This window comes from Grampus griseus (genome assembly GCF_964374135.1).
Source record: "Grampus griseus genome assembly, chromosome: 1".
Classification (NCBI taxonomy): Eukaryota; Metazoa; Chordata; class Mammalia; order Artiodactyla; family Delphinidae; genus Grampus; species Grampus griseus.
This window is the reverse complement of record NC_139017.1, coordinates 163,238,111-163,360,006: the sequence shown is the minus strand read 5'-3', so window position 1 is coordinate 163,360,006 and position 121,896 is coordinate 163,238,111. Positions and strand designations below refer to the sequence as shown.

Sequence of the window (121,896 nt, the reverse complement as noted above, 5' to 3'; positions counted from 1 at the left end):
GGACTGGCCCAGTGTGAGGCAGGAGCTGGGACAGGCTGCAGGGGGACAGTGCAGACAAAGCGTAGAGCAAAGGTGGGACCCGAGCATCTGGACTGGCCGGCAGTGCTGGGACGGTGGGGAGGGGAGACCGGAGAGGACAATGGGTGGACCAAGAGGGTGACACGAGATGGGCGGGATGGGCCCAGATAGAAAGGGGGCACTTAGAGAGTGGACAGTGGATGAAGGCTCAGCGTGAAGCAGGACCAGGAGGGATGGGAAGGGGGACTGGGGCCCTGGGGCGTGCAGAGGTGGCGTTTGGACAGATGGGCTGGGAGATGGGATGAGAGAACCCAGGAGGATGTGGCGGGAGCAGCTCCCTCCGCCCGTTTGGGATGCCAGTTGGGTGTACAACTGCTCAGCCCAGCCACCTCCTCCCGAGCAGGACTCGGCGCTGAAAGCCCTGGGGACAGAAGGCCTCTTCCTCTTTTCTTCTCTGGACACTGACGGGGACATGTACCTCAGCCCCGAGGAGTTCAAGCCCATTGCTGAGAAGCTGACAGGTACCGGGAGAGGCTGGGGACTAGGCAGGAGGGAGCCGGGGCACCGCCCTGGACTTCTTGGTCTGTGTCTTCTGTGTCTGCCCTGAACAGAAGGGCTGCCTGGAGTAGGGGGAGGATGGTGCGTCCTGGCAGCCCTGGGGTTCTCCCAGCTCTGACACTTTCCGGCTGGTGGTTTGGGCGAGCTGCTTCAACATGGGCACCCACACATACTCGCACACCCAAGCCTGTTCTCCTCACGTGTGACTAAAACTAGTTAACATTCCCTGACCACCTTCTCAGGACCAGACATGGCTTTAAGCGCCTCCTGTGAGTCATCTCTTTAATCATCACAGTGCCTGTGAGACGGACACTGTCCTGATCCTCACGTGCATAGTTTAGGAGACGGAGGCGCAGGAAGGGTCTCCAGCCTGCGCAGGCTGGAAAGGTGCAGAGCCAGGATTAGGGGCCTTCTGTCTTCAGGTCCTGCACCGGCTCATTTGAAGCTTAGAGAAAAATGTCTGCAAAGTGCCCACCATGCAGTAGGTAGTCAATAGACGGGAACTATTACCATTACTGCTCAATATTAAACTGCTCGGGAGCTGTCAGATTCCTATCCCACCTTGTTACCCATTGTTGCCTGGTTGTAATCAGTGATTTTTATTGTAAAGATGAGGGGCCGAAGCATTCTAATGAATTATAAAATGCCTCTCTCACTGCTCCATCACCACCCTAACCTCTGTGTCCATATCTTGGGATGTTTCTTGAACTTATGAACTTGGGCATCTACTTGTTACCCAAATTGCCTGGTGTAAGTAGGTCAATAGATGGGAAAGACTAGAAAGAGACACGGGCTGCTCTCAGGCAGGTAAGCGCCAAAGGACCGTGATGGGCTTTCTGTGTCTCAGGATGGGTCAGGTAGGTCAGCCACGTGCTGACCCGCTGGCCTTTGGTCACTGCCGGAGGAGGAGGGTCAGATGAAAAATGCTAATTTGCTGGAGCGGTGTGTCAGTGCCTCCCAGGGGCAGTCAGTACTGTCATGAAAGCAGATGGGCAGATACACAGCTCAGCCCTGTGTGGATTTGCTTTGACTTCTTATTTTGCACACACTTCTCCGAGCAGCCACACAGCCACCTCCTTGTCCTTTTTTATGGCCAGAGAGCAAGAGTTCCCTCACGATGACGTGTTGGCCAAGCTTGCTGGGCTTGCGGGTGCTTTTAATTTTTTCACGCAAATCTTTTTCTCCATCAGGGGGAAAAGAGTCTCTCCCTCAGTTACCTCCTAGGCCACTGTGAGTGCAAAACGGGACCAAGTTTCTGGGAGAACAAAAAACAAAACCAGAGAAACACCAAATCTAAGCAGGAAGTAGAGGCAAAGAGTCCTCTCTAGTTGGTACAGTTGTGTGCGTTTAACTTTCTGCTTTATACCTTAAAAGTTTTACAAGTTGTCAGTAGTGAGCAAATTTTACTTGTAAGTCAGGAAATAAACCTTTTTATTAAAAAACCAAAGAGCCATAAAATGCTGGGCGTCATTCATAATTACCTGTGACAACAGTTACGTAATTGGATAAGCAAGCCAGCCGGTATAACGCTGCACATTCCCGTTGTTCCCTTCCCCGGAGGTTTCCAGGTTGCTGTTCTGAAATTTTGTTGCCTTGACTTACAAATGCAGAGGTAGCCATGGTTCTTAAGAACAGGGCTTTGCATCAGGAGCCACTGGGGAGTGTTCATCGGGAGCACGTTTTCCAGATTCTAGCCCCTGAAGACTCTGACTCAGTAGGTCTGAGGGGGGTCCTGGGCATCGGTAGTTTAAAAAGGCATCCTGGTGATTCTGATGCTTCCTGGTTAAGAATGCACCCATTTTAATGCACCCATTCAGTCTGTCAGTCCAGCCTGTCAACAAATGCCAGGCGTGGTCTCTACCAGCAAGAGAGCAGTTGTAACAGGACCCACCCATGCTTCGTCCCATTATCTGTGTCGTGGGACCCTGCCCTGCTGTTAGGCACCCCTTCTGCAGTAGGCATCATGCCTCCCTTAAAGCCTTCATCGTGACTCCCTCCACCCTTGAAAGACTACAGACTTGGCAGGTCTCTGAGCAGGAAGAGATCTGACAAATCAAGTTCAGCCACTGCCAGTCCAGCCCCTCGTACTGATGGGGAAATGGGCCACCCAGGAAACAGGGAGAAGCAGGTGTCCTCACTTCTGGACCAGTGCTCTTTCTGGGACACCAAAGATGACCTGATTCCACGTCCCCTGACCTCTCTGAGCAGCCTTTGCTCTCCATGAGACCCTCATGACGGGACAGGCACGGGAGCATGGGCTCCATCTCTAATGTGGGAAAACCGGAGAGGATGAGTGATTTGCCCCAAATTGTCCAGGAAATGGAGCCAACCTCACCCCCGAGCTGGGCTGAGGGAAGGGGAACAGTGAGAATGGCCTTTCTGCAGCCAGCCTGGCCTGGTGGAAAGAGCACACATTAGAGTCAGAATTAGGTTTGAGCCCTAGCCCTGTGGATCCCCAACCATGAAACCACCGGTAATAGCAATACAGCTGACATTTATTACGGGTTTACTCTGTACCAGGCCTGGATTATCTCATTTAATCCTCATAACAAGCCACTGGGCCGACCATCACACAAGCTGGTGAGGAGTGGGGCTAGGATTTGAACCCAGGTCGTCTGGTTCCTAAGCCTTTGAGGAAACTTTTGAGATCTTAATGCCCCCGCAAGAAGGTTGTGGTTGATCGTAGGTTTAGAGTAAAACAGGCCTGGATTTGAATCCTGATTCACACACTACCTAGCTGTGTGTCCTTGGGGAAGTGACTTCACCTCTCTGAGCCCCCAGTTTCTCATTTGTAAAATGGAATTGATAATACTGCCTTCACAGGGTTACTGTGAAACTAAAATGTGATATACATTGGAGAAAATGTGTATGTGTGATATACCATGTGGTATACATATATACACATTATATATCATACATATACAATTTGTGTATGTCTGATAAACAATGTGATCTATATTGTTACTTTGTTGATTGTTACCTGTTACAGCCCCACCCCCACCCCCATCCCTGCCAGGCCCGGCTCCCTTAATCACTGGCCAGTGTGGACATCCTGAGAGAAGTGAGGCCCTGCCATCTAAGGCAGGACCCCTCTCCAGCGACCTGTATCTCACAGGGTCAACTCCTTCGGCCAGCTATGAGGAGGAGGATCTGCCCCCTGACCCCAGCGAGGAGACACTCACCATAGAAGCCCGTTTCCAGCCTCTGCTGCCAGAGTCCATGACCAAGAGCAAAGATGGGTTCCTAGGGGTAAGTTGGGGCAGGGGGTCCCCCACAGGCGGAACCAGAGACAGAGGGACCATCTGTGTGCGCTCACCTCCTGAGAATGGGTCTGTGCTCTGCTCATCTTTCCTTCTTTCTGTCTTTCCTCCCATCTTTTATCAGCACCCTCTGTGCACCCAGTGCGCCAGGCCCTGGGGGTCCAGAAGTGGGTGCGATGCTGTCCCTGCTGTCCAGGCACACAGTCTGGTAGGGGAGGTAGGAGGGATAGGCATGAGCCTCTGACCCAGAGTGGGGATCTGGGTGGCCTCCTGGAGGGAATGACATTTGACAGTGACTGCAGGGGACGAGGCCTCAGCCCGCTGTCAGCAGGGGTGGGAGAAGGATCCGGCTGGAGGAAACAGCAAGTGCAGAGACCGAGCGGATGCAGCCGCAGCCCTTGTAATCATTACTTGCTGCAAGTCAGTCTTTCCCCCCAGGCTGTGAGTTTCCTCAGGGCAAGGCCGGTGACTCACACATTTGTGCCTCCCCAGGCCCCTAGCACAGTGCCTGGAGCCTGACAGGTGCTCCATTGAGCCCCGATGAACCCGGACCTGAGGTTCAACCCCTGGCAACGGCTGTAGGGTGGGGATGACCCTGACAGTGCCATCCTAACCCGCCCTGTGGTTAGGACCCGAGGCCCTGTGGACAGGGTCTCAATCCCTCCCAGGCCCTGCCAGCCTTTCCCGCTGTCTCCCCTGCGCTCTCCTCTCAGCTTTGCGCTACTCCAGATGTCCGGGCTTTCTTCCAGCTGAGAGCCTTCTCATATGCTGGTCCCTCAGCCAGGAACAACCTTCCCTCTTTGCCTCACTCACAGCCCCTCAGCTTTTACAGCTCAGCTGAACTGTCATTTCAGCAGGAGATGCCAGGCAGGCCACTGAGGGCAGAGAGAAGGGGTGGCTGGACCCAGGGCACGGGGGACACGTGCGGGGGCATCCTGGTCAGTGGGGCTGGAAGAGAAGTTGCCAGATGGCAAAGGGCCTCAGCTGCCTAACTTTGGCCTCCGTTCTGCAGCAGCAAAATACCATAGCAGATTTTGAAAGAGGAGAATTCTCTCATCAGATCTGGGCTCTCCAAACTGGCAGCTGGGGAGAAAAGGGAGGCAAGAAGACCAGTTCCCAGGAGGGAGGGGGAGACAGGTGGGGGGAGGCCATGGTGATGGAGAGGAAAGGCAGCCCGGAGGATGCTGGGAAAGGAAGAAAGGTAGGGTGTGGCTACTAATGGAAAGGGAGGGAGGGGGAGTTGAGGTGACTCGGGCTTCTGGCTGGTGGCCAGGTGCATGGGGCCCATTGCCCGATGGGGGTTGGAGGTCTGGTAGGGAGGGTATGAGGTCAGTTTGGACTGTTGAAGTTGAGTTCCCTGAGAGATGTCCAGGGGGAGAGTCCAGTAAGATCTGGGTGGAGAAAGGCCCGGCATTGATGGGCTGAAGTGATGTCTGAGCAGATGAGTCCCTCCTACAGGGCAGAGAGAACAGGGTGGGGCAGGTGCAGGGGGCCCACCTGCACGTACAGGGGAGATGGGTCCGGAGCAGCACCCCAGCCCTGCGTCCCTAGCTCAGCCCCCTATTGTGGGCCGCTCCGCTAGGAGCTTGCCAGCCTGTGAACAGGACGCAGCAGGCGGGCAGGCTCTGCCTGGCCCCGCAAGCCAGCCCCGCTTTGAGAACTTGCCTGTGAAACCCCTCTCCTCCCACCTCAGCTTCCCACTGAGCCCGGGTTCCATCACCAGGGAGGTCAAAGGTGGGGCAGCTCCCTGGTGGCTGAGCACCCTGAGGGGTGCCAGGCACTCACTGTCCTGGCGGCCACTGATGGTGGCCCAGAAAGGCAGGGAGGAGCTACTGAAGGTGCAGCTTTGACCAGGGGACCTGCATGCCCCAAGGTTCCGCCTCTGCTCCAGGCAGATGTGCAGAGAGGCCTGCAGAGCGTCTGACCCTCATTCTCTCCCACCCTTCAGCTCAGCAGCTAGCAGTGGGGTGGATTACTGATGAGGAAATGGCTCAGGGAAGGCCTTTTGCCAGGGGTGCCCAGCCAGCGTGGCCCAGGCTATAATTGAAGCAGGGTGCTCTCTGGGGGTGCCCTTCCTTCCCCTTCTCTGTGGTCTCATCCTGCTCTTGGCCCTAGAGGTTTCACCCAAAGGTGGCTGCCACCTCCCTCCGCAGACTTAACTCCAAACCTAAACTCTGACTCGTCAGCAGGACATTAGCTGCAGGGAGGAGACTTGGTGGGGGGATTAGAGAGCAGAAAGCAAGGCCAGTGGGCGGGGAGAAGAAGCCCAGGGCAGGGCAGGGCACCCAGGGTTGGTCTGCTGGCAGACCAGACAAGAGGCAGGCAGGACTCTGTGAGGCCCGGGACCTGGGCTTGGAGAGGGAGGGAAGAGGCCGTGAGAAGCCCCCTCACAGAGTCCCCTGTTCCAGTCCTGGGGGGCCCCTCCAGCTGCCTCTGCTCCCCTGCCCTCGAGCGAGCTGTTCCGGCCTGGGCTGGACCTGAGGGGCCGCAGGGGCACGGCTTCTCTGGGCAAGGGGCCGGGGAAGGTGAGATGAGCCTCAGCTCTGGCAGGAGAGTGCCAGGCTCGTGGCCGTGAGCAGGCAGGAGCCTCCCGGGTCCCTCTGCTTCCTGGGCTTGTGGGTTGGCTCAGGGCTCGAGGAGACCTCCGCACACGCCTGGGACGTTCTCAGTGCCCCAGAGCTTCGACTTTCCTCTGCCCCAGGTCTCCCGCCTGGCCCTGTCCGGCCTCCGCAACTGGACAACCGCAGCCTCGCCAAGCGCGGTGTTTGCCGCCCGCCACTTCCGGCCCTTTCTTCCCCCTCGGGGCCACGCGGAGCTAGGCGAGCCCTGGTGGATCATCCCCAGTGAGCTGAGCGTCTTCACCGGCTATCTGTCCAACAACCGCTTCTACCCACCGCCCCCCAAGGGCAAGGAGGTGAGGGTAGCCCGTGGCAAGCCCCGGGGCCCTGCCCCCCAGCCCCAGCACGGCCCCTCCCCATCGGCAGCTGGACCCCCGGGGCCACGCCTACCCCACCTGCTCTCTGGCCTGCCTCTGGCCCCGCCCCCACCTGGGCCCCAGGTCCAGAGCTGACCCTCACCCAGGGGAGCTGGGCCCAGCAAGCCAGCCCAGGTCCCACTGCCCTCCCCCCAGGTCATCATCCACCGGCTCCTGAGCATGTTCCACCCTCGGCCCTTCGTGAAGACCCGCTTTGCCCCTCAGGGGGCCGTCGCCTGCCTGACCGCCACCAGCGACTTCTACTACACCGTGATGTTCCGGTGAGGGGTCCTGGCAGCCCCATCCTTGCCTCCCACCTGGGCCTGGGACTCCAGGGAAGCACAGATGGGTTGAGCACCAGGAGGCAGGGCCTGACTCAAAGCCCCCAGCTCCACCACTTACCACCCTGTGGTCCCGGGCAAGCAGCCTTGGCTCTCTGAGCCTCACTTTCTTCATTGTGCATCAGGGCGGTGGTGACTTCCTCCAGGAGGAAGAGAAAAGGTGTTGAATGTGCTTAGCATGGGGTTGTTGGCCATGATTGTCATCCACACAGAAGGGGGTGCGTAAGAGCTGTGACACCAGGCCACACACGCCCTGGAGGGCTCAGAGGAGACTTGGGCAAGGCTTCCGGGGAAGGCAGCACGTGAACTGGGCCCTGAAGGATGGGCAGCACTTGGAGGGCGTCCCTTCTGCCTGCCCCACACACGTCTTCCTCCCCCGTCCAGCCCTTTGCCCTGCACAGAGTCTGGCCAAGAGTTCCAGGCTTTGGGGCAGAAGTGAGAGGGCAGGTGGGCAGGCTCTGCTCAGCAGGGAACCTGCTCCCAGCCGGGCCCTTTCCCTCCAGCATCCACGCGGAGTTCCAGCTCAGCGAGCCGCCCGACTTCCCCTTCTGGTTCTCACCCGGCCAGTTCACGGGCCACATCATCCTCTCCAAAGACGCCACCCACGTCCGTGACTTCCGGCTCTTCGTGCCCAACCACAGGTGAGAGCCTTGGCCCCGGCCCCGGCACCCTGCTCCTGTTTGCCCCCCACCAGCTCCAGGAGCTCAGATGCAGGGGCCCAGAGGCCCCCGCAGTCTCTCCCCAGAGCTACTTCTCTTGGGAGGGGCCTAGAGCTGACCCAGGAGGAGGTAGCTTGAGGTGGGCTGAAGGGGGTCATTCCATCGTCTGATAGGTGCGTCCCAGGTGCTCTGTGGGCCTGGCCTCCCAGCTCAGTGCTGGGACCCAACGCAGCGGCCGACAGCCCCTCCCTGAAGATGGAACTGCCCCCCACACCCGCCCCATACTGTTGACAGACCTCCAACAGACCCGTAACCACAGCCTGCTCACGCCACCCTAGGCGAAGGCCAGCAGGTGGGGAGGGACCCAGCTGGTCAGGGTCCAGGAAGGCCTCCCAAAGGAAGGGACGTCTATGCAGCGACCTGGGGGCTGAGGAAAGTTTAGCCAGGCAGAGGGAAGGGCACATACAAAGGCCTAAGCAGCAGGCCCTCCACGCCTGCAGTTGCTACCACAGACCCTGGGGGGCCAGGGGGCGGCTCCTGGGAGGGCTCAATGCCAGTCACCTGCCTGCTTGCCTGCCTGACCGCTCAGGGGCGGCCTCTTGGCAGGGAAGCAGGGGACGCAGAGAGTCTTTCCAGATTCCTCCCTGATAGCACGCAGCCGCTTAGTGAACCTGAGTGACTCTGTGCAGGGACAAGACCTGGGCTGAGAGATGAGGGGCCCAGAGCGAAGTCTCAGCCGTGGCACCCGTGGCTGTGGGCAAGGCCCTGGACCCCTCCAGGCCTCAGTTTCCTCATCTGCTAGATGGGAGGCTGGCTCCTGGCCAGGAGTGAGGGGGTCATTGGGACAGCCTGGGAAGAGAAAGTTGCCCCCAGGACCAGGAGCGGTTTCCTCTCAGTCCCCCGAGGGAGGGAGCATCCTGGGCCCACGGGGAAAATGAGGAGGAAGGACGAGCTCTCCTCCTCCTTCCTCGCTCATCGGGCAAGCCCCTGTGCTGCAGGGGCTCAGCCCAGGGTTGGAGGTGGGGTCCTGGACTGAATGAAACAGAAGGAGGGGGCAACTGCTCCTGGGCCTGTGTCTCAGGCCTAGACCACGAGACCGCTGACCGGCTCTGAGGGCACCCAGCTCACCCTGACTGCTTCACCTGCCCAAGGTGGTTGGTTGTCTGTCCTGGGGCGCCCCCATGTGGCGGATCTGCAGGTTGCACATGCTCAGGCCAGACTTCCCGCTGGGGGAGGCACTGATGAGTGCTGCCTCAAAGAGTCATGGATCGTGGACAGTGCATGAGCCATGGGTATGGAAGCCCTTCGTGAACTGTAAAGGGCTGGGCCAGTGGAGGGTGGTATGGTCACAGTGCCTTCCAAAGAGGCGGCCTGGGGAGAGGAAAGGGCCCAGGCTCTGCCGTCAGAACTTCAGTGGCTCTGGGACCTTGGGTTCACCCTGCCAAGTCTCAGCATCCTCATCTATAAAATAGGGTCAGCTGCATGCTTTCAGTGAGATAAAGTCCGACATCTGGTTAATGGGCCTTGATGACGGTGGTGTTCTGCCCTGGCCACCCTCTCGCCTGTCCCCAGGTCTCTGAATGTGGACATGGAGTGGCTGTACGGGGCCAGCGAGAGCAGCAACATGGAGGTGGACATCGGCTACATACCCCAGGTGAGTGCACAGGGGGTCCCTACCCAGGTAGGAAGGTGGGGCTCAGCCTGGCTGCAGGGAGGCCCAGCTGGCTAGGAGCCTTGGGGCAGTGAAAGACAGAGTTCCTGCAGGCTGAAGCCACTGTCCCCAAAGCAGGATCCTAGGAAGCCACCTGTTCTTCCTAGCCAGCATCTGCCATGGGTCCTCAGATGGCTTCACACTGGCTGGACACTGGCTCTGTCCTGGACTCACTGCACAGCCTTGACCAGGCCCTTCCCTTCCCTGGGCCTGTCTCCCCACCTCTGCAATGAGTGGCGTATCTTTGAGGGTCTCTCGGGGCCCCTGGAGGACTCAGGCCCCTCGCTGAGACGTCCCTCAGTGACATCATCCCTCACTGACCTCTGGCCTAGATGGAGCTGGAGGCCACGGGCCCCTCAGTGCCCTCTGTGATCCTGGACGAGGATGGCAACATGATCGACAGCCGCCTGCCCTCAGGGGAGCCCCTCCAGTTTGTGTTTGAGGAGATCATGTGGCAGCAGGAGCTGAGCTGGGAGGAGGCCGCCCGGCGCCTGGAGGTGGCCATGTACCCCTTCAAGAAGGTGAGGCCAGACGGGGTAAGGGGCGGGGTTGGGATCCCTGGGGCTGGGTCCGGAGCTGTGGGAGCAGCGGGTGGGCACTGGGCGTGGGATGCCGTGCAGGGCTTGCTGCTGAGGCTGCCTCCCTGTGGGGCCCAGCCTGGGCCGGGGAGCCTCCCCTTTGCCCTTTAGAACTTGGAGGAGGCATCCCCTGGCTCAGCATCACCCCTTCACACAAACACACAGACACACACAGACACACACTGCAAACATACATGCATATGTACACACACACGTATATACACTACAGACACACACTACATGCACATCACACACTCAGCCCCTGAATGGGACCCTGGCGGCACACGATAGCTTCTCTCTGTCTCGACTTGGCCCCAGGTCACCTACCTGCCGTTCACCAAGGCCTTTGAGCGAGCCAAGGCCGAGAACAAGCTGGTGCACTCAGTCCTGCTGTGGGGGGCCCTGGACGACCAGTCCTGCTGAGGTGAGGGAGACCCTTCCAGTCTGAGGGGAGAAAGGGAGACAGACTTCACACCTTGTGGGTGCAGGAGGCCCTGAGACCAATGGCGCTCTCCTGTGTCAGTATGAGGGACTCAGGGATGACATGGGGTGGGGTGTGGGGTGAGGGCTCGCAGGCTTCTGCGCTAAGCCCAGAGGAAGCTGCTGGACACAATAGAAAGAGCCCAGCTCAGCCATTTTCAGCCTGGAGACCTTGGCCAAGTAACTCCTTCCCTGAGCCTCAGTTTTCTCAGCAGTAAGAGGGTAATGTACTTACCTCCCAGAGTTGTGAAAACAGACGTGAAAGTGCCTGTACTCTGTGCAGTGTTTCACACGAGTGAGAGAAGGTAGTGCCAGAGCCTGGGCTGCATTCACTTATTCAGAAAATTCAACGAAGACCCACTGGTGCAAAGTTCTTTGGGTGCCTGACATTGGGTACAAAGATGAGCAAACAATGGCCCTGCCCACATGCAGCCAATCGACAAACATCCTGGGCACCTCCCGTGCCGAGCCATAGGCTAGGTGTTGGGCACCTTGCACTGAGGAAGTCAGAATCAGCCCCAGTTCTCAGGGAGCACACAGTGTGTGCAGAAGGCAGACGGTGAATGAACAAGTACAAGCGTGGTGAATTTACACAAGGCATGGTCCTGAGTGGCACGAGAGTGTGTAACGGGGGGTGGCGGGGTCAGGGGAGGCTTCTTTAGAGAAAGTGACATATAACCTGAGACTAAGAAGGATGAGGAGGATGAGTTTTCCAAGTGACAGAGGGAGTGTTTTAGGTAGAGGAATTGTCTGTGCGAAGGCCCTGGGCCACAGGTTAGTGGATTTAAGAAGCTGTCACTGTCGAGAAGCCCCTGGGCCAGGCAGGCCCCCAGCCAAGTCTCAGCCCAGGATGCCAGTATGTTACTGAAGTTAGTTACAGCTGCCATTTATTCCTCGCCTCCTCTGTGGTAGATGCTTTGAATCTGTTTTTTCACCTGGCTGCACTGACCGTTCTACAGTTGATGAGGTTTACTGCTGGTAGAAAACCCAGTGAGACATGCAGGGTGCCTCACCCACCTGGCCTTCCCTCTCCCGGAACAGGCTCAGGGCGGACTCTCCGGGAAACTGTCCTGGAAAGTTCGCCCATCCTCACCCTCCTCAACGAGAGCTTCATCAGCACCTGGTCCCTAGTGAAGGAACTGGAGGACCTGCAGGTGAGTGGCAGGCGGGCAGGAAGAGCCCCATGGCAGCCCCTGGGACAGTGCTGGGAGCCGAGGTGTCAGGAGTGTGCCCAACTGTCCCCATAGAACAACCAGGAGAACCCATCCCACCAGAAGCTGGCCAGCCTGCACCTGGAGAAGTACAGCTTCCCCGTGGAGATGATGATCTGCCTGCCCAATGGCACCGTGGTAGGTCCCCCACCACTCATCCCTGGCCCCGGGCCAGGCACCACGGGGCAGAGGAAGTGGCAAACAAGGGGCACGGCTTACAGACCTCATCAGGCTCCAGGTCTGGCTCTACCACTTCCTGGCTGGTGTCTTAGCCAGTCCGAGCCTCAGTTATCCCCTGATGTCCCCTCGGCCTGCCTCGTGCAGGTGTCGGGACGCTCCCTCAGAAAGGGAACCTCAACAGCACTTTGGGCACCTGGCAGCAGTGGGCATGGTCTAGCAGCAGAGCGGACAGGAACGTGACCTGGAAGGGAAGGCTCACCTCAGACCATTGCAGCCAGTCCTGGGATGGAAGGGAGGGAGGGACGGACAGGCCTCGTGACAGGCAGAGAGGACCTGGGGACGCCCCAGGCTGAGCCAGGCTTCAAGACCCTCTCTCTCCCTAAGGGCCCCTTACACAGCATTCACATCGTTGCGTTGGGTTCTCACGGGAGCTTTGGGAGATAGATGAGCACGAATGCTGATCTCACAAACAAGGAAACTGAGGCTCAGAAAGGTTCAGAGACTTGGCAAAAACTGCATAATTAAGAAGTACAGCTGCCGGGAATTCCCTGCGGTCCAGCAGTTAAGACTTGGCGCCTTCACTGCTGCGGGCCTGGGTTCAGTCCCTGGTGGGGGAATTAAGATTCCACAAGCCGTGTAGCGCAGCCAAAAAAAAAAAAAGAAAGAAAGAAAGAAAAAAAAAGAAATGGAGCTGACTTTCCAAACAGGCGCCCGCCTGTGAGCCTCAGCGTCACCCGCTCTTCTGAGCAGAGCTGCCCCTTATCCTTTAAGTCCCAAGGGGTGGTCAGTGTGGGACTGAGGGATGGAAGCGGTGGGGAGCAGTGCAGGAGCAAGAGCTGGGGCTGGCCTGGAATGGGGGCGTCCGGTGAGGGCTTGGTGGCGAGGAGGAGGGTGCCAGCCAAGGGCCTTCTGTCTGAAGTTCAGAAGAGGAAAGGTCCGGGGGAGCCGGCCAGCTCGCACCCGTCCACAGGCGCCCATTGTGGTGGACTTGGCCCAGCCAGGGGTGGCGAAGCTGGGCGGACAGGACTCTGCCTGGGCTGCGGGTGGCCTGTGCTCTCCCACCCGCTCGATTTGTTTGTTCGTTTACCGGGCACCTGCCCTTAAGGTGCCCCTACCTGGAACGGGAGGCAGATGGGGACACAGGCGTGTGGGCGTTTCGACAGAAGTGAGTGCGGAGTTCAGGGCTTCTGGGAACAGAGGAGAGAGGTCATGGGGCGCGGAGGCAGGGTAGGGAAAGGTGATGCCGGAAGGCATTAGGTTTCACCTGGTGGGCGAAGTGTGGAGCCCTGGAGTCAGAGGGCCCTGTGAGCAGAGGAGGAGGGGGAACGGGTAGCCCCTGCCGTCCGCCATCAGCCTCAGCGAGAACAGTTGAGGCCGCGGGGGCACTGAGCCCGGCTGGGCCCCCGCTCTCCTCACCCCACCCTTCTCCCAGGTCCACCACATCAACGCCAACTACTTCTTGGACATCACCTCTGTGAAGCCTGAGGACATCGAGAACAATGTCTTCAGCTTCTCATCCACCTTTGAAGACCCGTCCACAGCCACCTACATGCAGTTCCTGAAGGAGGGCCTCCGGCGCGGCCTGCCCCTCCTCCAGGCCTAGTGCGCCTGCTGGGCAGTGAAAAGCCTACTGGACGGGGAGCTGGACAGGCCCCTCTGCCCCGGAGCCAGAGCAGCCCTCGCACAGTTCACCTTCCACCTCTCAGGCTGCCCGTGGGGTGCGGCCATCCGAGCTTTGCCTCAGTGAAGGGGGGACAGGGGGTCCTTGGCTGACCAGGTGGATGAACCTCGAGCTCCAGCTGCCACCATCAGCCTTTTACTACCCACCTGGCTCCGGAAGCCGCTTGGGACCCCAGAAGAGGGCCCGGGGTCATCTCCCTGGACCTCACTCACTCAGGCACATAGTCCCGGCCCTTGCAGGGCGAGTAGTAGGGAAGAGTGGGTGCTAGGAAGACAGGGCCACCCCTCTCCTTACCTTCACCCCATCCCAAAGGAAACATCAAGAAGCCCTGGCCTGAGGGTGTGGGCAGGCTGCCAGGGAAGCGCTCCTGTTTCTCCGGCGCCTTCTTCCTCGCATAGCCCTGACCTCCTGTGCTTGGTGTCCCCAGTGGAGTCAGTCTCAGCTGGAGACAGCCTTCTGGAAGCTCTGGGTAGGACCCTCCTTCAGAAGCGGAAATCGTACTGTACCCCTGCTGCTCCCCAGACCACTCAATCCAGCCTAACAAGAGGACCCCCCCGCCTATTTCAGGACTTACTGGAAGCCAGCTCTCTAGGGAGGTTTACCACGAAGTAAGCTTCTGCCCTTGGCAAGGAGTCCGCTGAGGCCCAGGGCCATGGCACCCCTACCGCCTACCCCAGCACAGGCCACGGCAGGACTGCAGGAGCCAGCGTCCCTGTAACACCTCCTGCCCCTCAGACCTCCGCTCCACGGAAGTGTATCCCAGTCAGAGAACACAGCGTCCCCCAGAGCTGGCACTGTCCCAGCCATCAGGCAGCCCAGACCAGCCCGTCCACCACTGGGTGGCCACTGACTCTCCTTGGCCTCTCTTAGGGCCTTGGTCCACATCCTGAGCCACTGACCACGGCCAGTCTCTTTTTTATACACGCAGGAAAAGTGTTTTTATGTGAACTTTCTCACAGTTTATATGTATTTTTGATAGCCCCGGCACTGAGGAGAAAGGAGGGGGCAGTGGTACCCCCCAGCAACTGCCCCATGATGGCTGGATCTGAAAGCCTAGGTGGATCCAGCTTGATGTCTTTGCAGTTGCTGCTGTGGGAAGAAACACCCCTCTCTTCCTTCTCCTCTTCCAACTGTTTAAAAATAGTCCTCAGAGGGTCAGTATACCCCCTGCTCTATCCTTGTCCTCTGCTCAGGCCCGTGAGGGGCCCTTGGGCTTTCCTAAAGCCCCCTCCGCCGCCCACCCCTGCCCTCGCTTATGCCCCCTCCGCCACCCCACAGGGGGACTCCCTCCTGATCCTGGAAGAGGAAGGCAGGCAAACATTTCCTCAGATGCGCTCCCAGGCCTCCCACCTGTCACTGGAGCTTCCACACTGAGTCTTCCTCACAGACTGTCATGTTCTCAGTGTTGTATCAAGTATCGTAATAATGGCCAGTTACCAAGAGCTTTCTCTACCTAAAGCACTTGGTTAAGGTCACGTGCATTTCCTCATTTAATCCTCACAACAGACGTGAGGCAGATATTAACCATTCCCATTTTGCAGATGAAGGAATTGGGTCTCAGGAAAGTGAAGTGACTTGCCCGAGGTCACTCAGTGGGAGGGTTGAGATTCAGCCTGTGTCTTGATGTTGGAGTGTTTTGTCTTGCACTACACATGCCATCCCCCACCCCGTCCCCTCTCTCCCGTGTCTGTTTTCACTGAGGTGAGAAACAAAGCCTTTCAAACCAGAATGTCTTATTCCTCTCTGTTCTCCAGAGCAAATGAGGCGTGAGCCAACAAGCTCAGCCCAGTTCTTTGTGTCCCTTCTGGAAGGCGGTGCTTCCATGCGGCTTACAGGGAGGGAGGGCACCGAGCCTGTCTCAGTGCTTCCAGGCACGGGTGGCAGTAGCCCGTCCCATGAGCCACCCAGTGTCAGCAGGCTCAGCCCTCCCACCTAGCAGGCTTTTCCCCTCACTCTGGTCTGGGAAGGCCGGCAGCGTGATGAGCGACCCGTACCCTGTGAAAGGCGAAGCATGCTTGGGCTTTCTGCATCCTCACCTGATGCCTCTGCCTCACCCCCCACCTGAGCCCTGAGGCTCATGGTGGGGGAGGGCCCCAGCTGCCCTCTTTTGTCACCCCTCTGCCACTTCCCTCCCCTGTCCCCAGTGTGTCCTATAATAAAATTGGAGATTAGGGTGGTTCTAAGTGCCTTTCCTTTGAGCTGGATGTTCAGTTCTGTCCTCGGTCTCATTCCTCTGCCGGGATTGGCTTGGCAGGTGGGCAAGGGAGCATGGCTGGAATGCCTTTGGGGACTATCTTATTTGTCACCAGAAGGCTTGAGTGATTTGCTTAAAATAAATTTGTGATAGACCTAGAGGAAGAACTTACTATTTTTAGAATCTGGTGCTCTGTGTTGAGAAAGATTATGAATTTAAACCCATCATCTTAGAAGCAGGGCATGAGACAGGCATTAGGTAAATTTCTTTGAGGGTGTGAACTTCAGGAAAAACCTGTAAAAGAAGGATTGAAGCAGAAGGGGGAAAGGAAGAACCTTGAGCAGGGGTAGAGTCTCAAAGCCAAGCCTTGGCCAGATCGCAGGAGCAGGGCTCTAGAGCACAAACCACACTGCCAAGTTGAACTGGCCTCTTGTACCCTGTATCAGTCAGTCAGTGCTTTAGTGGGTAGGGTAACTTACCAGGTTAGGGCTTCCATTCTGAGAATGGGGCAGCTGTGAGTAGCCAACACAGCTGCTGGGGGATGGATTCACAGGTTGGGTAAAAGGGATCTTTGGGGAGAACCAAGGAAAGGCAACTAGAGTGGATTTGCAAGATCTGCCATTGCCCAGGATGGGAAAGCAATGATTAAAGCAACAATTTGTCATCGTGGAAAGAGGGCTGGACCTGAAAGTCCAATTTCATCATTTGAAATATGGTGGGGATCAGGGTGGACACAGTCTCTGACTAGGACCAGCTACATAGTTTGCAGGATCCAGTGCAAAATGAAAATGCAGGGCCCTGTTGAAGAAAACTGTTTTGTTAATTTCAAGAGGTCAACAACAGGGCATTAAAGCGAGAACGAGTCAGTCTGAGCATGAGGCCTGTGTGACTGCACAGGTTCTCCCTGCCATGAAGCCCATCCATCCCTGGCAGCTAGGACTTGCAAGCTTTGAGCCCGAAAAACTGCAGCCTGGGAGCCAGGCACAGCCACGTGCTGAAGTCAGAGGAGGGCATGTGACCCAGGCCTGGATGCCGTGGAGACAGGACCCTGGAGGTTTGAGCACGAAGAGGGAGTGGGTGAGTGAGACTGGAAGGAATGTGGGTCTCTTTCGCAATGCCTCTGGTGTCTTTCCCCATCAATCTACCCATCTGATCAACCAACTCACTGTACCGTGTGTGTGTGTGTGTGTGTGTGTGTGTGTGTATGAGAAAGAGAGAGAGAGAGAGAGATACATAAAGGCTAAAATAAAAGAAAGCTACAAAGCACTGGAGGGCAGGAGTCAGAGAAGAGGCGCATTCTTGCTGCAGAGAAGACTGTGGAGGGTCTTGGCTGGGAAGCATGAACTGTGAAGGCACCAGGGCGAGATGAGGCAACCAAGCAGTAAGTCTGGGGCCTTGAACGCCAGAGGGAGGATTCTGAAGTTTGCACTAGGGGTGGGGACAGCAGTCACCGATCAATTGGGGGGCCGAATAGCAACTCAGACCCCTTCCAGAAGTCGCTTCGGGACTAAGCGCGGAGAGCGCCAAGGAGGCCGAGACCAGCGGCGGATGAGACCAGGCAGGCCTCAGGGATCTCCAAGCGCAATCAGCTTTTCCCCAGGGCTTTGACAGGCTGGGGCGCGGCCTCGGGTGGGCGTGCCTCCTCCCTCGGGATCGGCAAGTGCACCGCCCCCCCCTGCCCCGCGCAGAGCCCTCGCTCGCCCCGCCCCCAGCAGGGCCCGCCTTCCTAGGGCGAGCGCCGCCGCGGCTCGGTGCGCAGCTGCTAGGGATCGCTTCCGGGGGGCGGGTCAGCGGAAGTGAGGGCGGTTGAGGCTGGGCGGCCGGCTGTGGTAGGAGGGGCCGTGAGGTGAGTGAGTCCGGAGCCGCAGTGTGAGGTGAGACTAGGTCCGAGCGCCGCCCCGGAGCGGGAGCGCGGCCTTCCGGCCCGGCTGTCGCGCGGCCTAGTGCCGGGCGCTGTGCGGTGCCCGCGGCTGCTGTGCCCGCGCCGGTTCTCGCGGGAGCCCGTGTCGTCCGCCTCACTATGTCAGGGGGGAAACTGAGTCCCCAGGGGCAGTTGCTCGCCCGAGTCAGCCAGCTGCACCAGAGGCTTCTCGTTTCGGCCGCCTCCTCGCTCCTTCCGGGACCCGGCCCCGGGCCTGTGGGTCCAAGGGCCGCCCGAGCTGCGGCGAAAACTTGGCCGACCTTGGCCCTGTCGGGTCGGGCTGTTGCGGGGGAGGGGAGGCGTGTCCCGGGCAAGGTCCTCGCGGCGGCTCCCCCGGCGCAGAACTGCGCTGAGCGCGGCGACCTCGGCGGCGACCGGGGTGATGCGGCCAGGCCCCGCTCGGGAGGCGCTGCGTCTCCGGCGGGGGACCGCGTGTAAACACTGGGGCAGCAGCGTCGGAAGGGGCAGTGCGCGCGCAGAGGTGGTGGGAACCAGCCGGCGCAGCCAGCGAGCTGGGGGCGTCTTCTAGCCAGACGCTTGTGGAGGGTTCAAGGCTAAGTCGGCGTTCTCGTTGGTCCGTGTCTTAATTGAACAAATGCTCGAGTGCCTGCTGTGTACTGAGCGAGCGCTGGGCTGTGCCTGGGAAGTCCCCGCCCTTCGGACAAACTGCACAGCACACCGTTACCTAGTTACTGCTGCTCGAAGGAAACGCGGGGTGCCGGGCGGAGAAGGGGAGGCGATGCTTGAGTTGAGCTCCAGAAATGATTAAGGATGAGCTTGGAGAAGGGGGTGCTGGTGTTTCGAGCAGAGGCAATAGTGTGGACAAGGCCAGCGTGGCTGGAGGGCAAGGCTAAAGCAGGTGTGGCTGTGAAGTGTGCAGGGACCGGAGTGGACAGGCCTTGTAGGCTGCGGGGAGTTGGGTACACAGGGCAGAGAAAGATGAGGTTGGGCCTGATTGGGGACGGCCTGCTGGCCATGCAGAGGAGTCTAGACGTTATCCTCTTGGCTCTAGCAAGCATAGGGGGTTTGAAGCATGGCAGGGATATGATTAGTACTGTGTTCTAGAGAGATTCCCCTGGCTGTCGTGTGAGGGTTAGGCCCAGCTGAGTTTGGAGGTAAGTTTGGAGAGGAAGTGGCTGCAGTGACTAAAGTGAGAAACACAGGGAAACAGTGTTGTATGGAGCTTGTGGCAGCCACTGAAATTCAGCAAAGAGCCCGGCACACAAAAGGACTTTGATAAAAGGCTTGAATTTGCTGAGAAGATGGAGCCCGTGCAGGAGGCAGCAGGGTTTGCAGACTTTCTACTGCCGTGACCACTGAGTGACCTTAAACCAGTCCCTTCCTCTCTCTAGCTTCTTTTCCTCATGTATTGTAAAGTGAGTGAGTGATACCTCCTCTCCTAGCGGTAGAAGAGAGACCCTCCAAGGGAGGTTTCCAGAAAGAGCTGCTTCGGTCAGCGCAGCCCAGCCCCTCTTCAGAGGCTGCCCTTGGCTCCCCAGTGACTTCTTACCCAGGACATTCCCAGCCCTTGAACACCGCACCCCACCCCCCACCATCTACCTTTGCGGCCTTACCATACTCTGCTCTTTACATATCTCTTCACATTCCTTTCCTAGACCTGTGGTGGTGTTGCTGTTTTCCTTCCCTTCTTACCCCCTCTGAAGTCACCTTGTGGCCTTGGGGCCGGGGGCTGAACTCACCTGGCCACCTGCCTGGTGTGCCTTTCTTAAGCAGTGATATTCAGTCTCTGCTAGAATTATGTATTCAGGTCCTATCTCTCGTCTAGATTATGAGTTCCTTGAGAGCATGGCTGTGTCTTACTCCTTCCATAGCCCCTACAGTGCCCAGCACAGGGCCTGGCACAGAGTGAGTATTGTTGGTGTTTGATGAACAAGGGACTGAATGAGCTCATTGACTGCAGCTGCTCACCATGCAAGGGCAGCTGTGAGGAATCCAGTCAGCAGCAACTCCACCCATCTGTGTCTTGCTTTAACAGTTCATTAAGTACTTTAAAATCCCATTTCACTGATTGACTCTTAAGGTAACTTAGAGTGGCAGCTCTTCCTGTCATCTTTTTACAGATGGAGAAACCAACATTCAGAAAGTTCATGTGACTTGCCTGTGGCTACTAAGCCAGTAGATGGCTGAGCCAGGATAAACACTTGGCTCTTTTCCCCTGTAGCCCAGTAGACAGTTTGGCTACCGGTGGTTGGCTGTTCTTTGTACTGTTGTCTGTTTTACCTCTTCCCCTTATGGGGGCCCAGCAGCGCTAGGCTGGGTGGCACATGCTGGCCTTTTTACATCTTATCCCCAGGAATGAATGTTGGGCTTGGATGGTACCTACAACTCTGGCTTTCCCATGAGCTTGTTTAACTTCCAAAGGGTTCTGTTTAATCTTAAGAAGTTTGCTTGTTGTTTTCTCTTTCTTATCAACTTAAAAAAAATTTTTTTTTATTATAGTTGATTTACAATGTCATGTTTCTGGTGTACAGCACAGTGATTCAGTTATACGTATATATTCTTTAGAAGTTTTGCCTCAGGAAACCTAAGGGCTCAGGAAGGCTCCCAGGGTTGGCCAAGCTCGTGTAGCGAATCTGAAATAGAACCTTTAAGGGTCTGGATTTGTCGTTGGGTGAGGGAAGCCTCTTCGGCTGGTTTTCTCCCCCTGTGAAATGTCAGAGAAGCCTCAGCGTTAGTCATGGGTCTGCAGGGCCTGGTTTTGTGGGGCTTGTGTGGTGGCCACTGAGTCTCCTGTGGGGGGTCTTTCACAGGAAGAGGAGTCTGGTTCCTTAAGATGGCCTGATATGAAGGCGTCACGCCTCCTGCGTCCCCAAGCCTCCAGAGCTGCCCTGTGGCTGCCTTGTCCTTCAAGTGCAGGAGCCAGTCGAAATGTCGGGAATGGAAGCCAGTGTGGTAAGGGGCATTCCCAGGGCAAGGGTGTGGTGGGGAAGGTTAAGCACTGGACCTGCTGCAGTTCTGAGATTCTCAAGTTAATTCTTCCCCAACCCAGGCCTGGAATTGAAGGGTCCTCCCTTCCATCCCCTCCCCCAAGGCAGAACCAACTATGATCTTGGGGCAGTTAAGGAGTCAATGTGTTTCCATCATTCTGTGCAGAGGGAAGGGAGGGCAGCCTGGCTGATCCCTACACCCGGCTAATTCCTCACCCTTTCACTGGACCCTCCCAGCATTGACTGTGCCTCGACAGCAGCAGGTGTCCCCTTAGGTGGCTGGCCAAGGTGAAGGTTGGCCCCTGCTAAAGGGGACAAGGGGAGAGGATGGGGACAGTAGTTGGATGTTCTCTGAGGTTGTGGCCGTCCCTGTCTCTTTCTGCTCTAGACCATCCCAATCTGGCAAAACAAGCCGCATGGGGCTGCTCGAAGTGTAGTGAGAAGAATCGGGACCAACCTGCCCCTGAAGCCATGTCCCCGGGCATCCTTTGAGGTAAGTGAGCTGGAAGGGCAGACAGAGTAGAGGCTCAGAGTGTATGGGAGGCTGGTGCTGCTTCTGTGCCCCAGACTCCTCGGCGTTGCCAAGGCAGGTTGCTTTCCTGGTCACTTCTTCTAGCTACCTATTTTCAGTGTTTCCCTGAGGCCATTATGCCCCATCCTCTTCCTTCTGGCCAAGTCTAACCATTCCTTTACTGGGCTATTTCAGTCTCACCTCTGTGCCTAGGGGGCCTTTAGTACCCACTCTGCAGCACAGATTCTTGTCTGGCCCAAGTAAGACCCCTCGTGCAGTGGAAAGCTAAGTAACTTTATTAGTCCCAGCTGCCTCCCTCTGAGAGCTAATGGTTAAGCATCAGCTCCAGGATAGATGGTTAAGGTGTGTGCATTTGGGGAGCTGGGACACAAAAGAGATACTTCAGCTTTCTGCCTACACAAAGGAGACAGAAATACATGCCTGAAAGGATGTGGGCCCAGGGCGAAACAAAAATGAAGGAGCTGAGTTTGTATGTCACATGGCTGAGCTGCAAAGTCTGTGTAGGAGCTTGATCTGGAGTCTCTGAATTGGTGTCAGGGTTGGTATTAGTCAGGAGTGGGTTGCGGGGGTGTTGTCCCTTGACCCAGATTGCCAGTTACTGTGTAGGGCAGGAAGTGGCCCTAGCTGCCTTAAGCATCAGGAGCAAAGGGAAGGACAGCTAGGGAGTGTGAGTCTGTCAGGGTTGCCCCCACGCTCGGCTGTAGCCCCTCCAGTCCTTTGCCTGCATGCTGCTGGGCAGAGATGATCAAGGGCACGGGCTCCCACGGAGCAGGAGTAGTATTAGTAATACTAGCTAACATTTACTGAGCCCATACAATGTGCCAGGCTCTGTGCTAAGTACTTTATATATATGTTAACTCATTTAATTGCCAATAGCAGAGGAGCACTCTGGGTAATCAAGGAAAGCAGATGGAGGCTTCCCCTAAATGGCCCATCTTAGCATTAGCTCCTGGGTCAGTGGAAGTCTTCCTCTGTAACCCTGGAGTATCACTTCACTCCTGCGAGACCCAGGTTCCCTATCAAAAAGCCAGAGCTATCAACTCCTGATCTACCTACCAAACAGTCTATAACAGAAACATCTGAATTTAACTCATGTATAGGTGGATTTTTGAGAAATTATCTCTAGATTTGTTGTAAATTGATTACTTTAAATATTTGAAGGGAATCTTGCTGATTTATTATTCTTTAATTTACCCATATAAAAATATTAAATTATGAAAAGTAAAAAAGGAGAAAGGGAAACAAATTACCTATAATCACACAGTCATGGCACAATAACTGTTAATGTTTTAGTGTAGTTCTTTTCAATCTTTTTCTAAATGCATGGTTCTTTCTTTGTTGTAATCAGTAAGTACATAATTGAACCTTCCAAATTTTTCATTTAACATGGTGTCACTCAGTCTCTCTGTTCCCTAGTTGTTCATTTGGGTGAAGGAGCAATTTAAGGAGTTACATTATGATTCCTTTTGTATAATTATTTTTTTATTTAAATCTAAATAGTCAGATTATCAAGTTTGCTTCTAACAGTGTTTGTTGCCTTAACATGTAGATCCCAGTTAGCTACAAAGGTGTTGTAAGGAGCTTGCCAGGAGAGATTTCCTGTTGCTGTAACAGATTGTCCATGTCCTTGCACCTGTATTCTCACAACCAGAAGGCAAGACGCTCTTAGGCCGTGGGCATCTGTTAAAAAGTAACTCTGGCCAGTACCACTGAAGACCCCTTTGCTCTAGCCAGGGGTCAGCAGAGAGCCAGAGAGTAAATATTAGTTTGGCCAAAAAGTTCATTGGGTTAGTGAATACATTCAATAACGTTCTTGGTGAAAATGAAAAATGTCATTTATTTTTTACTTAGAACCGAACTAGGGCTTCCCTGGTGGCACAGCGGTTAAGAATCTGCCTGCTAATGCAGGGGACACAGGTTCGATCCCTGGCCCTGGAAGGTCCCACATGCTGCGGAGCAACTAAGCCCGTGCGCCACAACTACTGAGCCTGCACTCTAGAGCCTGTGAGCCACAGCTGCTGAGCCCACGTGGCACAACTACTGAAGCCCGCGCGCCTAGAGCCCGTGCTCTGCAACAAGAGAAGCCACGACAATGAGAAACCCGCGCACCACAATGAAGAGTAGCCTCCACTCACCACAACTAGAGAAAGCCCACGCAAAGCAACAAAGACCCAACACAGCCAAAAAATAAATAAATTTAAAAAAAAAAAAAAAAGAACTTTTTGGCCAACCAGTATTTTAGGCTCTGAGCCATACTGCTCTCCATTACAACTACCTACTTCTGCTGTTATAGCTTAAAAGCCACCACAGATGATACTTAAACAAATGGGTATGACCATTTTTCCAGTAAAACACTGTATATAAAAACAGGTCCCATCCCCGCTCTTGGCCACCGTGCTTTGCTTGGAGGATACAACACGCTCATGACTGGTCTCTGCACCTTCCCATCCAGTAGCCAGAGTAATCTTTTAAAACCTCAAATCTGATCCTTACTTACTCAGAATCTTCCAGTGGCTCATTATTGATCTTAGAATCAAGCTCCTAATTCACTTTCCAGTCTCTCCCAACTCCCCACCCCACCAATCCAATTCCAGCCATGCTGAATTACTTGAAATTTCACAGACTCTTGCTTCTGGCCTCTTATTCAAGCTATTTCCAACTGGGACCTCCTCTACGAAGACTTCCCTATACATTAGGTGTTCCTCCTTTGTGTTTTGCTCAGTCTCCAGTTGTTTCATCATGAAGGCAGTAAATGTTGATGAATTTTGCTTCCCTACAGACCCTGCCCAACATCTCTGACCTCTGTCTGAGGGATGTGCCCCCAGTCCCTACTCTGGCTGACATCGCCTGGATTGCTGCGGATGAAGAGGAGACTTATGCCCGGGTCAGGTAGCGGAGGCAATAGCCTACCAGCTGGGGAATGAAAAGCTTCTTCCCAGATGAGGTGGTAGGCAGCAGGAAGAGTGAGAGGTGGAGGGCAACAGGAATGAGAGCTGTGGGCTCAGAGTGGGAGCAGAACCTGGCTGTATTACTCGTGTAGGAGTGGTTGAAGGAATTTTGGAAGCAGTGCAGTGGCCCGCTCTCTCTGACACACTGTCTTTCCCTGGTCCAGGAGCGATACACGCCCCCTGAGGCACACCTGGAAGCCCAGCCCTCTGATCGTCATTCAGCGCAATGCCTCAGTGCCCAACCTCCGTGGGTCGGAGGAGAGGCTCCTGGCCTTGAAGAAGCCAGCCCTGCCAGCCCTCAGCCGCACCACAGAGCTGCAGGAGGAGCTGAGCCACCTGCGCAGCCAGATTGCTAAAATAGTGGCAGCTGATGCAGGTAAGAGCCCCTGAGCTAGGACTAGGATATAGCAGGCTGTTCCTTTTTGCTTAGCTTTTGGACAGGATAGGGATAAGGATGGTCCTTGGTTCGGGGGGTGTTTGGGCCTAGGGCTCTGAGGTTGCCATGAGGCCTGGCTAGCCTGTTACAATCTTTGGATGGTTTCCGTCAGCCATTTTGGGGCTGACTGGTTGGGTTAGGAACAAAATCTTCACTTAACCTGGGGCCCCAGGCAGATTCCCCGCCTTGGCCACAAAAACCAACACTCTCTTCCAAGTGTCTTTAAGATCATGTCTTCCATGAGCGCTCATGGCTTTCCTTTTCAATATGAGAAATAAGCATTCCCTACAACTAAGAGACATTCCTCTTTGTAAGCACCTATCTCCCCTTTCCTTGCCTTTTCCAGCAGAGACCCTCCACCCATTCCTCCACCTTTCTGTCTGCAGTTAAGGCAGAACCACTGGAAATGAATGGGATGACCAGATGCAGGAAATACTAACAGGTGGATCTCTCCCAAGGTGCTCAGTGTTTAACCCTCATATTCCTCCCATTCTCAGTTTTGCTCCTCACTGACTCGTAGTCATAGCTCCCAAACCTTGTCAGTTGGTAGAACACATAAAAATCACGGTGTTCTCTTTGAAATCTTCATGTATTTAATTCCCTCATATGGCAGTTTTATAGAGGAAATGGACCTGAATTTTCCATTTATATTTGTTGGCTACTTTTTTGTCCCTAGAATGTTCCCTAGAAACTTAGAAATTGAGGAAATTCTATCCATTAAAATCTGGGCACTAGGAGGACCATCACCACTCTGGTTTTTTGCTTCAGAACAATTCTTTCAGTCACAGATAGCTGGATTCAAAGAAGCACTGGCCTAATTAGAGAAAAGGACAAATTCAGGCCTTGGTTCTGCACTGTTGCTTCAGTCTAAAGAGTGCTGTCACTCCACAGCCCACTGCAGAATGGGAGCTTTTAGGAGGCAAGGCCCTTATGGGGTGGTTTTCTTCTGCCCTCCTGGAACACTGGAAGAGCCTAGTACTGCTACATCTTCTTGAGATCCTGAGAGGGGAAGGTAGTGGAGGAACCCAGGATGTCATGGTGTCAGCGTAGGAAATGAATGTTTGGTAGGCAGTGCTTGCAGGGAGATGTAACTGCTGTATTTTAGCCCCAATGTCCATCCATGCCTATTGTTTTCTCTTTCAGCTTCGGCTTCATTAACGCCAGATTTCTTATCTCCAGGAAGTTCAAATGTCTCTTCTCCCTTACCTTGTTTTGGATCCTCATTCCACTCTACAACTTCCTTTGTCATTAGTGACATCACCGAGGAGACCGAGGTAGAGGTCCCTGAGCTTCCATCAGTCCCCCTGCTTTGTTCTGCCAGCCCTGAATGTTGCAAACCAGAACACAAGGCTACCTGCAGCTCGTCTGAAGAAGATGACTGCGTCTCTCTGTCCAAGGCCAGCAGCTTTGCAGATATGATGGGTATCCTAAAGGACTTTCACCGGGTGAAGCAGAGCCAAGATCTGTAAGTGTATTATAAGGAGCTGTGATGATCTGTTTATTGTTTAAGTTGCCTATGGCCAATTATCTAATAGAAAGTACTTACATAGTAAGTCCTCAATAGTAGTCATTTGTTATTTCATTCACAAAGCTTGCTGCCTGCTTGCTAGTGCCTGGGTCCCCAGTTTGAGGAAAGAGCAACACTTTACATTTTGTTGGGGTGACCTAACCCAACCAAATGTTGTTAGACTAATAGGGATTTTACAAGAAACCTCATCTAATCCAGCTTCTGTCCCCCAGAGGGGCTTCACCACTTCAGTTTTCATACTGCTAGTGACAAGTGTCCCCATGCCCCACCCTTCAAAACATAATTGCGTAATAGTTATTTTAGTATCTCAAAAAAGTAGACTTATTTGGTGAAAGGAACATTTCCTTTAAACACAGTGGTCCATTATTCAAACCAGCCCTGCAAATTCAGAGATTTATGAACAAGGCTTTTGAGACTCCTAGGTAGTTCCTAAACCTGGCTGCCTATCAGAATTGCTCAGATTTATTTAAAAAAAATACACCTTAAACTTAACAAAGCAGAACCCCCAAGGAGTAGAGCTCTAGGTGTTTCTGATGTCAGTGTAAGGGGATGTGGGAAATACCTACCATGAGAAACTCATCTAGCAGAGAAGCCCTAGAGCTCCAGCCTGAGGGAGTCACCACCTTGCAGTGTTTCCCTACCGCACAGCACATACCAGAAGAGCTTATTCAAATGCAGGTTCCTGGGCATTGAAATATTTGACATCCAGACCTCAAAATCCAGAGGCCAGATGTGCAGCTGTATTTGTTAATGCAGTTAAAAAGCTGTTTTGGGGGGTGGGGAGGTGAGGGCTGTCTCCTGAGCTGACGAAGTTCCTCTTAAAGGAACAGTGACTCACCTCGCACAAGGATCCTTTTGTGGCCCCATTTTCTTCTGAAAACTAGACAAGGGTCCTGGTAGTCGATTCTGTAGGAAAGTTACTTTTACCTTCCTTCTCTGGCCATACGGACCCGCAGTTCTTTGGTCTCCTGCATTCCCAAATTCAGCTGCTGCTGCTGCCTTGGGGCCACACTGAGCCTTTTTCTTCTGGTCAATGTTTTATAGATTGGACTCTCCAACTTTCTTATACCTGCCTCTTGTACCATATTAGATCTGTGACCCCCTACTGCCAAGCCCTTCCTCTCACTTGTGTCCTGGGCCCTTTCCTCCTTTGTTGATAGAAGGAGCTGGGGGTTGATGACTAAGGAGCTGGCTTGATGACTAAGAACGGGAAAGTAGCGCCATCTTCAGGGTTCAGAAATGTGACAGACTGAAGGCAGTTCCTCTTTTTGTTTTCAAGGTTTAATAATCAATCTTGGCCTTTACATCTAGCATAATGACCAATAAAATGCTTTCATGAGGATGTATGTATGTAAGAGTTCACTAGAATTTCAAGCAACTATTTTCCAGGAAAATACCTGATGTTATCAGGTAATTTGAACCTACCCTAATCTGAAACTGGTTTTGTTCCCACGGGTCCCTTATGATGTGAACATTTTACTATAAATTCTGGATTGCTTATAAAAAACCTCTCAGTTTCCCTGACAGGGAGACGAGGTAATAGTAAATCCTCAGCACACCTTTTCCTCAGAACGAATAAATGTCAGAAAAGCCAAGAGTCATCAGTCATTTCCCCTGCTGACCTGGGGAAATGCTACTAAGAAAAGATAGGGCCAGAAGGTGGGAGCAGAAGCTTAGCCACCACAGGCCAATACCAACAGGTTTGCCCACATTTTGTAGCCATTTTAGGAAACAGCAAAGCCATGTCTAGTTAAGAGATGAGATTTGTAACCAGCAAGCTTGGTTTTGAACTGTGGATTCACCACTTACTGAGTGACTAATGACTTTGGGTAAATTCATAACCTCAATGTGCTTCAGTTTCCGCATCTGTAAAAGGATTGTAGTAGCTCCTACCTCATAAGAGTGTTGTGAGGATTAAATGAGATTGTATTCCAACACACAAAACACTGCCCAGGGCAGAGTAAGTACTCAATAAATACAAGCTATTATTGTGTCTCTAGGAACCGGAGTTTATTGAAGGAGGAAGACCCAGCCCTCCTTATCTCTGAGGTCCTAAGGAGGAAGTTTGCGCTGAAGGAAGAAGATATCAGTAGAAAAGGAAACTGATGGCACTCAGCTCTGCAAACTCAGTCTCATGCTCCTGGAATTCTTTCAATAGCTGCCTTCCTCACTGCAGATGTTTCTGCCTCTCAATTAGAAATCTTCTGCAACAGTCTGGCCAAAAGCTAGAGCTTGGACTAAGAGAAGAGCTGCATTATATGTTTTCTGTACTTCAAACCTTAGCAGAAGCTGCCTGTTTTGAGCTGAGACACGTTACAGGTAATTGTGTAGGTTGGAATGTCCCAGTTTAAAGGGTGAGATAGAAGTTTCTGGTTTTTCCTTGCCCCTGTGTGAAAATAGGTCCTAAATGAATGACTGACTTCACTGCACTAGACCCCATAACTGGTCTCACTGAACACTTTGTGCCCAGCTGTCACTTACTCTCAGCCAGTTCCTTGCAGCAGAGCAGGGCTGAGGGGAGGGGGCTATGTTTATGTACATGTTCACAGGGCAGGGAAAATCTTATGCTGCTCCATCATGAACTGATACCAGTGCCCAGCAATCACTCTCTCCCCCTTCTCTGTCCAACACCTACATGTTGAGGTCGAGCCACTGGACCATCTGACACTTGGGCTACTGGGAGGCCTGGGCTGTTTTTTCTTAAATATATTTTGTAATACTGTACAACCAAATCTACCCTCCAAGGCCCTGGGCCCTCATTGGTTCCACTAATTGAAAGCTCTTTCTCTTCCATGGACTTTAGTGTAAGTCCAGTAGGAAAGAGAAATGGAGATGGGAAAGAGAGTACCATCCTTCTTCCAGGCCCTTGACTGCTCCTTTGCATTGGGCCAAGGTTTGTACCTACCACACCATGCATGACTCAGATGCCCTCAGGTCCCTTTTCTCTACAGTATGTATCCTGTGTGTGTTTGGGTTGAAGCACTACCTGACATTAAAGGAAGGATTTGGAGAGATATTGCATTTGCTGTGTCCATCTCTGAGTCGTGATCACCCAGTATCTCCCACAGGTATAGAATTTCTATTAATTTTAAGGTATATGAACTTCTTTAAACAGGTTCCTGGCTTCCCCTTGCCTTTAGAAGAGAAGGCTTCCCTAGGGAGCTTCTTATCTCTTTCTTTACAGAGAGATTTTGCCCTAACCTTTCAAAGCCGGTCCCGTCTTATAACTTGCAAGCTTGCCCCCCAGAGGCTTATTTTTAAGCCTCTTAGGTACCACACCTGCAACATGGGAAACTGCCACCTAGTGGATGTCTTGAGTAGAACACAAGTCAAATTAGACGTGTTCAGACCCATGGCAATGACAGCAGAGTTGCGTTTTCAAAAATAAAATTGGTAAGTTTTAATTACCAGCAGAGCCAGCTTTGTAAACATTTATTTGGATTCATAGTTTTACAATGGGAGTTCTCTCCCACCTTGTAGTAGAAGAATGATATAGTCCCATTTAGATCGTTACATAGGTCAGCCTTTTTTAGGGAGATGTTTAAACATATAGTATATAACTTTAAAATGCTGTAAAGTTACCACCAAAATAAAATAACAAAACTACCTAATCATCTACCTCTCTCTCTATCCTCCCTGCCCCTGTACACCTGGGTCTAGGAGATTTGCCTTATCACTCAAAAAAGTGTCAAGAATAATGGTCACAGCTTAGGTCGCATGGGTAAGATTACAGCCAGAGATTAAAAGAAAGACCACACATCCATAAAAAGCAGTATCCCAGTCAGGCATCTGAAAGGGCAAAGAGGTGGCTCTGTGCAGGCTGAGTAGCAGGCTCTTCAGTGGAGAGATGAGCACCTGGCCTGCCTCCTCAGTGTTCACCATAGACTCATGCAGGGAATATACCAGCCACCTCCTCCTCAGGGAGGGGCATGATGCCAATCATACTGTCTCAACAAGCGGCCACCTGCTTTATTTACACAAAGAAAATGCTCAATAGTAACAGCATCATCCCATGCCTCCCTCCCACCCAAGATCATTCTCCTGAATGACCTTTCTAAAACAAAGATCTTACATTCCCCTACTCCAATATACTCACCCCCTGAAGATACTTTCTTATATGTCATTTCAAGGTACTTTTGGAACCAAACCCTCACAAAGACATTTAGACTTGGTGCCTGATAACTTGATTACCTTCAGAGTCCTGGGTAAAGAGCAAATCAGTCTGCAGATTTAACTGAGTGGTCCTATCCTGGCACTGAGCCCAAGGGCTGTTAGGAAGCTGTCCTAAGCCCTGATTTTGGTCATTGGTTACATCTCGGAAAGGAGCTCTAGAGTTGTGGGCAATGACCCTCTGGCCCTGAGAATCCTGGGTGAAAAGCTGACTCCAGGAGTCCTTGTCATTCTTTTCGCTGTCCCAGGAAAACACAGGAATAGGACAAGGGCTTTGTTTCACTGCTTCTTTGTTTGCTCCACTCCAGGAATCCTGGTATGTTTGAAGGAGGATGGGGGCCTGCCTGTTTCTTTTGGCAGACACCTTTTCCAAGTTAGTCTTATCCAAGAGCTGATGGCCCTTGTGCCCAGGCGTTTTACTGTGTCTCTCCACATTCTGATAGTTCTTTTTCTTAGATCCATAAGGCCATTCCCTTTTCCAGGAAGAATCCTCTTCTTCCTTTTGGTCCAGTAAGCAAGAACTCTCCAGGTCTTGGGTGAAGGAACAGGCCAGTGATGCTTTACTCTCTCCAGCACAGACAAAGGTATCAGGCTGGAACAAAGACAGCACAGTCACGCATGGGCTTCCTATTCCATGGTGGTAAGAAGCCTGGAAGGACTGAGGAGAAAGTCTAGCTTCCTGGATGTCTGCAGGGGTTGAAGTGGCTAAAGGGGGTGCCATGCAATCATCCCCCAAGCCCTGGATCAGATGGTCTAGCTGGGTTGCATCTTCCTTAGACTCTTTGTTGGTCTGACTTTCTATATGAGACGAAACACTCCTCTGGTCACCACCATTTGTCTTTCCTAGTAAAACAAGACGAACAAATATTATTCCGCAGGAAGACTCCACCTGAGTAGGATTTAGGTGGCTTTTTCTGAAATCAGTATCAGCTACCATAACTACTAGTGCAGGGGTCTTAGGACTCTTCACAGATCTTTGTAGCCAATCATCTTCCTGCTTTCAATCTCTTTTCTTTCCTGAATGATCTAAAACACAGCTCTTATATTCCCCTACTCAAATATATAGATGCTTCCCATGACCTACCTAATAAAAGTCAAACATGTTATACAGTCAGACCACAGCCTACTTTTCCAGTTGAGTGGGGTTTGTTTAACATAGGCCACATCAGTTTTGCTTTTGTTTTTTATTTAACATAGTTTCTGCTAAATAGTGATCCTGGCCAAATATCACCCCTGGATATTATCCTTTGAGAAACATGTTCAATATACACCATTTTTGTAAAGTCTCAAAGATCACATTGACCAGCCAACGCTGAGAAACCTTCTGGTGACAGTGAGAAAGAATATGGGTCTCCTGCTCCCCAAAAATTTCATGGGAAAGGGAGTAAAGACATAATTAGATGCTAAGTCCATCAGTAGAAAGGACAATTAAAAAAACTATTACTGTCCAGCCTGTCTACTTTATCAGGTGTGGAATGGATCCTGTCTGCCTTAAAAATAGATGACGTGGAATTCCTACTCCCCCCCCACCAAATTATGCTAAGATCTAATTACAAACAAGGCTGAATGACTGATTTCTTCTTTCCTTTCCAAGAAATATACTACAGAAATTGTTTTGTAAAAGCGTTCTCAACTGGCCTAAGACTTCAATACAGACTATGTAGAAAATATCAGAATTTTGAAATGGAAAGTGGTTTTGAGAAAAATCTGCCCTTGTTACTTAAAGCAAAAGAGTTTAAGTTTTTGTTTGTGGTAGGGAGAAGGCATTTTGAAGGTTTATGCAAAGCAATCCTGGGAACGGCACCAAGAGTTAGAGCTCTCTTCCCAGCACCCTTCAACTGGCAAGAACCCTGCTCTGTAAGCCCCAGCCTGGTCTGAGGCAGCTGGTTTCTGAAGAGGAACATGCAAACAAAGAACTGCCAAAGGATGATGAAACACAAGCCAACTTTATGCCAAGCTTTCTAAGAAAAAAGCTCTTTTGAATTTTGATTAATTTGAGAAGCTTCATATAGACATATCAATTATCGATTAATCTTATACAGACTGCTAATTGTGGCCAATCCAAGACGTATATCTTACTAATGGCACATCAGCTCCCCTCTGCACCCCCAACTCCAAGTATGCCTTTCCTCACTGCTCTGTCAGGGAATACCAATATTTTTCTGGTTCTGTTTAGACTGAGATAAACAGAACCAGAAAAGTATGTTTGTAAAAGTATGTATATATTGCTTTCCAAAAGACGATGCTTTCTTGTGTTTTAAAACATCTAATAGGTCAGCTAAGTTCAACACAATGCACTAATGGCACCATTTCTCGTAGATATTCCAGCATGGAAAAATGAATGCACTCCCTTTTGGTCCCTGGTTGTTTCCAGTCCAGTCACCATACCTGGCTGCAAGGTGAAGAAGGAAGCAATGCTGGTCTGCCGGGTGCCTGCAGGTGGACGACTTCTTTGAGTAAAAGAAATGTTAGCCTTTCTCTCTCCAGGAAAGAGTGTTAGCATTTTGGTACTTGACTTGATTAAATGTGTCTGAGAAGGGGGAGAAAAAGAATAAGAGAAACCTATTAATATCAAAACAGCTGCCAAAAAAAAAAAAAAAACAGCTGCCAGACAGGATTCAGTAAACACCAGTTACCCTCTTGGAAACACACTAGACCTCTTGGATTCGACTCATATCCTCTAGTCTTTGCTGTACATCGCCTTCCACCAATTTCTGCCAACTGATAGTGTTTGTTTTTCCTCAAGAATCACATATTCCAACCATAGCCCATTCTTTCTGCTTCCCCATGGAAATCAGGCAGGCTGACTAAACAAACAGGAAGGGATTCCACAGGTGATATTATTCTCTCCTTTATATTTAAAGATAATTAATGAAACTAGGGACCTCTCTGGCAGTCCAGTAGTTAAGACTCTGTGTGCCCAATGCAGGGAGCCCGGGTTTGATCCCTGGTCAGGGAACTAGATCCTGCATGCTGCAACTAAAAAAAAAGATCCCACGTGCCGCAACTGAAGATTGTGCACACAGCAACGAAGATCCTGCATGCAACTAAGACCTGGTGCAGCCAAATACATGAATAAGTAAATAACTTTTTTTAATAATAGATAATTAAGGATTCTACATCAGTAGCAGTTGATACATTTTTAATAGTTTTCAAATAGTCACACAGTGGTTAACAGCATGGCTCCTGAGTCACACAGCTTCTGTTCAAACCAGTACCAATTCTGCCACTGCCAATTACTAGCTGCATGACCCTCTAGAAGTTGTCTGATCTCTGTCTCATTCTCATGTGTGAAATGGGGACAATAATAGTACCAAGCCCATAGGGCAGTTACGAGGATTTGGTGAGTTAATTCACATAAAAGGCTTACAAAGTTCTGGCACATATACAGCATTTAATAATAGTTGGCTATTATTCAGAGGAGGAGCAATGAAACAGCAACAGTCTTACTACATTTTCATCTCCCCGCCCTTTATACTTCGAGTATGAACTGGAAGATGGGCCAGAAAGGTTTGGAATGTGTCAACTTTTATACCTTATCCTTATTTAATGTAATTTGGTTTTGTTTCCATTTGCTTGTTATGGAATGCTTGAGAAGTAGGGAGAATAGGATTATATTCAATTCAATTTGGCTGTGAAAGCCACAGAAGAAATGAGATTTGCCAACATCCATGTACCAAGTTGGAAGTAGGCCTGAAACTTGAACCTAAATTATTAATTCTAGCCCAAAGTTGACTTCATTTCATTTTTACATTTGGAAACTAAAATGTACTTTAAGTGGTTAAAAGATGGAAGAAATTCTGGACGTAAAATTCATACTTTGACTTGGAGTACTGGTGTGGAACATTCTCTTCCACCATACAAAACTGGATAAAATACATGAAACAACTGATTTTAGACAATGGATAACAGGCAGTGCAGAACTGTGATCCCCAAGAGCAGGAAAACAAATGAGGTGAACCCTGGGACACCCTAGCTTTCTGCTTGGAAGCACTTGTCAGAATGCAATGTATACAGAGAGTACTCAGGCAAAGCATTGCAGTCTTGATAAACTGAGTAGACTGAGATTGGAATTTGGGGAAGATAAGGTGGCTGGGATTTGCAGTGCAGAGAAATACATCCAGAAGTCTACATAGAGATCCCTTCAGTCCATTACTGAATACTAACCTACAAGTGTGTTAGGTGAAACCCCGTGAGGCCAGACAAAGAAATGCCAGGAACTGCAAGATGAACAATTCCCAGAGCTCACACAGGGCTGGGAGAGTTCCCACTAGGCAAAGTGGAAAGACCTTTTTAATACCAGTGGCATTCAGCAGAATTAGCAGAAGGATCACCCCTTAGCAGTAGAGCTAAACTAGCTGCAGAGCAAAAACTTCCAAACCTGTCCTAACAAAGCTTAAAAGCAAGCTTGATTAGCAAGTAACTACCTGCCAAAACAAATTTCAGCATTCTTTAAAGACAGTAAAATCCAGATACCCAGCCATGTAGCACACAACAAAAAATTGCTAGATATGTGAAACAGCAGGAAAACAATCCATAATGGGGGCTGGGGGGTGGCGTGGGGGATCGGTTAAATGGAAACAGAAATATCAGGGATGACAGAATTAGCAGACAAACTTTACAATAAATATGCTCAAGGATTTAAAGGAAAACGTGAAAATACTGAGAAAAAGAACATACAAAAAATTCACTAGATGGGCTTAACAACAGATTAGAGACTACAGGAAAAAAATAACAGTGGACCTGAAGTCACAGCAATACAAACTATCCAAAATGAAGCAGAGAGAGAAACAAACTGAAAATAAATTCTTAATGGTCTGTGGGGTATCAAGCATACATATAATGAGAATTCCAAAAAACAAGGTGAAAGTGGGCAGAAAATATACTTAAAGAAATAATGGCCCAAATTTTTCCAAATTTGATGAAAACTACAAACAACTGTGATTGTCTTTTTCAAAGACCAATTCAAAGGCAATTCAAAGACCAATACAAGATCTCCCATTTCACATGCTTTTCTTATAATTTGCCCTTGCTACTCTTCCCATCAAGTGGTGAGTCATATTCCCTTACCTTGAACTGGTGAAGAACTTTGTGACTGCCTGACCAATAAAGTATGATAGAAGCAACACTACATGATTTCCAAGACTGGGTCATAAAAATGCCATGCACTTCTCTGCCTTGCTTTCTTGAGATGCTCACTCTTGGAACCAGGCCCCCATGCTATGAGAAAACCCAAGCAGGCACATGGCTCTTTAAATTGTATGGGAGACACATCCTAGATATGGGAAATAATGTGAGTTAGTATGCCAACAAGTATCTATAGGCTAGGTACTAGGAAACAGTAATGAACAAAACAAGTGTTTCTGCCCTGATAAAGCTTACAGCTTAAGGGGGAAAACAGACAAACTAGTAATAGTTATTTAAATTACTACATGTATGCTAAATCCTATAACGACAACTTATAGAAAACTACAGATTATCGGAAAACAGTTAAGACCTCAATTAGCAAAACGTCTGGGAATAAGCTTTTTACCAAATTGGCCATACTTATCAGGATTAGACTCCATCCTTGGGTCAGAGCAATGTCAGGAGTAATACTGCCCCAGATATAGACCTCTCAGAAAATCCATGGCTTCAAGTATTTACATTTATCTCAGTAGAATGTTAAGACTGTGAGTGAGAGGAGGTAATCTGGAACTGAGGAGGGCCCAGGTACAAAGCCCTTCAGCTGATTATCCCTACCTCAAAATAAAGGCAGCCCCTGTATGTACATTACATAGTATAAGAAGGCCTATCTAATAGGCATCGGTTTCCTACAGGACCAAACCCCATGGTAAGCCACAGCCTACATATTGACAATTTTTACCCTCAAGAATGCCCTGAAGAACCTAACTTCAAGAGGCACGTTCCCTCCAAAACTAAAGAATCTCTAATCCTTTGGTATATCACATTCGTGGCCCAGTCGTTTTCTTCTTTCATAGTGGTAGAAGGAAAAACTGACTTCTTACAACTATGGAGCTCCTGCTACTCTTGCTATATTACAAGGATCCCCTATGACGTGTTCCTACAGAGAATGATGCTTTGGGGTGGGGGGGGCAAGGATTACCCCAAAAGTGATCCTTTCTTATACTCACAACTCTAGTAGCAAAGCAAATCTGGGATCATATACATCACCTCTCTTACTATTAGAAAATGTTTTCATGCCCCCATAGCATTTAAATTCTGTAGAGCCCTCATTCTATCTGCAAGTTTGTCTTAAAGCTCTACTTTTTTTTTTTTTTTTGCGGCAGGCGGGCCCCTCACCGCCGTGGCCTCTCCCGTTGCAGAGCACAGGCTCAAGGTACACCCATTGAAAACTGTGAAGATTTTCCTCCCAAAGTAATCTAACAATAGAAAATTATTGCAAGAATCTTCTCTAGAACGACCTGGCACTGTTTTTTCATCTAAACCTAATGAAAATTCAGCAATGATAAGAGAAAAGCAATTTCTTCTAAGTATCACAACTCCTAAACTAGAGACCTGATATGTCTACACCCATGAGCAACACTAAGTCTCATACAAAGGTGCTTCTTGCTAATGAGATTTTTCTCACTTAAAGGATGCCATGTATGTCAGAGTTCATTGTAGTACAATGTTTAGTACATTTATCATCAGTTTTGCCCTAATAAAGACTATTGAAAATCTGTTTAAACATCCTGCTTTAACTACTTCCAAAATAGGAATGGCCACATGTGACCCTCTCAATAGTAGAGATGACAGTCCCATGAAAGAAAGAAGAGCACTGGGCTCACTTAAATGGGAAAGTAGGTGCCTCAACTGAAACACAATGGAGGGGGCATCCCCACTCTGGGACAACTCTGCGAATCAGCCTAGATGTCAACTTTGTGAATAGAAGCATTGTGTGTGTGTGTGTGTGTGTGTGTAACACAGATGATATAGATATAGATACAGATAGAGATAGAGATATACTGAAGCAGAGCAGAATTTGTCACCCCAAAATATGCCTCCTTGGCATAAGGATTACTTTAGGCTGATTATTTTTAAGAAAAAGCAGACATAGGAAAAGCTCTGAGTATAAGTTACCCTTTTGTAAGAGACATTTATATTAAGGGAAATCTCCATTTGTAAGGCTGTCTTCCTCTCTGTACCAGGAAGAGGATGACTCTAAATCTCTTGAAATTCTCATCAATGGAGAAGGCAACAACTTACATCTGCGTAACAACCTTACCCTTGTTCACTGTGTTTTTCCTGGTAACCTCTCATAACTGACTCTCCACCCCCAACATCTTCTTTTGTCTTTAGCTGAAAATGGTGTTTAAGGTGATAGCTTTAGCCATTTCTGAGAGTTAGGTTTTCCTGCGTCTCTCTCATCTATGCAGGAGATATACGTTATTAAACTTTTGTTTGATTTTTCTTTTGTTAATCTGTCTTATATCAATTTAATTATTAGACAAGCCAAAGAACCCAGAAGGGAACAAGGGAAATTTTTTCTGCCTCTACGATACACATACACACACACACACATACACACACACACACATACACACAAATCAGCCTATACTGTTTCTCCCAATTTCCAATCACTATTTCAAGTTATATTTTTAACTTTTTTCTCTATAATCATCCTCTACTTACTCAGGTACCAATTTCTGGTTCCTAAATGTATACAGAACCGAAGGGAAGATGCAAAGGTCCTTTAAAAGGTGAGAAACACTGAGGGCTGCAGATAACTGGACCAAAGTCACAGCTTAAAAAACATATTTAAGGGCTTCCCTGGTGGCGCAGTGTTTAAGAATCCGCCTGCCAACGCAGGGGACGCAGGTTCGAGCCCTGGTCCAGGAAGATCCCACATGCCGCGGAGCAACTAAGCCCGTGCGCCACAACTACTGAAGCCCACTCACCTAGAGCCCATGCTCCGCAACAAGAGAAGCCAATGCAATTAGAAGCCCGCGCACTACAATGAAGAGTAGCCCCCACTCGCCACAACTAGAGAAAGACCGCATGCAGCAACAAAGACCCAACACAGCCAAAGATAAATAAAAATAAAATAAATAAATTTAATTTTTTAAAAAACATATTTAAGTAACACCCTTCTCCCCTCACGAAAGCCCACATTTAGGTCCTTCTTGAGCATAGCTATATTTTAGATATATACTTAAGAAACCAAGGGTAGTCGTCAGTTAGCTCTCTTAAACTATAACTTGCTTAATGAATAATATCATGTAACCTGCCTTTACTGACCAAGCTTGCTTTAACTTTTCTTGCAAACTGCATACCCTCCAAGCTTCAAGTAGCTTAGACAACATGTCACAAGACTGCTTTAACCACTCCCTATAGATAACACCTCTGACTTATGGGTCACTCACTATACTAATGGTTGCTTAAGTTGTATTTCAGGAGAATGGAGCTAGTCTTACTCAATTCAAACCAGTCGAGACCACCAACCATTCAACTAGGCCTGCTCGAGTGTCAGATAGATGACTTTTTGATGTCAGAGGGCCAAAAATTCCACCCTCAGATCACGCTAACACTGCCATTTTCTGAACATGCGTCCCATGATAGAAGCATGTTAACTCAGATATGCCTGCACAGAACACCCATTGCTCCACCTTTTTCTTGCCTCCAATCATCCTTCCCTGAGACAGGAGGGAATGGGGCAGGGCACAACCTTTAAAAGAATGGCATAGATGTTGACGATATGTCAAAAACTGGTTAGAACCTACTAGGCCCAGGACGGCGGAAGATTTGACTTGCAGTACATCTTGAGCCTCATTATATGCTCACTGTAACACATGAGCAGGCTAAGTGACACATCCACAGGCGCCATGACAGTTCTGAGGCTGACCATAATAGGCCAGAAGTGGGGGGTGGCCCAATTCCTGGAAATCCCTGCCCCTTCTCCAAAATAGTTGGAATAATCTTCCCACTTATTAGCCTATGAAATTACCCAGCCCATAAAAACTAACCAGCCCCACACCTTGGGGCCGCTTCTTGCCTTCTGAGAATGACCGCATTCTGCCTATGCAGTGTGTATCTCTCTAAATAAAATGCTTTCACATCACTATGGGTCGCTCTAGAATTCTTTCCTTCGCGAAGCCAAGGACCCTCACTTGGTGGCCTATCCCAGGAACTCATCCAAGACCTGGGACATGATCACCCTCTCACGCCCCATTCTCCTGCAACATCCCCAACACCTCAGACTACCCTGCCTCTTTATCTCATAAATATCCCAAGCCCCTCACCTTCAGGGAGGCAGATATGAGATTTGTTCTCTCATCTCCTTGCTTGGCTACCTTGTAAATAAACCCTTTCTCTACTGCAAACCTCAGCATCTCAATATTCGGCTTGCTGCACATCAGGCAAACAAACCTGGTTCAATAACACTAACTTTTAGAGATCAACAATCCAACAAAACAAAACAAAACACTTCAACTTCTACTATCCTGGATTGAGCCCATGTTATTTCTTACCTTAACTTCTGCAATATATTCCTCCAGCCTACCTTTCACTGTACCACTTACTTTCCTATAACAACTATTGGGTTTATCTTCATAGAGACACCTCCCATTATGTCAAACACCTTCCATGAATTTCCAACATGGCAAGAGTTTACCCTCCTAATCTCACCTTCAACTCCTCTACGTACACCCTACACATTAGCCAAACTGAATTACTCCCATGTAGGAAAGTATCTTACCCAAAGAGAGGTCTGGCCTTTGCCCTCAGCTAATAGGAAGCAACCTCTAATGTCCTGACAGGAGTGTCTTTGTTTACCCTGAGGCCTTGGGCCACACCAGATAGTCTGTACTAACAATGTGATCTATGGCAAGAGCTCTGGGCCAAACAGTATCAGCTTGACCTGAACAGGGAACAGAAACTAAGGTCAGCCGCACAAGTATCAACCATATCTACAAGACTAAGCCCCAGTAAAAGCTCCAAGGCTCAGTGAGCTTCCATGACTGGCTATACTCTGTGTGTACTGTCACTGGTAGAGGACACTGGGAGTAATGAGTGCTGTCCAATATGCCACTGGAAGGACAGTGGAAATGTCATGCTTGCAATCCTCCTAGATTCTGTCCTATGTGCTTGAAACTCACCTAGAATCTGCCCCTTTAATCTTTAATCTGTATCTCTTTGCTGTAATAAACTGTAACCGTGAAGAGACTCCACTCTCAAAGGGTGCACACACTGGGACTCAGGGCAGAAGCAGTAATTTGAAAGAAGCCTGGGTCAGATGTACCTGCTGATCTTGGAAAGTCTCCTGGAGAGGCAGGAGGCAACTAGAGATCACCCTGGGGACACAGACACTGGGGCTGGCAAGCCTATTTTGGAATCCCCCTTTTAGCTTATTATTAGCTTCAGCACCCAGCCCTACCCCTGCCCACCAGCCTATAGGCACCAGTACTGGGATGCCTCAGGCCAAGTAACTAACTGGGTGGGGACACAGCCCCACCCACAAGCAGACAGGCTGCCTTAAGACCCCCTGCTAAGCCTACAATCACCCCTGAACACGGCCCTCCCCACCAAAGGGGCCAGGACCCAGCCCCAAACACCAGTACACAGGCACTTGACCCAGGACCCCTAGGGCTCTGCAGTCAGAGAAGCTGGGACCCAACTCCACCCATCAGTGGGCAGACACCAGCCCCCAAACCCACTGCACTCCAGCCCCCTCACCAGCAAACCTGTTCTAGCCTCCAGACCAGCCTTACCCACCAGCAGGAGGACACAAGCCCCAAGACAGCCACAGCCCTGCTGCCTGCTATGACAGGACCCAACTCATCCACCAGCAGGCCAGCATCAGGCCTGGGACCCTGGGCCCTGCAGCCAGATATCAGGACCTTGTTCTGTCCGCCAGTGGGCGGGCACAAGCCCCAGGATCTGGCTTCACCAACATGGCACTATAATAGGGAAGAACAAATCTGACTCCATATTAGATCTGTTTCTTTTACTTTAACCTTTGTATTCTACTGCTTTTGCTACAAGAATGTTGCCTATAGCCGGAAATATAAGGATAGCCCATTCTCAAGGCTCTGACCTTTAAGTTATAACACTTTTCCATTTACATAAAGAAAAAAAGTTGCAGAACAGAAAATAACCTTTGTCTCAGTTGGAAGTTTATGGGAACATCATGACCTGACCTACATGGACAGCTGCAAGAACAAAGGATTCCAGCATCAAGAAGTTTGTAACAACCAACCACACCCCCTCCCCCTTTAGTATAAAAAAAGCCTGAATTCTAACTTGGGTAAAATGGTTCTTTGGGACACTAGTCCACCATCTTCTCAGTTTGCTGGCTTTCCAAATAAAGTCACTATTCCTTGCCCTAACAACTCATCTCTTGATTTATCGAGAGGGGGCCAGCCACACCTACCAAACAGCCCATAGTAGTCAGCCTGCCACAACAGAAGGACCCTCACAGGCCACACAAGGGGCACTTGGACCAGAAGGGAGTGCACTGCTGGGACACACAGAATGTCTCCTACAAAAGGCCACTTCTCCAAGGCAGGGAAACATAACCAACCTACCAGATACAAAGAAATAAAAACAGCAAGTCAGGTAAAATGAGGCAACAGAGGAACATGCTCCAAATGAAGACACAAGATAAAATCTCAGAAGAACTAAGTGAAGTGGTGATAGCCAATCTACCCAAAAAAGAGTTTAAGATAATGATCATAAAGATGACCAAAGAACTCAGGAGTAGAATGGATGAACAGCATGGGAAGTTAGAAGTTTTTAACAAACAAAATATAAAGAACAGCCAAATAGAGGTGAAGAATACAATAACTGAACTTAAAAATAAACTAGAAGGAATCAACAGTAGACTAAATAATATAGAGGAATGGATGAGCAAGCTGGAAGACAGAGCAGTGGAAATCACTGAAGCTGAACAGAAAAAGAGAATAAAAAGAAATGAGGAAAGTTTAACACATTATTGACCAGAGACACATTAATAGGTCTTTGCTACCTGAATGTTATTGACCGCAGATATTTCAATATTCACTTACATAACAAATCACCAGCCATAGGCATTAGTTTCTGCCAAAATCCCCTGGTCAATAATGAGTTAAGAGACCTCTGGAATAACATCAAGCACACTAATATTCACATTACAGGGGTACCAGAAGGAGGAGAGAGAGAAAGGGGCAGAGAACATATGTGAAGACATAACAGCTGAAAACTTCCCTAACTTGGGAAAGGAAAAGTACACCTAAATCCAAGAAGCACAGAGAGTCCCAAACAGGATCAACCCAAAGAGGACCATACCAAGACACACTGCAACTAAAATGGCAAAAATTAAAGATAAAGAGAGAATATTAAAAGCAGCAAGGGGAAAGCAACAAGTTACATACAAGGGAACTCCCATAAGGATATCAGCTGACTTTTCAGTAGAAACTCTACAGGCCAGAAGGGAGTGGCATGATATATTTAAAGTGATGAAAGGGAAAAACCTACAAACAAGAATACTCTACCTGGCAAGGCTCTCATTCAGATTTGATGGCGAGATCAAAAGTTTTAAGGCAAGCCAAAGCTGAGAGTTAAGCACCACCAAACCAGCTTTACAAGAAATGTTTAAGGGATTTCTCTAAGCAAAAAAAAAAAAAAAAAAGGCCATAACTAGAAACATAAAAATTTATGAAAGAAAAAAGCTTATTGATAAAGGCAAATATACAGTAAAGGTAGTAAGTCATCTACACACAAAATTAGTAGTAGGGAAATTAAAAGACAAAAGAAGTAAAATCATCTATATGCACAATAAGCAGTTAAGGGATACACAAAGCAAACAGAAAAAGACTGACAAAATTCAACATCCATTTATGATAAAACTCTCCAGAAAATGTGAATAGAGGAAACATACCTCAACATAATAAAGGCCATATATAAGTCCATAACCAACATCATACTCAATGGTGAAAAGCTGAAAGCATTTTCTCTAAGATCACGAACAAGACAAGGATGCCCACTCTAGCCACTTTTATTCAACACAGTAGTGGAAATCCTAGCCACAGCTATCAGATAAGAAAAAAAAATAAAAGGGATCCAAATTAGAAAGGAAGAAGTAAAACTGTCACTGTTCGTAGATATCATAATATTTTACATAGAAAATCCTAAAATTGCTACCAAAAATAAAAATACAAGAGGTCATCAATGAATTTGGGTAAAGTTGTAGGATACAAAATTAATAAACATCAATCTGTTGCATTTCTATACACTAACAATGAACTATCAGAAAGAGAAATTAAGGAAACACTTACAATCACATCAAAAATAATAAAATATCCAGGATTTCCCTCGTGGCGCAGTGGTTAAGAATCCGCCTGCCAATTCAGGGAACACAGGTTCGAGTCCTGGTCCGGGAAGATCCCACATGCCGTGGAGCAACTAAGCCCATGCACCACAACTACTGAGCCTGCACTCTAGAGACCATGAGCCACAATTGCTAGAGCCCACGAGCCACAATTGCTGAAGCCCACGTGCCTAGAGCCCATGCTCTGCAACAAGAGAAGCCACAGCAATGAGAAGCCCATGCACTGCAACAAAGAGTAGCCCCTGGGCTTCCCTGGTGGCGCAGTGGTTGAGAGTCCGCCTGTCGATGCAGGGGACACAGGTTCATGCCCCGGTCCAGGAAGATCCCACATGCCGCGGAGCGGCTAGGCCCATGAGCCATGGCCGCTGAGCCTGCGCGTCCAGAGTCTGCGCTCCACAACGGGAGAGGCCACAACAGTGAGAGGCCCGCGTACTGCAAAAAAAAAAAAAAAAAAAAAAAAAAGAGTAGCCCCTGCTTACCACAACTAGAGAAAGCCTGCGCGCAGCAACAAAGACCCAACGCAGCCAAGAATAAATAAATTGATTAATTTAAAAAACAAAAAAGACCACAAATAACAAATGTTGGCAAGGATGTGGAGAAAAGGAAACCCCTGTACACTGCTGGAGGAAATATAAATTGATGCAGCCACAATGGAAAACAGTATGGAGGCTCCTTAAGAAAACTAAAACTAGAGCTACCATATGATCCAGCAATCCCAATCCTGGGCATATATCTGGAAAAGATGAAAACTCTAATTCAAAAACATACATGCACCCAAATGTTCAGAGCAGCATTATTTACAACTGCCAAGATATGGAAGCAACTTAACTGTCCATCAACAGAGGAATGGATAAAGAAGAATGTGGGGTGTATATATATATATATATATATATATATACACACACATATACATATAGATATACATACAATGGGGTAGTTCCCTGGCAGTCCAGTTGTTATGACTCAGCGCTTTCACTGTCATGGCCCCAGGTTCAATCCCTGGTTGGGGAACTAAGATCCCGCAAGCCACGTGGCACAGCCAAAATACACACACACACACACACACACACACACACACACACACACACACACACACACAGGAATACTACTCAGCCATAAAAAAGAATGAAATTTTGCCATCTGCAACAGGAATGGACCTGGAGGGTATTATGCTTAGTGAAATAAGTAAGACAGAGAAAGACAAATACTGTCTTCCTATCACTTGTGGAATCTAAAAAGTAAAACAAACTAGTGAATATAAAAACAACAACAAAACAGATTCACAGATAAAGAGAACAAACTAGTGGTTACCAGTGGGGAGAAGGAAGGAGGGAGTGGCAAGATAGGGGTAAAGGATTAAGAAATACAAACTACTACATATAAAATAAGCTACAAGGGTATACTGTACAGTACAGGGAATATAGCAAATTTTTTTTCTTTTTTTTTTTTTGCGGTACGCGGGCCTCTCACTGTTGTGGCCTCTCCTGTTGCAGAGCACAGGCTCCAGACGCGCAGGCTCAGTGGCCATGGCTCACGGGCCCAGCTGCTCCGCGACATGTGGGATCTTCCCGGACCGGGGCACGAACCCGTGTCCCCTGCATTGGCAGGCGGACTCTCAACCACTGCGCCACCAGGGAAGCCCTATAGCAAATATTTTAAAATAACTATAAATAGAGTATAATCTATAAAAATTTTGAATCACTGTTGTACACCTGAAACTAATATAATATTGTAAATCAACTACACCTCAATTAAAAATAACAATTTAAGAAACTGTAACCATGAGTATAACAGCTTTCAGTGAGTTCTGTGAGTCCTTCTAAGTATTATCAAACCTGTCAATGGTTTGCGGGACCCCTGAGGGGAAGCAAAATTTGCCACCCTAAAGTATGTCTGTTTGGCATAAGGATTATTTTAGACTGATTATTTTTTTAATTTATTTATTTATTTTTGGCTATGTTGGGTCTTTGTTGCTGCGCGTGGGCTTTCTCTAGTTGTGGCAAGCGGGGGCCACTCTTCATTGCAGTGCATGGGCTCCTCATTGCGGTGGCTTCTCTTGTTGCAGAGCACGGGCTCTAGATGCACGGACTTCATTAGTTGTGGCTCACGGGCTCAGTAGTTGTTGCTGTGAGCTCTAGAGCACAGGATCAGCAGTTGTGGCCCACAGGCTTAGTTGCTCCGCAGCATGTGGGATCTTCTTGGACCAGGGCTCGAACTCGTGTCCCCTGCATTAGCAGGCGGATTCTTAACCACTACGCCACCAGGGAAGTCCTAGGCTGATTATTTTTAAGAGCATACACAGGAGAAGCTCTAAAAACCAAGAAGTTACCCTTTTGTAAAAGAAATTTACATTTATAAGGGAAATCTCCATTTGTAAGGGTGTCCTCCTCTCTGTACCTGGAAGAGAAGGATGACTCTACATCTCTAGAAACTCTTATCAACAGAAAAGGCAAAGGCTTAAATCTGTATAACAACCTTACCCTTGTTTACTGTGCTTTTCCTAATAACCTCCCATAACTGGCCTTCCCCAACCCCCAACATCTTTTGTCTTTAGTGGGAGATGTTATTTAAAGTGATGGCTTGGGCCATTTATGGTAGCTACTCAGTTTTCCTGGGTATCTCCCAGTATAAAGGAGACATATGTTATTAAACTTGTTTGTTTTTCTCCCATTAATTTGTCTTTTATTACAGGGGTGTCTCAGCCAAGAACCTAGGAGGGCAGATGGAATATTATTTTTCCTCCCCCATGAAACAGAGGGCTAACCTGATTAGGCCTGCCAAACCTAACCTGCCTCTCTTGCTTTTAATCCCTTGCTTTTAGTTCATTTAAAAACCCATATAGCTAACAGTCAGTAGCCAAGATAGATAAATAGATAGATTCATACGCCCTCTGATGTATGAATCACTACACTAACAGTTGCTTAAGTTGTTTTTCAGGTACTTGGAGCTAGTTCTTGCCCAGTTCAGACCAGTTGAAACCACCGACCATTCAACTGGGCCTTTGTGAGTGTCCAATGGATGACCTTTTGATGCCAGAGGGCCAAAAACTCCACCCTCAGAACATGCCACAATTTTCTGAACATGCATCCTATGAAGAGCCATGAAGCTTAACTACACCTGCACAGACCACTGATTACCTCACTTCTCTTACCTCCAATCACCTTTCCCCACACCTCGAACTACCCTGCCTCTTTATCCCATAAATATCCTTAAACCCTATCTTCGGGGAGGTGGACATGAGATTTGTTCTCCCAGTCTCCTAGCTTGGCTGCCTCCTGAATAAACATTTTCTCTGCTGCAAACCTTGGTGTCTCAGTGTTTGGCTTGCTGTGCACTGGGCAAACGAACATGATTTGGTAACACCTATAACCGCAAACTTGGAGTTGGATGTCAGAAGTGAGGGTGGTCCTGGGGATTCTCTAACTTTCACCCGCTGTTTCACAAACATCTCTTATATTTCCTGCCACTATGCCACTATTCATAATGTCCCTAGAATACCTACTTCACCTCCACTGCTTTCCAACAATATCTAACCCCTGCTTTAAGGTCTACCTCAAATGCCACCTTCCACAAAGCCTTTCTATTGTAACAGCTTTATTGAGATATAATTCAGTTACCATAAAATTCACCCATTTAAGTATACAGTTAAGTGTTTTTTAGTATATTCACAGAATTATGTAAACATCACCACAATCTAATTTTAGAATATTTTTCATTACCCCCAAAAGAAACCCTGTATCCATTAGCAGTCATTCCCCATTCTCATCCTACCCCAGCCCCAAGAAACCACTGACTTACTTTCTGTCTCTTAAGGATTTACCAATTCTGGACCTTTCATATATCATACAATATTGGTCTTTTGTGACTGGCTTCTTTCACTGAGCACATTTTGGAGGTTCATCCATGTTTTAGCGTGTATAGGTAACTTCATTCCCCTTTTATTGACAAATAATATTCCACCGTATAGATACACCATTTTATCTATCCATTCATCAATTAATGGACAATTGGGTTGTTTCTACTCTTTAGCTATTATGAGAAATGCTACTGTGAACATTCATGTACAAGTTTCTGTGTGGACATATGTTTTCATGTCCACTGGGTATATACCTAGGAGTAAAACTATTGGGTCATATGGTAACTATGTTTAACATTTTGAGGAATTGCCAAACTATTTTCCAAACTGCCTAAACCATTTTATGTGCACCAGCAGTTTATGAGAGCTCCAATTTGTCCACATGCTTGTCAACACTTGATATTATCAGTCTTTTTGATTACAGCCAACCTAGCATGTGTGAAGTGGTATCTCATTCTGGTTTCGATTTGCATTTCCCTAATGACTAAAAATGCTGAGTATCAAGTCTCTACCTGAATAGATAAAGAGACTGAACTAGTAATTTTAAAACTTCCTGCAAAAAAAAAAAAAAGCCCACCGTTCCATTGACAGATGAATGGATAAAGACATGGTATGTACAATATATGTATACATACATACATACTGTGGAATACTACTCAGCCATAAAAAAGAATGAAATTTTGCCATTTGCAGCAACAACTTGGAGGGCATTATGCTAAGTGAAACAAGTCAGACAGAGAAAGACAAATACTGTATGATATCACTTATATGTGGAATCTAAAAAATACAACAAACTAGTGAATGTAACAAAAAAGAAGCAGACTCAGAACTAGTGGTTACCAATGGCGGGGGAGGATGGGTAATATGGGGTAGGGGCTTAAGAGGTACAAACTATTAGATATAAAATAAACTACAGAAGGCGGAGTGAAGATGGAGGTGTGGGAAGACACTGAGTTAGCATCTCCCCACAACTAGGGTGGCTGCCGGCCGTTGGTGGGACACCCTGACACCCAATGAGATGGGAGGAACCCCCAAGTGAACCAGTAGGACATGGGGGAACAGATGGGGGAGGAGAAGTGGAGGCCAGACAGGATTGGCGCCCCTGAGGCCAGGGAGATCAGGAGAGGTAGGCAAGAGGGGCCCTCTGGGAGGAGTGACAAAGGAGCAGAGGGCATTTGCCCTGCCCACTTGGGCCCAGGAGCCCGCTGAGCTCCCAGGCCGGTCCCCTGCCCTCCAAAGCCCTCTCCAGGCCACGTGGGTCCTGGGGGCATAGGAAGAAGGCCAAGGGGAAAACAGGAGAGGCAGGTAGGAGGGGCCCTCCAAGACAGGAGGAGAAGGAGGAGCAGGAGAGGAGAGGAGACCTCGAGTTTGCCCCACCCACTCGAGCCCAGGAAGCCTGCTGGGCTCCCAGGTGAGGTCCCCCGCCCTCTGAGACCAGGTGGGGGGGGAACGCCTGTGCCCCTTCTGTTCCTTGAGCCTAAGCCTACCCCACACAGCCCCCAGTGCCTTTTCCAGCCCTGTGGGTCCTAAGCATAGGCCCCGCCCACCACCCAAACCTCACCCTTGCTTAGGCCCCACCCTCCACAGCCAAGGCCTTTTCCTGGGCTTTCTTTTTTATTTGTTTTTATCTCTTTTCCCTCTTCTTTTTTACTATTGTGGTACTCTTGTACCTTCTGGTTGTTGATTCATCTATATTTTTATTTTTATATTCTTTCTAACATGCCTGTTAGTTTCCGAGTCTAATTTTATTTTTAACTTTGTTATTGTTCTCTCTTTTTTTTTTTATTTTTTTGCCACCCCACACAGTTTGCGGGATCTTGGTTCACGAGCCAGGGGTCAGGTCGAAGCTCCTGCAGTGGGAGCTTCATGTCAGAACCACTGGACAAACAGAGAACCTCAGACCCCAGAGATTATTCATCAGAGTGAGGTCTCACAGCGGTCCTCATCTCAGCACCAAGACCCAGCTCTATCCAACAGCCTACAAACTCCAGTGTTGGAAGCCTCAGGCCAAACAACCAGTAAGACAGGAACATATTCCCATTCATTAAAAAAAAAAGAGAGACAGCAAAAAAATATGTCACAGATGAAGGGGCAAGGTAAAAACCTACAAGACCAAATAAATGAAGAGGAAATAGGCAATCTATCTGAAGAAGAATGCAGAGTAATGATAGTAGAGATGATCCAGAATCTCAGAAATAGAATGGAGGCATGAATTGAGAAAATACAAGAAATGTTTAACAAAGATCTAGAAGAACTAAAGAACAAACAAACAGAGATAAACAACACAATAAATGAAATAAAAAATACACCAGAAGGAATCAATAACAGAATTAACTGAGGCAGAAGAACGAATAAGTGAGCTGGAAGACAAAATGGTGGAAATAACTGCCGAGGAGCAGAATAAAGAAAAAAGAATGTAAAGAATTGAAGACAGTCTCAGAGACCTCTGGGATAACACCAAATGCATCAACATTTGAATTATAGGGGTCCCAGAAGAAGAGAAAAAGAATGGGTATGAGAAAATATTTGAAGAGATTATAGTCAAAAACTTCCCTAATGGGAAAGAAAATAGTCACTCAAGTCCAGGAATCAGAGAGTCCCATACAGGATAAACCCGAGGAAAAACACACTGAGACACATTTTAATCAAACTAACAAAAATTAAATTCAAAGAAAAAATATTAAAAGCAGCAAGGGGAAAAAAACAACATATAAAAGAATCCCCATAAGGTTATCAGCTGAATTTTCAGCAGGAACTCTGCAGGCCAGAAGGGAGTGGCAGGATATACTGAAAGTGATGAAAGAGAAAAACCTACAACCAAGATTACTCTACCCAGCAAGGATCTCATTCAGATTCGATGGAGAAGTCAAAAGCTTTTCACACAAGCAAAAGCTAAGAGAATTTTAGCACCACCAAACCACCTTTACAACAAATGCTAAGGAAACTTCTCTAGGTGGGAAACAGAAGCGAAGAAAAAGACCCACAAAAACCCAAAACAATTAAGAAAACGGTAATAGGAACATACATATCAATAATAACCTTGGGGCTTCCCTGGTGGCACAGCGGTTGAGAGTCCACCTGCCAATGCAGGGGACACGGGTTCATGCCCCGGTCCGGGAAGATCCCACATGCCGTGGAGCGGCTAGGCCCGTGAGCCATGGCCGCTGAGCCTGCGCATCCAGAGCCTGTGCTCCGCCACGGGAGAGGCCACAACAGTGAGAGGCCCGCGTACCGCAAAAAAATAAAAAAATAAATAAAATAACCTTGAATGTAAATGGATTAAATGCCCCAACCAAAAGACACAGACTGGCTGAATGGATACAAAAACAAAACCCATATATACACTGTCTACAAGAGACCCACTTCAGACCTAGGGACACATACAGACTGAAGGTGAAGGGAATGGAAAAAGATACTCCATGCAAATGGAAATCAAAAGAAAGCTGGAGTAGCAATACTCATATCCGATAAAATAGACTCTAAAATAAAGACTATTATAAGAGACAAAAAAGGACACTACATAATGATCAAAGGATCAATCCAAGAAGAAGATATAACAATTATAAATGTTTATGGGCCCAACATAGGAGCACCTCAATACATAAGGCAAACGCTAACAACCATGAAAGGACAGTAACACAATAATAGTAGGGGATTTGGGGCTTCCCTGGTGGCGCAGTGGTTGAGAGTCCGCCTGCTGGTGCAGGGGACACGGGTTCGTGCCCCGGTCCAGGAGGATCCCACATGCCACGGAGCGGCTGGGCCCGTGAGCCATGGCCGCTGGGTCTGCGTGTCCGGAGCCTGTGCTCCGCAGCAGGAGAGGCCACAACGGTGAGAGGCCCACGTACCGCAAAAAAAAAAAAAAGAAAAAATAGTAGGGGATTTTAACACACTGCTACACCAATGGACAGATCATCCAAACAGAAAATAAATAAGGAAACACAAGCTTTAAATGACACAATGGACCAGATAGATTTAATTGATATTTATAGAACATTCCACCCAAAAGTGGCAGAATACACTTTCTTCTCAAGTGCACATGGAACATTCTCCAGGATAGATCACATCTTGGGTCACAAATCAAGCCTCAGAAAATTTAAGAAAATTGAAATCATATCAAGCATCTTTTCTGACCACAACGCTATGAGACTGGAAATCAATTACAGAAAAAACTGTAAAAAACACAAATACATGGAGGCTAAACAATGCGCTACTAAATAACGAAGAGATCACCGAAGAAATCAAAGAACAAATTAAAAAATACACAGAAACAAATGACAACGAAAACACGATGACCCAAAACCTGTGGGACGCAACAAAAGCAGTTCTAAGAGGGAAGTTTATAGCAATTCAATCTCACCTCGAGAAACAAGAGGGGGGACCTTGAAGATGGCGGAAGAGTAAGACGCGGAGATCACCTTCCTCCCCACAGATACACCAGAAATACATCTACACGTGGAACAACTCCTACAGAACACCTACTGAAGGCTGGCAGAAGACCTCAGACCTCCCAAAAGGCAAGAAACTCCCCACGTACCTGGGTAGGGCAAAAGAAAAAAAGAAAAAACAGAGACAAAAGAATAGGGACGGCACCTGCACCAGTGGGAGGGAGCTGTGAAGGAGGAAAAGTTTCTACACACTAGGAAGCCCCTTCGCGGGCGGAGACTGCGGGAGGCGGAGGGGGGAGCTTCGGAGCCACGGAGGAGTGCACAGCAACAGGGGTGCGTAGGGCAAAACGGGGAGATTCCCGCACAAAGGATCGGTGCCGACCAGCACTCACCAGCCCGAGGGGCTTGTCTGCTCACCCGCCGGGGCGGGCGGGGCTGCGAGCTGAGGCTCGGTTTCGGTCGGAGCGCAGGGAGAGGACTGGGGTTGGCAGCTTGAACATAGCCTGAAGGGATTAGTGCACCACGGCTAGCCGGGAGGGAGTCCGGGAAAAAGTCTGCACCTGCCAAAGAGGCAAGAGACTTTTTCTTCCCTCTTTGTTTCCTGGTGCGCGAGGAGAGGGGTTGAAGAGCGCTGCTTAAAGGAACTCCAGAGACGGGCGCGAGCCGAGGCTAAAAGCACGGACCCCAGGGACGGGCGGGAGACGCTAAGGCTGCTGCTGCCGCCACCAAGGGGCCTGTGTGCGAGCACAGGTCACTATCCACACCCCTCTTCCGCGGAGCCTGTGCAGCCCGCCACTGCCAAGGTCCCGGGATCCAGGGACAACTTCCCCGGGAGAACGCACGGCGGGCCTCAGGTTGGTGCAACGTCACGCCGGCCTCTGCCGCCGCAGGCCCACCCCGCACGCAGTGCCCCTCCCTCCCCCCGGCCTGAGTGCGCCAGAGCCCCCGAATCAGCGGCTCCTTTAACCCTGTCCTGTCTGAGCAAAAAACAGACGCCCTCCAGCGACCTACACGCAGAGGCGGGGCCAAATCCAAAGCTGAGCCCCTGTGAGCTGTGAGAACAAAGAAGAGAAAGGGAAATCTCTCCCAGCAGCCTCAGAAACAGCGGATTAAAGCTCCACAATCAACTTGATGTACCCTGCATCTGTGGAATACATGAATAGACAACGAATCATCCCAAATTGAGGAGGTGGGCTTCGAGAGCAAGATCTGATTTTTTCCCCTTTTCCTCTTTTTGTGAATGTGTATGTGTATGCTTCTGTGTGAGATCTTGTCTGTAGAGTCTTGCTTCCACCATGTGTCCTAGGGTTCTATCCGTCCACGGTTTTTTTTTAATTTTTTTCTTAATAATTAATTTTAATAACTTTATTATACTTTACCTTCTTTCTTTCTTTCTTTCTTTCCTTTCTTCCTTCCTTCCTTCCCTCCTTTAGACAACAAATCATCCCAAATTGAGGAGGTGGTCTCTGAGAGCAAGATTTATGATTTTTTTCCCCTTTACCTCTTTTTGTGAGGGTGTATGTGTATGCTTCTGTGTAAGATTTTGTCTGTATAGCTTTGCTTCCACCATTTGTCCTAAGGTTCTATCCGTCCCTTTTTTTTCTAAATAATTATTTTTTAATTCAATAACTTTATTATACTTTATTTTATTTTACTGTATCTTCTTTCTTTCTGTCTTTTTTCTTTCCTTCCCTCCTTCCTTCCTTCCTCCCTCCCTCCCTCCTTTCTTTCCTTCTTGCCTTCTTTCCTTCTTTGCTTCTTTCTTTCTTCCTTCCTTCCTTCCCTCCTTTCTTTCTTTCTTTCTTTCTTCATACTTCTATTAATTCTCTCTACTTTTTCTCCCTTTTATTCTGAGCCGTGTGGATGAAAGGCTCTTGGTGCTCCAGCCAGGAGTCAGGGCTCTGCCTCTGAGGTGGGAGAGCCAACTTCAGGACACTGGTCAACAAGAGACCTCCCAGCTCCACATAATATCAAACGGCGAAAATCTCCCAGAGACCTCCATCTTAACACCAGCACCCAGCTTCACTCAAAGACCAGCAAGCTACAGTGCTGGACAACCTATGCCAAACAACTACCAAAACAGGAACACAACCCCACCCATTAGCAGAGAGGCTGCCTAAAATCATAATAAGGCCACAGACACCCCAAAACACACCACCAGACGTGAACCTGCCCACTAGAGAGACAAGATCCAGCCTCATCCACCACAACACAGGCACTAGTCCCCTCCACCAGGAAGCCTACACAACCCACTGAACCAACCTTAGCCACTGGAGACAGACATCAAAAACAGCAGGAACTACGAACCTGCAGCCTGCAAAAAGGAGACCCCAAACACAGTAAGATAAGCAAAATGAGAAGACAGAAAAACACACAGCAGATAAAAGAGCAAGATAAAAATGCACCAGATCTAACAAATGAAGAGGATATAGGCAGTCTACCTGAAAAAGAATTCAGACTAATGATAGTAAGGATGATCCAAAATCTTGGAAATAGAATGGACAAAATGCAAGAAACAGTTAACAAGGACCTAGAAGAAATAAAGGTGAAACAAGCAACTTTGAACAACACAATAAATGAAATTAAAAGTACTCTAGATGGGATCAATAGCAGAATAACTGAGGCAGAAGAACGGATAAGTGACCTGGAAGATAAAATAGTGGAAATAACTACTGCAGAGCAGAATAAAGAAAAAAGAATGAAAAGAACTGAGGACAGTCTCAGAGACCTCTGGGACAACATTAAATGCACCAACATTCGAATTATAGGGGTTCCAGAAGAAGAAGAGAAAAAGAAAGGGACTGAGAAAATATTTGAAGAGATTATAGTTGAAAACTTCCCTAATATGGGAAAGGAAATAGTTAATCAAGTCCAGGAAACACAGAGAGTCCCATACAGGATAAATCCAAGGAGAAATACGCCAAGACACATATTAATCAAACTGTCAAAAATTAAATACAAAGAAAGCATATTAAAAGCAGCAAGGAAAAAACAACAAATAACACACAAGGGAATCCCCATAAGGTTAACAGCTGATCTCTCAGCAGAAACCTTACAAGCCAGAAGGGAGTGGCAGGACATATTGAAAGTGATGAAGGAGAAAAACCTGCAACCAAGATTACTCTACCCAGCAAGGATCTCATTCAGATTTGATGGAGAAATTAAAACCTTTACAGACAAGCAAAAGCTGAGAGAGTTCAGCACCACCAAACCAGCTTTACAACAAATGCTAAAGGAACTTCTCTAGACAAGAAACACAAGAGAAGGAAAAGACCTATAATAACGAACCCAAAACAATTTAGAAAATGGGAATAGGAACATACATATTGATAATTACCTTAAATGTAAATGGATTAAATGCTCCAACCAAAAGACACAGATTGGCTGAATGGATATAAAAACAAGACCCTTATATATGCTGTCTACAAGAGACCCACTTCAGACCTAGAGACACATACAGACTGAAAGTAAGGGGATGGAAAAAGATATTCCATGCAAATGGAAACCAAAAGAAAGCTGGAGTAGCAATTCTCATATCAGACAAAATAGACTTTAAAATAAGGACTATTAAAAGAGACAAAGAAGGACACTACATAATGATCAAGGGTTTAATCCAAGAAGAAGATATAACAATTGTAAATATTTATGCACCCAACATAGGAGCACCTCAATACATAAGGCAAATACTAACAGCCATAAAAGGGGAAATCGACAGTAACACATTCATAGTAGGGGACTTTAACACCCCACTTTCACCCATGGACAGATCATCCAAAATGAAAATAAATAAGGAAACACAAGCTTTAAATGATACATTAAACAAGATGGGCTTAATTGATATTTATAGGACACTTCATCCAAAAACAACAGAATACACATTTTTCTCAAGTGCTCATGGAACATTCTCCAGGATAGATCATATCTTGGGTCACAAATCAAGCCTTGGTAAATTTAAGAAAATTGAAATTGTATAAAGTATCTTTTCCGACCACACGCCATGAGACTAGGTATCAATTACAGGAAAAGATCTGTAAAAAATACAAACACATGGAGGCTAAACAATACACTACTTAATAATGAAGTGATCACTGAAGAAATCAAAGAGGAAATAAAAAAATACCTAGAAACAAATGACAATGGAGACACAACGACCCAAAACCTATGGGATGCAGCAAAAGCAGTTCTAAGGGGGAAGTTTATAGCAATACAAGCCCACCTTAAGAAGCAGGAAACATCTCGAATAAACAACTTAACCTTGCACCTCAAGCAATTAGGGAAAGAAGAACAAAAAAACCCCAAAGCTAGCAGAAGGAAAGAAATCATAAAGATCAGATCAGAAATAAATGAAAAAGAAATGAAGGAAACAATAGCAAAGATCAATAAAACAAAAAGCTGGTTCTTTGAGAAGATAAACAAAATAGATAAACCTTTAGCCAGACTCATCAAGAAAAAAAGGGAGAAGACTCAAATCAATAGAATTAGAAATGAAAAAGGAGAAGTAACAACTGACACTGCAGAAATAAAAAAGATCATGAGAGATTACTACAAGCAACTCTATGCCAATAAAATGGACAATCTGGAAGAAATGGACAAATTCTTAGAAATGCACAACCTGCCAAGACTGAATCAGGAAGAAATAGAAAATATGAACAGACCAATCACAAGCACTGAAATTGAAACTGTGATTAAAAATCTTCCAACAAACAAAAGCCCAGGACCAGATGGCTTCACAGGCAAATTCTATCAAACATTTAGAGAAGAGCTAACACCTATCCTTCTCAAACGCTTCCAAAATATAGCAGAGGGAGGAACACTCCCAAATTCCTTCTACGAGGCCACCATCACCTTGATACCAAAACCAGACAAGGATGTCACAAAGAAAGAAAACTACAGGCCAATATCACTGATGAACACAGATGCAAAAATCCTCAACAAAATACTAGCAAACAGAATCCAACAGCACATTAAAAGGATCATACACCATGATCAAGTGGGGTTTATTCCAGGAATGCAAGGATTCTTCAATATACGCAAATCTATCAATGTGATAAACCATATTAACAAATTGAAGGAGAAAAACCATATGATCATCCAATAGATGCAGAGAAAGCTTTTGACAAAATTCAACACCCATTTATGATCAAAACCCTGCAGAAAGTAGGCATAGAGGGAACTTTCCTCAACATAATAAAGGCCATATATGACAAGCCCACAGCCAACATCATCCTCAATGGTGAAAAACTGAAAGCATTTCCACTAAGATCAGGAACAAGACAAGGTTGCCCACTCTCACCACTCTTATTGAACATAGTTTTGCAAGTTTTAGCCACAGCAATCAGAGAAGAAAAGGAAATAAAAGGAATCCAAATCAGAAAAGAAGTAAAGCTGTTACTGTTTGCAGATGACATGATACTATACATAGAGAATCCTAAAGATGCTACCAGAAAACTACTAGAGATAATCAATGAATTTGGTAAAGTAGCAGGATACAAAATTAATGCACAGAAATCTCTGGCATTCCTATATACTATATACTATATATACTATATACTATATACTAATGATGAAAAATCTGAAATTGAAATCAAGAAAACACTCCCATTTACCACTGCAACAAAAAGAATAAAATATCTAGGAATAAACCTACCTAAGGTAGGTTTAGACCTGTATGCAGAAAATTATAAGACACTGATGAAAGAAATTAAAGATGATACAAATAGATGGAGACATATACCATGTTCTTGGATTGGAAGAATCAACATTGTGAAAATGACTCTACTACCCAAAGCAATCTATAGATTCAATGCAATCCCTATCAAACTACCACTGGCATTTTTCACAGAACTAGAACAAAAAATTTCGCAATTTGTATGGAAACACAAAAGACCCCGAATAGCCAAAGCAATCTTGAGAACGAAAAAAGGAGCTGGAGGAATCAGGCTCCCTGACTTCAGACTATACTACAAAGCTACAGTAATCAAGACAGTATGGTACTGGCACAAAAACAGAAAGATAGATCAATGGAACAGGATAGAAAGCCCAGAGATAAACCCACGCACATATGGACACCTTATCTTTGATAAAGGTGGCAGGAAAGTACAGTGGAGAAAGGACAGCCTCTTCAATAAGTGGTGCTGGGAAAACTGGACAGATACATGTAAAAGTATGAGATTAGATCAGTCCCTAACACCATACACAAAAATAAGCTCAAAATGGATTAAAGACCTAAAGGTAAGGCCAGAAACTATCAAACTCTTAGAGGAAAACATAGGCAGAACACTCTATGACATAAATCACAGCAAGATCCTTTCTGACCCACCTCCTAGAGTAATGGAAATAAAAACAAAAATAAACAAATGGAACCTAATGAAACTTCAAAGCTTTTGCACAGCAAAGGAAACCATAAACAAGACCAAAAGACAACCCTCAGAATGGGAGAAAATATTTGCAAATGAAGCAACTGACAAAGGATTAATCTCCAAAATTTACAAGCAGCTCATGCAGCTCAATAACAAAAAAACAAACAACCCAATCCAAAAATGGGCAGAAGATCTAAATAGACATTTCTCCAAAGAAGATATACAGACTGCCAACAAACATATGAAAGAATGCTCAACATCATTAATCATTAGAGAAATGCAAATCAAAACTACAATGAAATATCATCTCACACCAGTCAGAATGGCCATCATCAAAAAATCTAGAAACAATAAATGCTGGAGAGGGTGTGGAGAAAAGGGAACACTCTTGCACTGCTGGTGGGAATGTGAATTGGTTCAGCCACTATGGAGAACAGTATGGAGGTTCCTTAACAAACTAAAAATAGAACTACCATATGACCCAGCAATCCCACTACTGGACATATACCCTGAGAAAACCAAAATTCAAAAACAGTCATGTACCAAAATGTTCACTGCAGCTCTATTTACAACAGCCCGGAGATGGAAACAACCTAAGTGCCCATCATCGGATGAATGGATAAAGAAGATGTGGCACATATATACAATGGAATATTACTCAGCTATAAAAAGAAACGAAATTGAGCTATTTGTAATGAGGTGGATAGACCTAGAGTCTGTCATACAGAGTGAAGTAAGTCAGAAAGAAAAAGACAAATACTGTATGCTAACACATATATATGGAATTTAAGGAAAAAAAATGTCATGAAGAACCTAGGGGTAAGACAGGAATAAAGACACAGACCTACTGGAGAACAGACTTGAGGATATGGGGAGGGGGAAGGGTGAGCTGTGACAGGGCGAGAGAGAGTCATGGACATATACACACTAACAAACGTAAGGTAGATAGCTAGTGGGAAGCAGCCGCACGGCACAGGGATTTCGGCTTGGTGCTTTGTGACAGCCTGGAGGGGTGGGATAGGAAGGGTGGGAGGGAGGGAGACGCAAGAGGGAAGAGATATGGGAACATATGTATATGTATAACTGATCACTTTGTTATAAAGCAGAAACTAACACACCATTGTAAAGCAATTATACCCCAATAAAGATGTTTAAAAAAAAATCCTTAAAAAAGAAAAAGAAAAGAAACGAGAAAAATCTCAAATAAACTATCTAACCCAACACTTAAAACAACTAGAGAGGGCTTCCCTGGTGGCACAGTGGTTGAGAGTCCACCTGCTGATGCAGGGGACGCGGGTTCGTGCCCTGGTCCAGGAGGATCCCACATGCCGCAGAGCAGCTGGGCCCGTGAGCCATGGCCACTGAGCCTGCACGTCCAGAGCCTGTGCTCCGCAACAGGAGAGGCCACAGCAGTGAGAGGCCCATGTACCACAAAAAAAAAAAAAAAAAAACTAGAGAAAGAAGAACAAAGAAAACCCAAAGTCAGTAGAAGGAAAGAAATCATAAAAATCAGAGCAGAAATAAATGAAATAGAAACAAAGAAAACAATAGCAAAGACCAATAAAACTAAAAGCTGGTTCCTTGAGAAGATAAACAAAATAGATAAACCCTTACCCAGACTCATCAAGAAAAAAAGGGAGAGGACTCAAATCAATAAAATTAGAAATGAAAAAGGAGAAATCACAACTGACACTGTAGAAATACAAAGGATTATAAGAGACTACTACAAACAACTATATGCCAATAAAATGGACAACCACAAAGAAACGGACCAATTCTTGGAGAGGTACAATTTTCCAAGACTGAACCACGAAGAATTAGAAAATATAAACAGACCTATCACAAGTAATGAAACTGAAACCGTAATTAAAAATCTTCCAACAAACGGAAGTCCAGGACTAGATGGCTTCACAGGAGAATTCTACCAAACATTCAAAGAGCAAACACCAGTCCTTCTCAAACTCTTCCAAAAAATTGCAGAGGTAGAAACACTCCCAAAATCATTCTACGAAGCCACCATCACCCTGATAACAAAACCAGAAAAAGATATCACAAAAAAATAAAATTAATGACCAATATCACTGATGAACACATATGCAAAAATCCTGAACAAAATACTAGCAAAAGAAATCGAACAACACATTAAAAGGATCATACACCATGATCAAGTGGGATTTATCCCAGGTGTGCAAGGATTCTTCAATATACACAAATCAATCAATGTGATACACCACATTAACAAATTGAATAAAAACCGTATGATCCTCTCAGATGCAGAAAAAGCTTTTGACAAAATTCAACACCCATTTATGATAAAAACTCTCCAGAAAATGGGCACAGAGGGAACCTACGTCAACATAATAAAGGCCATATACGACAAACCCACAGCTAGCATCATACTCAATGGTGACAAACTGAAAGCACCTCCACTAAGATCAGGAACAAGACAAGAATGTCCACTCTCGCCACTCTTATTCAACATAGTTTTGGAAGTCCTAGCCACAGCAATCAGAGAAGAAAAAGAAATGAAAGGAATACAAATTGGAAAAGAAGAAGTAAAACTGTCACTGTTTGCATCACTGTATACACAGAAAATCCTAAATATGCCACCAGAAAACTACTAGAACTAATCAATGCATTTGGTAAGGCTGCGGGATACAAAATTAATGCACAGAAATCACCAGCATTCCTATACACCAACAATGAAAAATCAGAAAGAGAAATTAAGGAAACAATCCCATTTACCATCACAACAAAAAGAATAAAATACCTAGGAATAAACCTGCCTCAGGAGGCAAAAGACCTGTACTCAGAAAACTATAAAACACTGATGAAAGAAATCAAAGATGACGTAAACAGATGGAGAAATATACCATGTTCTTGGATTGGAAGAATCAATATTGTGAAAATGACTATGCTACCCAAAGCAATCTACAGATTCAATGCAATCCCCATCAAACTACCAATGGCATTCTTCACAGAATTAGAACAAAAAATTTTACAATTCGTATGGAAACATAAAAGACCCCAAATATCCAAAGCAATCTTGAGAAAGAAAAACATGGTTGGAGGAATCAGGCTCCCTGACTTCAAACTATACCACAAAGTTACAGTAATCAAGACAGTATGGTACTGGCACAAAAACAGAAATATAGATCAATGGTACAGGATAGAATGCCCAGAGATAAACCCACGCACATATGGTCACCTAATTTACGACAAAGGAGGCAAGAACATACAATGGAGAAAGGACAGCCTCTTCAATAAGTGGTGCTGGGAAAACTGGACAGCTACATGTAAAAGAATGATATTAGAACACCATCTAACACCATACACAAAAATAAACTCCGAATGGATTAAAGACCTAAATGTAAGACCAGACACTCTAAAACTCTTAGAGGAAAACACAGGAAAAACACTCTTTGACATAAACCACAGCAAGAGCTTTTTTGACCCACCTTCTAGAGTAACGGAACTAAAACCCAAAATAAACAAATGGGACTTAATCAAACTTAAAAGCTTTTGCACAGCAAAGGAAACCATAAACAAGACAAAAAGACACTCTCAGAATGGGAGAAAATATTTGCAAATGAAACAATGGACAAAGGATTAATTTCCAAAATATACAAACAGCTCATGGAGCTCAATATCAAAAAAACAAAACAATCCAATTAAAAAATGGGCAGAAGACCTAAATAGACATTTCACCAAGGAAGACATACAGATGGCCAAGAGGCACATGAAAAGATGCTCAACATCACTAATTATTAGAGAAATGCATATCAAAACTACAATGAGGTATCACCTCACGCCAGTCATGATGGCTATTATCAAAAATCTAGAAACAGGGCTTCTCTGGTGGCGCAGTGGTTGAGAGTCTGCCTGTCGATGCAGGGGATGCAGGTTTGTGCCCCAGTCCAGGAAGATCCCACATGTCGCGGAGCAACTAAATCAGTGTGCCACAACTACTGAGCCTGTGCTCTTGAGCCCGTGAGCCACAACTACTGAGCCCACATGACACAGCTACTGAAGCCTACACGCCTAAAGCTCGTGCTCCACAACAAAGAGAAGCCACCGCAATGAGAAGCCCACACACCGCAATAAAGAGTAGCCCCCGCTCACTGCAACTAGAGAAAGCTCACGCACAGCAACAAAGACCCAAAGCAGCCAAAAATAAATAAATTTTAAAAAGAGAGACATGTACCACAATGTTCACTGCAGCACTACTTACAACAGCCAGGACATGGCACCAACCTAAGTGTCCATCGACAGATGAATGGATAAAGAAGATGTGGCACATATATATAATGAAATATTACTCAGCCATAAAAAGAAACAAAATTGAGTTATTTGTAGTGAGGTGGATGGACCTAGAGTCTGTCATACAGAGTGAAGTAAGTCAGAAAGAGAAAAATACCGTATTCTTACACATATATATGGAATCTAAAAAAAAAAGAAAAAAATGGGACTGATGAACCTAGTTGCAGAGCAGGAATAAAGATGTAGACACAGAGAATAGACCTGAGGACATGGGGTGGGAGGGGGAAGCTGGGGCAAAGTGAGAGTAGCATTGACATATATACACTACTGAATGTAAAATAGTTAGCTAGTGGGAATAGCAGCATAGCACAGGGAGATCAACTGTGCTTTGCAATGACCTAGATGGGTGGGGTAGGGAGGATGGGAGGGAGGCTCAAGAGGGAGGGGATATGGGGACATATGTATGCATATGGCTGATTCACTTTGGTGTACAACAGAAACAAACACAGTATTGTGAAGCAATTATACTCCAATAAAGATCTATTAAAAAATAAACAAAATAAAATAAGCTACAAGGATATATTGTACAACAAAGGGAATATAGCCAGTATTTTATAACTATAAATGAAGTATAACCTTTAAAAACTGTGAATCACTATATTGTACACCTTTAACTTATATAATATTGTACAGCAACTACAATTTTTTTTAGTTTAATATAAGTAACTAAATAAATAAATAAATGCCACTGTGTGCTGCCTGGAGAGGCTGGGAATTTTCAAAAACCAGCTAGGCTATGCTTCTTTTTAACAGACCTTCCTTCAGCTTCTCTCTCTCCTCTAGCTTTCTGCTATAACCAGCCAAAAAAAAAACCCAGCTAGCACATTTAACACTCTGCCTGGAAATCTCCTTGGCTACATCATCCAGTTCATTAGGTACATTTTCTACCTTCCACTTTACTACAGCCAACAGTGTTGCTAAACTTTGTCAACACGTAACCAGTTTCCAAGATTTTTCTCACTTTCCTTTAAACCCTCACCCACAGCCTCCTCAAAGGTCATCAGACTTCTAGAAACAGTTCTTTAAAAGCTCTTCAAGCTTTCACTAGCATTCCCTTCAAAGTCCTTCCAGCTGCCACCCACTGCTCCATTCCATTTGCATTTCTGAAAGCCAACCCCACCAGATAGATTAACCCATTCACTCATTTGCTCATTCAATAAATATTTACTGAGCACCTATTACATGCCAGAAAGTTTCTGAAGGACTGCCTAATGGAACTTTCATTCTAGTAGGGGAAGAAAGACAATAAATGAAAAAGTAAATATGCAGCATATAATATGTCTGATGGTGAAAAGTGCTATGGAGAAAAACAAAGCAAGATTAAGGTAGTTAGAAGTATGGAGAGTAGAGGATAAGGGAAAGGATGGTTAAGAAAAAACTCAGTTAAGTTCACATTTGAACAAATGAAGGAGCAGAGAAATGTGGCTCTCTAATCCCTTGGCACTTCAGGCACAAGTATATAAAAGTCCCAAGCACAGATGTACTTGCCTTGAAAGACAGCAAGGCCAGTATGGTTGGAGCAGGGGCAGAGCGAAGAGTAGATGAGGTCTAAAAGGCATAAGAGGGCACACGAGACCAGATGGTGTCTTATGGGTATTAAAAAGATTTTGGTTTTTACTAGAAGGTAAGAAACCACTAGATGGTTTTAAACTTAACAGTGAGCAAAGGGTCACTCTGGCTCAGGTGGCAGCAGTAGAAACAGTAGGAAAGGATGACATTCTAAATACATTTGAAGGCACAGTCCATAGCATTTGCTGATGGACTGAAAGTTAATAAAGTTGCAGAATGTCAGAGTGGCATTCAGTGCTCCTCCAAGGCTGGCGGAGAAACCACTGATGACTCGGCCAAGATTTCTGATATCTTTGCATTTCCGTCTCCCTCTTAGTTATGTCCACTTCTCCTTCTCTGCTACATATCTCAAGGGTAGGGAACTAAACTGCATCATAGATGAAGAAGAAACAGAAATTATTTTCTAAGTTATAATGACATTTTAAATATAATACACTTAAGAGACAGCAAATATACAAATCAAATGCTAAATCTTTTTTTTTTTTTGCGGTACACGGGCCTCTCACTGTTGTGGCCTCTCCCGTTGCAGAGCACAGGCTCCGGACGCGCAGGCCCAGCAGCCATGGCTCACGGGCCCAGCCACTCCACGGCATGTGGGATCCTCCCGGACCGGGGCACGAACCCGTGTCCCCTGCATTGGCAGGTGGACTCTCAACCACTGCGCCACCAGGGAAGCCCTAAATCTTTTTACCTCCAGGCCCTCTGCATTGGGAGCGCTGAGCCTTAGCCACTGGACCACCTGGGACGTCCCAAAATGGTCTTTTTAAAAACCCATACTAAAACCCGTATGTCTCACATGGAAAGTGCTCCATCATATATTTAGTGAAAGGTGAGTAGCAGAACAAACTGTCTGATATAATCTCATTTGTGGGGGAAATACATCCATATATTTATTTATCTATCTATCTATCTATTATCTGTGCTTCTGACCAATTGGCTATAGATTCGGGGTTCCAACAACCCCCTCCTACTCAGGATGCCAATCCCAAATCCAGGTTATTAACTATACTTCTGACCAGCTGGCTATAGATCAGAGGTCCCCACAACCCCCTCCTTAGGTTCAACTGCTAGAGTGGCTCACAGGAACATTTTACTTGCTAGATCACCGGTTTATTATAAAAGGATATAACTCAGGAACAGCCAGATAGAAGAGACGCATAGGGCAAGGTATGTGGGAAGGGGTACGGGGCTTCCATGCCCTCTCCAGGCGCGCCACTCTCCCTGCACCTCCACATGTTCACCAACCTGGAAACTCTCTGAACCCTGTCCATTTGGGTTTTTAATGGAGGCTTTATTACACAGACATGATTGATTTAGGCAATGGCCATTGGCAACTGAATTCAATCTCCAGCCCTTCTCTCCTTAGAGGTAGGGGAATGGAGGGAGTGAAAGTTCCAACCCTCTAATCACGTGGATGGCTTTCCTGGCAACCAGCCCATCCTTAGGTTACCTAAGGGCTTTCCAAAAGTCACCTCATTAAATATAAAAGACACCATTATCACTCATAACACAGGAAATTCCAAGGGTTTTAGGAGCTGTGAGCCAAGAACCAAAGACAAAGACCAAATATATATGAAAAATATAAAAGAGATAATGACAGTACCTACTTCATTGAATTTTGAGTACCTGCCACTGATAAGGCATGTAACGTCCCAGCAAAGTGCCTGACACATAGAAAGTAATCAATAAATTACATATTGCTATTATCTGTACATCTTTTCTTCCCCACAAGACTGTAAGCAACTTAAGAGCAAGAACTCTGCCGTTACTGTCTGCTTTGAGCCTGTTTTTCATGTGTAAAATGGGTATCACTATATTACTACTACATAGAATTCCACCAAATAAGATAACTCAACAAATTCCAGCACAGTGTCCAGCTTAAAATGCTCAATAAACATTAACTATTATTATCCCATACTTTTGTTTCTTTGTAATGACTAACAGAGAATCTTGCGCATGTGCCAAACCTGGGTGGGCTTTCCAGTTCTCCTAGTTGGGTGAACCCGGGTTCACTACCTCACCTCAGTTTCCACATATTAAATACTTAATACAGTATGTGGCACCCAGTGGATGCTTAATAAATATTAGGCCAGCTCCCCTCCCCGTCTCTTCTTCTTTTTCCCCTAAAGTTACATGCTCTGGGCAGGTAGATGGCCGGCAACCTGACAAGTAGGGAAGAAACGGACCTCGGGGCGAGAACTTCCGAAGTTTGCACATGCACCCACCCCTCCGTATTTCAGCCTCTGCTACCGTCTTGAAGGAACTCCGAGTTAAGGGGTCTGCTGCATTACGCTCCTCGGAGCAAATTTTCTCTCCACCCTCTTCCCTCACCTCGAAACCTCGCTGCCCCGGTCTCTCCACACACACCCCACCCACCCACCCCCGCCAGCCTGCCTGCCTTCCGCCCCCATTTTCTCTCCACCCTTCCCAAACCCCATTTTTCAACCTTCTTCAGACTCCAGCCCCTCTCTCCCATGAATAGCCAAAGCTATTCGCTCTCGGTCCCCGAGTCTATCTCCACATCACATCCAGGTCCTCCCAAACTCCTCACTTCTCACACCTCCGGGCCTCTAACCCCTCCCCCAACACCCTCTCTCGCCTCAACGCCCTACCTGCGTTTTCCGCCTCTTCAGCGCCGCCGCGTCCAGCCACACGCCGCAGGCCTCCTCCTCCTTCGGGCCTCTGCGCCTCATGGCCGCTGAGGAGACTAAGACTACGGGATAACGGAGTGGGGGTCCGGCCGCCTCAGGGAACCGCCATAACTGACTCCGCCGACGTTCGAATCTCGCGCCAACGCTGGGAGCGGAGCTACGCCGCGGCCGCCCCCACTCAGGCACCGCCCCCAGCGTCAGCCCCGCCCCTTCCCTAAACCCTGCCAGCCTGACCCCTTAATGTTACCAAGGCCACGTTCTTGCTGGTTTTCTCATTCAGAAGTTGTATTCCAGAACTGTGCTGTGTGAACGCGTTCGCGACACTGCACAAGGAATGCACATTTTCTTTTTGCTGAGTTAGTTGCACTTTCTTACTGATAACTATCAGGGCTCAGGGTTTTCCTTGTCTTATCGCTGAATCCTCAGGAACATCTCAAAAGGAAGAGGAGAGGAGGCGCTGATCCGCCAACTGCCAAGCTGGGGTCCTCAGTGCTACCTTAAATGGATTACTTTTGTAATTCAAAACAAGAAACAAAAAGCTAAGTATAACTATGAAACCTCATGGGAGAAGATTTAGAAAACATTAAGTAGAATAAAACTAAAAATTTGCAGTCAAGAATTAGCTTTCAGTATTGCTTTTCTCGCTTACTGTGTGGCCTTGGATTTTAAAGAGGATCAAATAAGGTTTGTGAAAGTACTTTGTAAATTCTGAGAGCCCCTCAGAGATGCAGAAATGCTGGCAACCATAACCACAATCTCCATAGATGTACTATATGTATAACAGGATATTTTAGCAGTGGAGTGACATTTCTTATTCATTCAGGGGTTTTTTTGCTTTTCTTACCTGTACTTCCTAATTTTCCTTCACTGTACATATATTACCATACATTGCTTATGTACTGTGGAAAAGGCAACACTGTAAACATTAACATATAACAATATCATAAAAGTTAACATATAAGATCTTCCTTGATTGAAAAACCAAAAAGTGAAATCTTTGTCAAATCATGTATTTTAAAACACATTCTTTTAACTTCTAAAACTTATTTAGTAATAAAACTGCCCCACCTTTCCTACCAAAAAAAAAAGTTCACATATATAGTGAATAAGACCCCAACCCCACCCCCAGGCAAAGATAAGACAGGATCTGTCCCCTCCTCCCTATGCCCACCTCCAGCCTCCCCATGAAAACCTCCTCCAACACAGTGAACAGATTCAAGGGGCACCAGGGCTCCCTCTCTAGGATAGGAGACAAAAAGCAAAGAGGCAGCTCTTATCACAGTCACTTTATTGTATCCAGGACACGAGAGTCCAGACCACTCCTAATTCCAGCCGCAGTGAACTCCTTCTTCCATACCTCTTGGCCTTTGGACAGGTTTTTCCCTCTACCTGGAATGCCCTTCCTCTTCTCCATCTGTAAACTCCTATTCACCCTCCCCAACCCAAGACCCTGAGGATCCCAGGCAACACTAATTATTCCCTCCTCAGTGCTTCCCCTGACAGTTCATTCCGATATTAAAGCCTTTACCATCCTGCATTGATCCACGGAGCCCAGTCAGTGGCCTGCCTCTGAGCAGAGGCCCAAGAAACACTGAATGGATAAACACTGAATCATGAACAAGGGAACCAGGAAAGACACTGGGAACAGGATGTGTGGGACGTAGAGGCCAGAGGTAGGAGGGTCAGGGCTCACTGTCTGGGATAGTGGCTGAAGAGGCATGGGGCACTGGATGGGATCCATTTCTGCCTGGCACAATCTTCTATCTTTGGGGGCTCTCTGCAGCACCAAAACTTCAGGCTGGGGTTCAAGAATGGTAAGATCCTGCACATATTTTGGGCCTGCCCTTTCCCTATCCACCAGTGAAATCTGGGTAGAGGGCAGTTGCTGACGCTTCCTCTATCTCTCAGCTCAGATTTGACTCTGACCTAAATCCCAACTTCAACCCCTCAGAGATAATCTGGAAGGCCCAGGCCAGGGTCTTGGCCCCAGCTGATCCTCCATCCTCACCCCTGAGAGGCAATGGGGGGAGGCAAACCAGGGTGCCCCACATCTCTCTCTTTCCCTCTCGCAGGGCAGGGAGCTGGGGCAGGCCCTGAAGTGGACCCCAGCAGCTCCAGCCAATCCTCAAATCCAAGGACTGGCCAGTGCCCCCGCTTGGCAGCTGAGGCGTGCACAGAGAAGTCACTGAGGGCCAGACACAAGCAATTTTATCAGGCCTTGTTCCCATCTGGAGCCAAGCCCAGACCCTTGGGCCCCCACTATACCTCCCTCCCTAAAAGCTGCCACCCCCCTTCACTGGGTCTTCCGATCGAGACTGAGTTTGCGCCGTACCAGCTGGCTCAGAAGGAATGCAGTGAGGATGCTGCTGCCTACAGTAAGCAAGAAGAGGCCGGAGAAGTTGTGGGGCCAGCGGGTGTGCAAAGGCTCATAGATGGGCCGCCGGGCCTCGTAGTCCAGCGCCACGGCCTCCAGCTGAGCCAGCGTGCACAGTACCAAGAAGACATGGAAGAGCTGGTGGCCCTGCCCAAAGACATGGCAGCTGCCAGGGAACCAGCGCTCAGGCACGAAGGCAGAGAAGAAAGTGGCCGCCAGCAGAAAGAAGACCACCTGGCATTTGTGGTAGAGAAGAGCCGGGTCGTCCGTGGCAGGGTTGGGGGACACGAGGATGCGGTGCACCACGGGGCTGATGTCCAGTGCGTAGGCCAGTGCCGAAGGCACCTCCTGGCAAGTGCGGCCCAGCAGGCCGGGCTTCTGGATGTACTTGTTGTAGCAGGAGCCAGCGCAGGAAAGCCAGGCGAGAAAGGCAGCCATGGGCAGGTAAAAGGTCTGCACCTGGGCATGCCAGGCGGGCTCAATGGCATAGTAGAAGTGTGCCAGGGCACTGCCAAACTGGTACACAGCCACACCCACGTAGTCCAGGAAGAAGAAGCTGTAATGCCAGAACTCGGACTTGGCCTGCAGGAGGTGAGCCAAGGCACTGAGGGAGAGGTAGGTGACGGAGGCAAGAACAATGATGAAGAGGGGCAGGGCGTGCAGGTCTCCCCGGAAGTCCACGGTCCCCACAAAGATGGCCAGCCGCAGCAGCAGCACCAGGGCCGCCAGCAGGTGGGTCCAGACGTTCACCGCCTCGTTGTGCTGCTGGAACAGTGTGCGGAAGTAGAAGCGCCAGGTCCTATGCAGCGGCCGGTAGCCCACATAGATGTATGGCTTCCAGAAGATGGGCGGCACCTCGGCTCGGTCCACCGTGAACACAGGCTCTGGCTGCACAGACGGCCGAGGCATCTGGTGGACCTGCCGCAAACTGGGCAGGAGGTGGCTGAGCTTCTGGGCCACCATTGTGGCCATGGCTGTGGGCGTGGCGAGGAGCTGGGAGAGAGGCCCGAGCAAGGTTAGGGGGCTGGTGTCCTCACCCTCCTGCCCCATGAGCAGCAGCTGGGGGGCTGTGCTCTTCCCCACCCCCTTATCCCTACACTGAGTTTAAGAGGAGGGGAGTTGTCCTAAGGGAGAGCTCAGCTCTGACTCATGATTGTTCTTCTCCCTATTGTATCTCGAGTGCCTAGAACAGTGCCTGGCACATAGTAGGTGTTCAGTAAATGTTTGAGGCATGTGTTAAAGAGGCTCACTATGTCATCCTACCTCTTTCCAGTCCAGGCTCTATACAGCAACCCTCATTGTTTTCTCCTGTGTTCATGTTGCCATCAGCGTTTACCTGACAATGACCTTGCTAACAGACCTGCTGCCTCTACCTTTAACTCCTTCGGAGTGGCCAGGGTCTGCCATTGACCCTCCATCACCCTACATGATCTGGTCCCTACTACCTTTCCTAGCCTTATTACTCAACCACAGTGCATTTCACATCCAGCGACAGCCTCATCAAAACCGTGGGCCTGCTGTTTCACATGTCTATAGCTCTGCACAAGCTGTTCCCTCCATCTGAGCCATTTACCTCATCTTGCCCATCTGGCAAACTCTTATTCATCCCTCAAAACCCATTTCTTCTGTGACACTTTCCCTGGAGGTCCTCCGATGATGATCCCTCTAACTTGAGTGCCTACAATCCTTTGACCATTATAATACTTCTCACGGGCATTAAATTGTTAATGTGAGCTCCTCCAGGGTAGGCAGTTTGTCTTATTATTTTGTGAACCCCTGGTGCTTAGCAGGTAGCTGGTGCTCAATGTTTGTTGAATGAAAAAACAACATAATAGTATCCTGATAATACTTCATAGCCTTCAAGGCCCAACTCGAAAAGCCACTTTTTTCCCAAAAGACCCTAGTAACAACTGATCCTATAAAAACAGCCCTTACCCTCAGCCACACCCTCACTCAAAAGTTCCCCCCTCCAGCCCTTCCACCATTGCTAATTGCAAATAAATCCAATCTAACCCCTCACCTGGCATTCAAGACCCCATGACCTGCTCCCACCCTCATTTCCCACCTAACCCAAATGTCAGACCCTGTGCCAACTTCCTTTCCCTCTACTGAAATCCTTTAAAACCAGTACAAGTTGTCACCTCCGGGGGACTTCCTTAATGCCCCCTTACTTCTCCCTGTGGGAGATCTATAATGGGTTATACAATTTAGCATTTAAAACACATTCATAGGGCGAGAGAGAGTCATGGGCATATACACACTAACAAACGCAGTAAGGTAGATAGCTAGTGGGAAGCAGCCGCATGGCACAGGGATATTGGCTCGGTGCTTTGTGACAGCCTGGAGGGGTGGGATGGGGAGGGTGGGAGGGAGGGAGACGCAACAGGGAAGACATATGGGAACATATGTTTATGTATGACTGATTCACTTTGTTATAAAGCAGAAACTAACACACCATTGTAAAGCAATTATACCCCAATAAAGATGTTAAAAAAAAAAAAAAAAAAAAAACACATTCATTCATTTAGCAAACACTTACTGAGCCCCTTCTCTGCTTCATGTCCTGTGCTGGGTCCCAAAGGTGGGGGTGGGCAGGAGAGTGGAAAAGAATTTGATCCCTGCCTTCAGGAACTTCATGATATGGTAGAGGTAACAGAGAGGAAAACAAAGCATAGCAAATGCTTACACAGCATGTGCTATGTGTCCGTGTCTTAAGCACTTTATGCATATTTGACTCATTTAAGCATCATAGCACCCTATCAGATAGGTATTATCATTATGCCCATTTTTCATATAAGGAAACTGAGGCACAGAGAAGTTAAGTACCCTGCCTAGGAAGTGGCAGAGGCATGATATAAACTCAGTTTGCAATCTTAACCACTTCCTTAAACTGCCCTTTGCAAAACAAGGTGGCAAGTACTATTAATCATTTCATAATTATATACTGCTTTTGCCTGGTACCAATTGCTTAATTCAGGCTTATCATTATCCACTGTTTCATTCATTAAATCAAATATCTGTTGAAAAACTAGCCAGACAACTAGCTAGACAGACAACTCCCCTCCCTCATATTCTCCCCCAAGAAGCTTATTGGACTCAGCAGCCAGATGTACTCTGTCCATCATTCATCAGATATTTATTGCAACTTCCTTTGCACCAGTCATTCTAAGAGGCAAGAAGATCTGCACTCAAGTTCCCCGCCACCAGCAGCACCGTGATCACCCCCAAAGCCACCCAATAATTCGCACATGGTCCAAGTAAATGCAATGTGCTTGCTATGCAAAGGCAACATCAAGACAAGCCCCCAGCCCATACACCTCCACACCCCGAGCCTGATTTGCATCCCTGAGCTCCTCCTGCATTACATTCTGGAGTCAGCTCTGCTCTCTGGCCTTTCCTCATCTGGTAGGGAGGAAAGAATTAAATGTCATTACACCACTACTTTCTATTCCCAGACAGCCTGGCAGGTTTAGGAAGAAGACCTTGCTGATGAACTAATTAGTGGGGCCACTTCTGTCCAGAGCATAAGAACTCCCCTGGTTGAGGAGCCAGCACTGGATTTCTTCTCCTCCCCAAGAGACAGGGCTTTAGCCTCAACAGTCTGGCCTTTACCCTTGTCTACAACTTTGTCTTCCCAACTCAGAACTTCAGGGGACCAGAAAAGGCCTCTGAAAGCATCTCGCAGCTCTTTTGTTTTACATTGAGAAAACAAGAGCCCAGAGACAGCAAGCCCTTCCCCAGAGTTGCCCAATCCAGCCACGTTTCCATTCCACCATGAGGGCAAAGACCAGGGAATGATGACATTCGATGGTGCCTTAGTTCCTGAGTCCCTGTGATCTGTCAAGTCCAGTCCGATGCTCCACATCCCACTCTTAGAACTTCCCAAGTAATAACAGCATATTAAAGGCTCGGAGAAGGTCTGACCAAAGAAGGCTGCTTCACTTTGTTGAACCTACATTTGCCAAGCTTACATGACCAAGGATTCCTTTCCCAGTAATGATTATATTATAAAGCTAGCTGAAATGTAGTAAGTGTTTACTATATGCTCACTCTTCATAGCCTTGTTGCAATTAATTCTCATAACTAGCCTGTAAGGTAGGTATTACTATGCCCATTTTGTTGTTGAGTGAAATTCAGAGAGGTTGGGAGCTCCTTAGCCAAGGCCATACAGAGAGAAGGAGAGGGAGAGAGAGAGATGGAGCCAGGATCTGGACCCAGCTCCCCGACTGCAAAGCACAGATACTCTCAGCCACTCCTGCTGCCCTGCTTCTTGTCACACCTAACTGCATCCCAAAGAACTACTTTGGAAAACACTGGTCTAAAGCAGGCAACCAGGTCCTTTCCCATAAATTATTTCCTTAGGCTTCTAGCAACTGACTTGCATCCAGGGACCTCAGACTCACCCAGTTGCCAGCTACCCACTCTCTCTGCACCAATAAAGCCCTGGCTCACAGCTACCTCCTCAGGTGGGCGATAGCTCACTCGCAGCCCTTCCCCTCCCCCAGACACAGTGGGCCCTAAGCACAGAACCCAGAGGCTGCATACTGGGATGACAGAGGTCAAGTTGCCCTATTTCCTTTAGACCTTTAGACCAGTGGCCCCATTCCATTTGAATAGCTCTATTTTCAGAGTTAGAGTTAGTTCCCATCTCCTGACTCCATGGAAAGGGGCACTGGATCCAGGGGAAAGAAGCAGGGGCAGGAGTCTAGCAAGAGCCAGAAGGATGAGGGTGAGTATTCAGAGGGCACCCTCAGGGCATCCTTTGAGTAGTCTGCCCACCAGGCTGCCAGAACCTGGCTGTTCCAGGCATCCCACCCCAATCCAGTACACCTCCATGGCCCCCCTCCAAGTCTCCCTAATTGCACTGGTTACCTAAGGATTTCTCTTGAACCCAGGGGCTGATGACTTCTGCTGTGGAACAGGGCAAATTCGCCAGATGCCAAGCACTGGGTGGCACTTCCACAGGTGAGGGTCTACAGGGGTGGGGCTTCCAGGGACTATAGGGGTCTTGTGTGATGTCACCAGAGGGTGGGGCTAAAGACAACCTCCACCCTCTCCCCTCCCCCGATCACCACTCCCACGTTGGTCAAATCCAGGCTAAACTCTGCATCCCTAGCCAGGCCTCAGCTGCAGAAGGAAGCTCGTGGTTAACCTTGGCATGAAACATTTGGGGAAACCGAGGGCTAGCTGAAATGTTGTGACTTACCCAAGATCACACAGCAAGGCGGGCAAAGCTAGGCTGAGACCAGGTGTCCAGGGCCTGGTTCATGGATGTGAGGCAAACTTGACTGGCTTCTGTCCTCTACTCACTGGGAATCACAATGAAAGGAAGTTAGGAACCAAGGAGAAAAGAGACACTATAAAGGCTCGTGAAGGAGATGGACTTCAGATTTGGACAAACCAGGTTTGACTCCTGATTCCATAATATACTAGCTGTGTGACCTAAGACAAGTGTCTCACCTTCTCTGATCCTCAGCTCCCACATAAGAATTATATTATCTACCTCATAGATTGCTACAAAGATTAAATTTATGAGAACAGTTTTAGCACTGTTTAGGGATTCAATAAATGATTCCTATTATTAGTATTAATTACTAATAGTAGTAGTAATTATTATTATTAAGAGTAGTAGTATTTGAAATATCCCCAGCCTGAGTATTAGTATTTAAAATATTCCCAGCTTGAAAAATTTACTTGGGGTTCTCTTAAAAAACTCGGTCCTCTTTTAGCCCTTGATAGCTGGTTCCACTGGGTTTGGAGGCCTTAGAAAGTTAACTGTCTCTTTAAATCTTTACCCTTCTCTGAGGATGCATTTAGGGACCAAGGGAATTTGGTTGGAGTTTAATAATTAAAGTGTTCTCAGCAAAGACCATTCAGAGTAACCTCCCTGGATTCACAGGGCTCTGAAGATTTGCACTTGCCCACTGACCCAAGAGAAGTGGCTGGGAAGTGAAATCCCCAGAGAAAAGGGCCTCAAGCTCAGCAGCCCCAGGAGCCCCATCCCAGAGCAGGAGGGTAGAGGGGGTAGACTGTGCTAGCAGGTAATGCAAAAGGCCTGTGGCCTGGTTGGGGCATGTCTTGCAGGTTTGGGAGGCTCCTGGGTTGGCTGAACTTCAGAACTGGGATCTCCAGGGCCCAGGTGGGAATTCTGTCAATCTGAGCAGCACCTTCCTCCTCTCTTCTCCTAACTCCCCAGCCCTCCCAATTCACATTCCCCTTTTCTAAACTCAAGGTCAACCTCCTCACCTCCTTCCTCAACCAAGGCTTGCCACCCCTAGTTCCTCCTGGTCTCCCCCTGATACCTCTGGGGGCAAAACAGCAGACCAAGTTGTGGGGATGGGGTAATGAATAGGCTTTGGAGTGGGAGAGCCCTGGGTTATACCCATCCCACAGATTTTACTCAGTGTTTACTATATGCCAGGCACAAGGCAGGGGCACATGGTGAACGAGGCAGACAGGCTCCCTGCCCTGACAGGGCTCACCCACACAAATGAAATGCCCTTGGGCCCAGGAAAATCCAGCCCAGAGAGAAGCCACCCAGGTGGTAACCATGCAGAACTGGAGAGAGCTGCTCCCCCCAGGGAGGGCACCTACCTCTCACCTCGGGCAGATATTTCAAGAGAACCCAGGTCCCCATTTTTATGTGAGGATGGGATTTCAGGTCTGGAACTTACCAGCTGTGTGACTTTGCTAAAGTCCCTTTACCTCTCTGGGCCTGTTTCTTCATTTGAAATCGGAGGATAATAATAGCTACCTCAAGCAAAACAAAGTCACAGATGCTAGCTAGGTGTTGGCTCTGGCACAGCATGGGCTCCACTATCTTTGTTGGATTCTAGTCCTGACTCAGCCACTCAATCCCAGTGTGACCCTGGACAAGTCCCTTCCGCGCTTGGCCCTGTTTCTCCAAATGTCAAAGGACAGAGTAAATTCACCAATGACTTCAAAGGTCCCTTCAGCGCCTGAGACATTCCAGCAATATTTGTTTTAGGCTTACTGTGTGTCAAGAGCTGAAGCTTCTGCAGTGAAAAAAGCAGTTAAAACACCGCCCTCATAGAACTAATAGTCCAGCTAATTAACAGCTAAGGGTAACCCCTAAGGGTATTAATACCCTGCCCATTTGGAGCTTAACAACCTAACTAAATAGCACCTAACTCTTTTAAGTATCATTTGATTATAATTCTACTTCCTCTTTTGCCTCCTTCCTGGCATGCAAAATATTCATTGTTGCTTCTCTGGGCCCTGATGTTTCAGGAACTCCCTTAAAGACAACTTTATCTTGCCATGAAAGGCAAAGTTTAACCTCATTAGATAAAAATAACAAAAAAGCCAGACCAGTGTTAACAATGGGGCTGTCAGAGGTAAACCCTCTTGAGGGGTCCTGACAAGGATGACACAATATGGCAGAGCCTGAAATATTATTAATAAGACTAGGCACTGGGCTTCCCTGGTGGCGCAGTGGTTGAGAGTCCACCTGCCGATGCAGGGGACGCGGGTTCGTGCCCGGGTCCGGGAAGATCCCACATGCCGCGGAGCGGCTAGGCCCGTGAGCTATGGCCGCTGAGCCTGCGCGTCCGGAGCCTGTGCTCTGCAACGGGAGCGGCCACAACAGTGAGAGGCCCGCGTACCGCAAAAATTAAAAAAAATAAAAAATAAGACTAGGCACTAACATTAATAATTTACAGTAGCTTGCTGTTTACAAAGAACTTTTACACACATTTCACCTCTCCCTCTCAGCAACTCTTTGAACCTGTGGCTAAGCTGTTGTCACTGCCCCAGAGCGAGGCAGGATGGCAGAGCACATCTTACTCCAAAACCAGTGCTCTTGCCCTTCAACTGCTGTGGTCAACTCCCAGGCACCCAGTGGGTGGCCACAGATTGTACAAGCAAAGTTTTCATCCCTGGCTGGCTTCTTGATATCTCAGCAACTGGGTCACCTCCCTCAATGCAAACCAATTCCCCAGTTCTACCCAACGTGTTTAAAGAAAAGTTTCCTCCATGTCTTCCAAAACTGAACAGAAAACGCTTTTGTTTTTGTAACTGCACTTTGGGCTTCCATTTGTACTGGAAAGTGTGATCAGCATGAAATAAATCACTCTTAAAAGAATTCCTAGGCTCTCAGACTCAGAACTGTTCTGAGGAAAAGGAAGCACCTGGTGGAGGAAAGCAGGCCCAGAGAGGTTGGGTGAACTAGCTAGTTTCCAGCCCAGGGGGACAGAAAAGGGACCTGGGTTTTACCACTGACCAGTTTCACCACTGACCTCTTGGCAGGGAAACTGAGGCTGGGGAAAAGCAGCCTCTCACTAAGAGGCTCAGCGGTGGCACAAACCACATGATGGGAGGCTGAGTCCGTCTCTAATGGGACATCCACCTAGGAGCAGCCAGCCAGGCCCTGAGAATACATCTAACTCTTAAACTCCCCAGCCTTGGCCTGACCTGACCTCTCACTCCCACCAGGCTTGGGGCGGAGTGGAGGGGGAGGGGGGGGCCGGTGGCATGCCCCAGGGAAACCTCTAGAGGTCCTCAAAGCCTATAGTCTTGAGGCAAGTGCTTCCCTCACTGAGTGGGAGGAAACCTCATGCTCTCCCGACACCAAAGGAGGCTTCCTCCTCCCACGGGACCTAAGCTGCTTTGGAGCAAGAGCCCCTCTGAGCCCCAGCAGCGCTCTTACCACTGTTTCCGGTTTCCCAACTGGGAGCCCATCACATCACCCAGTTCCAGGTACTCACGCCCCTTTTTGCCCCCAGAATCTCACTAGATTCCTCCTTCAGTGGAAGGAGCATGCTCCGTGCCTATTCTCTTCCAAGACACCACGGCCCTCCCGGGCCAGCTCTCGCCTCTGCTCACTCCCTCACAGATGCGCTTCCCTCCGGCTCTGATGGCCCCTCTCCTCCAGTCTCCTCCCACTCCTCCCTGAGACTGTCGGCCTCCAGCTCCGCTCCTCCTTCCTGCTCCAGTCCCTCCTCAGTGGCGCCCCCACTCTAGCTGATCCCCGCTGTCAGCCTCCCACTCCCTCCCCACGTGCCCCCACCTCACCTAGCCCCGAATTTCGGCTGCACACAGCTCCCCGCGCTCCGCCCCGCGGGGAGAGCCCCCTCTGCCCGCCGCCCGCCCCTCCCACTTTTCCCCCAGCCCGGTACCGAGTTGCAAAAGGAGGCCCGACTGCGACCCGGCGGCCCTCGGCGGCCCTCTGCATCCCGGCTACAAGCGGGCAGATAAAGGGGCGGCCAGGCGGAGGCTCCGCCCCGAGCCGGGGGAGGGCGGGGCGGCGGCGGGCGGCAGTGGGCCTTCGCTTGGGGCTCCGGGCCCAGGACTAGGCCGCCGCCCGCTCATCGCGCCCGCCTGGCCGGGCGCCAGCAGCCTCTACCCAATGGCGTACACGTGTTGCACGTGGAGGCGAGAGTGGTCACCCACACCGGTGACGACAGTCTTGGGAGTTCCTGTGGTTTTCGTGCTGATGGGAACTCGGAGGCCCAGAGAGCAGACGTCGTTGCTCAGCAAGCGCTCCAGCTGAGCAGTTTCCACTTCCGGCTGCCTTGGGCCACAAGCTTCCCAGTCTGGAACTGGCTGACCTGAGAGGGAGGGGGCAAGTTGTAGCAGGAGCACCCGAGTTTCCCAGCGAGAGCGTGCGGCCCAACCCTGAAGCCACTTAAACCCACACAGCCCACCTCTCCAGGATGCTTCTGGTCGGGACACACCTGACCTTCCCCATCTTCATCTCTCTGCCTGGGGAGCTCCACACCACCTCTGCTCCCCTAACTTATTTAAGTTCCCACCGAAAGCCCTTTCTTTGGGCAGCTTCGCCTGATATGCCCAGCCTAAGGCACAGAGTTAGGACTTCCGTTGAAACACCTTTCTACTCCTAGTGTAACATCTCCCTGCAGGAGTGGAAGCACCTGAAGGGCGAGGAATCCCTGCACATAGTAGGCCCTCAGTAAATATTGGACCAACAATGACAGGGCGTGTCAGCTCCTCAGGTGTACAAAGACCTGGACCAGGCAGAGTGGGGAGACACCCCAACCCTTCTTGGAAGCATCAGCCTGATGGATGGACCGCTGAGAGAAGACAGTCTAGGAGGGACACCCCTTTGCCCTCAGGGAGCTCTGAGCCCATTCAGAGAGACAGCTGTGGGGCACAGGCCTGATGACAGGATCCAAGTCCTGGTGGTGTTACCCCAACTCACCGTGTGACTTTGGGCAAGGCTCCTCCTTGTTCTCTCTGGGCTCAGTTTTGGGGGTTTTTTCCTTTTTATTTTTATTTTATTTTTTAATTTAATTTAATTTTTTTTTATACAGCAGGTTCTTATTAGCTATCTTTTTTATACATACTAGTGTATATATGTCAATCCCAATCTCCCAATTCATCACACCACCCCCCACCACTTTCCCCCCTTGGTGTCCATAAGTTTGTTCTCTACATCTGTGTCTCTATTTCTGCCCTGCAAACCGGTTCATCTGTACCATTTTTCTAGGTTCCACATATATGCCTTAATATACGATATTTGTTTTTCTCTTTCTGACTTACTTCACTCTGTATGACAGTCTCTAGATCCATCCATGTCTCTACAAATGATCCAATTTCGTTCCTTTTTATGGCTGAGTAATATTCCATTGTATATATGTACCACATCTTCTTTATCCATTCATCTGTCGACAGGCATTTAGGTTGCTTCCATGACCTGGATATTGTAAATAGTGCTGCAATGAACATTTGGGGTGCATGTGTCTTTTTGAATTATGGTTTTCTCTGGGTATATGCCCAGTAGTGGGATTGCTGGGTCATATGGTAATTCTATTTTTAGTTTTTTAAGAAATCTCCATACTGTTCTCCATAGTGGCTGTATCAATTTACATTCCCACCAACAGTGCAAGAGGGTTCCCTTTTCTCCACACCCACTCCAGCATTTGTTGTTTTTACATTTTCTGATGATGCCCATTCTAACTGGTGTGAGGTGATACCTCATTGTAGTTTTGATTTACATTTCTCTAATGATTAGTGATGTTGAGCAGCTTTTCATGTGTTTCTTGGCTATCTGTAAGTCTCCTTTGGAGAAATGTCTATTTAGGTCTTCTGCCCATTTTTGGATTGGATTGTTTGTTTTTTTAATATTGAGCTGCATAAGCTGTTTATATATTTTGGATATTAATCCTTTGTCTGTTGATTTGTTTGCAAATATTTTCTCCCATTCTGAGGGTTGTCTTTTCATCTTGTAGTTTCCTTTGCTTTGCAAAAGCTTTTAAGTTTCATTAAGTCCCATTTGTTTATTTTTGTTTTTATTTCCATTACTCTAGGAGGTGGATCAAAAAAGATCTTGCTGTGATTTATGTCAAAGAGTGTTCTTCCTATGTTTTCCTCTAAGAGTTTTATAGTGTCCAGTCTTACATTTAGGTCTCTAATCCATTTTGAGTTTATTTTTATGTATGGTGTTAGGGAGTGTTCTTTTACATGTAGCTGTCCAGTTTTCCCAGCACCACTTATTGAAGAGACTCTCTTTGCTCCATTGTATATCCTTGCCTCCTTTGTCATAGGTTAGTTGACCATAGGTGCATGGGTTTATCTCTGGGCTTTCTATCCTATTCCATTGATCTATATTTCTGTTTTGTGCCAGTAATATATTGTTTTGATTACTGTAGCTTTGTAGTATAGTCTGAAGTCAGGGAGTCTGATTCCTCAGGCTCCATTTTTTTCCTTTAAGACTGCTTTTGCTATTCGGGGTCTTTTGTGTTTCCATACGAATTTTAAGATTTTTTGTTCTAGTTCTGTAAAAAATGGCACTGGTAATTTGATAGGGATTGCATTGAATCTGTAGATTGCTTTGGGTAGTGTAGTCATTTTCACAATATTGATTCTTCCAATCCAAGAACATGGTATATCTCTCCATCTGTTTGTATCATCTTTGATTTCTTTCATCAGTGTCTTATAGTTTTCTGAGTACAGGTCTTATACCTCCTGAGGCAGGTTTATTCCTAGGTATTTTATTCTTTTTGTTGCAATGGTGAATGGGAGTGTTTCCTTAATTTCTCTTTCTGATCTTTTGTTGTTAGTGTATAGGAATGCAAGAGATTTCTGTGTGTTAATTTTGTATCCTGCAACTTCACCAAATTCATTGATTAGCTCTAGAAATTTTCTGGTGGCACCTTTAGGTTTCACTATGTATAGTATCATGTCATCTGCAAACAGTGACAGTTTTCCTTCTTCTTTTCCAATTTGTATTCCTTTTAGTTCTTTTTCTTCTCTGATTGCTGTGGCTAGGACTTCCAAAACTGTGTTGAATAATAGTGGTGAGAGTGGACATCCTAGTCGTGTTCCTTATCTTAGAGGAAATGGTTTCAATTTTTCACCATTGAGAATGATGTTTGCTGTGGGTTTGTCGTATATGGCCTTTATTATGTTGAGGTAGGTTCCCTCTATGCCCACTTTCTGGAGAGTTGTTATCATAAATGGGTGTTGAATTTTGTCAAAAGCTTTTTCTGCATCCATTGAGATGATCATATGGTTTTTATTCTTCAATTTGTTTATATGGTATATCACATTGATTGATTTGCGTATATTGAAAAATCCTTGCATCCCTGGGATAAATCCCACTTGATCATGGTGTATGACCCTTGTAATGTGTTGTTGGATTCTGTTTGCTAGTACTTTGTTGAGGATTTTTTGCATCTATATTCATGAGTGATATTGATCTGTAATTTTTCTTTTTTTGTAGTATCTGTCTGGTTTTGATATCAGGGTGATGGTGGCCTCATAGAATGAGTTTGGGAGTGTTTCTTCCTCTGCAATATTTTGGAAGAGTTTGAGAAGGATGGATGTTAGCTCTTCTCTAAATGTTTGATGGAATTCACCTGTGAAGCCATCTGGTCCTGGACTTTTGTTTGTTGGAAGATTTTTAATCACAGTTTCAATTTCATTACTTGTGATTGGTCTGTTCATATTTTCTATTTCTTCCTGGTTCAGTCTTGGAAGGTTATACCTTTCTAAGAATTTGTCCATTTCTTCCAGGTTGTCCATTTTGTTGACATAGAGTTGCTTGTAGTAGTCTCTTAGGATGCTTTGTATTTCTGCAGTGTCCATTGTAACTTCTCCTTTTTCATTTCTAATTTTATTGATTTGAGTCCTCTCCCTCTTTTTCTTGATGAGTCTGGCTAAAGGTTTATCAATTTTGTTTATCTTCTCAAAGAACCAGCTTTTAGTTTTATTGATCTTTGCTATTGTTTTCTTTGTTTCTATTTCATTTATTTCTGCTCAGATCTTTATGATTTCTTTCCTTCTACTAACTTTGGGTTTTGTTTGTTCTTCTTTCTCTAGTTCCTTTAGGTGTAAGTGTAGATTGTTTATTTGAGATTTTTCTTGTCTCTTGAGGTAGGCTTGTATTGCTATAAACTTCCCTCTTAGAACTGCTTTTGCTACATCCCATAGGTGTTGGATCATCGTGTTTTCATTGTAATTTGTCTCTAGGTATTTTTTGATTTCCTCTTTGATTTCTTCAGTGATCTCTTGGTTATTTAGTAACATATTGTTTAGCCTCCATGTGTTTGTGGTTTCATGTTTTTTTTCCCCTGTAATTGATTTCTAATCTCATAGCGTTGTGGTCGGAAAAGATGCTTGATATGATTTCAATTTTCTTAAATTTTCTGAGGCTTGATTTGTGACCCAAGATGTGATCTATCCTGGAGAATGTTCTGTGTGCACTTGAGAAGAAAGTATAATCTGCTCTTTTTGGATGGAATGTCCTATAAATATCAATTAAATCTATCTGGTCTATTGTGTCATTTAAAGCTGTTTTTCCTTATTAATTTTCTGTTTGGATGATCCGTCCATTGGTGTAAGTGAGGTGTTAAAGTCCCCCACTATTATTGTGTTACTGTCAATTTCCTCTTTTATAGCTGTTAGCAGTTGCCTTATGTATTGAGGTGCTCCTATGTTGGGTGCATATATATTTATAATTGTTATATCTTCTTGGATTAATCCCTTGATCATTATGTAGTGTCCTTCCTTGTCTCTTGTAACATTCTTTATTTTAAAGTCTATTTTATCTGATATGAATATTGCTACTCCAGCTTTCTTTTGATTTCCATTTGCGTGGAATATCTTTTTCCATCCCCTCACTTCCAGTCTGTATGTGTCCCTAGGTCTGAAGTGGGTCTCTTGTAGACAGCATATATATGGGTCTTGTTTTTGTATCCATTCAGCGAGCCTGTGTCTTTTGATTGGAGTATTTAATCCATTCACGTTTAAGGTAATTATCGATATGTATGTTCCTAGTACCATTTTCTTAATTGTTATGGGTTTGTTTTTGTAGGTCCTTTTCTTCTCTTGTGTTTCCCACTTAGAGAAGTTCCTTTAGCATTTGTTGTAGAGCTGGTTTGGTGGTGCCGAATTCGCTTAGCTTTTTTTTTTTTTTGCGGTACGTGGGCCTCTCACTGTTGTGGCCTCTCCCATTGCTGAGCACAGGCTCCGGATGCTCAGGCTCAACGGCCATGGCTCACAGGCCCAGCTGCTCCGCGGCATGTGGGATCTTCCCGGACTGGGGCACGAACCCGTGTCCCCTGCATTGGCAGGTGGACTCTCAACCACTGAGCCACCAGGGGAGCCCTCTTAGCTTTTGCTTGTCTGTAAATCTTTTGATTTCTCCATCGAATCTGAATGAGATCCTTGCCAGGTAGAGAAATCTTGGTTGTAGGTTCTGCCCTTTCATCACTTTAAATATATTGTGTCACTCCCTTCTGGCTTGTAGAGTTTCTGCTGAGAAATCAGCTGTTAACCTTATGTGAGTTCCCTTGTATATTATTTGTCATTTATCCCTGTTGCTTTCAATAATTTTTCTTTGTCTTTAATTTTGTCACTTTGATTACTATGTGTCTCGGCATGTTTCTCCTTGGGTTTATCCTGCCTGGGACTCTCTGTGCTTCCTGGACTTGGGTGGCTATTTCCTTTCCCATGTTAGGGAAGTTTTCGACTATAATCTCTTCAAATATTTTCTCGGGTTCCTTCTCTCTCTCTTCTCCTTCTGCAACGCCTATAATGCGAATGTTGGTGCATTTAATGTTGTCCCAGAGGTCTCTTAGGCTGTCTTCATTTATTTTCATTCTTTTTTCTTTATTCTGTTCCACGGCAGTGAATGCCACCATTCTGTCTTCTAGGTCACTTATCTGTCTTCTGCCTTGGTTATTCTGCTATTGATTTCTTCTAGTGTATTTTTCATTTCAATTATTGTATTGTTCATCTCTGTTTGTTTGTTCTTTATTTCTTCTAGGTCTTTGTTAAACATTTCTTGCATCTTCTTTTTTTGTTGTTGTTGTTAATTAATTAATTATGTTTGGCTGTGTTGGGTCTTCGTTTCTGTGCGAGGGCTTTCTCTAGTTGTGGCAAACGGGGGCCACTCTTCATCGCGGTGCACGGGCCTCTCACTATCGCAGCTTCTCTTGTTGCAGAGCACAGGCTTCAGACTCACAGGCTCAGTAGTTGTGGCTCACGGGCCCAGTTGCTCCACGGCATGTGGGATCCTCCCAGACCAGGGCTTAAACCCATGTCCCCTGCATTGGCAGGCAGATTCTCAACCATGCACCACCAGGGAAGCCCTCTTGCATCTTCTTGATCTTTGCCTCCATTCTTTTTCCAAGGTCCTGGATCATCTTCACTATCATTATTCTGAATTCTTTTTCTGGAAGGTTGCCTATCTCCACTTCATTTAGTTGGTTTTCTGAGGTTTTATCTTGTTCCTTCATCTGGTACAAAGTCCTCTGCCTTTTCATTTTGTCTATCTTTCTGTGAATGTGGTTTTCCTTCCACAGGTTCCAGAATTGTAGTTCTTCTTGCTTCTGCTGTCTGGGCCTGAGTTTTTTTACCTGTAAGATGGAGATAATAATGCCACCTGACAGAGGTGTTAGGAGAAGTAAATAAAACAGTGGATGTGAAGGTTGTTTGTCAACTGCAATGTACTAGAGGAACATACATTTCTTTATTATATTATAACAAAATGTATATAGTCATAATGTAATAGGATGAAACAGGTCTTTACTTCAACATATTCAGACAAACATACAAGAATTACTTAAATCCCCATTACCCTTATGCTTAGGAAAAGTGGCATAGGAAATCCAATCATTTAGAACAGGTAGGCTGTAGGAAATGAAAAAAGTAAGGACAATATGGAGATTATATTCTACGTAATGAAATATATCCTATCATAGTGAATAAAAACTTGAAAGGTGTCTTGGATTCAGCTTCCATTTTTGAAACACCTGCTCTGTTCTCGACTTGTTTTTTTTGTTTGTTTGTTTTGCGGTATGTGGGCCTCTCACTGTCGTGGCCTCTCCTGTTGCAGAGCACAGGCTCCGGACGCGCAGGCTCAGCGGCCATGGCTCACAGGCCCAGCTGCTCTGCGGCATGTGGGATCCTCCCGGACCAAGGCACGAACCCGCGTCCACTGCATCGGCAGGCGGACCCCCAACCACTGCGCCACCAGGGAAGCCCCTAGACTTGTTTTTAAAGCTCTAGTTTATTAAGCTCTTGCAGAGCCATGTGCTAAACAGTTGCCATGACTACCTCCTTTGATCCAGATAACCCTATTAACCCTTTACAAATTGGGAAACTGAGGCTCAGCAAGGGGACACAGGACTGTTAAATTATCTCATTTGGGACTTCCCTGGTGGGCCAGTGGGTCAGATTTTGCACTCCCAATGCAGGGAGCCTGGGTTCAATCCCTGGTCAGGGAACTAAATCCCGCATGCATGCCACAACTGAGTCTGCATGCCACAGCTAAGAAGCCCACATGCCACAAGGAAGATCCCACGTGCGGCAACTAAGACACGGCGCAGCCTAAATAAATAAAATATATATATATTTTTTTAAATCGCAAAAAATCTCACTTGGCCTCATGCATTCCTGCATGTTGAATGTGTTGGTCCCCATTTTATGGATAGAAAACCTGAAGCCGAGTGAAGAGAAATGACATATTCCCGGTCATGGAGCTCCCAATGTATCCAGGCTCTGGGAAATGAACCTGGAGGTGTGCTTGGGGGAGAAAAGCCACTTAACCATGAAACTTGGTTGTGGATACTTGAGAGCTGAATGATAAAAATAATAAAGTAAGAAGAGTGATCCGTCATGGAGCACTTGCCGTGTGCAAAGTCCATTAGATACACTGTACGCCATAATAGGGTTCTGTCATTGTCTCTGTTTGTGGATGAGGAAACAGGCTCAGGAGGATCCTACTTGTCCAAGGCCACCCAGCTGGCTAGTGTCAGACCTTAATCAAAGGCCAGTTCTTATCTCCTACACAGTACTGGTATCAAAGAATGAAGCTATGGGGCTAGGACACTTCATTCCCTGCCCTGCTCTGCTGCTCCAACTCCTTCCAGCCCAGGGAGGGTGAGAGCAGCCCCAGGGCAGCCAAGGGCACCTTCCTTCCCTGCCCTCCTGCAGCTCAGCCCACCTGGTTGAGGCCCAATGACTCCACGGTTCCAGGATCCCAGAGCCTTATAAGACTTCGAGTCCAGTCTCTGGAAAGGGGAACCTATCCGGTAAACTGTGCATCATCCATCCACCCTCCCAGGTGCCAGGCTCAGCCCTTGAAGGAACAGGGAGACTAGATCCCTGGGCAGGCCTAAGGAGTCAAAGGCCTCAGAAGTCAGGCTCTGAGCTGGGAGACCATCAGGAAGGGCTTCAGCAGACTCAAAGTAAGAGAAAGAATGAATGGGGGTGCCTGAGCTGTCTGGAACACATTCTTGTCTTTTCCCCAAAACAAGTGCTTCCATTCACTGGAGGCAGCAAAGCAGTGAGACACATGAGTGTATTTTGCCTGGGTTCACATCTTAGTTCTACCACTTACCAGCAAGTTATGTAACCTCTCTGGACATCTATCTCCTCCACTCTAAAACAGGTTAATAATACCCATCATATAGGGTTGGCATAAGGAGTAAATGAAGTAATACATGTGACATGCTCACAGAGCCTGGCATAGAGTGACTGCTTGATAAATGACAACTATCACTCTATTTCAACTCTTTACTCCCTCCCTTTGCCAATAGGTGAGGAAAATAAAGGCTTGTGGTAAGCCCCCAAATTTTGAGATGGTTTGTTACACAGCATCATTGAAGCAATTCCTGACTCATACACATAGTGAAGCCAGAATTCAAACCCAGGGAATCTGACTCAAGACCACAATCTCAACCACACCTGGTGCATTGGGAGTGCAATGCAGGAGGGACTGATTTCCTACAGAGATTCATTTTCACTTGGGTTGAGTCTTAGAGGATGAGGAGGAGTTCACCAAGCCATGAGGAGGGGAGAGAACTTTCCAGGCAGAGGGAACAGCATGTGCAAAGATGCAGAGGTGTGAGTGGTGGGGTAAGTTTAAAGAATCAGGCTCTGGGCCTGAAATATAGGAGACCTGGTGGCAACAATTGACATTAGAAAGGTAGGGAGAGGCTAGAATGCAGACAGCCTAACCAAGATGGGAGGGCTTTACTGTGAAGGCAATGTGGAGACTGGAGTTAGAGATTAGAGAGAGCGTTTTTTTTCTGCAGAGTTGGGTAGGACGGGGTGGCTTTCCTCTCACTTCAAGCCTGGTGAGGGGGCTTCAGGGAGACCAGTCAGAGAGGTGGTGGGCACCCCCTGGGACTCCGTGGCCTGATATCTGACTCTTGCCCAAGAATCCCAAAGGGATTAGTAGTAGCAGAAAATAGCGCAGTGGTGGGAAGGAACTTCACTCCTGCGTGCTCAGGCCATGGGTCGGTGCTGTCCCCAGACCAGAACTGGGCAACAAGGGAGAGTCAGCCTGGGGCGACCTTAGATCCAGCCCAGAGAGGTCTCCAGAAGTGGCCATGAGGCCTCAGCAGAAACAGGCTGCAGGTGTCCTGGGATGTCTTGGGATTCAGGGAGGTGCATCGTAAGCAACTGGCTGGTGGATACACTTTGTTCTCAGCAAGGGAAGCAAGGGATAGGCAGGTGGGAGACCCTGCAGTGGCTATCCGTGTGTGGCAAACACAATGGCCCAGGTCACACCTTCTTGGCCCCAGTCATTTTGATTTGCCTGGTTCTGAGTCCGTATTTGGTATATCTCAGGATCCTTCCATGTGTGCACTCGCATCTCTCAGCCAAGATGGATTCCAGTGAAGAGGTCTATGGGTAGCCTTGACATCATTCCCCTTTTAACCTCCAAAGAGCTTTCTAGCTGGGAAGGTCTCCTTGACTTCAAGAATGAGAAATACGTGGTCTCTTATCTTTTATCTGGGCAAGCACCCGCCTCCTCTCTCTATTGTCCTGCTATTTTCATCTTGGAGTATCGGTCCACAGGGAACAAACTCCAGCTGTTTACCCTAGGGGACCCATCTATCTCCTGCCCCAGGAGCAGTCCTCACCCACTGGTGTGTCAAAGCTGCTGGAGAAAGCCCCAGCCTCCTGTCCAAGCGAGGACAACTCTGGAGGCATTCTGTCTGCAGGGCAGGCTGGCAGACATCTCCGCCTTTGTACTCTACTTCCTTCCTTGTCTCACTGTGCCTACTCCCTCCCTTCTGCTTCCTGGGATCACCTCCCAAATAAACTGTGTGTACCTAAGTCTCTGTCTCAGGCTCTGATTTTGGAGAGCACTAGACCAAGACTTCCAGGAAAGAGGCCCCACCCCCAAGAAGAAAGGGTCAGCTTTAAACCCCTGCCAAACCTGGAGAGCGAGAAAACTAGCTCAAGACAGGGCAGTTAAGTCACACCCTTCCTGACCCTATAACCTTCCCTGCTCCCTCCCTCCTGTGGGGGAGGGGCGTCAGAACCACTGTGGGCAGTGGGGGGAGGGGTGCAGGCTCAAAAGGCAGAAATAAAGAAGCCAGGCCTGGCCCCACCATGGCTCCTTTCCTACTCCAAACTCTAGCTGCCAACTCATTCCCACCTCTTCATCTTTGCACTTGATGTTCCTTCTGCCTGGAGCTCAGTTTGCCCCAGACAGGACCTACTACATAATTTCTGGGGTCCTGTACAAAATGAAAATGCAGGGCTTTGTTCAAAAAATAAGAATGTCAAGATAGCAACAGTAGAGCGTTAAACCAAGCGTGGGACCCTTCTGAGCGCAGGGCCCTGTGGAACTGCATAGGTCCCAAGGCCACGAAACTGGACCTGGCTCCAAACAGCTGAACTTCTGGCCACCCCTTCCTTCACATCTCTGTTTAAATGTCACCTTAGCAGAGAGGCTTTCCCTGACCACCTATATAAACTGGTATCCGGCACCCACTGGCACCCGCATCCTACCAGGTACCTCTGATAGCCCTTTCCAGCCTCATTTTCCTTCTGGGCACTCAGCACCCCTGCCATACCGATGATCCCAGAGGTCATCAGTCCTTCCTGGACACCGCTCTTTCCCCAGGACTGGAGCAGTTCCTGACACACAGTAGGTGCTCAACAGAGATGAAGGGAATGGAGGGAGGGAGGAAAAGAGGGAGGAAGGGGAGAAGGAAAGAAGATGTCTTCACCCATGGAGCAAGCCTGGGCTGGGGGAGAGGAAATCTTTGAATGGTCTGAAGTTGCGACTCTTCACTCTTTCAAATTACTGAAACTGTTTCGTGACTTACAGTGATTGGAAACTTTTGAAATCTGAGAGCGTCCAGTGAAGTCATGGAATCTGCTCTCAGTTTCAACCAAGGGACAGCTGCAGAAAGTGTCTAAACAGGAAGTGGGGTAAAAGACAAAGCTGTTTTCTTTTTTTTTTTTTGGCCACACCGCACGGCATGTGGGATCTTAGTTCCCCCACCAGGGATCAAACCCACGGGCCCTGCGGTGGAAGCAGCACACAGTCTTAACCACTGGACCGCCAGGGAAGTCCCCCAAAGCTGTTTTCTTTGGTACATCATTTGCCTGTGTGCAAGGATTTTCGAAGGATGAAGTTCTAGAAGCAGAATTATCAGGTCAAAGGGGATTCTGATAGATATCACTGGAGTGCGCTTCTTCACACTGTATTAATTTACACTCCTGCCAACAGAGTGTGCTATCAAACCTTTTCCTCTTTGCCATCCTGCTACGTGAAACATGGAAACTTGGTTTTCTTTTACTTCACGTTTCTCCAATTACGAGTGAGGCTGAATATCCATTAAAACACACTGTGATATCGTGATTTATTATAAGAAATATATGTCTGGTCTTTGGCCCCGTTTCTGGCACCGAGCTCCTGAAACCCTTGTAATTTCCTATGTTATAAGAACACTAAGAGCATCTCTTGTTCTAATATTTGTCTTTGACCCTGTTCCTGACACAGGGCCCCTAAAACCCTCATAAATTCCTAAGTGATAAGAGCACCAGGAGCATCTTTTGTTCGATTAAGGTGACTCTGGGTGGGCTCCTGGATGGCTCCTGGATGGGGGCTTGTATCCAGAAAAACCATGATTAGAAGCTTAGAATTTTCAATTTTCACTCTGTGTATCTCTTCATCTAGCTGTTCATCTGTATCCTTTATCATATCCTTTAATAAACTGGTAAATGTCAGTAAGTATTTCCCTGAGTTCTGTGATCCACCCTAGCAAATTAATCAGATCCAAGGAGGGGGTCGTTGGAACCTCCGATCTATAGCTGGTTGGTCAGAAGCACAGGTGATAACCTGAGCTGGCAACTGGCATCTGAAGTGGGGGAAGGGGTTAGTCTTGTGGGACTGAGCTCTTAAACCTGTGGAATCTGACACTGTCTCTGGGTAGAAAGTGTCAAAATTGAGTTGAATTCTCAGAAGCCCTGCTGGGTATGAGAGTTGCTCAGTGTTGTGTGAGAAGTTCCCCCCTCCCCCAACTCAGACATTGGAATCAGGTCCAGGAATCCAAAAAACACATTTAAAAGAGAAACAGTTCACCCCAAATCCCCTCCTCTAACACTCTAGCTGACTTTAATTTCCTTAAGTTTACAGCCCATTTTCAGACATTGTTTTTCATAGTTTTAGAGAAGACAGAATTTAATGTTCTGCCCTTGAGTTTCATTCATCTTTTTCAACAAACATTTATCCATATACTAGTCAGGATGAGCTAGGCTATGCCACAGTAACAACAACAATATCTCAGCAGTGTAAAGCAGGTTGTATTGCTTGTTTACTCTACATGTCCATTGGCAGAGTCTCTACTCCTTATCCTCATTCCAGGGCCAGGCTGATGGAGCAGCCTTGAGGTGCATCGGCCACCTCTGCAGAGGTTAAAGTATAGTAAGTTGCACACTGGCTCTTAAAGTTTCACTCAGGAGTGACGTATAGCACATCTTTTCCCATTTCATTGGTTAAAGCAAGTCACAGGGTCACAATTAACTTCAAGGGGTGGGGAAGTGCAACAGGAGAAGAAACAAATATTTGGTGGCTGGCATGAGTGACTACCACACGGAGTGTCTAGTCTGTGTCTGGCTGTCTGCTCAGTCCCAGGAAAAGGGAGATGAATTCAGTGTTGTCCCTACCCTCTACATTCTCCATGGTCAGAATGATCCTTCTGGGGGAAACACATAACAACCACTTTTAATAATCCCAGAATATCCCATCAGTAGAACAGACAATCATTTGCTCAATCATTTATCAAAAGCCTACTCAGGATATTTTTATTTTCCTTGCTTTCTCTTTTTCTTTCAGCATTAAAATAACATTGCACATGGAAACAACCTAAGTATTTATCAGTGGATGAATAGATAAAGAAAATGTGGCATATATACACACACACACACACACACACACATACACACACACACATATATACAATGGAATATTATTTAACCATAAAAAAGAATGAAATCTTGCCATTTGCAACAACATGGATGGACCTCGAGGGTGTTATGCTAAGTAAAATAAGTCAGACAGAGAAAGACACATACTGTATGACCTCACTTATGTGGAATCTAAAACAACAACAACAACCAAAAACACCGAGCTCATTGATACAGAGTACAGATTGGTGGTTGCCAGAGGTGGAGGGTAGAGGATGGATGAAATGGGTGAAGCGGGTCAAAAGGTACAAATGTTCAGGTATAAAATAAATAAGTCATGGGGATATAATGTATAGTATGGTGACTATAGTTAATAATAATGTATTGCTTATTTGGAAGTTGCCAAGAGAATAAATCTTAAAAAGTTCTCATCATAAGAAAAAAATTTTGTACCTATGTATGTATGGTGACAGATGTTAAGTAGACTTATGGTAATAAGTTTGAAATATATGCAAATATTGAATCATTATGTTGTATGCCTGCAACTAATACAATGTTAGATGTCAATTATACCTCAATATAATATATAAATAAATATAAATTAAATAAAATAACATTGCACATAACCACATCAAATGGAAGTAAACACTGAGGAATAAAAATAGTGCAAGACTTGTACAAATAAAAATAGTGTAAGACTTGTACAATGAAATCTACAAAATATTGCTGGAAGAAATTTTAAAATATATAAATATAGAGAGAGACAAACTACATTCATGGAATGGAAGATTCAGTATTGTTAAGATAGCAGGTCTCCCCAAATTGATCTTCAATTCACTTCAATCCCTATCAAACTCCCAGCAGACATTTTTTTTTGCAGAAATTGGCAAGCGGGTCCTGATCCAGCCTCCAAAGCTGATCCTAAAATAGGAAAATGCATTGGACACAAAATAAGCAAAACAATTCTGAAAAAGAAGAATAAAGTGGAGGATTTATACTTCATGATTTCAAAATATACTATCAAACCACTTAACCAAAACACTGTGGTACTGGCATAAGAATAGATTTCAAATATACTATCAAACCACATAAATAAAACACTGTAGTACATAAGAATAGATATAGAGATCAATGGTATAACATTGAGAGTCCAGAAATAAACCTTTACATTTATGATAAATTAACTAAAAAAAAAGATAAGTCAGACTGGGAGAAAAATATTCCTAAACATCACATATCTGCTAATGAACTTGTATCTAGGATATACAAAGAACGCTTACAACTAAATAAAAAAGATAACTAATTCAATTTTTAAATGGGCAAAGTATTTGAATAGATATTTCACCATAGAGGATTTATGAATGGCGAATAAGCACATGAGAAGATGCTTAGGGTCTTTAGTCACTGTAGGAATGCAAATCCAAACCACAAGGAGTTACCACTTCACACCTACTGGAATGGCTATAATTTAAAAGAAAGGAAACAACAAGTGTCAGGATGTGAAGAAACTGGAACACTGTTCATACACTGCTGATGGGAATATAAAAATGATACAGCCGCTTTGGAAAACAATGTGCAGTTCCTCAAAGAGTTATCTATCATATGACCCAGCAATTTCATTCCTAGGAGTCTATCCAAGACAATTGAAAACATATGTCTACACAAAGACTTATGTGGAAATGGGAATTTCCAAAGACAAAGGGGAATTCCCTGGCAGTCCAGTGGTTAGGACTTGACACCTTCACTGCTGAGAGCGTGGGTTCAATCCCTGGTTGGGGAACTAAGATCCTGCAAGCCGCATGGCATGGCCAAAAGAAGAGGAGAAAAAAAAAAACTTATACAAAAATGTTCAAGGAAGCATTTTCCAAAAGTGCAAACAACCCAAACATCTATCGATAATGAAAAGATAAATAAAATGTGGTTTATCCATACAATTGAATACTGCTTGGCCATAAAAAAGAATGAAGTACTGACACACGGTACAACATGGATGGACTCAGAAACACTGTGCTCAGTGAAAGAAGCCAGATGCAAAAAACACATACTGCACGATTCCATTTATATGAAATGGCAAGAAAAGGCAAATCTGTAAGACAGAAAACAGATGAGTGGTTTCCAGGGCCGGGGGTGGGAACAGGCATGAGAGATCTCTTTAGGATGATCGAATGTCCTAAAATTAGATTGTGGTGAGGGTTGTACCCCTCTATAAACTCACTAAAGGTCATTGAATTATACCCTTCACAGAGGTAAATGTTATGGTATGTAAATTTTGTCTCAATAAAACTGTTTAACATTGTAATTAACCTCTAAACAACACATTAAAAAACTGTTTTATTTCCTCACTATCAGAGGAGATCATTTTTCAGCTTGCTGCCTGGCTTCCTGAGGCCCACCTGAGTTTGTTTCAGACTTTGGGCTTAGGACACACTTAATTTTCCTGCTTAAAACTACGAGACCTCAGCTGTTTTTACAGACTGGCAAAGTCTGGCAGGGCCATTTAAACACAGAGGCATTTCACAGCCAGAGAAACGGAGGCTCAGAGAAATAAAGGGCCTTGCCAAGGTGGCACAGGAATTTGCAACAGCTCCATCCATGCCCAGCACAGACTGGCTTTATAATACAAACACAAGGGCAGCCGGTCGCTGATCAGGCTGGACTCGGCCTGGCACCGGCAGTCCCATGGTTCGTTCCTGCCGGCGCCCCCTTAATTTCTCTGAAGACCCTTGTTTCTGCTCAAGATGCTCCTGTACCCCTTCCCTCTTGGGTGTACAAGCGCAGTCTCATTTTCTGAGTTACAGGAAGTCCAGTTCTGTTTTCCATTAAAATTTACAGGTTCTATTCGGTCTAAAGCTTCCCCTCTCTGACCCCTCGGAGGAACAGACAGAAGCAGGAGAGTTATTCTTTGCCTGGCATGGCTGCGGTTGCACTTTGGTGCTTCCGGGCATGGCAGGTCCCCACATGCAGGTTCTGTCCTCATGGGACGCTTTTGTGGGTTCCTAAGAGAAAGTCCCACCGAGGACTTCATGCTGCATCCCAGGCAGGGTGGTGGCCCTCTCCCGCTGACCCCTTATGACCCCCACCCCTCCACTTCTGCCTTCCCCATGCACCTCTCCACTGCAGGTGCCTTGCCCTGGGAGGAAGCCCCCTTGGGCAGGGTCACAGCCACCTTCCTTCCTAAGGCTCCACTTCTCCCACCCACAGAAACCGTCACAGTTGCCCACCATCTGGGCAGGAGCAGCCTGTTCCCACAGGAACTGGATGGGGAGCTGCTGGGCCTTCTACATGTATTAGGCGTGGTGTGCCCCAAGGACAAAAAACAAGGTAAACTCAAAGGGCCGTTATTGCCAGGACAAAGACCTACAGGACTCCTATCACTCTGTCACAATGTGACCATTGCAATGTCCCAGAGCCCTCCCAAGCAGCGTGCCCTGTCCCTTTCCCATCCATATAAGGAAAGACATTTGCCCTGTTTTTCTCCCGCTCAGCACACTGAAAGTATACATACTCTGCCCAGTCAGCAGATGACTTAACAGGTTCCGTGGCTATAAAAACAGATAAGCAACCCATGCTCATTATCGACTTTCCCTGGCTACCAGGAATTCAGCCCTCTGTTCTTGCAACGACACTTTCACTTTAATAAACTCTATCTTCCTTACATTCTGCCTTGTGTCTGGAAATTCTTTTCCAACCCACGCTCGGACCACGACATTAGGTAGTATATCTGAGCTTTACAGCAAACTATAAGGTAGGCATTTTCATCCCTCACTCAACCTCCCTTCATAGCTGAGTAAACTAAGACCCAGAAACAGCAAATAGAACTGGCTAGAGTTAGAATTCAGGTTTGCCTGACACCAAAGCCATTTTCTTTCTTCCATGTCAAAGATCCTCTTGGCCGGACTGAGGTCATCGCTATCACTAATAGCAAATATTTAATGATCACCTGGTGCTGGTGAGGCAGTCAGACCACACGATCTAGTCAGACTGGAAGCCCAGAGCTGGGCAAAGGGCAGGAGCAGGCGGGAGAGAGGTTTGCTCAGTTGAGGTCTGGCTTGAGGCCCAGGCCCATGCAACAGAAAGTAGATCTGGAAGAAAAAATATATATACTGTATCACCAGCTAATCTTCAACCTCGGGGCAAAGGGACAGGAGGTGGAGGTGAGATTAATCAAGGCCAAAACCGTGGCTTCCAAACTTTGCTGCAATGGAATCACCCAGGGATCTTTAAAAAAATACTGAAGACTGGACCCCACCCCCAGACGTTCTAATCTAATTGATATGGGGAACAATCAGGGCATCAGGATTTTTAAACGTGTGGCAAAGTTGGTGGCAGGGACAGGGTATAGAGTGGAGGGGCAGGGAGCACTGGAGGTCTCATAGGAGGAAGTGGCAATGACATAACCTCAAGGCCTGAGGTTCCAGGGTGGGGAGCTCAGGGCCCAGGGCACTGGGCTGGCCGGAAGTGGCCCTTGGGAAAGATTAGCTGGAGGACCATGGGAGGGAAGGGCAGGAGGGAGGGAAGGAATGGAAGAGAAGAGAACAAAAACCCAGGCAGAGCAGTGAGTTTGAGTCCATTGTCTGTCACTAACTTTCTGTGTGACCTGGGACAAATTGCTTCCCTTCTCTGGGCCTCAGTTTCTCTATCTTGAAAAGGAGGGGATTGAACTTGATGATGGCTAAAGGTCCCTCTGGCTCCAGGGTTGGAGGATGCCCAAGGCCCCAGCAGGTTGGGCCTAGTGTGAGATAAGCCCAGATGGAGTTCCAGATCTGCAGATCCGCAAAGGATGCTGCACACCAGTCTGGGCTGGGGCAGGTTTAGAGGTCCATGAGATTGGTCCTCCCCTGGCCCCTCCTTGGGCTCCTGGGCCACTCTGTCAGGCTGCCAGACATGGTTCATGGAAATTTCCTCTCAGCCCCTCTAGCCAAGCTCAGGGAATGTGGCTATTGTTCCAGTTTCTAATGGAAATTTCCACTATCCCTCTGACAGCTGGTGGGAGACACAGTGCCTTGGAGCTGGAGAGAGGTCACAGCAGTGGTGGTGGGGGACAAACACCTGGTTATAGGCCACACAGGCTTTGTCAGTGGCCCAGCCATCTTCCTTCAACAAGTAGTTATGAAGCACCTCGCCTACTCTGTGCTGGGCCCTATTCTAGGTGCCAGGGACTCAGGACAGGACAGACTCAGGACTGGACAGACACCTGTCTCCTAATGGGGGAAAGAGAATATACATAGATACTGTGAATACAACAAGGCAGGGTAAGGAAAAGGCTGTGATGCTGGGGGCAGGGTCGGGAGGGTGACCAAAGAAGGTCTTGCTGTGAATAAGGCGACATTTGTGTGATTATCAGGGGAACAGCAAGTACTATAGTTTCCGGTTATCCGCGGTTTCCCTTACCTCAGTTTCAGTTACCCACCACAACCACAGCCAGAAAATATTAATGGGAAATTTACAGAAGTAAACAATTCTGAGTCACATGATGAAACCTCGTGTGGTCCAGCCCCGTCCTGCCCAGGCCGAGAATCATCCCTTTGTCCAGTGCATCCCACCCGCTACTCACTCAGTAACCAGCTGGGTTATCAGGACACCTGTCAGGAGTCGCAGTGTTTGTGTTCAAGCAACCGTTATTTTACTAAATAATGGCCTCAAAGCACAAGAGCAGTGATGCTGGCAATTCGGATGCGCCAAAGAGAAAAGTTTTTCTTTAAGTGAAAGGGTGAAAGTTGTGGACTTAACAAGGAAAGAAAAAAAATTCTATGCTGAGGTTGACTGAATCGTCTATCCATGAAATTGTCAAGAAGGTAAAGAAATTCGAGCTAGTTTTGCCGTCACGCTTCAAATTACAAAAGTTATGGTCACTGTGCACAGCGAATGCTTAGATGGAAAAGGCATTAAATTTGTACAATAAGAAATTTTGAGAGAGAGCCACAGAGAGACCACGTTCACATAACTTATTACAGTATATTGTTATAATTGTTCTATTTTATTATTGTTGTTAATCTCTTACTGCGCCTAACTTATAAATTAAACTTTATCATAGGTATGTATGTATACATAGGATAAAGGGGAAAACATCACATATGTAGATAGGGTTCGGTACTATTTGCGGCTTCAGGCATCCACCGGGGGTTTTGAAACATATCCCCCACGGATAAGGGGGGACTGCTGTACAAAAGCCCTGAAGCAGGGCCTTGGCTGGCCTGCTGAGGACAGCAGGGGAAGAGAAGAAGGTGATGGGATCAGAGAGCTTCCTGCCAGGCATCAGGTCCTCTCTTTGCCAGGGGCGACCTCCTGGCCATCAGAAGCTCATGGCCCTTCTAGGGGAAGGAGGAGGAGGACACAGCAGGGCCGTCTCCTGCTCCAGGTCCAGGGTGACGTAGCACTGCGTCCCACCAACGTCAAGCACCAGTTCCCTTCCAGCTGTGGTAGTGAAGCCATAACCTCTTTCTGTCAGGATCTCTATGAGGTCATCTCTCAAGTCACTGTTGGCCAAGCCCAGATGCTGGTGGGGGGCAGGGCTAGCCCTCACTGTTGGGCACCGTGTAGGTGGCACTGCTCCCGAGTCCACAACCATCCCGGTGGCATGAACAGAGGCTGGGCAGCAGCACACGTGGGGCAGGGGGCAGGGGGGACTGGACGTCTCACACCCCACCTGGGTCATCCTCTCTCTTGGTCTTAGAGTTTGGTGAAGCTTTGGTGAAGGGAACAGGGTATTCCTCGGGGCAACGTGAAGCCGTGGAACAGGGCGTGATGCCGGGTCTTCCTCCATGTCAGCCCAGGTCAAGGGGGGGCCCTTCAGGGTCAGGACGCCATTCTTGTTCTGAGTTCATCACTCACATATCTGTCCTGTCCCATGGAACGCTCTGGGGGCATCATTCCCGCTAAAGCCAGCTTTGCACGTGCCCGAGTCGTTGAGGGTGAAGGGCTGCATGAACGTGGCAGTTGCTGCTTCCATGTTGATGTAGCCGAGGTAGCAAAGGCCTCGAGCAGAGCGCTGGGGTGGAGAACTTGACTCCAGAGGGTCATGGGACTGCCTTCGAGAACACACTGTAGAGGGGCCGGGGCAGCATTTGGGGGGGGGGGGCTAGTGTGGAGGCTCCCGTAAAGATTCCAGACAGTGATGGTGCTGGTCCAGTCATGGGAGTCATGGAGGAGGAGGTGACAGAAGTGGTGTCCAGCATCCAGGTGGCTGCCTGACGTGTCCTTCCACTGTTAGCTCATTCAACCGTCCCCTCCCTGCACGGAGCCCCATAGTTTTCATTCCTTCTTCCACGGGTTCATTCCAGCAACAAGTGTTTATGGGTTGCCCAGACAAATCTGACCTGGACCCACCCTGCTCACCACCCATCGGTGGCTGCCCAGTGGCTACCAAATCAAGTCCAAATCAAGTCCAAACTCCTTGTCCTGGCTGACAACGCCTTGCGTGGTCTCCCAGCCTCGTGCCTCCCTACTGCCCCTCCATCCACAGTCCAGTCACCCCCACATGTTGCCACCTCACCTCTCTCAGCCCTCCATGTAATGCTCCCTTTGTCTGAAACACCCACCACTGTTTTTTTTCACCTGCTCAACTCCTGCTTCTCCTCTGGGACTCAGCTCAGGTGTGAACTCCTCCAAGAAGTCCTCCCCGACTGGTCGCCACTATTTCGATCTGAGTTGGTTGTCCTTTTCTGTGCTTCTGTTGACTCTTCTGATACCGACACCCAGTACACTGACTCCTATTAATTGCCTGTCCTCCTCCTGGGCTGAGTGTGTTGTTCTGTGACTTGTCCTGCATTCCTAGCACTCACTGCAAAGAAATCCTCTTGAAAAATGGGACGAATGAATGAAGGGTGCCCGGACTAGACAGACGAAAAAGAGACACAGTCCCCGCCCAAAGCAAGGAGAAAGGGGAAATCAGGAAATGGTTTGCCAAACAATGACCAAAAGGGGTGTAGGGAAAAGGGGCCATGAGGTTGCCCAGGGGGGCAGTGAGTACAGTGGAGTTTCTGAAGTCAGAAAGTCCTGGGTTCAAATCCCAGCACAGCCACTTATCAGCTGTGTGACTGGGGCTGATTTCTTTTTTTTTAATTTATTTTTGGCTGCGTTGGGTCTTTGTTGTTGCGCGCGGGCTTTCTCGAGTTGCCGGGAGCGGGGGCTACTCTTCAGTGCGGTACACGGGCTTCTCACTGAGGTGGCTTCTCGTTGCGCAGGCTTCTCTCGTGCTTGCGGGCTTCAGTAGTTGTGGCGCACGGGCTTAGATGCTCCACGACATGTGGGATCTTCCCGGGCCAGGGATAGAACCCATGTGCCCTGCGTTGGCAGGCGGATTCTTAACCACTGCGCCACCAGGGAAGTCCCAGGGGGCTGATTTCTTGAACTTCCTGCAAGATGGGGGTGATAATAAAACACCAGCCTCATAGAGAATGCAGCCCCGTGTTCGGCTCATAGAAAACACTAGAGAAATACATTGACCATTTTGATTTACAAACATAGTGGGTGGGTGAGGAAGGTTGTGAGAACAGATGTGCCACACTCTAGCCCCGTCACCTGTCTGTACTTCAAACCTTACTACCTTTGGATCAAGTGAGAATGTACAGCCCAGAACTCAGGTCTGGCTTCCAGATTACACCAGAGTGTAAACTCCTTGAGGGCACGTATTTTTTTTTTCTTTTTTTTTTTTTTTTTGCGGTATGCGGGCCTCTCACTGTTGTGGCCTCTCCCATTGCGGAGCACAGGCTCCGGACGCGCAGGCTCAGTGGCCATGGCTCATGGGCCCAGCCGCTCCGCGGCATGTGGGATCTTCCCAGACCGGGGCACGAACCTGTGTCCCCTGCGTCGGCAGGCGGACTCTCAACCACTGCGCCACCAGGGAAGCCCGAGGGCACGTATTTTTGCCTGTTTTATTCACTGCTGAATTCTCAGCACCTAGAAGGGTGTCTGGTACATAATAGGTCCTCAATAAACATTTCTTGAATGAATGATTGAATTCTGGCTCCCTCCCACCCAAATCTCAAACTCAGCATGATTCCATTAGCTATAATTGCATTCAGCAGCATACAATGAAAAGCCACAAAACGGTGGCTTAAAGAAGTAAAAGGAAAAACTTGCTCCCCATAACAGGAACTTGGGGGCAGGCAGTCCAGGTATGTCAGCTCACTGGTATAACCAAGGACTCAGGCTCCATCTACCTTCCTGCTCCAGCCATCTTATCATGTGGCTTTTATCCTCATGGTCACAAGGTGGATGCTGTACCTCTAGTATCATGGCTCCATTCCAGGAAGGAAGGAGGAGGATGGGAAAAGGGCAAAAGGTCAATACTTAAAGAAAAGCCTGTCAGGCTTCTGTTACAAAGAAGGAGAGAGTTGATATGGGGAGGGCAGCCAGCAACGTCTGCCATGATAGCTAAATGGAGTCATTGCTTCTCCCCAGCCTGCAGCCGCCACATCTGTTCCGTCCCCAGACTTCTTCATAGGAGTAGATGACCCCTCCACTCAGTCGCCCACGTGAAAAACCCAGGGGTCAGCCCTCACCCCACAGCCCACAGCCGGCCCATCAGCATCCTGTTGGCTCCACTGTGACATAGATCCTGAATCCGACCCTGTCTCTCCATCCTGTTGACCCCACCTTAGTCCAAACTACCCTCATCTCTCCCTCCTGCACTCCTGCTCACTTTACATCCATCCTCCTCACAGTGGCTGAAGGATCCCTTACAAACGTAACCCCATCACGTCACTCCCTAGAGCCCCTAGAGGCTTCATATCACACAGAATATAATGCAACCCCGCCCGGCCCACAGGCCTGCATGGCTGGGCCCTAACAGCCTCCCTTGCCCCAGACCTCCTTGCTCACCTCATCCAGCTAAGCAGGCTTTGTATGTACCCCTTCCTCACACCTGCTGGCTCCTGCCTTTGGGTCTTTGCACTAGCTCTTTCCTCTGCTGGGAACACACTGCCCCCTGCCCATCTATCTGTGGAGACCCCTCACTCCCTGCCATGGTCACTGCCTATTATTGCAACACATCACCCCTTTCGTGTTCTCCATGCACTCCTCATAAGCTTTTCTACTGTCTTTCTCCTCCACCAGGATGTAAGCTCATGAGGGCAGAGACCATGTCTGCCTTGTGCACAGCGGTATCCCCAGGGTCTAAAACTGTGCTGGACATGTAGGAGGATTCAGTATTTATTCAGTGAATAAATGAATGAGTGGAGAGGGTTGTTTTGGGTGTTCCCTTAAGGAAATTTCCAGCTCTTGGACATCTAAATAGAAAGGAGAGGAAGGAGATTGGGGGTAGGGAACGTGATACCTGAGATATGTCAGAAACTGAAACCAACAAGTGACCAACTTTCCACCGACATCCAAACCCTCCTCCCTCACTGCCCAAGTGATCCTGCCAGGCAGAGTGCCCCTGGGGTGGAAGTGAGAGCCCATTTGGGGAAACCGGGAGGGAGGAGGTGAGCACAGGCAGGCACCACATGGAGTCCGCTCTACTCCGACCATCTGGGGAATAATGTTGAGAGCGCCCCCTGCTGGCTTGGCCACTGACAAGCTATGGGGTCAGTACTGTAACCTCTCTGAACCTCAGTTTCCTCTCATGGAATAAGAATAATATTTAATTCACAAGAAAGTTTTAAGGATTCATTAAGATGGAATATGTAAAACACTTATATGGTGTGTGGCAAATAGTAAGTGCTCAAAACACCTTAGCCATAAAAGGAGGAGGAAAGGGAGACAGCAGAGAGTCAGAAAGTGCAAAGAGGCAACGACAGAGAGAGGCAGGTGGCTGGTAACCCAGGGGCAGCCCAGTCTGACCCGCTGGAAGTCTGACTCTCCCACAAAAGATACAGAAAGGTAAAGCATCCAAACTTTAGCACCCACTCCCCAAAATGGACTTGAGTTCTTCTGGTTCAACACCCTCATTTTACAAAGGTTCTGAGTCCCAGAAAGAACAAAAATGTCTCTGAGATGCTCAGAGGGCTGGCAGAGGAGCCAAGTGTGGAGGGATGATGGCCAGCTGGGGAGGGAGCCGCAAAGACGGGCCGGTGCCCTGGCTTACGTTTCCTGTTCTCCACAGTCCAGAGGGAGAGGGTCTGCCTTCCTGTCCCCTCAGCCACAGTGATCCCTCAGAGCACAGCAGACTGAGAAGAGGATCACTGGGCAGGAAGGGACAGGGAGGGGCAGGGAGGGGCAGGGGACCGACTTGTCCTGCCCAGGCCATGTGCTAGGAGGCACTTCCTTAAACCCAGCACAGACTCAATACTCATCCAGCCTGAGAGGGATTCTCCCCATTTCACAGGTGAGGGCGCAGATGCCCAACGCCCCTGAAGAGCTAACAGAGCTAGAACTTCAACCTCAGTCTGTGTGACTCCACAAAGCCCTGCCCCGCTTCTGCCTGGGAATTGAAAGGCCTGGATTTGGGACCAACACTAACTGGCTGTAACCTTGGGCCATCCTTTCTCTCTGGCCTCAAGCTCTTCCTCTAAACAAGGAGGGTAGACACTGGTCACTGAGGGCCCTTCCAGCTGGAGCTGACATTCTTAGAATTCTAAACAAAAGCCTCCCCCAGCTGAGTCAGGAGGAAGGCCTGCCAGATACCCCCACAGCTTATCATGCGGGCTTCTTGCCCCGGGAGCACAGGGCAGCCCTGCCCAGGGAGAGCCCCTTGTCCTGCCCCAGCCCCGGGCAGCACGATGCCTCCTCCCCTCCCTTCCAGGGTGGTGCCCATCCTTCCATGCCTCTAGCCCAGGGAGCCTGGGCCTCAGCACCCCCCACTCTCTGGGGCAAATCTCAGCTCAGCAGTCTGGGGAAATGAAACTAAAACAATGAATCAATCAGGAGCATATTCCCCCCCAAATCTTCAAGGCTTTGGGGAGCCCACAGGTCAAGATTTAGGTCAGTGCTTCTCAAACTAAAAAAAAAAAATTGGTTTTTAATCTGCTAAGAACTTAGACTTTTGTAAAATTAAATACACTAGATAGTGGTAACGGTTACACATTATGAATGTTCTTAATGCCACTGCATCGTACACTTAGAAATGATTAATACAGTACATTTTATGCTATGTATATTTTACAATAAAAAAATTTTTGATGAAATGAAAAAAAAAGATGCAAAATGCTAGCCTCAACTTTAATAGTCTTCAACAGACCTTGTAAGATTGTTATGAGAGTTTCTATATGCTTACTTTCCATTTCTGTACTTATCTCATTGCAGACCAGTAACATTTTGTGGACTGACAGCAGTCCCAGGACTGCTCTTTTTTTTTTTGTGGGCCTCTTACTGTTGTGGCCCCTCCCGTTGCAGAGCACAGGCTCCAGACGCGCAGGCCCAGCGGCCATGGCTCATGGGCCCAGCTGCTCCGCGGCATGTGGGATCCTCCCGGACCGGGGCACGAACCCGCGTCCCCTGCATCGGCAGGCGGACTCTCAACCACCGCACCACCAGGGAAGCCCCAGGTCTGCTCTTTGATAGTACTGATTCAGGCTGCTGAGAGGTGGACTCTGGCTTTGCAGAGCCTCTCAGGAGACCTTCCAGAAGGAACAAGGTTTCTGCTCCCCAAGCAGGTACTTCTGGATACCAAGCCAGTCACCCCAAGCAGCCCCAGGCCAGGCACACTGATCTGAATTATGTCTGGACCCCTTCTTCCACCCTCGTCTCTCTCCCAGGGTCTTCTTGATGTGCATTATTAATAATGTGTCCCCGTTTGTGGCCCCTGATAAGTATAGGGAATTGTGAGGTAGGGGATGGAGTGGGGTGAACTGGGAGAGAGAGAAGTACAGGGTAGAACTGTGATCTTCTTTGTGATCTAACCTCTATAGCAAACTTGGCCCAAGCATCACCTCCTACAGGAAGTCATCCTAGGCCCACAGTGGAACTGAGGCGCCCCCAGCCCCCACTGCACACTTCTCCCTGTATTCTCATTGAATGGCTGACGTGGAAAATTTGAAAGTGGTGCCTACTCTTCTGGGGTATGGTAGGCCTTGGTTTGTGGGTCTGGCCAGATTTCAGGCGTTGGCTAGGCGCTCTTGCGCAGGGTATTATCTGCACAACTCTGAGCAGCTGCGCTGATGACTGGGGTTCCGGGCCCATCTCCACCAGACTGTGGGGTACTCCAGAGAGGCACCCGTGTTTGGGATGTTGCATCTGAGTACAGTGGTCTCTGCTTGGCTGAGCAACAGAAAATACTGTGGGCTTTTGAGAGATCTAGACACCTGGGCTCCAATTTTAGAAAGTCTACCTCCAAAGGTCTGATGAGGGTCCTGAATCTCTGTATTTTGAAAAAGTGCCATGTGACTCTGATGCCCAGCTGGTGTCTGGCCCATAAGAGGTGCCCTCGAGTGTTCAGTGACTGTGGTCATAGTGGTGCAGCATGTCTGTGGAAGGAGACTCGGGGACCTCCAGGAGGGGAGCTGGGGGACGTTGGGAAGGAGTGGCACTTTTATATATCCTTTTGTACTGATTGGACTTTGACCTAAAAAAAAAACGTGTGGCTGACTGATGAAGTGGCTGTCGTCCATGTCAGGAACTGCAAACTCTAGGCCTGTATTTATACCTGGGGCTGCGGTCCTTACGGACAGAAGTGGGTGGATCAGAGGAACGGAGAGCTAGAGAGCACACATCCCACCTCAAGGGGGCAGCAGCTGCCCAGAGCTTGCTCCGTGGGACTGTGAGCCCAGGGTGGCCAGATCTGGTTTTTCAAGATAAGCCTGAAATCATATTTCCAAGTGTAATTAATTGTCACCTAATTCAAAAATTTAAAGCACAGCATGGAGTGAAGACAACACGCCTGCTGACCGACTCTGGCTGCAGGCCACCAGTTGGCGCCTTTGGATCTAGGAAGATGCTGTTTAGGATTGGGCACCTCCAAGGCCAGTCTGCAAAGTCAGGACACATCCAGTCTTTGCTTCTAGAAAATTGGATTGACTCCCCACGGGGTCTACACAGGACAAGAACAAAGCGGGTGCCCAGAGGAGTCACCACCCACTCATAATTCAGCACCTATTAACCTCCCACCCTGTGCCAGGCTCAGTGCTGGAGATCCAGTGATGTGACAGGCACAGCTCCTGCTCTGGGGGACGCTTCCTTTTAACTAGAGAGACACACTTGAAATAAATAATTGCATGATATGAATTCATTTGTGAAACATGAGGAGCTGCAGCATAGCATGGGGGTTAAAAGTTCGGGTTAGGGCTTCCCTGGTGGAGCAGTGGTTGGGGGTCCGCCTGCAGATGCAGCGGGCGCGGGTTCGTGCCCTGGTCCGGGAGGATCCCGCGTGCCGCAGAGCGGCTGGGCCCGTGAGCCATGGCTGCTGGGCCTGCGCGTCCAAAGCCTGTGCTCCGCAGCGGGGAAGGCCGCGGCAGTGCGAGGCCCGCGGCAGTGCGAGGCCCGCGTACCGCAAAAAAAAAAAGTTTGGGTTAGATTCCTGACTCCACACCTAGCCGTTTATGTCACTTTGGGCAAATACCTTAACCTGTCTCACTTGCCTCGTTTCTTGCCTGTGAAACAGGCATGATAATGTCATAGGGTTGCTCTGGGAATCCATTGAGATGATGCAAATAATGATTAGCCGCTGCCATGAAGTACAGAGAGCTGTGAGACCACGTAAGAGGGAGCCTAGGCTTCGCAGAGAACCCCACCAAGGCCCCCCCAATCCCAGCGATACTGGAGCTTCTCCCCAGAGAGGGGAGTGGGAGGCCACAGGCCTCCAGCCTCCCCTCCAGAGGGGGAATCTCCTCCGTAAGGAGCCTGGCCTTATCTTCTTGTTGTTCCCAGCAAGGCCCAGGGACTGCTGCACCCCCAGAGCTCAGTCCTCCTTGTACCCACCATTCTGCTGTAGCGGCCACGGGCATCTGGCCAGTCTCCCGCCTATTTCTTCTCCCCTTGGATCAATTTCACAGCCCACTGGCCCCTAGTAGGATTGGTGCCCAAGGACAGGGAAGGTACTGCTCTTGACCACACTGGGAGAAAGCTGGGCATTTCCCACTATGGGCCAGAGCCCCTCCCTCCACTGAGGTTGCTGCATTTCAGAACTTATCAAACCCTGCAACTGTTTTACAAATCTGAGTGCCTGTGTAAAACAAGTCAGAAAACCTTCCTGGTGCCGCTGAAGTGCAGAACACCAGCTTCCACTGGCAGGGGCCTGAGCCATGGGGACCTTCTATTTGACCTGGGCAATGAGGGAGGAGGCAGACGGCAAGAGGCTTAAGTGCCAGCGATGTTTCTGGGGCCTTGAAGTTCAGCTCAGTGGAGGGATCCTCAATGGCCAAGATATGGTTGGTCCCTGATCTAACCAGGTAGCGAAGACCTGCAACTAGTCTTGAATGTGGAAGGGAATTTCCAGGGCACCTAATCCAGCCTCCCGTCCAAAGGGGGAATCTCCTCTATAAGGAGCCTGGCCTTATCTTCTTGTTGTTCCCAAACAAATCACTTTCAACAGTGATTCAGAAGTCAAACTAACAGTAAGGTGGTCAAACCATTACCTGGGAGGACAGTTATATGGGGTGGCCCCCTCCAGCTCAGACGCTCATCACTTCATCCCCGTGCTGCTGAGACAGCCTCCTGCTGTGGTCTCCATCGCCTTCTCTCCAATTCATCCTGCCCCTGCCTCCATTTTCTCTCCCTCAAAACGGCTCTGTTCACTGAACACTACCATTCCTGTGTTCTAAAGCCCCACTGCTTAGGATAAAGGGAATGAGAGCCTGCCATGAGTCAGTAATCATGGCAGGTTCTCAAAAAGTGCGTGCTCGTCAGTGCATGCTTGGGTCAACATCTGACTTCTCAAAGGACTGGCTCAAGTCTTCCCTCCTCTATTAAGCTTTCCAGACCACCGACGCCTGTGGTTACACTCTTCACCAAACCACCAAAACACACTTGGCCAAGTACAAGCATGTGGTCGAGACCATATTCTCAGCAAAGTGTTCCACAACCCTCCTGCCCGCTTCATCCATAAGCACAAGGTGTGCTGGGACCCCATCTCATCTTTTCATCGCTAGCACATAGCTCAATGTGGGGCACACTCTAGCAGCTTGTTAAACGTGGATTTAAGGGCTTTCTTCATCCCTCAAACCTCTCTCTTCTGCTGAGGGCACTCAATCACCATGTCCAAGCACAAAAGCCTCAGGAAGAAGGGACGCACCTCATTTTCCACTCAAGTCAAAGGAAACAGAGTGTCCTCCGTGGTGACAGTCAAACCACTCTGGCCTTACAAGCCCAACCTATGACATAAGTCCTGCCAGGAGAGGCTGGCCCTGCTCACTCTAAGTACAGGACAGAGAGTCCCCGGGCCCAGGAAAGCACAGAAACATTCCCCAGAAGCTCCTGAACACCCACTCCTCCTTCTCTCCAAATTATAGGCAAAGACTTTGCGTGGAAATTACTTAACCTAGTTCAACCCTCTCATTCTATCCTGGAGAAAACTGAGGCCCAGGACTAGTATGTCTCCAAAGGTCAGAGGTAAAATAGAAAAGCCAGGGCTTCTGATTTTGTTGGTAAGATGCATCCTCTTCAGTTCCCTGTGACAATTGTTGTCGCACGGTGGGAGCTCAGAACCACTTTTTGATACTAAGTCAGGGCCACTGTGGGGTTGGCTGTAACTAACTGGGGGATCTCTCAAGCCCATCTTGACCCTCTTCTTGCTTTTTCCTGATCTCTGTTACCTAGCCTACATGTCCCACATAAACAAAAACTTACTGCTAACCGTAGGACACCTAGGATCATTACTCCAAATTTCTATCTTCACGCCATCTTTATATCCCAACTACTCAGAACTGGTGCTTTAAAGACTCCCAGAGGCACCATCTCACCCATGCAAACGTCTAATACCTACTATATGCACACAAGCCTCACCTTTGCCTATGTGTTCAGGTATTGCCATCATTAACCGAACTACACTTGATCCTTTTCCTGTTTGCCCTACATGGTCATGACTCTTTAAATTCAGCCTTCTTTCAGAACCCCTACAATTGATCACCTTGTAAATTTATAAGTCAATTCAAGGCATACAAAAGCTTCATAGTCATTTCTACCTCAAGAGTATATACTTAGCTCACTCACTAGCCTCTGGTTAAAAAGTTATTTATATATAGTGCTAAATATATACTAAATACAGTTCTAAGTGTGCTCTACACACACACACACACACACACACACACACACTCACTTAATCCTAACAACATAGAAGAAAGGTTGGTAGGCTATTATTCTAAGTTTGGTGAAACCCAGATCAAGAGCTGCAGAGGCATAAGCATGGCAACATGCAGACCCCACTGCAGTATTAGCAGTCATCCTGGAAACTTTCAAGGAGCGTGGCTTCCAAGAGCTTTTCCACAGATGTCTGAGAAGCAAATAATCATATGTAATTAAGGCTATTTCCCAAATGGCCTAGGAAAGCTGCCACAGGCTTTCCCGGAATTGAGAGGCAATCCTTGACAACTGTGAACACTGTAACCTCTGGATACAAGATGAAGCAACTGCCAACCTTCACCACCCAAGTCAATGCTGCTCCAGAAAATAAGGTTCCCTTTCTCAGTGCATAAGGGCTGCTATAGTGGTCCACAAGGTTTTACTACTCTTTTGATTCTTGAGAAATGGCTCCTATGGCAGGAAAGCATTAGGATTCACGCCACCCCCAGCTGTAACATAAAGCAAATAAACCATCAAATATATCTAACTAGGATCTTAAGATTTCTCTGAACTATTCTCTAGAAACACCATTTGCCTTTTTAATGGGGGCACAGAAACAAAAAATGCTTGTTTGCCAATAAACATCTGAAACACTATCGTAACAGCTGATCGGAGCCGAGGCATCACAACAAAGTGACGATTGTGGAAGAAGACAATGCATACGACTCTGGAGCGAGAAACTCCAGGGCAGAGACCTCGCAGTGATGTGTGTGCTGGGTATTTCCGCCAGCCTAAAGGCCCCATCTGGAACAAATATAAACTAGGAGGGTCTCTATCACTGGACAATTTATTACCTGGACAGAAAGAAGTCACTGCCACCAACAGCACTGTGCAGTTTTATTAACCATTCAAGTACAGTAGCATCTGTTAAGATCGGGACAGAATTGGGATTTAAAAGTGAACAGATATTCAGCATCTAACAGTTTGAAAGAAGCCACTACATACTCTTTTCACAAACATGTTTTCACAGAGCCAATACAGTACTAGCCATTAACCCAGCACACCAAGTGTACTGAGGTAGAAAAGATGCAACAAGAAAAATAGCTACATTAGAAAGACTTCAACACTTTAGAAAAAGAGTAAAACACTTTTAGTTTCTCCCCTTTAGCCCCTAAAACAACATCATACAATCTGGATCTACCTATACAGTCCTACATCAGCTTCTAGAATATTTGTCAGGAGGGCAAAAATAAAATGACACTGGCCAGTACAGTCTTTGGATATTTAGGAAGGGGAGGGGGAGAAAGTCAGTTCTCAGAACAAATTAGTCAGCTTCAGTCTCATCAGCAGGATCTTTGGATTCTTTGTTCTTCCGCACTTCTTCAATGTGCTTGTCCTGTAAAGAAACAGTATATACCATCAGTCAAGTAAAAAAAGCCTGCCAGGTCACACCCCCAAGAGGCCCAAATCAGCATCAGTAAGTATGTTATATAACATATATAATAATATACTATTATTATATAATTATATATTATGGGAATCACATAACTAGAGTTCTAAGACATCATCTTTGAACTTCCTGGGTCACTCATGGAACCTAATGATTCAGCCTTCTACTGCCCTTCCAAAGAATGTGCAATTATGCTGGGAATTGGTGAATATTCCTTCTTATTTAATATAAGATGCCTCTGATTTAACATGTTAACCCCAAAATTGATGACAAAGACACCAAGCACATGTGATCAAGGCAGAGAGTCCAAGCCACTTCGTTGGTGTATCAAACCTCAAGCTCTTAAGCCCCTCAAAGCCAGGAAGAGACACCAACCTTCTCTCGCAAACGCTCCAGTTTGGCAGCCATTTGCGCCTCTCGGTTCTCTTTGTTGGCTTCCATTTTGTGGGTCAGCTTCTCTTCTGCCATTTTACTGAAGTTGTTGTTCTCCTCTATCGCTTTTTGAAGCACTTCCTTCTCATGCTCTCGTTTCTCAGCAAGCTGCTTCAAGACCTCAGCTTCATGGGACTGGAAAAGATTTAACAGGCTAGGCGCTCTGAAATGTTACTTAGCGTAGTTAAAAATCACAAAAGAAATTATTAATTGAGGATTGAAGATAGAAAATTAGATCTCTAAATAATACTGAAGTCAGGACCTGAATTATCCATATCAAAATACCGTGAAAATTATATTCTTTTTCTAGTGTTTGTATTTACTTTGGAAGACTGCCCGTATTTGTTCAGAGATTCTTGGCCAATTATTCCTTAAGGAAATATTCGTAAGATTTACTGCTTAATGGTATCAAGATGACTTGAGTGACATGCACTTAGGAATGACACTTTATTGTAAAGAATTTTGGTTTTTTAACTTCAAAGGCTACCTAAAGAAAATTAGGTCATTATAAAAAATGTAACCATATTGATAAAAAGAAAATACATGGCAATGATAGAAAATTTAAGACTAAGCCTCCAGATTACTATTTAAGTCAGAGGATTTGTTTCAAGGAAAGGCTTATTAGCTTTTTTCTGTGGAAGCTGCATTAAATTCCAGACCACTGGAGCTCTGTTACCACGGTGTGCCTCCTTCAACAGACTCAGAATAGCTTATTGCCAAACAGATTCCAATGTGTTTGGAAGCATCAACTTGCATGAAAACTTCAGAGCATCTGCCACTAGTTCTGTTAATTCTCTTCTTCAAAATCCCAGTCGTGATAAGAGTTTCACTATATTTAGCCAGTTACTATGTAAAGCGCAGACTAATGACTACAGGGCCAGCACTGATTCCTAAAAAAAGTCTCTGTCCAGCCTTTGGCTACATCTCTTCCATGAACTCAAACTAAGTGAACTCCATCAAACTCCATCAACTCAGACTAAAAAGAAGAGCAAGTGGGAGATGAAACACCATTGCAAACACAGCCACTCTTCCTGGGGAAATAATTCCATGTTGACAGTGGGTCAGCACACATACATAAAACATGCGGCACCAAAAGGTGCACAGCACATGCTACAGCAGCTTAAAAAGGGGCCCAAAGTGTATGTGTGTGGTTACATGTACCAGACTTCAAAACACTAACTGTGTTGGTCGTAGGCAGGTTACTACTTCACCTTTTTGTGCCTTCATTCCTCTAATTTTAAAATTAAACCCACTTACCCCAAACAAGGTTGTTGGAAAGGGGGACTAAATGAGAATTTCTGTAAAATTCTTAATGAAACTTTTAATAGAGGGAAATACACCAAAATGTTAACAATAGTTATTTCTGCGAAGTAAGATAACGGACACTTTTAATTTCCTACTTATAAACTTCTGCGGTTCTCAATTTTTCTATAACAAGCATATTAATATTTGTTGACTTTTCTGACTAGTTCTTTTTAAAGATAGCTACTTTATAACAGAAGTACTTAGATAATAGCTGCCACAATACCAGTATGCCAGCTGAGCAACACAATCACATAACTAGCAATTTAAAATGTTTTTATTGTACAGCTCTCAAAAAACAAAACAAAACAAAAAAACCACAGACATACACAGAAACCCAAAAAACAAAACAAAAAAACCCCAAACCTTAAGAGACAAAAAAAGAATCATCTACCAACAAATCTATTTTTCAAAAAGAAAGCATGAGAAGCATGAACTTTGGTTTCAGGCAGACCTGGGCTTGAATTCTGGCTCCAATACTCACTAGCTATGTGACTCAGAAAAATGACAACATTCTTGAGACCATTTTCTAACCTAGTATCTCAGACCACACCTACCCTCTAGGGTCACTGTAGAAAAGGAGAATGTAAGTAAAGGAGATGGTACACAATAGGAGCTCAATAAATGATGGCTGGTATTTTGTTCCCACCACTGGCATATGTAATTTTCACAGTTATAATCACCATCTGGCTACAATTCTGTTTTCCTCCTCTTATAAAAATAACACAGATTTGCCATATTACATTAATAAATATCCTGTTTTCTGTGAATTGATGTTTACCTTGCGTCTTTCTTCTGCAGCTTCTAGTTTCTTCTGAATTTCCTCCAGGGAAAGATCCTTCTTCTTTGGAGGGGAAAGGGGGAATTCTGGGACAGATTCTTTTGATCGAGGGCTGAGAATCAGCTCAAAAGCCTGGCCTGAGGCACGCTTCTCCAGTTCCTTCACCTGGATATCTGGATTTGATCATATTTATAATATATTCAGAAAAATGGAGTTTTCCTATTCTAATAAACTGTTCTACCGTTTTCTAAAAACCAAATCAATTTAATGAATAGAATTAGGGCTGATGAAGCAGCTGTGTTTACAGGCAAGAAATTATTATCTAAATACCACCTCCCAGAAAAACAAAGCTCAACATTTTTGGATTAATAAATACCATTCTAAGATATCAGTATTTGACAATCATTTCCCTGAACAAAACAAAGACTTATGCAAAACTCCACATTTTGCTTTACACCAAGCCAAATCATCTAATAATGAAACAATAATTATGAGCTCTCAGTACATTCAAGTAATAATATTTTTTTCTTTTTTAATTATTCTCTGATTTATAAAATAGATTTTTTTTTTGGTAAGACCAAAACACAAGTGCCAAATTATAAGCTTAAGACTTGAGCCATCTCCTAAAATTAGAAGCCCATCACAATTTTGGATTTTCCAAATAGATTACCTACCAGAAGAAGCCATGGTGAACAGAAGACAAGAGACTGGCAGTGTATTCTACACAATCCACTAGCAAGGAAAACCCTGGAAACGATTTTCAAAAGCATGCGATCAATTTCTTTGCATTTCCATGCCATCGATTCAAAGGGACCTCAAATCACATCCATATAAATCAATGTCAGAAAAATCACTACTGTGGAATTAAATAAGACATCATTAACTAGAAAATTATAAAAATCCATAAAATACTCCAACACTGGAAAATGTGAATTGAATAGAACGCTGGTTGCAGAAGATGAAGTTAACTGAGCTTGCCTGTTCAAAAAATACTTATATTTTTTAAATTAGACGGAGTTTAAGTCACAAGATTTTTTCCTCCCCTATATTTTCCCCCTGGTGAGAAGATATTCCAGGTTCAACGCCTAGCGAGACCGGAGCCATCTTAACACTGCCTACAACTCATTGTGCAAATGAAATACCCAACCCTGCTTTGTCTGTGTCTGCCATGTGGAAAACAAAACGCCCAAGCTAATATTAACCAATAATGTCGAACTCCCATTGTTCCTGCGGTTTAAGCTCCTTGTCCAACAGCTGGTAACATTAATTAGTTTTTATGAACCTCTAGGTTTTAGGTTACAATAGTTGCTGCCTTGTGTAGAATTTTTCATGAAAAATTCTACATCCCTTGATTTTTTTTAAAGGTCATGATTCTTGTAGACCCCAGACTAGTACCAAAACCGTAGGAATACAGGGTCTCAACACCTGGAACTTAAACTCCGAGTCAGCAACACGCTCTAACCCCGGCGGAGCATTAGACTCAGCACCAGATCCAGGGTGGGCGTGGCCCCGGCCCAAGCGAGGAAGAGCGGCAGGCCGCCCCCGACCAATCAGAGCATGCCCTACACTCCGGCCTCTGGCCCCGCCCCCTTCCTCCCCGCGCCTTTTCGAATCTCCCCGAACTCATAACACCCCGGAGCCCGCGCGCGTGGGAAGGGGCGGGATAGGCGGGGCCAACGGTCCTATCCGGGTAACTCCGCCCTTCCCGGGCTCGCCCCGTGCGGACGCCCCCACCAACTCCCGCCAAAAACACCTTGCGGCGGCCCCCACCCTCGCCGCAGCTGGGCGGGTGGGGCAGTCCCCGGAAAAAAAACGTGGGGTACCCCACCATCGGCTCACCACCTCTTTCCTTCACTCCCAATCTGCCGCCACCCAAGCGGTCCCCGCCCCACGCCATGAGGACTGGAGCGCTCTCATGGGGTGTCAAGCTCTCGGGCGCTGCTCCCTGGGGGCGCCGCCCCGCCCCTTCAGACAATGGGGACCCCAGCGGGGCCGCGCCTGCAGGAGGAAGGTGGGGGCCAAACGAGGGCCTACGCCCCCTATTGTCTCCTCGACGACCTCCCGGGGCTAACGCACCGAGCTCGTCCAGCAGGCCGCGCCCCCTCCCCACCACGGCCGCGCCCCCGGGGAGCAGGGACAAAGCCGAGGCTCCGCCCGAGCCACACACAAAGCGGAGCGATCCTCGCCCGACAGCCCCTCTGGGGCCGCGGCCCCGCCCGCCGCCCTCCAGCAAGGGGTCGCTGCCAAGACCCTGCCCCTCCCTCCGGCCGCGTCCCTCTCGCTGCCCCCAGCCTGCAGCCGCCGCCGCCACCTCCTCCTGGAACCCCGCACCCACCTGCTCGGTCCGAGCCGCCTGGCCACACTCTGAGCACCCACAGACCCGGGCGCGCACAAAAGCGCCAAACAGCGGCACGTGACCTCCCCGCAGGGCTCCGCATTGGCTGAGAGAGGCGGCACGTGCCGGCCCCTCCCCACCCCCGACAGCCCAAGTGAGCCCCGCCCCTGGGGACCCCGGAGCACCTCGGGAAGTGTAGTTCAGGCTGGCGGGACAGAAGGACAATGCGAGGGGTGAGGGCTTCTTGGCGGTGTCTCCAGGTGTGAGCCGGGGGCTTGGACGGTCGTCTGGCCGCGGAACAGGGTGATGCGGTGACCCTGCCTGGGTCTGAACCAGTTCTCCCATCCTTAGGAAGAGGGCGGGGCAGGGTCCCTTTCTACCTCTCAGACGGTGGCCGCCTGGACTCCGTGTCTGTTGAGCCACTTGCCCCACGTCGCCCCAAGGGCAGCACTCGGACAGCGCATTGCCCCTTCGGTGCCCCACCCTGTAACGCCACCTAAGACGCTCAAGCCCTTGTGACAGGACATTGCCACTCGACGCCCCCATCTGTCACCTGTATTGTGACATCATCATAATTTCTAACCCACTCAGCCCTAACAGGGCACGGGCGTGGCCCTTAACTCACTGTGTGAGTTCTCGCTACCATATTAGGGTCCCTGAGCTGGTGACCAGAGACCTGTGGGGGGAAAGCAAGAGGCTCTGGAATTTGATCTCCTTTGGTCTAACAAAGTCACTCGGCTTAAATGCAGGCTCCCATCTGTTCTGCCAAGCCTTTTGCCGGATGATAGGGAAGGAAGCGCAGTAGCAGTTCTAGACTACTACACAGACTGCAGTTAAGTGTTGCTTTTGTTCTTGAAGCACGTGCTCCCTGATCGGTGGGGTCCCTTTTAAAGAATCAAAACAAAAGAAGCCACAAGGTCACGGTTCCCCCTGCCCTGGATAGATCAGAAGCACAGCAGATACACAAAGGAAATTGGTCTGACCCTGGCTATCTTAGAACGACTAGCCTCATTCTTACCACAGAAAAGCCAGAGGAAAAATAAATAAAATGAACATGGTTCCCAAGCCCCTTCTCCCATTCCCCCGACCAAGGCTCTGTCCTCGGTAGTGGTCATTCCACCAAAGCACCTGCTTTGAGGTCCTGACTAGGCGTAAGGACACCTTCATTTTATTGCTCCGCCTCCCCAAACCAAGAAACAAACACGACCCAGTTTGCTGAAACAGGAGTCCTAATTTAAAGACTCCCCATGTCCAGCTAGTCACTAGGGATATGCTGGAGTTAAATACAATTCAGAGTGCCTGAGACAAGGAAAACTGGATCATACAGGCAGCAGACACACCACACAAAGCAAACAATTAGCAATGCACTGATGCCTGAAATATGCTTGTTGCAGCATTTCTCCAACAATCGTCCTTGTGTGGGGTCGGCCTCTCCCCCGCCCCCAGTCTAAGTGGTTTTCCCTTAGCATGTGAGCAGGACCAGGAATAATTCAGATTCTGAACCCTGAGAGCCTTCTCCCTCTCAGACCAAACTTAGCCACCAAACAGCCAGGTGTTTCCATCTTTCAGATTTTCTGAGCAAAATCTCAGAAATCGTTAGGAAGAGGATTGGGGATAAGAGCTCACTGAAAAGTGACAGATTGGCAGGCAACACACACAAGCAAGAAACCCAAGGCCAAGAGGTCTGCTATCCCCTGAACCAGCCTTTATCTTGAAGTCTTTGTACTTGATCTGTAGGTTTGCAGAGGAAGGTCCCACCCATTTGATACACTTTTTTTTAATACAAGAAATTGCCACAAAAATCTCACATTTCTGACTATTAATGTTATGACAGAAAAAAAAATAAATCTTTCAAAACACTGATTATTTTAAAGCACTTATACCGCTTCCCCCCACCTTTTCTTTCTCCCTGGAGCAGATGTCTATTTCCATGGAAACCACAGCTAGGAATGAAGATGTTAGAACTCATGTAGATTTTTAATCTTTTTTTAACGATGCCACTTGGCTCCTGGGTTTGTTGATAGAAGCCTGGTCCTGCCAGCCTCTATGACAAGGATTTCCTGAGATCCCCACTGCTGCTTGATGACTTGAGGGGGCTGGAGTAAGGTTTCCCCCAGAATGATCCTGTGAATAAAAATGTGTCCGGTGGGATGATCCTATTCTTTAGGATGGGGCTGCTTTTCTAAGAACTAGACCACAGCTATCTATTGTCAACTCTTTTTTTTTTTTTTTTTTTTGGCCACATCGCATTGCAGGCGGGATCTCAGTTCCCCCACCAGGGATCAAACCCATGCCCCCTGCAGTGGAAGCTCGGAGTCTTAACCACTGGACCACCAGGGAAGTCCCAATTGTCAACTCTTATGAGTGTTCATGTATGAGCCTTGGAATAGGAAGGACTTCAGACTGTAAGGAGAGGAAACAGCTTTGCCATTTCACTTTGGAGAGGGGCAGAAGCCCCCTTCTTGGAAGCTTCCTAAAACTAACTTCAAAATCCACTCCCTCCTGAAGTGGCAGCAAGGAGTTAATGTTCACATCTTGGACTTGTCTGTCTTTGCCCATGAGAATTATTTTTGCCTCTGCTCAGATGGTTTGGTCGAATTGCTGTGGAGCTGGCTGCGACTATGGCTTAACACAAAGTGAAGTAGAGATATGGCAGCCATCCAGCTTATTTGATCTGTGTAGACAGCTAAAGGAGAGCGCTTCAGGCTTCAAAGTGCAGAAGGGATGTCTACACTGATCAAACAAGCTGGGCTGTTGTCAGATCTGCTCTGTTCTTACAGAGCACCGGCATCCTTTGTTCATTGTTGGTTCTGAGGCTGCAGGGTTGTCTGCCACAGAGGCGCCTCCAGGTTCCACTGCTGCTTGCAGGGCCTGTCCTCGGCAAAAGGGTGTCGTTGGAGAGGTTTTCTCCTTGTCCCCAGCCTCACTGTTTCCTTTGTCCCCTAATCCTTAGGCATCGTGCTCTAACACTCCTTTTCCTGTTCAAAACCTGTCTGTGAATCGGCTATTTTACTTGTCTGTCTCCCTCACTAGACAACTAAGTCCACGAGGGCAGGGGTTGTGTCCTTGTCTCGGTATCCTTAGTGCCTGCCCAGAACTGAGCCTGGCCCTGGATGGTGGGGCCTGGATGTTTGCAGTTGACTTTAGGCAAGAACCTCTTCTCTCATCCTCAGCTTCCTCTTCTGGTGCTGGACACCTCCACCAGGTAGAGGTGGTGAGGATTAAATGAGATAATGTATGTGAAAGTGCTTAGCACAATGCCTGGCACATCTCAGTGCTGAGACTTGTTAACCATTATTGCTAGAGAAGTTTCTTGATTACTATAGGTTACTGAATAAATGAATGAATGATGACTAGTAGACTTTCTCCTTTCGGTGGGAATCATTGTCACTGGCTTAACTCTTCCTATGGGGTATTTTTAAAAATTCAATTAATGCGACATTTTGAATAGATCAACACATTCACATAGTTTAGAAATAAAGTATAGGAAGTCCTCCTCCCTTCTCTAACCCCATCTGCCAAATTCTCTACTTACACCTCCCCAACCTTAACCATTGGTATCAGTTTCCTATGTATCCTAGGGTTTCTCCATGCGTACATAAGCAAATTTTAGCTATGTATACTTATTCCCCACTTCGTAATAAAATGGTAGTCTGCTGTAACTGCTCTGCACTTAGCATTCTTTCAGTTAACAGTACATATCAGTGATCTTTTCCCTGTTCATACATCAAGCATTTCCTGGATCTGGGATCCAATGTATAATGTTCCATAACCTAGTTAACCAGTGCCCCATCCATGGCTCTTAGGTTATTCCCAACTATTTGCTATTTCAAACAATGCTGTAATAAACAAGCTAGTATATACGGCATTTTCCATGTGGGTAAGTATATCTGAAAGTGTGGTATTGCTAGGTCAAAGGTCAAATACATTTGTAATTTGGATAGTTCCAAATTGCCTTTTATAGGAGTTGTACCAATTCAACACCCACCACAAAACAATGGTGTTTTAATTCATTATCTCAGTTCATTAAAAAATGGATGCGGCTTCCCTGGTGGCGCAGTGGTTGAGAGTCCGCCTGCCGATGCAGGGGACACGGGTTCGTGCCCCGGTCCGGGAAGATCCCACATGCCGCGGGGCGGCTGGGCCCGTGAGCCATGGCCGCTGAGCCTGCGCGTCCGGAGCCTGTGCTCCGCAACGAGAGAGGCTACAACAGTGAGAGGCCCGCGTACCGCAAAAAAAAAAATAAAGGATGGAAAGGCTTTGTTCCTAGAAATTTCAGGCATTAGGGAAAAGGAGGGGGAGGACTAGAAATCCCAGGAAAGACATGGCTGTCAGTTCTGTCTATATTAATAACTCCTCTCAATACTTGAAAAGCAGCAGCTGATCTCAGAACAGCTCTGGTGCCTGCACTGTATCACTGTCTCAATCAGTCTTGTGGTAGAAGTATCTGCAGGTGTCACCATGAGATTGGAAGGTTATTGAAGGCAGGGTCTTCTTCATAGCTGTATCCCACTCCCCTCTCCATGATGCCTGACACAGTGGCTGGCATATATTTTATTTAATCCATTCTAAGATGTATTTTCCCCCACATTTGTGTATCTTTGAAATCAGTGTGCTCATAGTCCATAAGTACCAGGTCATAATTGCTGACAGCATATTTTCTTAGTGGCATATAAAATAATGCTATCTTAAAAATAAATGGCATATGTGAGTCAACAAAATATGGTAAAATGCACACACATTAAATGTGTGAGTGGAACGGGGCCTAGATGTCACTGCCCCTGCCATCTTCTCACTCTATGTTCTAAACTTCATCCCTCTTATCTACCTCCATGCCTTCCTCCAACAATTCCTTTTATGGGGATGACTCCCTATTTGCCTTCTTGAGCTTCCATCTCTCCCCTGAACTTTAAAAAACATTTCCAGCTGCCTAAAGGACATCTCCTCATGGATGCCCCATAAGGTCCTCAAATTCTATAAGACCCACATTGAACTAACATCTTCCCACCAACCATACCTCACTTCCCCATTCTGCTAGAGGCTTTGCTAGACTCTTGCCCTCCAGATCTAAAACCTCAGTCAAACTCAACTCTTCCCTCTTTCTCACTCAAGCTTCCACTTATAGAAACTTAGCATTTTCTAATAGAATGGAACCTTTAAAATGATAGTAGCTACAAGAACAAAGCTGGAGGACTCACACTTCTTGATTTAGAAACTTGCTACAAAGTTACAGGAGTCAAAACAGTGTGGTACTGGCATAAAGGCAGATATACAGACTAATGGAATAGAATAAAGAGCCTAGAAATAAACTCTTGCATATACGGTTGAATGATTTTTGACAAGGGTGCTAAGACCCATTCAATGGGGGAAAGGATAGTCTTTTCAATAAGTAGTGCTGGGACAACTGGATAGCCACATGCAAAGAAATGAAGTTGGACTCTTACCTCACACCATATACAAAAATTAACTCAAAATGAATCAAAGATCTAATTATAAGACCTAAAACTATAAAACCCTTAGAAGAAAACATAGGGCAAAAGCTTCATGATGTTGGATTTGGCAATGATTTCTTAGTGTGACACCAGGCAACAAAAGAAAAATTGGACTTCAGGAAAATTAAAAATTTTGTGCCTCAAAAGACAATATCAACAGAGTAAAAAGGCAACCCACAGAAAGTGAGAAAATATTTGCAAATTATATATCTTACAAGGGATTAATATCCTGTAACTCAAAACGAAACAACCTGATTTGAAATGGGCCAAGGGATGGACCTTGAGGGCATTATGCTAAGTGAAATGAGTCAGACAAATTCTGTATGATCTCACTTATCTGTAGAATCTAAAACAAAACAAAACAAAACCAAAAAACAAGCTCACAGATACAGAGAAAAGCTTGGTGATTGCCAGAGTGGAGGGTGAAATGGGTGAAGGAGGTCAAAAGGTATAAACTTCCAGTTATAAAATAAATAAGTCATGGGGATGTAATGTACAACATGGTGCCTATAGTTAATAATACTGCATCGCATATTTGAAAGTTGCTAAGAAAGTATATCTTAAAAAGTCCTCATCACAAGAAGAAAAATTTTTGTAACATGTATGGTGACAGATGTTAATTAGATGTTATTATGGTAACAATTTTGCTGCTACAAATATCGAATCATGATGTTGTATACCTGAAATTAACATAATGTCATATGTCAATTATACCTCAATGAAAAGTTTTTTTAAAAAAGAAAGAATATGGGCAAAGTACTTGAATAGACATTCCTCCAAAAAAGCTGTACAAATGGCAAATAAGCAACATCACTAATCATGAGGTAAATGCAAGTCAAAACCACAATGAGACATCACCTCATACCCATTAGGATGGCTACTATCAAAAAAACAGAAAATAATAAATGTTGATGAGGATGTGGAGAAATTGGAAACCTGTGCACTGTTGGTGAGAATGTAAGATGGTACAGTCACTGTGGAAAACAGTATGGAGGTTCATCATAATATTGAAAATAGAACTGTCATATGATCCAGCAAGTACAGTTCTGGGTATACACACCAAATAATTGAAAGCAGGGTCTTGAAGAGATATTTGTACATCCATGTTCATAGAAGCATTATTCACAGTAGCTAAAACATGGAAGCAATTCAAATAACCATTGACAGATGAATAGATAAACAAAATGTGGTGTAGACATACAATGGAACATGAATTCAGCC

General features: G+C 47.2%; 5 protein-coding genes across 8 annotated transcripts; 2 read left to right on the top strand and 3 right to left on the bottom strand.

The window, feature by feature from the left end:
• Positions 1-218: 218 nt before the first annotated feature.
• SELENON (selenoprotein N) lies at positions 219-15,918 on the top strand (the record flags this gene model as incomplete). The annotated part of the gene is given in 12 exon segments (XM_082676793.1): positions 219-240; positions 243-539; positions 3,692-3,825; positions 6,538-6,750; positions 6,967-7,091; positions 7,655-7,792; positions 9,383-9,464; positions 9,854-10,042; positions 10,418-10,523; positions 11,621-11,733; positions 11,827-11,928; positions 13,403-15,918. Coding segments are annotated over 12 exon segments (1,692 nt in total). The 3' UTR covers positions 13,574-15,918.
• A 1,138-nt stretch (positions 15,919-17,056) lies between these two features.
• MTFR1L (mitochondrial fission regulator 1 like) lies at positions 17,057-29,764 on the top strand. 4 transcript variants are annotated; one of them, XM_082680927.1, is made up of 7 exons: positions 17,057-17,226; positions 20,538-20,679; positions 21,103-21,207; positions 24,026-24,135; positions 24,359-24,570; positions 25,774-26,095; positions 28,159-29,764. In XM_082680927.1, the coding sequence occupies exons 2-7, from the start codon at positions 20,656-20,658 to the stop codon at positions 28,262-28,264; spliced, it is 879 nt and encodes a 292-aa protein (XP_082537053.1). In that variant the 5' UTR covers positions 17,057-17,226; positions 20,538-20,655; the 3' UTR covers positions 28,265-29,764. The 4 variants fall into 4 exon arrangements, with proteins under 4 accessions (XP_082537053.1, XP_082537054.1, XP_082537052.1 ...); XM_082680928.1 differs by lacking the exon at positions 17,057-17,226 and adding an exon at positions 17,622-17,691; XM_082680926.1 differs by lacking the exon at positions 17,057-17,226 and adding an exon at positions 17,634-17,719.
• A 556-nt stretch (positions 29,765-30,320) lies between these two features.
• AUNIP (aurora kinase A and ninein interacting protein) lies at positions 30,321-66,819 on the bottom strand (the record flags this gene model as incomplete). Its single annotated transcript, XM_082654352.1, has 3 exons — positions 30,321-31,171; positions 32,717-32,858; positions 66,739-66,819. 3 exons carry the CDS (start codon positions 66,817-66,819, stop codon positions 30,321-30,323), a joined length of 1,074 nt encoding a protein of 357 aa, XP_082510478.1.
• Positions 66,820-68,068: 1,249 nt separating this feature from the next.
• PAQR7 (progestin and adipoQ receptor family member 7) lies at positions 68,069-70,126 on the bottom strand. Its single transcript, XM_082665207.1, has one exon. The coding sequence runs from the start codon at positions 70,121-70,123 to the stop codon at positions 69,071-69,073; it is 1,053 nt and encodes a 350-aa protein (XP_082521333.1). The 5' UTR covers positions 70,124-70,126; the 3' UTR covers positions 68,069-69,070.
• A 39,643-nt stretch (positions 70,127-109,769) lies between these two features.
• STMN1 (stathmin 1) lies at positions 109,770-115,237 on the bottom strand. The gene is made up of 5 exons (XM_082665096.1): positions 115,184-115,237; positions 113,523-113,595; positions 112,849-113,021; positions 110,709-110,900; positions 109,770-110,279 (listed from the first exon to the last, which is right to left on the bottom strand). The coding sequence occupies exons 2-5, from the start codon at positions 113,533-113,535 to the stop codon at positions 110,208-110,210; spliced, it is 450 nt and encodes a 149-aa protein (XP_082521222.1). The 5' UTR covers positions 113,536-113,595; positions 115,184-115,237; the 3' UTR covers positions 109,770-110,207.
• Positions 115,238-121,896: the final 6,659 nt, after the last annotated feature.

Bases quoted from the DNA above. Each gene is read 5' to 3' on its own strand.
- MTFR1L (XM_082680927.1), top strand. From the start codon at position 20,656: ATGTCGGGAATGGAAGCCAGTGTG. The intron at 20,680-21,102 runs GTAAGGGGCATT...TTTCTGCTCTAG, and splicing joins CGGGAATGGAAGCCAGTGTG to ACCATCCCAATCTGGCAAAA. The intron at 21,208-24,025 runs GTAAGTGAGCTG...GCTTCCCTACAG, and splicing joins GTCCCCGGGCATCCTTTGAG to ACCCTGCCCAACATCTCTGA.
- PAQR7 (XM_082665207.1), bottom strand. From the start codon at position 70,123: ATGGCCACAATGGTGGCCCAGAAGCTCAGCCACCTCCTGCCCAGTTTG.
- STMN1 (XM_082665096.1), bottom strand. The intron at 110,901-112,848 runs GTAAACATCAAT...AATCTTTTCCAG, and splicing joins CTGCAGAAGAAAGACGCAAG to TCCCATGAAGCTGAGGTCTT. The intron at 110,280-110,708 runs GTTGGTGTCTCT...GTTTCTTTACAG, and splicing joins TGGAGCGTTTGCGAGAGAAG to GACAAGCACATTGAAGAAGT.